The 118,058-nt window shown below is 38.4% G+C and overlaps 12 protein-coding genes and 2 long non-coding RNA genes across 19 annotated transcripts in view; 8 read left to right on the top strand and 6 right to left on the bottom strand.

The window, feature by feature from the left end:
* The first annotated feature begins 7,683 nt into the window (after positions 1-7,683).
* LOC111338540 (tetraspanin-33-like) lies at positions 7,684-10,318 on the top strand. The gene has a single exon (XM_088753091.1). The coding sequence runs from the start codon at positions 7,842-7,844 to the stop codon at positions 8,943-8,945; it is 1,104 nt and encodes a 367-aa protein (XP_088609217.1). The 5' UTR covers positions 7,684-7,841; the 3' UTR covers positions 8,946-10,318.
* A 373-nt stretch (positions 10,319-10,691) lies between these two features.
* Positions 10,692-22,507, bottom strand: LOC111338532 (L-fucose dehydrogenase). The gene is made up of 9 exons (XM_022945031.2): positions 22,287-22,507; positions 21,681-21,719; positions 20,901-20,998; positions 16,298-16,364; positions 15,935-16,029; positions 15,302-15,406; positions 13,695-13,762; positions 13,220-13,316; positions 10,692-12,324 (listed from the first exon to the last, which is right to left on the bottom strand). The coding sequence occupies exons 1-9, from the start codon at positions 22,384-22,386 to the stop codon at positions 12,175-12,177; spliced, it is 819 nt and encodes a 272-aa protein (XP_022800766.1). The 5' UTR covers positions 22,387-22,507; the 3' UTR covers positions 10,692-12,174.
* A 71-nt stretch (positions 22,508-22,578) lies between these two features.
* LOC111338530 (dnaJ homolog subfamily C member 25 homolog) lies at positions 22,579-31,006 on the top strand. Its single transcript, XM_022945030.2, has 13 exons — positions 22,579-22,740; positions 22,882-22,910; positions 24,167-24,226; positions 25,396-25,443; positions 25,970-26,024; positions 26,339-26,445; positions 27,186-27,257; positions 27,807-27,869; positions 28,443-28,507; positions 28,721-28,777; positions 29,066-29,270; positions 30,010-30,080; positions 30,773-31,006. The coding sequence occupies exons 1-13, from the start codon at positions 22,629-22,631 to the stop codon at positions 30,825-30,827; spliced, it is 999 nt and encodes a 332-aa protein (XP_022800765.2). The 5' UTR covers positions 22,579-22,628; the 3' UTR covers positions 30,828-31,006.
* Positions 31,007-37,776: 6,770 nt separating this feature from the next.
* Positions 37,777-39,695, bottom strand: LOC111338539 (histamine N-methyltransferase A). Its single transcript, XM_022945039.2, has one exon. The coding sequence runs from the start codon at positions 38,806-38,808 to the stop codon at positions 37,915-37,917; it is 894 nt and encodes a 297-aa protein (XP_022800774.2). The 5' UTR covers positions 38,809-39,695; the 3' UTR covers positions 37,777-37,914.
* Positions 39,696-46,024: 6,329 nt separating this feature from the next.
* Positions 46,025-52,543, bottom strand: LOC148735854 (uncharacterized). Of its 4 annotated transcripts, none has more exons than XR_015998953.1 (2): positions 52,446-52,543; positions 46,025-46,872 (listed from the first exon to the last, which is right to left on the bottom strand). It is a non-coding gene; the product is annotated as an uncharacterized LOC148735854 (long non-coding RNA). The 4 variants fall into 4 exon arrangements; XR_015998949.1 differs by lacking the exon at positions 52,446-52,543 and adding an exon at positions 47,612-48,001 and having other exon boundaries at positions 46,025-47,075; XR_015998952.1 differs by lacking the exon at positions 52,446-52,543 and adding an exon at positions 47,612-48,001 and having other exon boundaries at positions 46,025-47,037.
* On the top strand, positions 48,185-51,418 carry LOC111338519 (transcription factor HES-1-B). 2 transcript variants are annotated; one of them, XM_088754086.1, is made up of 4 exons: positions 48,185-48,324; positions 48,432-48,527; positions 49,297-49,384; positions 50,205-51,418. In XM_088754086.1, the coding sequence occupies exons 1-4, from the start codon at positions 48,289-48,291 to the stop codon at positions 50,735-50,737; spliced, it is 753 nt and encodes a 250-aa protein (XP_088610212.1). In that variant the 5' UTR covers positions 48,185-48,288; the 3' UTR covers positions 50,738-51,418. The 2 variants fall into 2 exon arrangements, with proteins under 2 accessions (XP_088610212.1, XP_088610213.1); XM_088754087.1 differs by lacking the exon at positions 48,432-48,527 and having other exon boundaries at positions 48,192-48,324.
* LOC148735853 (transcription factor HES-4-like) lies at positions 51,558-55,393 on the top strand. The gene is made up of 4 exons (XM_088754085.1): positions 51,558-53,848; positions 53,975-54,070; positions 54,344-54,431; positions 54,661-55,393. Exons 1-4 carry the CDS (start codon positions 53,798-53,800, stop codon positions 55,194-55,196), a joined length of 771 nt encoding a protein of 256 aa, XP_088610211.1. The 5' UTR covers positions 51,558-53,797; the 3' UTR covers positions 55,197-55,393.
* Positions 55,394-58,898: 3,505 nt separating this feature from the next.
* LOC111338536 (uncharacterized) lies at positions 58,899-64,014 on the bottom strand. The gene has a single exon (XM_022945036.2). It carries the CDS (start codon positions 63,921-63,923, stop codon positions 61,707-61,709), a length of 2,217 nt encoding a protein of 738 aa, XP_022800771.2. The 5' UTR covers positions 63,924-64,014; the 3' UTR covers positions 58,899-61,706.
* A 5,475-nt stretch (positions 64,015-69,489) lies between these two features.
* Positions 69,490-72,054, top strand: LOC148735852 (uncharacterized). Its single transcript, XR_015998424.1, has 2 exons — positions 69,490-69,801; positions 70,020-72,054. It is a non-coding gene; the product is annotated as an uncharacterized LOC148735852 (long non-coding RNA).
* Positions 72,055-73,448: 1,394 nt separating this feature from the next.
* LOC111338521 (glutamine--fructose-6-phosphate aminotransferase [isomerizing] 1) lies at positions 73,449-92,231 on the bottom strand. 2 transcript variants are annotated; one of them, XM_088752097.1, is made up of 25 exons: positions 92,074-92,231; positions 91,775-91,882; positions 91,656-91,686; positions 90,212-90,261; positions 89,169-89,294; positions 87,785-87,843; positions 86,448-86,528; positions 86,004-86,063; positions 85,768-85,829; positions 85,220-85,299; positions 84,822-84,936; positions 83,762-83,832; positions 83,289-83,387; positions 82,765-82,860; positions 81,908-81,949; positions 81,459-81,556; positions 80,621-80,741; positions 80,140-80,217; positions 79,247-79,326; positions 78,698-78,812; positions 77,973-78,100; positions 77,413-77,541; positions 76,789-76,827; positions 75,958-76,119; positions 73,449-74,905 (listed from the first exon to the last, which is right to left on the bottom strand). In XM_088752097.1, exons 1-25 carry the CDS (start codon positions 92,078-92,080, stop codon positions 74,861-74,863), a joined length of 2,082 nt encoding a protein of 693 aa, XP_088608223.1. In that variant the 5' UTR covers positions 92,081-92,231; the 3' UTR covers positions 73,449-74,860. The 2 variants fall into 2 exon arrangements, with proteins under 2 accessions (XP_088608223.1, XP_088608224.1); XM_088752098.1 differs by lacking the exon at positions 81,908-81,949.
* Positions 92,232-92,430: 199 nt separating this feature from the next.
* LOC111338533 (rab GDP dissociation inhibitor alpha) lies at positions 92,431-100,253 on the top strand. Its single transcript, XM_022945032.2, has 3 exons — positions 92,431-93,506; positions 96,069-96,268; positions 97,495-100,253. Exons 1-3 carry the CDS (start codon positions 92,516-92,518, stop codon positions 97,633-97,635), a joined length of 1,332 nt encoding a protein of 443 aa, XP_022800767.2. The 5' UTR covers positions 92,431-92,515; the 3' UTR covers positions 97,636-100,253.
* Positions 100,254-100,787: 534 nt separating this feature from the next.
* LOC148735851 (uncharacterized) lies at positions 100,788-103,063 on the top strand. Its single transcript, XM_088752100.1, has 2 exons — positions 100,788-101,035; positions 101,175-103,063. Exons 1-2 carry the CDS (start codon positions 100,862-100,864, stop codon positions 102,249-102,251), a joined length of 1,251 nt encoding a protein of 416 aa, XP_088608226.1. The 5' UTR covers positions 100,788-100,861; the 3' UTR covers positions 102,252-103,063.
* LOC148735850 (uncharacterized) lies at positions 102,334-105,128 on the bottom strand. The gene is made up of 2 exons (XM_088752099.1): positions 104,729-105,128; positions 102,334-104,370 (listed from the first exon to the last, which is right to left on the bottom strand). The coding sequence occupies exons 1-2, from the start codon at positions 104,848-104,850 to the stop codon at positions 103,086-103,088; spliced, it is 1,407 nt and encodes a 468-aa protein (XP_088608225.1). The 5' UTR covers positions 104,851-105,128; the 3' UTR covers positions 102,334-103,085.
* A 2,632-nt stretch (positions 105,129-107,760) lies between these two features.
* Positions 107,761-118,058, top strand: part of LOC111338541 (glutamate receptor ionotropic, kainate 2-like) — an 18,569-nt gene continuing 8,271 nt past the window's right edge. The window contains exons 1-7 of the mRNA XM_088754502.1: positions 107,761-107,917; positions 108,037-108,192; positions 113,068-113,337; positions 114,361-114,620; positions 115,965-116,090; positions 116,525-116,689; positions 117,682-117,792. Coding sequence (XP_088610628.1) covers positions 107,824-107,917; positions 108,037-108,192; positions 113,068-113,337; positions 114,361-114,620; positions 115,965-116,090; positions 116,525-116,689; positions 117,682-117,792 — 1,182 coding nt within the window. The 5' untranslated portion in view covers positions 107,761-107,823. The remainder of the gene's footprint in view (positions 107,918-108,036; positions 108,193-113,067; positions 113,338-114,360; positions 114,621-115,964; positions 116,091-116,524; positions 116,690-117,681; positions 117,793-118,058) is intronic.

Raw genomic sequence — 118,058 nt, 5'->3', positions numbered from 1 at the left:
GTAATAATTTAGTTTTCGTCTTTGATTCCATAGTGATTATAAATAGGGTTCTTATTTTGTATTTATTGTAATGTTTGTAATGCGCATTTGATTATTTTCATAGAAATTGCGTAATATGAATATAAGATATTACTATTATTATTATTATTCTAATTTAAATTTTGTCTATTAATTATGAATGATATTCGTACTTCATTGCAATTCCATTTTTGTGATACTTTACTTTTCATACAAAATTCAAAAAGGCACTCAGTGATGTAGACCATAAGTATCCAAAATCCAAAATCGGCCATAAGCGTCAAATATCCGAAAGGGGCCACTCGTGTCCAAAATCTAACATCGGCCACTGGTGGCCAAAATCCTAACATAGTCCGGATTAGTAACCAAAATCCCAAGTCTGCCACCAGTGGCCAAAATCTTACATCGACCACTAGTACTACACAAAACTCCAACACGGCCACTAGAGGCAAGAATAGAAAAACTGCCAAATGCCAAAAATGCCACCAGCCACCAGAAGCCACTGGTGCCTAAATGGCCACAGGTGGCCGAGATGACAAAACGACCACTAGTGGAAAAATTGCCGAGACAGCTACTAGCGCCAAAATTTCCGAAAGAGCAACTAGTGGCTTAAACACCAAAACGGCCACTGAAGGCCGAAGTTCCAAATCGGCCACTAGATGTCAAAACAGCCACTGGTAGCCAAAATTCACGGCAGCCACTAGTAGCCTTGAAATTGCAAAACGACAACTAGTACCCAAATGCCAAAGCACCTACAAGTGGCTAAAATGCCAAAACGGCCGCTAGTGGCCAAAATGCCAAAACAGCCACTAGTGGCCAAAATGCCAAAATGGCCACTAGTGGCCGAAACGCCAAAATGGCCACTAGTGGCCAAAATGCCAGAACGGCCACTAGTGGCTAAAATGCCAAAACGACCAGTAGTGGCCAAAATGCAACACAGCCACTAGTGGCCGAAATGCCAAAACGGCCGCTAGTGGCCAAAATGCCAAAACGGCCACTAGTGGCCAATCGTAAATCGTTTATTAAAAACCACAACTTGCAGCTATAAGCTGAATTACTTGTGTTATATACGACATGTTTAAATATTCAAATCATAAAAATTCCTAACTATACTAGTATTAATTTTCTATTTACAATTGCTCTTTAATTGCAAAGTGCATTATGAAAGTATTTCTAAACCTCTTTGTTTTCACATTCGGGATTGAAAACATACGCCTAGTCCTAAAATCATATCTCTCACTGTCATTGCGCGCGGGCAGCAGGGCAGCTAGTTTAATGCTGGTCACTTTCTACTATTTGTTTAAACAGACTGCTACAGAATTCGTCACGTCTATGGAAGAGTGTTTTTAAACCCGCATCTTCCAGGGACTTGCTATATGAGACCTCTGGGAATAGGATCCTTAAAACTCTTTTTCTGAACTCTCTCTATTTGGTCGGACAAATAGGCTGGCAAACTAGTATGGAAGGCCTGACATGCATATTCCAGAATGGAACGTATGCACGCACAATAACACGTAATTAGAGACTTACGGTCTACGCCAGCGCGCTTGAGTTGCTTAAGCGAGTAAATTCGTCCAGACGCTTTCATAGTAATACCAGTCTACATGTATGATGCACGATCCTCGCAGTAGAGAGCGCTATTTATGCAATAGCGAAAATCAGACCTGAAAAAAAATCAGGCCTGTACGGGGTTCGAACCACTGACTTCTGCGATACTAATGCAGCGCTTTACCAATTGATTACGAATCAACTTAACGGCCTGCTCCCAGTTGGCTTGTTAGCTCAATTGGTAGAGCGCTGCACTAGTATCGCAGAGGTCAGTGGTTCGAATCCCGTACAGGCCTGATTTTTTTTTCAGGTCTGATATTCGCTATTGCATAAATAGCGCTCTCCACTGCGAGGATCGTGCATCATACGTATCTAATACCGCAGTTCAAAATATATGAACTTCATATATTCATTGTATCTGATTTATCATCACGGGTTTATTACGAATCAACTTAACGGCCTGCTCCCAGTTGGCTTGTTAGCTCAATTGGTAGAGCGCTGCACTAGTATCGCAGAGGTCAGTGGTTCGAGTTCCGTACAGGCCTGATTTTTTTCCGGTCTGATTTTCGCTATTGCATAAATAGCGCTCTCTACTGCGAGGATCGTGCATCATACGAATCTAATACCGCAGTTCAAAATATATGAACTTTCATATTTTCATTGCATCTGATTATCTACATGATCGTTCCATTTAAGGTGATTCCTTACAGTGACGCCTAATATCTTCGCTGATTTCACAATTTCAAAAGCATTACCATTAGCCTCAAGAGAAATAGTGTCCAAGTTATTTTTCTTTCGAAAGTCTATTCTGAGTTCCTTGCACTTAAGTGAGTTCAGTTTGAATCTATTGTCGTTAGATCATCGAAGGACATCATGTATTGTATCTTGGAGCACTGAAGCACCAAACTTGGGGACAATTTCCGAGACAGTGGTGTCGTCAGCGAATTTCCACATGGAAGAGAGGGTGTTGCTCGTTGTGAGGTCGTTGGTCATAACCAAAAAGAGCCATGGGCCAATCCGGGTTCCCTGTGGATTTCCAGCCGGGACTGGTTTGAAATCAGAGAAGCAATCAGATTTAATAATAATAATAATAATAATAATAATAATAATAATAATAATAATAATGATAATAATAATAATCCATTTATATAGCGCCTTTTCTACAAGATTCAAAGGCGCTGTTTACAAAAATTTGATAAAGCTAGAAAGTAAAAATCACAAGAAATTGACATTAAAATTGGGCGCTAACTACACAATAGATAAATGAACACGATAGATAGGAACTATTTATCGATTCATGAACATCACTATTCATAAGCTCGAATAAAAAGAAATGTCAGGTTAAGTTTGCGTTTAAAATCGTCAATTGAGTTTGCAGATTTAATATCCTCAGGTAAGTTATTCCAAAGTTCCGGAGCAGCAACAGAAAAAGCTCGTTTACCATATGAATTGAGATAAAAAAAGGGTTTAACTAGTATATTTTCATTAGAGGTTCTAATATTGCGGTTGGGTGTAAACAATTGAAGGAGTTCCTGTATATAGATTGGAGCGCGATCATGTAGCACTTTGTAGGTAATTAACAAAATTTTAAATTCAATGCGAAGGGAAACAGGGAGCCAGTAAAGATCTCTCAGGACTGGAGTAATATAGCAAAATCTTTGACACTGGTTGACAAGGCGAGCGGCATGTTGAAGTTGAACATGTTGAAGTTTTCGAATAAGATAGGATGGTAGGCCGAACAATAAAGAATTACAATAATCAAGTTAATAACTGACTACGAAGGCATGAATAATATCTTTGCTGCATCATAAGTAAGATATTTGCGTATGAAGCCAAAGTTACGAAGATGCAAGAAGGACGATTTACAGACTGCATCGACATGAGGTACCATACAAAGGGACTGATCAAAGATAACACCAATATTTCGTGCACTGGGGGAGCAGGATACGGTCTCATTTTATATATCAAGAGAAGACAATGACAGCCGAGGACGATGAGAAGAGGAGAGAACTTGAGACTTATCTTTATTTAATTTCAGCTTGTTGGAAAGCATCCATGCATCCGTGTCCCGGACACAGCTTACCAATTTGGTTTTCAGCTTCGGCACACGTTGATATCTGCTTCGTAAAAAGTTCGGCACCCAGTTGACAACGGTGGGTTTTACTCTTATAATTTGGATATATCAACAAAGTTGAAATGGTAAATTGGCCACCGTAACGATTACAAAAGCTGACGTTTCGAGCGTTAGCCCTTCGTCAGAGCGAATAGAGGAATTGTGGGTTGTGTGTGTTTTTAAAGGCAGAAAATGGAGCTACGTTATTGGTGGGAACATGGCAACGAGAAAAACATGAATAAATTAGTAGAATGAAAAGCTTTCGTTGATCCCTGTGGGATTTAGACTGCCGGTTTGAAAGATGAGCTTTTGTTCCAGATTATTACGGCTTTCCGTGCTACCTAAGTGCAAGGAAAGACCGCAGATTGCCATATGTTGCTTAGAATGATTGGGTAAATTAAAATGTCTAGCGACTGGTTTCGATGTGTCCTTGTCATTCCTTCCCACGTCTCGAAGGTGTTCTCGGAATCGGTCACTTAGTCCTCTGCCTGTTTCGCCGATGTATTTCTTTTTGCAATAAGTGCAAGTTATGCAATAGATTACATTGGCGGAGGTGCACGTGAAGTAATCGGTGATCTTAATGGATCGTTTAGGTCCCGATATTTTATCAGTGTTGAGAATGAAAGGAGACGTTTTGTATCGTGCACGAGCGCATTTAAAAGTGCCTGGTTGGTCATTAGTCTGAAAAGAACTTCTGACCAAAAAATTGCCTATGTTTTTGTCGCGTTTGAATGAAATGAGCGGAGGCTGCGAAAAGATAGTGCTTGTCTCTGGATCGTTTTGAAGTAAGATCGTTTTACTCTTAGGCTATAGAGCTTGGCGATCAGTAAATTGTGGTCTACAACATCAAAGGCTTGTTGTAGTCCAAGAGTGCTGCTCTAACATGGCTACTAGTCCCGTCAGTGGCTTCAAACCAGTGATGCAGCGTGGAGATGAGTGCAAAGGTAGTGCTTGAATCTGGAATAAAATCAAACTGGTTAGGGTCCATACACCCGAGCATCAAGGTTTTGAGAGTTCGGTCGATGACAAATCCCTCCGCGACTTTGGACAATGTAGATGTTAAAGATATGGGTCTCAGGTCTTTGTTAAAGTCTTTAATAGACACACCCTTGGGAACAGGTGGAACATCCGCTAGTTTCCATATACGTGGAACTTTGGATTCTCGGATTAAACACCTCGGTTAAAGCTGGAGCTAGTATATCAGAAAACTCTTTGCCAGTTTGGCAGGTTGTCAGGTCCCCCTGCTCTAGACGCACTAATCTTGCTTAGGCGTGCTGCAACAGAATCGACTGTCACTTGAATAGGCTCGTCATCTTCGCATAAGACCATGACGTCATCGGATAGTGGATTGTACTCTTGCATAACACCAACAAAAGCCTCGTTGATTTTATAAGCAAGGTCTTAGTCAGTGCAGTCCGTGCGTATTTTTAAAATGGACCTTATGTCTTTCCGTGCACTATAACCATTTCCACAGAGCTGTTTAACTTCACGCCACCAATCGCGGGGGCGCGTTTCCTTTAAGTCATGCACCTTGCTGTCATAATAAATCGCCCTACACCTTTTCCTTTCACGATTTACTCTCTTCCTAAGCAATTTGAATAGGAACGTTCCACCGGATGAGGCTTGCAGTCTTCTCTGAACAAGCCATTTTAGATCAGCATTTAGCCAGAGTCTGTCTGTTTGGTGAACTTTTACTGATCGCACAGGCATAATCGTGTCAAGACCATAATTGATGATCTGCGTAACAGCAGCCAGCTTATCATCGCATGACTCATTTTGACTCAGTGCAGTGTCCCATGGGAACTCCGGCAGATAACGACGAAGACTAACCACGCTTCTAGGTCTTCTGTCGCGCGTTTTGATGATCTTACTCTGGGCTTGGGATTTTTTGCGAACGTTGGGCAGGACCGTGATAGATAGGTGATCAGAGAGACCAAAGGCAGGACCACTTATTGGAGGCTTGTAGTATTCCTTCAAGTTGGTGTATATCTGATCCAGAGTGTTTCTACCCCGTGTCGGGATCTTAATGATTGGTTCGAGCAAGTAACATTTAGCTGACGCTTTGAAGTCGAATTTGTTGAAATCGCCAGCTATCAAAATCCCACTGTTTGAGAATTGGGCTTCCATTTTATTCAGGGTGACGTTAAGTACTCGTTCAACCCAGCATCGCTGGTGTCAGGATGCTGATCTGGATGGTATATAACTGCTATAATTAGGTTAGAAAAGCCATGGGGCAAACGTTTAGGCCTCAAGAAGGCCCATAAAACTGCTTGATCGTTGCTATGAAAATCCTGCAATATCTTACACTGAATCGAGTCTTTAACATATGAACAGACGCCGCCATGTTCTTGATTTTTGCGGTCTCGTCTGTACAATTGGAATCCTTCGATGTTTATTGGATCATCGGGGATCGATTCCTTTAGCCACGTTTCAGTGAAGAATGCAATATCGATATTTTTTTGTTGAATAGTATAAGCTATCTCATCGACTATAGGCGAAGGAGACATTGGATTGCTCAGTAGGAGTGATGGAACAAAACACTCAGACGTTCCTCAGGACGCACTGCTGTCTTCGTTACAACTGGAACCAGAGTTGCGAAGTTGAATATTTAATAATTTCTTTGGGCTAACTCCCATTTTCTTCTGTTTATCTCTTGCTGAAAACGAGTAGCAAACAGTTCTTGGTAGAATTATAGAGATGTTGTTTATCACGTTGGTCTTGCGCCATCCTCGCTTACCTCTCATCACGAGTTTCAGTATTCCAGCCAACTTACAAGCTCGCCATTGTTCCGGTTCAAGTGGTTACGAATTCTGAGAATACCAACTTCGAAAATTTCTTATTGACATAAGAGAGTATTGCGAATAACGAAGCATCTTCGAAACTTCCAATGCACTAGCTGTGGTTGAAAATATCACAAAATCCCTTGATAAAAAGGATAAAAATGCAACATTTGAGCAAATAAAAAGGCAGCCACACGGCGCTCGCATACCTTGGTGGCCAAAATGCTAAAACAGAATGCTAAAACAGCAACTAGTGGCTGAAATGCCAAAACGGCCACTAGTGGCTGAAAAGCTAAAACGGCCACTGGTTTTCAAAATGCCAAAACGGCCACTAGTGGCCAAAATGCCAAGACGGCTACTGGTAGTTGAAGGGCTAAAACGGCCACTAGTGGCCAAAATGCTAGAACGGTCACTAGTTGCCAAAACGCTAAAAAAGGCCACTAGTGGCCAAAATGCCGAAACGGCTACTAGCTAGTGGCCAAAATGCCAAGACGGCCACTGGTAGCTGAGGTGCTAAAACGGCCACTAGTGGCCAAAATGCTAGAACGGTCACTAGTGGCTAAAATGCTAAAACGGCCACTCATATCCCCTAGAGGCCAAAATGCCAAAACGGCCACTGGTGGCTGAAATGCTAAAACGGCCACTAATGGTCAAAATGCTAAAACGGCTGCTTGTGGCCAAAATGGCATAATTAAACACTTTCTTCAAAGTTTTCACGATGTACAGATCGAGCTTATTTAGGTATTTCTCCGAGGAAAAGTCTTGTTTTCAATGGCAGTATATCGTCTTCTTTAGTACGCCGAAACAAAAATATCTAGCGTCGGGAAACAGTGCGATAACACGCTACTTCCGAGTAACATTGGAAGCGATTCGAAGAAATCGTCGTCAAGTGTTGAACTACTCGGAGGATTTTCCGAAACAAACAAAAGCCAAAAGTAAAGAATGTCGGGTAAAACTCGGTAGACTTTTTTTGGGGGGCTAAGAGGTGGTTCGTATTCTGTTTTTACATTTACTCACTCAATAGGACAATATTATGGCTCCGCCTTCATAGGAGGCAGTAACCATTAAAACTGTCAAAGTGACCCGAATAAGAGGAGGCCTGGAATCGTGGCGCGTTTCAAGTTTACCAGACTTCAGTGGTCTTTCTAATACGCGGCGTTTGCTTTTGGGGGACTAGGGCGAGAGTAGTTTAAGTCCCTTTTGAGTTTCTCTCCCTCTTTAATTAATCCACGTGTGTACCAATTTGACGTTGAACTGAGAAAACGTAACTTTCCAATGCCAGAACGAAGCCTGATCAATCTAAATTAGATATTCGACCACGTGACCATGACTTAAATGCAAATTTAGCGAAAAAAAAAACCATTTAATTCCTCATCAACAACATGGCTGTCAAAAATGATAGCGGGAAGATACGAGCTGGGGAGATATCTTCCTACCACTTTTACTTACAAAGCGAAGAGGACGATTTTGGTGGATTTTTACCAGTCGAAACCAGTGTTGATGAATTATACCCTCCCGTATGTCAGAGCTGTAACAGGGATGAGTGTTGCGTGTTCGGATATTTGATAATATTATTTCTTTTCAGCGGAGCAGCTGCAGGAGTTGGATTGTTTGTATTCGTTTGGGAATTTTCACAGAATACGAAGGAGCGGAATTTCTTGGAATTATTAGCACCCACACTTGGCCTTGTTTTGGCGGTTTTCGCCGGTGCGATGTGGGTTTTAGCCGCGATCGCCTGTGTTGGCACGATCAAACAAAGCACTAAAGTTCTTCACATAATAACAATAGTTTTTAAAGTTCTTTTGTTACTCGAGATAGCCCTGTCTTCAGTGGCGTTTTATTATCAAGTTCAAGTCAAAGCAGAGACGAGTAGATGGGCTGAGTGGATGTCGTTTATTCGCCATTATCACGAAGATCCTAATCTACGAACCACGATGGATTCAATTCAAGCACGACTGGGATGTTGTGGTTTCAATAGCTACAGAGATTGGGATGAAAACGTTTTGTTTTCATGCTCTTCAACACGTCTGAAAACCTGCCCTCTTCCTGTGTCGTGCTGTAACGATACCGTGGAAAATATCAAATGCGGGTACGAAATGCAACATAACTCTAATGGCGAAATCATCAAAAAACAGCTGCAGAAGTCAGTTTACACGAAAGGTTGTCTGATGAATATTCAAAACTGGTACAAATACAATCTGGTCCTTATTTCAATAAGCGCTGTTTTAGTGGCAGTAGTTCAAGTAGTTCTTATTTTCGCAATTAGCCGCCTCGTTCGTCGAATTAAAGATGAGAACATAGAATATTCTGAGCCGACAAGTGAGGAACAACTTATTTCTCTACGCGGAGAACACGTACAGGAAAGCATCATGATTATAGTACGTGATGAAAAGGTTACAGCTGATAGAATTCATAGCCTGAAGGCTGTCTTGAGGACCATTGTTCGCTGGAGTACAAACGATTCTACAAGAGAAGAAAACATTTAAACACAATTGGTTACGGTTGATGAATTTTGAAATAACAAGTGATAAATTGATTTTCACAGGTCAATGTAATTAAGTTTAAGAAAACAAAGTCTGAAAAAAATTCAGGCGGAGAGGTTCGGACCCACACCTTCCAGGTACTAGTGGGGCGCTACTACCAAACCGAGCCATGAAACAGGCTAAGGTTAGGAGCGAGAAAATTTTAAGCGGTCATTCGCTCTATTAAGATGAATAAAAGGGGCGAGTTTGGGTGCTGCGTCGGTGAGGGTGTTACGAGATAATCCGGTTTAATAAACTGGGTGATAAGGTAAATTGGCCACCGTAAAGAGTTTATAAAGCTGACGTCTCGAGCTTTAGCCCTCCGTCCGAGCGAATCTTTGCCGCAATAAATTAACTGCCTCGCTCCCAAGTCCTCATAACTCAGTTGTCAGTGGCGCTTAACTGGCACTGAGTGGAACAGATTCAATTTACATCAAAACTTGAAATTCTCTATTTTCTTTTGGCAAATGCCCTAATCGCAATAAACTTGTGAGAATCAGTTTGTCACCAACATTCGGCCTCATGGTTCAGTTTGGTTGTAGCGTTCAACTAGTATCTGGAGGGCGCGGGTCCGAACCTATTCGAAGTCTGAATTTTTTTGTCATTTGCTATCTCATTCATCTCCATGCATTTATTAAATTATCTATAGTATCTTAAAAATTGATCCTAAAACTTACATGCTGGTCTTTCGTAAAGCAGTCTTTATCTTTATTCATTCGATTCCTAACCATCAATATTCCCTTCGGGCTTCTTCCTGCCTTTTTTTCAAAGTCTGTCTTCCTTCAACAAAAATTTCATCCAAGTTTGTTTAAAATCAAAATATGAGGAATAATTACCTCCAATTAAGCATGACGAACAATCCAAGATTACTTTGGTTTTGAAAATTTGCGCTACAGCTTTTATCGGTTACCAGTCAGATTCAACGCTAAAGGCATTCACGCGAGCGCTCTTCCGCGCTTCAGGTAGTGGGCGTTGTTTATTCTTCTTCTTCTTTTTCTTTTCGTTCTGGTTGGTTGTCAGATATTTGCCTTTGTTGAAATTAGTGAATGTCATTACTTTGGTTTAGGTTTAACGAAACTTGATCGAAAGGCGCTCTTATATGGTAGAGATTGACCAGCTGCTGCAGGGGTAACAATCGTTCATCTGACCGATCGTTCAATCAAGGTGACCCTTTCCGTTCCATAACCTGTGCGTAAGTCATTTTTAGAGTCAAGTAAGAATCTGATTTTTAGGGTGGTTCGTGCAGAACTACCCTCGCTCGGAAGATCTAATCACTCATTTGACTGCAACAAGTGTAACTAGTATAAATAATAAACACCAGCCATTTTACAATGCAATTCCCGAGATTTGATTGGTTTACAAGCCATGTTATCCGAGCTTATAACCCATACTTTCTTTCTAGCACTGACTGACACAATCCTTTCCTTTTAGCCGGCAAAAACTGACAGGGTACAGCTATCTATCATCTCACATACGCCCGACGCGCTGTAATGGAATAATTGTTGATTATTTCAAGTGAGCTCCCAAGTTAACGCCGTCAAGGATCTTGCAGACTAAGGGCGTTTTCGTTAAGACAGTCATGTTCTTGTTTTTCACTTTCCAGACACTTTCAAGTTCGTGATGATAGTCTTCCTCTGTTAGCCCTTTCTTGGGCCCCAACCTCCCGAAGCCCTTAACCGTTTGTACACCAGATGGCTGGAAAACGCACTCTTATGAAATCTGCGTATAATCCACTCATTCACAGTTGTTAATTTATTCTCAATAGTCTTAAGCTAATAATTTATCTTTTTCACAGGATCTTTATCATGCTTTATCTAATTTCGAACGAAACATTTAGTTACTATCAAAAATAATCTACATGATAACCACCTAAACGCTGTCAAATGCAGTCGAAAACCCGTCACAAGAAATACTATAAATTGAAAATACTGGACATGACTAGATTGTGTGATATTTAAAGTCAAAGTTGAATAAATTCAAATGAGACCGAAAGCTCTTATAGAGTGATTTTCAATAGTAAGTGTCGTTGGTAATCCTGGACCGCATTGGTTTTGCTTCATTTCGCTCTGACTGGTCCAGAAAACTCGCGCCACTCTTTCAACCAATCAGATGCAAAACTGAAACCAATCACGACTTGGTCGCGTGCGTTTTCCCACGCTTTCGGCAGTTTGCTTCTATGTTTTCACTTTGAGTTTTTACGCCATGGTATTTTTCTTTCTTCTCATTGGTCATTGTAATTACATTAGTTTTGGTTTTACGACAGTTAATCAATAAGCGCTCTAAAATAAGTAATCTCTTATGTTTCAGTAATTGAAATTCCCTTTTATCACTTGCATCCTCAAGAGTTGTCAAACTAAACCTTCACAATAGCTTAGATCTAACAATAAAAAGCGAATACTACCCAACACGACAAAGTATACAACTTCACCCCTTTCACCACCAAGATCTGAGCGTCATTACTCCGATATGACTACTACAAATTTTTCTACATTTTGGTTCTAAGAATTGGTTGCATAATCAAAGTAATAGCTAGAATTGATTATTGCCGTATTCTCATAGCCAACCCATTCTAACTATATATTAAGATTTAAGGAGGAGGCAAGATCTTGGTCACGGGTGAGAGTCGAAGTTTTTTTTTTTAAAAAAAAGCGTGACACTAAGAGCCTAGCCATTATTCATCACCTGGGCAGGGGGGGGGGGGGAAGGGAGAGGGAGGAGGGGGTCATCGCATGGGTTGGAAAATGAATAATTCTTGGCAGAGTCAACACAAAATTTACCTGATCCTCCTATGAGGCTCTGCAATATTCTAATGATACCCTACCCCCCCCCCCTCCTTACTGGCAGTAAATTTTCTATATCTCCCCTTGATACTCTGTTGGCGATGACTGATCCACCCTCCCTTCCCCCCAAAATCCTAATTCCCCCAAGCGATTGATAATGACTGGTCTCTAACATGACAAAACCTTCCTAAACTTCAATAAGCCATTTGCAAAAAGGTGAAGTCTTTGCCATAAAGCAAGGCTAAGTACGAGGCCATCAATAGAAAAACGATTTTACCACCATCCAGCAGACGGACTAACTTTGACAGGAAAGGTGTTTGCTCCTAGATTTGCTTTCAAAATGATTCAAGATTGTTTTAAAATTGAAAATTGCTTGTTATGAAATTTGATGATTATTAAAAATATTTTTTCTTCTAAGTACTCTCCACTTGAGTTTTCTTTCCATAAGTCAGCTCTGCACCACCACTCAATAACAGGTCAATACCCGTTGAGAACGTTGCCTCAGCAGCCAGGTATAAACAGGCTTGACCAGATTCCTCAAGAGTTCCCATACGACCCATCAACTGTAAAGAAGAAGCAGTGCAAAGCAGTTTATGTATGAAGCCCTTATCACCCAGAAGTAGATTCTGTGAATTGTTTAAAAATTAATATGTGGAAAAGGTTGTCTGAAACACACAAACATTTGGATCATTTTGTATGTAAATATTCTAGACCGTATTTACATTTTTCTACCGTATATCTAAGCTTCAATCACTTTTTTCTTATCTTATGTGTTATAGATAATGATACTGATAATTTTGCATGGACGATTGTTTAATTTTCACCTTTTGTTATCAGTTTTTGTAAAATTTTAATATTGCTTAGAGGGCCATGAGTTTATTAGCCAAGGGTATCAAGTCCCACCCTCCTAAAATAAAGTCTTAAATCATTCTATAATTATACATTTGTATAATTTCAGAGCTGAGCAAAGAGTTTCCAGCAATCTGATTGGTCGAGTGGCTCCTTAAATGACGCTATATAAACCACTCCACGCGGTTTATATAAAATGTTAAAATAAAATGTTAATAAATGTTACTAAAACGTTTTGATTTTAGAAATTTCTCTGTTGTTCAGCTCTGAAATTATACTAAAACAATTATTTACCTTGGGTTCGGTGAATATTGTCAAATAATCCCTACGACTTCGTCCTGGGGATTATTCGACGATATTCACCTCGCCTTCAGCGAATAAGTGTTAATTATAAGACCACAACACAAAGATGCAGCCAAGACTCAAAACCCCGCTTTGCATTCCCATCTTGAAATCTCAAGAGAGTGAGTGGAATCCTACAAAATTAATAAACTCCATATGGATATAACAGTTTTAAGCAAGGGAGATTCATATTGCCAAGTTCAACATAGCAAAGCTAAATTGTTCAAGAAACCAAGAAAAGAAAGCTGTTAGTAGGTTTAAAATTACCTGTGCTTCATCGCCATCTTTTTTACTTTTTTCGAAGTTTCCTGAACTCCTAGCTAACTGGTCCCACAATGGCGTCCATACATTTCCTGGTGAGAGACTGAATATAAACAGAAACATATCATGTCCTCTTCAGATTCATTTTCTCATGGTTTCTGGTGCTCTAGTTAAAATAATTTCTTCTTCATCAGAGTCAGATTGTACCTCCAATATTTCCACAATTTCAATACCAATTGAAAGAACAAATTCTACTTCCAGTAAAGTATTAAATGCAATAGCATGTTTTAGGATTTCAGAGAGGTAAGACTTCCACTCAGCATAAACAATGGTTCAGAATGTTTCCTGTTGACCTAAACTCCATGTTTTGCCACAGTGACATCCACAGCTCTGGTCATTGATTAGCAATGCTTAGTATAAAAGCACATTATTTTTTGGCGAGTGCAAGTGTTATCTTATCTTGTTTAAAAGGTTTCATTACCTGTTGACTCGCACTCCATGTTTTGCCTCATCAACTGCTAGAGCTCTGGTCATTGACGTAATGGCACCCTGGGAACAATGTATGCAAAAAATTTTAGACCTCTGTATATTTTATCTGTTAGTGTATGGTGTAATGGTCTCTGTGTGCATTTGAAATAGAGCGAACTCCTTAACAGATTTAAAGCATGATTAAAAAAAACTGAAGAAAGTACAAAGTCAACATAAGCCTGGAAATGTCTTTGCTGCTGCAACACCAAATTGCCTATTGAACTTTTTTCATTTTATCATAAGGTGTTTTTCACTAACTGTTTTTGAATGAATGAATGAATGAATTCCTTAAGATATTGCACCCTTTCTATACAATATTCAAAGGCGCAGTAACCCCCATCAATTTGATAGACACAACACAAAGATAGACCACAACACCAGGCACTACGTGCTTTACTCTTTTCGAACAGTGTGTGGGTTCTTTAACGTCTCACAAATTTTTTTCACATACAAGGGCTTGTGAGACGCGACCTCCATTTATCGTCCCTATCCGAGAAGACTAGAAAGTCTAACCATCTGCAGATATTACTACAAAGGCAGCACTTTCTTTTCAGTTATTTAAAGACCCTGAGTGTTGGTCCGGCCGGATTTGAACTCACGACCTCCTGCACAACAGTCCGACGCTCTACCAATTGAGCTAACCGGGAAAAAGAAACAGTTCAACTTGTTTATTTAAACCCTTCAATAGCTTGAAGTGATTAACATGTAACTATTCCCTATTATAATGATTGATCCATACATTATGCAACAAAACAGGTAACAAAAATACCCAAAATAATCAGGTAGAAGCAGGGCTCGACACTAACTTTTCAACATACTAGCCAAGTGGCTGGTAACATCTTAGATGCTATGACAATGTAAGTTTGTTTACTAGCCAAACCAGCTAGTGGAAACCAAAAACCACTAGACAAAACTGAATTTCTACTAGTCTGTGGCTAGTGGGCTATCGTTAGTGTCGAGCTCTGTAGAATTTGTTATCTTGATATAACATCAAATGCTCGAAACTAATTGACAAGGAAGTGTGTGGCAGCTGAAGGCAAAAATTAACAATCGGTTCTCGGGAGCTATATAGGGTTAAGTGTTTAGACTAATTGTAAGACACTACTTATTACAACTTGAGTCATTCTGTAATGAATGCAATGGTAACATTTCTCATTGGTTACCTGAACCACACCTTTTATTCTTGACCAATGGTTTCCAAAACATAATTAAATGTCACTAAATCTAACTACCGGTGATAAATGACATCAAATGCAATAAACCCAGTGAAATGAAAGCTTAAAACATACCCGATGGTTTGGATCTCATAGGGACACAAGATGCAGTCTTACAAACATACAACAACAAACTACTTAACATTAATGAAACTTTTTGTGCAAAAACTAAAATATATATTGACGTAATGGTAGTGAACACTACTATGTGGATGGACTGCTGGCTCTTAAAATTAGTTGTAACACATTCTCTCTTGATGCAGACTTCACCTAATAATATATGCAAAACACTTTTCCATGTCAAGGATACACATATCATGTAGTTCTTTCCTAAAATAATGTTTACCTTGCTTGCCACATATGCCACAGCTCCAGGCTGACCAATCTGTGCAACTAGACTGGAGACGTTAATGATGTTCCCTTTTGTTTTCCGCAGATGAGGCAAAGCAAACTAAAATGGCAAAATCCAACTCATATTTACAAAGTAGACACAAGCCAAAATTGAAAACACTGCAGCCATAGTTTACTTGGTCCAGTCACCTGGAGCCTCCAAAGAACCAATGTAAACAATGGGGTGCTGCGTCGATGGAGGGTATTGCATGATAACTTGGTTTTATTAACTGAGTTGATAACTGAATGTATATTGGTTACTGTAGAGAGTTTCTAAAGCCAACGTTTCAAGCTTTAGCCCTTCATAAAAGCATACTACGAAGAGCTAATGCTTGAAATGTCAGCTTCTGGTGGCCATTTTACATCAACAATGCATATGCTACAGATAACCATAAAGCAAATTCTAAGTGACATATATTAGGATTAACTGTTCTGTTCCATCTTGAAGACTTACTTAAGGAGATAAACAAGGAAGCTATGAATGGCAAAGGTGCTAATGCTTTGAAGCCTACACATACAACCTTTATCCCTGGCCCTGTCCTACCCCTAATTAACACATAGTACCTCGTGTTTCTCGTTTAATACTTACCTTGCAAAATATAAAATAATTCACAAGGTTAAGATTCAGTAGATTTCTAAACTCATCAATTGTTGTGTTGTCCACTGTTTTTCCTTCAGGTGGATCTATAAAAAAGATGAAATCATTTAAAATGACGATTAAATATGACCTATTGAATTGCGGTAACTTAAATGAACCATGAAAAAACTAAGAGGTAATTAATTACTGTTACTCTGGATTTTTCTTCATTATTTAATTTTAAGGAACCAGTGCTAAGGAAGATTTCTTTGAGGTTATTGTGATAATACCTCAGTCTCATTATCTGCTTCAATCATACCCTACATTCTATTTTTTTGATTAACTAAATCAGACATCACAGTTTTACGAACTTACGCCATCCAGCATTGTTGATGAGGCAATCAATACAGCCATACTTTTCCACAGTCTTATCTACCAAATTCTAAAAAATAAAATACAAATTCAGTGCAGCCTAAAACCTGTGGGACCAGATAGTCCTAAAATGAACTCAAAAGACTTGAAAACATCCAGGGTGCTTCTCACTAACAGAACAAGAACTCTGAGCCTACATACATCACATTGGGTACTTTTTAACTCCCAAGAACCAATTCCTGGATTTTTTCATTCTGAATCATTAAAAATTTTGATTCCAAATTCTTTCATAGGGGCAAAAGTCATTACAGTAAGAGGTTATAAGAGACATGCTCTAACCCAAGGCTGTGGTCTAGCAGTGCCCAGTGGCCGCTGGCACCTTACTTCTGCTCTTAAGTGACTCAGGAATCTCAATTTTTTTCATACAAAGCATATGTTGGGTACCCTGGATTTCACAGTTTCAGAACGCTGGGCTCCCTTCAATTTTTCTTAGAGTACAGTACAGCCTAGCAAACCATTACACCTTCACATCATGCAGTATCAGGGTTCTCATTACGTGCTGGCAGCCGGCTAAAAAACAAGCTACTTTAAATTTAGAGCCGCCTACTTTTCGGTGATAAGCTTGCCTCCTTATTTTGTATCTACACATAGATTTCAAAGTTAAAAGTAATACTTGAAAGCCGTCTTCAGCAGCAAAACGTATTACACAATGCCAATGCGTGCCTCCTACCTTCTGCAAAATTCCGCTGACCGGTGTTTGTTGTCAACAAGTGCGGTGTGGTGTTCAGCGTGTTAGAAGAAGGCAGGAATTCTTATTATGTAATTAATTATAGAGTACCCATGAGTAAAAGAAAACCCACTACAAGCCAGCCTGGAATAGATCGATATTTCTGTAAATCACGAAGAATGGAAAGCCAAGTAGATGAAGGTGAGAAAACAGCCAGTGATAGTGATCGGCAAACGCCAGCGATTCCCATGACGAGCAATTTAGCAACACGTGTTGATGAAAATGGGAAAACAGCCGGTGATGTGGGCGATCGGCAAACACCAGCGATTCCCACGACGAGTGATTCAGTGGCACGTGTTGATGAAAGTGAGAAAACTGCCAATAACAGCGATCGACAAACACCAGCGATTCACACTACGAGTAATTCAGCAGCATGTGTTGATGAAGGAGACAAAACAGCCGAAAGCACAAACATCCATCCTCTGTTGTCACAGGTACAGTGTGAAGCGTTGATAAAAGAGTTTTTCACTCAAGGTAAGCTTCACAACTACTATACCTGTTTCAACAAATGTTCAAAACTCACTGAGCAGGAATTGCAAAGAATCAAGCCTAAGAAGTTTAACCATGACTGGGTGGAAAAAATCGACAACTGGTGGCTTTGCTATGTGGAGGGGGAAGGAATGTTTTGTATCATTTGTAAAAAACATGGAGTTACAAATCCCCAGAACAAAACTGACAAGTTTTCTGGAGTAGCGTCTGACCGATTCAAGTCAGATGCTATTGAAACGAACAGGAAGTCAGGGCGTCATAAGAGTGCTTTAGAAGCAGAGATGATCTCAAGAATGTTTGTTTTCCATAAAGAGTTTGTTGAGAAAAAAGAAACCGAAATATCAGTCTTAGAGAAAGCCTTTTCAACAGCTTATTTTGTAATGAAAGAGTGCTTGCCAAACAGAAAATTCTTCCCACTTATTAATTTTATAACAAATGTGATAGGGGTGGCTGAAATGAAATACTTTCAACATAGATCTGAAGGGTCTTTGACTGAAATCTTCTTGACAATTGGAAATGTTGTAAAAGAACTTACTTTGAAGAAGGTTAGAGCAGCAAGCTGTTTTGGAGTAATGACTGATGAGATGACAGATGTTAGTTTCACCTCTCAGTTAATAACTTTTGTCCAGTATTTCTGCACTCAAAGTGAAACAGTCGAGACAAGTTTTCTTTCTGCCCAGAATGTGCTAAAAGAACATGATGCAGCTACTGCACAGGCAATCTACGACTTGCTCAAAGAGGAGCTTCTCTCATCACAGTTAGGCATAAAAAATTTTGATGGGGCTGGCAACAGATGGCGCATCAGTCATGGTGGGCACAAGAGAGATTGTAACTAATCTTCTAAACTAAAGCGAGATAATCCATGCATCATTGCTATACACTGTGTATGCCACAGGCCAGCTCTTGCATGTACTGATTCTAATGAAGACACCAAATACATTCAAGATGTATCTGGGTTACTAAGACAAACGTGGAAGCATTTTGTGAACTCATTCAAGCGAATGGCATGATTGATGAAAGTACTACCAAATGTGAATGAAGTGAGAGTGAGCTCAACCAAAGGCAAGAAGGTGTTGGCCAAAAAACTGAAAAAAGCTTGCAAAACTAGATGGCTAAGCTTTGACATATCAGTTGAAGCTATGAAGCAACAGTACTGTGGTGTAATACAAACACTGCAAGAGTTAGATAGCATACACAATGATGCCACAGCAGCTGGCCTTTTAAAGAAGATGAAGAAAGCAAAGTTTATTGGAGCATTGTACATTTTAGCAGAGGTTCTTCCAGTTCTTTCAAGTCTTTCCCACACATTTCAAAGAAGTAACATAAATTTCTCCCTTATTCAACCACAAATCAAAGCAACCAAACAACATTTGAACAGAATTATTGAGGATGACATCCCTATGGACAAACTACAAGCAGATGTTGATAGATTTACAAATCTTGGATGTGATATCACATTTCCCCCCACCTCGTATCAACAAATGCAAAGCCTTACACAAAAGTAAGTAGCAGCTCTATCAAATAATTTGGATCAAAGATTTGTTTCAAGCTCTGACGTTATTAGTGCCCTCAGTATCTTTGATCCAGTAAATGTGCCAGCATATGAAGGTGATGGTTTTCAAGAGTATGAACATTCCAGTGTCGACATTTTAGCTAAACACTTTTTCTAGATTGAAACAGAAGAAGTCCAAAAGCTAAAATCAGAGAAGCTTCTAGCAGAGTGGTCTCATATGAAATACCATGTGAATGATAACATTAAGAAGATGATTCCAATAGAAGTGAAGTCTGGTTCAAGTAGAACCGCCACTACAGAATGGTTTCTTCGTCATCTCCTTAAGAATAAATCTTCCTTTGTTACATTCTTCCCCCTCCTTCTCTACATTGCTGAAGTAGTTGTCAGTTTGCCAGTTAGTAATGCATGGCCAGAGAGGGGTGCCAGTGCAGTAAAGAACATTAAGACTTGTCGAAGAAGCAGGCTCCAAAATGACATACTGCGAGCAATACTAGCTGTGGGAATAAATGGACCAGGTGTCCAGAGCTGCTTGTCTGTAGCAGAGGAAGCTGCCAGAGCCTGGCTTGAGGCAAAGGAGAGAAGAAAACTTCCAAAGGTACCAAAGTCAGATAATCCTAATTCAGAGCCATCTCTGGTGATTGTCCAGTGTGAAACAAAGAAAATGGGAGTGCAATGTGAAAGGGAGGAGACAATTGCTGTTCAGAATGGTACAGCTGCAGATAGGGAGCATGAGGAAAATGTAAATGAGGAAGACCTTGATGAAGTTCTAGAGGCCCTTAATCTGCAATCAAAAGGTTCAGAGAGTGACACTGACTGTGACCCTGACTCCGCTTTTGGATCTGACAATGATGACTTGGCATTTTAGTTCTTTCTAGCATGGCCAAATGCTGAGTCAAGCTAACTCTGTGTTAATAATTGTTTCAACCACTTTTGAGAGAATGAAACTAATTCAAATCAATACACACAAACAGTGACAAAAGGAGTTTCAATTTATATATTTTCTGCCTTGAATGGACTTGACATTCTATAAAACCTTTACTTTAATGGACTACTGCCCTTTTTGGGGTGTAGTCTGGTCCCATTATAAGGATTCCAAGAAAAGAAAGATGTTCAGTAAAATTTATGGTTGTTTCTAATAAATAATTATTTCTTAAAACCAAATTTGCTTGCCAAAAGGCTCAAAATGGCAAATCTAACCTTTTATATTTTGAAGTTTTTCAGAGGGGGGAGGGGAGGGGGCATGCTGCAAGACCCCCTTAGAGGCTCGTGCCTGTGGTACTCGCTTCTCCCGACACCTTCTTTTATATTTCAGCCGTCTACATCAAAACTTATTGAGAACCCTGAGTATGCATCACTATTCTCCATACTCTTCTCCATACATTTCACACTAAGTCGAAAGCATCTTCATTTTGTCAGTTTTAATGCTCAGATAATACAAACTCTGTGATTTGTTTGATTATTGAGGCGCGAACGCTTTCCAGAATATGGTAAGTAAATGCTGATTGGCCAATTTCTGGAAAGGAATGTTGTTCGAATGTGAGCAGCCGTTGGTGGGGGGGTTTTCGCTCGCGTGACGACGCTGGAAAGGGCTGCGAGGTAGACTACTTCAGTGGGTGATCATTTACTTTATTCTCCTGACCTTACTGTGCGATTCAGGGCTGATACTACAAGGAGAAATTAGATGCTGGTCACTCTTAGGGCTACAAAATTACGTTCAGACTTGACACAAAATCAAGCAATGTTTGGTCAAAGTTAGTTCTTAATAACCAGTTGGTGAGCAGCTAAATTTAATAGACCCATCCTAATTCAAATCATACCTTAATATCTTCTTCTTTACTAACATCGCATTTTATGAAGTATCCTTCTCCAGGACCCTTTTCATTGACTTCTTTTTCCAGTTTTTTTCCATCCTCAACTAAAATAATTTCAAACAGACAAATATTGATTTGTGATTGCATTCTGAATTTATTTAGCTCAATTGGTTAGAGTGCCAGATTGTGTTGTGCGAGAGGTCGAGGGTTCGAGCCCCGGCCGGACCAATACTCATGGTCTTAAAATAAGTGAGGAGAATTTGCTACCTTTGTATAATCAAGAAATGGATAGATATTCTAGTCTTCTCAGATAAGGACGAATAAACTGTAGGCCCCCTCTTCTGCAGGGTTACGGGTAGGAGACGATAATTTCCCATGCACGAGATTACTGTGTGGTGGATGTCCTCCCCTGGGTGGGATGGGTGGGTGTTGCCCTGAAAAGCCCCTATGGGGAGTGGTCGATTGCCCTTTAAGATAAAAAATGCCTTTGCAGTTTTTACTCATCAATATATTAATGGCAATTTTGACCATAATACCCTTTGCCCATTGATTAGGCCAGCAAGAGTTCATTTTTTTCTGTTGGTGTGAATTATGAACCAGGTTGACATTGAAGGAGTTATGAATGAGAAATGTCTCATACAATTTGGTTTTTTCTGTTCAAAATTTTTGTCTTTTCGGTAAACTAGCTGAAATAGCAAGCTATTATTCTGGGTTGAAATCTGGTGAAGCTAGATGACACTAGTATTAATAATACATAATATATACAACAGTAGAGTTATTACTCACCACCTCTTGCACAAAAAACTACTTTGGCACCAGCCTTCACTAGAAATGAAAAAATCATTATAAATAGATTTGAAGTCATTGTGCGCATATGTGTTCTTTTTAAGCTGGTAAATTATTAACAGCTAACAGGGTGTATCTCATTGGCTCTCTGACCTCTGTTATCACTGTTGACAAAACTTGTTGATTTTGTTGCCGTAAGTCAGGTCACATGATACTAAGCTTGCAGTACTTTCTGCACCACCCAAAACGCATTTGAAACACAGAATATAACATCTGCAAATGTAAAAGTCATAATCTAATGGAAAAATAGAAGGTGATCTGAAGTAAAAGGCAAAAACGGGCCATTATCAAGTTTTCCCTGCGCCAAAAAAAAAATTCCGATGTGAAAATTCACAGATTCAGTCTGATCCAAGGAACCCCAGCTATTTTTCTCTAAAATTCCCGTAGTTTTCAGGCGTCACCCTGACACCTCTACATGTAGCTGCAGTCACCAGGAACTGCAGGCAAATTCAAGCGATTTACGTAAATTCTACTGAGCAACTGCTTCAATAGAGGCACCGACACCCTTCTCAAAATAACAAGGGACGAATTTCTTAAATTTCTTACCAAATTCTCTCACAATTCCTTCACCGATTCCCTTAGAGCCTCCAGTAACGATGGCCACTTTTCCACTATATCGCAAGTTCGATACTACACCCTCTGTCATATTTCAGTTACGTTGGAAAATATCTAATAGAAGGTGAAAGGTATGAAATAAATTCTTTCTGATTCTGCGTTGATGCGCTTCAGCTCAAGGAATTAACTCTCACGGTTGTCTCACGGAAGTCCCAGAGAGGCTCTGGGGAGAATGTATACCTCGTGGTGTATCCTGGGATTTACTTTATTTAACCGCTGACTGTGTGCAGATTCAATGATCGTTAAATCTCTCGTAGTACACCTGATGCGAACATGGTTACTTTTAAACATTTATTTCCTTGTATTTTCCTTTTAATATATGTCACATCGTCTGCTTATGGCTTTATCGAGGGGCTCTACTGTGGAACAGAGAACTGTTATGACGGTAGGGATTTTATTTGTTACGTTTGTTGTCAAACGAAGACGATCAACTTGATTCAAAGCTGGTGTCGATTTCAACTTTACGTGGTACATGTATGTACCTTTATTTGTTAACGCATCTCTCTTTTGTGTCTTTGGATTATAGTACTGGGGGTCTACAGGGAATCTTCAAAGGTAATCTATAACATATTTAGATAACGTCTCTTCATATCTGAGAAATTCGAGTCCGCGTATGATACACACGCGAGTACTTGTGTGTGAAAAATTGAAAAAAAATTATCACTTTAAATTTAATCTTGTTTAAAGAACGGTTTCGTGGGTTGCCACATGTGCTGGTGTGGAATGTAAACAAACCAACGTTATTCTGATCTAATGGAAAGCTTCATTTAAATATCTTGCCAAAAAAATATTCAAAAAATAAATAATACTTTAGTTACATTTTGTCACGATAAATTCCCCTCAGTTACAATGGACCATTTTTGTGCGTATTTCCATATATATTGTAATTCCCTTGATATCAGCCCGTCTTTGTCATCTTGTGATTGTTCTTCCTCCGTTTTACGTGGGCGATTTGTCCTCGGATGGTGAGTTAAAAGCCTAAGTATTCAACGCGAGAAAGAACCCACTCAAACAAGTCACAGTTAAATAAGCTTTTAGGTGTTAAATTATCCACCAATTGACCTTTAATTTTAAGGTTTAATATAGCGGTTGACAAAAGCATGAATAAATAATTAGGAGCCTTGGTAAAACTCTTAAAGTTTCTTTTATTGCTCCAAAAGCTGATGTATTTTTAGATCACATGGCAAGATCTTGGCTTAACTTTCACATGCTAGCAATAAAACCATTCTACAAAGTATTTTCAACTTGTATACTGGTTTTGAGCTAAAACGTGCAAAAGCAGAATCTCAACAGTAGTGAAATAGCTTGGTCTTCCTTCCCAAAACATTCCTGCAACATATCTAATGATTGAGCAATCCGATGGTCATAAGTTGTCCAGCCATCCAGACTATAGCCAAGAAAAGGGTTTATCGTTCAAACTCAATAAAACTCAATAACTTTGCAGGTACTTCTCCATTGATCCAGTTAGTATGCTTGTGATAGTATTCAATCTTTTGACTTAGAACATCTTTGTGAACTTTCAGAGATTTAAGTCCTACACATCACAATACACTACAGGTGACAAGTATCTTTGGGCTTGACACTAATGGTAGCCAACTAGCCACAGACTAGTACAAATTCAGTTTTGGCTGATGGTTTTTTATTTCCACCAGCCAGTTTGGCTAGTAACCAAACTGAAATTGTTGTAACATCTAAGTTATCACTAGCCGCTTGGGTAGCAAGTTGAAAAGTTAGTGTCGAACCCCATATCTTCTTTCCTTTTTTCCTGGGTTTGTGATGTTTATGGTGATCACATTTTACTTTCTTTACAGTCTGACATTGCAAAAGCATACAGAAAACTTGCCAGAAAGTACCATCCTGATAGATACAAGGTATGAGCATTGCCACATGTTGATAACTAACCCTTCAACTTCCATGAGTGACCAAGACAGAATTTCAATAGGCCATTTTACAGTTGTGTACTTAGTTGCCAAGCCTTTGATTCAGAGTGAGGCTAAAGATGACCTTGTTGTGACAGAGACCTGTATCTAGTTAGCATGATAACAAAGTGATTTACATTTGAAAGGCAGCAAGGTTTGTATCATAACAAGGTCATCTCTAGCCTCACTCCTGTTCAAAGGCTTAGCAACCAAGCACACAACTGTAAAATGGACTATTGGGAGATAGTGAGCTGATCAATACCAAATTCTCATAAATAACATCATATGAATTCTATGGTAGACAGTAGGGAGAAATACTAAGGAGATCTTGGGATTGCAAGGGCCAAACTCTCCACTCTTAAGACATATCTCTAACATATACATTCATATATGTAGGGAGTGAGGCGTGAGTAGTCCAGTTGTCAGTGTGCTGGACTCTGGGTCGGTTGGCCTGGGTTTAATTCCTTGCTGGGGCATGACATTGTGTCCTCAAGCAAGACGCTTCACTCACATTGCTTCATCTTCTCGGATAAGACGTAAAGCCGTAGATCCCATCTCCTGCAGGGTTAGGGGTAGGAGATGTAAATTTCCCATGCACAAGATTACTGTGTAGTGGATGTCCTCCCCAAGGTGGGATGGGTGGGAAGGTGAGATCGCTACATGGACTGAAGTGGCTGCCAGAGGCGCCCGATAAAAATGGTGACGTCTGATCTCAACCTTACAATACTGTTAAGCGTGACTGAATATATCCACATAGTAGTCTGTGCTATATAAATGTAAAAATGTAATGTAATGTATTTACACTGAACAAGTTATATTTTAATATGAAATTAAAGTTTTCACCTCAGAAATGAAATAGTTATTCAATATATATGAAATATGGGTTGCTACTTTTAAATAGTCTAGGTGATTCTGTAATAGTTTAGTTTGTGTCAATCTTCTGTGCTCCAGGCCCTAAATCATTATTCTTAAACATTTATTTATTAATATTCTCATATAACAGCCATTTTTCTTCGTCTTGTGTCTTACATATTCCTTTAAAATTTCTTCTGGAATTTGAAGGGGAGATTTATGAAATGTTCAGACATGTAATTGAGTTATTTTTCCTTACTTCTATCTAGGGTGAAGATGCTGAAACCAAATTTCAACTTATTGCAACAGCATATGAGGTGAGACATTTTTGTTCCAGAAAAATACATGAGAAAATTCAATGTTAAGTAATTTATATAAATTCACTGGGTCCATCGACCTCTTGTCTAGTGAATACTGGAGGATGAAATCAAAGCATATTGTATATCCAAAATTGTACATGTTGTTTGATTAGGGGGTCTTGGAATGTTAATTATTAGGTCAAGCAATTTGCACAATGCTTTTTATCTGCCAATCAGTAAGGCTTACTATACAGGGTGCATTTCCCCTCAGGTTGATCAGTTTTAAGAACAGTTTATGGGTTCAGGTTTAGTCTAGTAACCTTGCCAAGAACTACTATTAATATCTTTTGTGTTTGTCAAATTTTGATTGTGTATAGTAGGTCCACATCAGCCCTTCGGCTGCCAAACAATCTCAACCTACTTATCAACTAAAGTTTACCTTACCTTACCTTACTACCCTACATTCTTAGGTGCGATTCAAGTATTTTGTTCCTCTTACGTATACTGTTGGTAACATTGTACACAATTGGTTCAATAATTCCAGGTTTTGAAGGATGATGAACAGAGAGCAGACTATGACTACATGTTGGACAATCCAGGTTAGGAAGTGTGAATGATACCTTACTGAATAAATCATATTTAAACTCTCAAATAAAGCTGAAGGTAACCATTCCACATTTTCCTTCAGTAGCTTTATAATTTTACAATGGTTTAGAGAGATGCCTCTGAGGCTAATGGATTAAAAATAAGCTTCCAAGCTTTCACTGATTCACACTGATGATACCATGGATCAGGGAGAGCTTGGCTGATTATTTTGCAGTATACGTAGCTTAAGGCCTCACTTAAAACCATAATAGCTGAACATCTAAGTAATATGCTATTATTATTGAATTTTATTGTCCTTATTAAACAGAGGAGACCTATGGTCATTATTATCGATACTACAGAAGACAGGTGGCTCCTAAAGTGGATGTGAGAGTCGTTATAGCTGCTTCAATCACAGTTGTCTCATTGTTGCAGGTAGAGTAACTCATGATTTTGTTAAATATCCTTCTCTCTTTCTTTATCAATCTTTGATTCTGAATTAAGCTCACCCACAGTCATCTTTTTAAAACTAAATCTCTGGCCTATAAAGCCAGTGCTCTTTCAAGAAATGGTTTGAAATGGGTGTTCTGTTTGAATACAAGCAGTAAGCAGTGAAAAAAACAATTTGAAAGTGATTTTGAATGTATGAATTTGAATAATTTTGTAGCCAATTTAAGATTGAGTGTAACCTGTAAGGTCAGGCATAGAAACAGAGGGGAAGAGGTAAACTTCTAACAGGTTTTCTGTAACTACAGCTATCTTTAATTTTTCTTGCATCCTCTCTCATTTCAATGTTGCCTTCTCCTTCCAATATCACCCCTGAGTCGTACATGCAGGTCACAAGAATGGAGGAATGATCACCAGCTAAAGCAGTTCTTGATTGTTCAACAAAATTCTCCTTTTCAACACCTTAGGAAATGTGTAGAGAATGGTATCAAGAATATGCAAACCGGTATATGCATACTGCTCATAGTTTCTGACCACATTGACTTGCAGGAGGTTATGCTCTCTTACAATAGATATGAGACAAATTAGACGATTTCTGTGCAGTAAACAAATTAGAGGATTGGCTTAGTGGCACCACCTATTTAGAGAGGAAAGAAATTATTTTTCCACTCATTGTTGGTACTTAGCTTGTATCAACAACAATAATGTTTGAGTTTCTTTGTTTATAGTATCTCCATGGATGGTCCCGCTACAATGAAGCTGTCAAATATGCCTTAACCATGCCCAAATACAGAAACAAGGTACAGTCCATGTATTAATGCACTCCCCAAAGCTAAGCGATGAGAACATTTGAGTACGTATCAATTTCAAAGGAGACATGATAGCGAAATGTTGTTTAACCCTTTAAATGGTAACAGTGATACAATATCACCTCTGAATTACAAATCAAGGTCACAAGGATAATGGAAATGATCACCGACTAAGTAAGCTGTTGATTGTGAAGCAAATTCTCCTTGTCAGCACCTTGAGAAATGTGTAGAGAGCAGTATGGAGATTTTGCATTGTGATGTAAGGATGAAAAGGGTTAATTCCCAATGTCTTTTAGCCTGTTTCAGGTGTTCAGTTATAAACACAGCAGCAGAGTGAAACAGCAAGGGAGGGTTGGGTCCTGGTTGACCCAGTCCTTCCTTGCTTTTATTCTGATCCTCTGTTTTACCAGCTGGAGGCCTGGAACAGGTTTGTTGTCTACCTACACAAGTATAAATCCAAGTACTTTTATAAACCACTGCAACACAGTTTATTGACTACTTAATTTAGCCAAGAATATTGTCTTATTTTCTCTATCAAAGGCCATGCAAAGAGCAAGAGAAGAGGGTCTTCTGAACAACTTGAAAAAAGGCAAGAAATCCAAGGTAAACATTACTTTTTACCACATTTGGCAGTAATGTCTCAAACATGGATGACTCGGAATTTTGAAGTTGATATTGTGATAAAAAACAAATCAACAATGGTTTAGGGAGGTCTGTACTCTTATTGACAATGATATTTGTCATCATAGTGGTAAAAATTTTGATTTGTGGTTTAACCTGGTCTGTGCTCTTATTGACAATGATATTCATCATCACAGTAGTCAAACTGTTGATTTGTGAAGCTGAGGTTTTGAATGTTACTGGTACATGTACAAATCTGATCCAGAATTCTTGTGTCAATAAGCTCTTCAGTGGACAGTAGTTCCATTGCTACTTGTTGGTTAATCAAGATTAGTACTAAGGAGTTGCATACATATACACACACTTTTAAGTGTGTGTACAATATTAAAACATTGACATGACTATTAAAAATCTGGATAAGCATTACTCATTCTTCAAAAAAACTTGCCCTGGATCTGTATGCATTCACTATGTTGTTTAGTACAATACAGAAAGCACCATCCTAGTTAGGAAACTTTCAGTCACTAAACATCATCAACGATATTTTTATTACAGGAAGAACTAAGAGAAGAAGAGGAGTCAATTCTTAGGGGGGTAGTGGAGAATTCTTTGGACATAAGGTTTGTCCCCAGTTTTCAATTTAGCTCTTTCATATAACTTTCCAAACCAATACTCTAGTTAATAACTTCATCAATTAACAATTTGTTGTTTTAGTGGAGTGGTCCTTAGATGTACTCATGAGCAGTGATTTGAATGTTATGTCTTTTGTGTTGGTTATGACAATATTATTACCAGCTATCTCTGATTCCATACTTTGTGGTTTTTTTTTCAAGGGGAGGCCACAGCAAGCCCAGAATAGCTGATGTTCTGTGGATAAGAATTATACTTCTGTAAGCACCTTCCTTTTTATTAATTCCCAAGATTTGAGTCATTTTCTCCCGATTGTCTCAGTGATCCTTCACGCAAGAGTGTCACGCAAAGTCATTTTGAACAATTGCGTTTTCTCAAAAATTCCTGGTTTGACAATTTGGGTGGTGAGCCGCAGTCTGAGTGACCAAAGTCGATCGTAAGTGAAATGACTCTGCGTGACACCTTTTCTGGTACTGTCTTGCTCCTTGTTCGTGGAATTCGTTTTCAGTCGTTTAAATGCAGATTTATTTTTTTCACCACATTTTTAGCCCGTACACAATTTTGAGTTACTTTGCCTGGCTGATACACTGGCATTGGAAGTTTAACATCTTGCGAAAGGAGTATGGGGACAACGAAAAGGCATACCTCATTAGGAAAAAGTTGGGAGTAAGTTCTGTCCAATGGGATGCGATGGAGCCAGTGCAGAAAGATGTTCTCTTTTCAAGACAGTTGTGGATTGACGCAAACTTTCGGGTGGGTGACATATTTTACGGGGAAACGTCTTCTTTGATCGAGTTTGCAGATTTTGAGCAAGCTTGGTTGTGTAAAATCAGGTAGTTTAGGACTGCTTTCGATTGAAAGTGAAATGAAATATAGGCTACCTTTCGTTTTGTTTTATTGTACTTCACTCTGTGATTCAGGGTCGAGAAATTGCGACTGATCACTCGCGCTTTCTAGCCTTCTAGACAGTTGATGTTTTCACTTTACGCTTTAATCGGCTCATGGTGAAGTTTACTCTACTCTGATTGGCGGCTACAGTTGCTAGGTTTCTGAGGATACGACACTCTGCTCTGTGATTGACGTAAACAAAAACCTCGCATCACAGTGTAAATCAATGGCTACCTGCCTTACCGCGTTTTCCCTCGCTGTAGGCCAATAACTTGGTTCTCATTTCGGTCGCTCTGAAAATGGTTACCTCTGAGATGATTGAATATGAGCCATTTTTATTGTATTTTTTTACGACACTCGATGAGGAAACTAAATAATGAACGTCCATGAAGGTCATTAATTTGCTCGTCAAATGTGTAACAGCTCATTTTCCTGATTTCTCCAGCATTTCTCCAAAACAAACAGTATATCTCTTGTGTGATTTGCCGAATGTTTGTGATCAGGGGCTGTTCTCTGATGGCGCTGATATTAGGGTGGAGCTACGTGTTAGAGTCAGTCGAACAAATATGGAACTAACAGCATTCATCTCTGTTCTCTGTTGTAGGAATTTAAAAAAGAACAAGAAGAGGAAATGAGGGTGAAACTTGCTCAAAGCAACAAATACAAAGCGTACAGGTATTGTTTTTCGTTAGTTAAGTAATCTAGAAAAATGTATAACTTCATATTTGATGCGCGTAGCTCGTGTATAGGCTGTTTCTGAAATTCTCGAAAGCCTCGATCTTAAAACAACAGTAAGTATTCCCATGCAAGCAAATCCATTCACAATAAAAGGTTTTGTACTTGCCTTCCTTTTGAAATAGAGGCTGTTAAGAACTCGTCAGTCACGGTTCGTTCAACTTTGAAACTTTACCCAAATATGTGAACAATTTTCCTTTGCAATCCGCGTCGGTCCTTAATCCGCACCACTCTAAACCACCATTGATCCTTTCTGAATTAGGATTTTTCTACTCGAGTACAGCTTTAGATTCGCTTTAAGTATCGTTACTCAGCCCCTTAGCCATTTTATTCCCAAGATCTCGACATCAATCTCCTCTGCATTTTGTGCCATTTTTACCCTTGAGATTGTAGTGTTAAATCAAACTGTATCCCTAAGTTGAATGTTTTCTTTATTATTATTATTTATCAACACCTTTCTGCTCAAAAATGTGTTGTTAATTTAACAAAAAAAAGTCGCTTTGAACGCTCCTGGGGTGAGGTAAATTCAGCAAGGAGGTAGTTTTCCGCCATGAATAGTGATTAAATGGCACCGTGAAACTGCTATGATCAATTTATTTCTTTCTCACTGTATTTTCTTCTTGTACTTCCAGACGCTACATGAAGAAAGGCGGCCCCGGGCAGATGACGTTTATCGAAGATGATTAGATAGATATTATACAGCGTAAAATGGACACAGATGATGTAATTTGCTTATTTAATAATGGCAGAGATTGTTTGTTGATGTTAGTTACACGTTAGTTTGCTCGGGTAGGTACTTCTCTGTAAAACCTCAAGCAAATTAAGTGCGTGAAATGACACAATAAAAAATAAATTTTGCTGTTTTACACTGATGGGTTTCAATTTTATCTTCAACCCGGGCGTAAAAACCAGTCAAGGAGGTATGACGATCTTCAGCTCTCGAACGTGGAAAAATCGTATTTTTCGAAACACATTGGAAGGGAGTACTTAAGGAAAGTTAAAAAAATTACTGGGTTACTTTTTTTTCTGAGGAATCACCCTAAACATATCCTATTTAATGCCAACCAATGATGTCAGGTGTGGTAGAATGAAAACCATAAAGATTAGAATTTCCCGCAACAAGATATGAAAATAAGCTCCATCACTGTCAGAAATTGTCATTCAAGTGGAATAAATTGTGACTAAATAAGGAAGTAGACTACAGCTTTTTAACTATTTCGATAGGATTCATGGCTTGCGCGCTTCGTGCTTTGGCCATAAATCCGGGCGGAATAAACTCGAGTACAGACCTCGAGCTCGGTTAGTAAGAGGTCAGTTAACAAAGGCGAATTTCACAATGATCATAAACCAGACAAAGCAACCACAAATAGACAAATTACTCACGGTTCCTTTCGTTATCATTAAGTGAACCACTCGTACCTGGCTTATTTCAAATTTGGAACCTCGAATGCGGCGCTTTTTCGAGGGCGGCGCCCATTGAAGAATGGAATGCCACCAAGAAATGTTCTCTTGTCACTGACCCCCTTCAAGATCTGAGTTTCCACCCTCCTCCCCCAGCGCGCGTGTGGGATACCCTTCCATGTATGGTTGATTTCGAAATTAAGAGTTTGCTCATAGTTCCCTCAATATATCCGACCACGTATGAAGCATTGCAGTTTGTGAAACAATTCTTGGAATAAGCGCCGCACTGGGACCGCGGTGCCCATTTGGAGGCTGCGCTTATCAACTTCTCTGTTCTTAAATGTGGCGTCGGTTTATTCGATGGACGTGCTATTCGGGGCGGCACTTAGTCACGTAACTACGGTACTTGCCTTTACTCCAGAACTGCATATAAAATCAGTTCACCTCTTGCTGCAGTTAATCCACCAGTACTAACTACCGTTAAAAGTCGTTTTTAAGTAGCTCGTTCAATTTGCGACTTATAAAACTTTTTCACGGATTGGCTATCTGCTTTAACCTAAGATATCACGATATGCTAGATGCTGCAGGTAATTTAGCAGAACGCTAATATCACGATTCGACCGGCAAGAAGTGTGAAACTACTGCTTCAATCCTCTAATGAACAATAGAACTTATTCATTAAATTGTTTTAATTGACCCTTGTGCTTTTGTAGTTGTTGTCAACATGGATCTTGTTCCAAAGGTACAATGCAGTTTTCCAGCACTCGCATCCATTGGTATTTGAAGCTAGTCCAGGTTAAGTTCGTTCTTTACAGTTATTTAATCTCCGAGTAGCGCTATGCGTTCTATCACTAACAATTTGGGGTTAATACGTATGATGCACGATCCTTCGCAGTAGATAACGCTATTTTATGCAATAGCGAAAATCAGACCTGAAAAAAATCAGGCCTGTACGGGATTCGAACCACTGACCTCTGCGATACTAGAGCAGCGCTCTACCAATTGAGCTAACAAGCCAACTGGGAGCAGGCCGTTAAGTTGATTCGTAATAAACCCGTGATGATAAATCAGATACAATGAATATATGAAGTTCATATATTTTGAACTGCGGTATTAAATACGTATGATGCACGATCCTTCGCAGTAGATAGCGCTCTTTTATGCAATAGCGAAAATCAGACCTGAAAAAAATCAGGCCTGTACGGGATTCGAACCACTGACCTCTGCGATACTAGTGCAGCGCTCTACCAATTGAGCTAACAAGCCAACTGGGAGCAGAAAAATATATGAACTTCATATATTCATTGTATCTAATTTGGGGTTAAGTTCTTAATCTAGTAAACAAAGCCAAAGTTATTTTGTTCAAATCGTGCACTTAACGGCTTCAGTTCCAACCAATCACGGTGCACAGCGTTGCATATATTTTCCCGCTAACTGATGGCCTAGCGACCTAGCCCGTATTATTGATCGTTCAAGAAAAGAAGAAAGCTGCCTCGTTCTGAAGAGTACCGCAACACACGTCAAACAATACATTTATACAAAATAATGCTTCCAAAGACAATAGTTGATTAGGTGGTCATAAAAAGAATATTTTCGTCCAAACTTGTCGGCAAACTTTGGAGCATTAGTTACCAATTTCATGCGCGAATTTTAAGGAAAATGAGATGTGGCTACTGTCTGAGAAGGATTATAAGCTGAGTATTTTACTCGACTAAGTATAACAATGAGATAAACAATGTAATCTCAGTGCAGCTTCAGCTTTTTGTATTTCAAATGTAATCATAATTTTCATCTATTTTTACACATATGTCATTATTTCCTATCGTGCAATCTCGTTCCAATGTGCTTTCCTCGTGTTACTTTCTGGTGGTAAAACTTGTATTATCCTTGTAACTGGAGTCGGGCATTTGTGCGGTAACTGATATCATAATCATCCAAAAGGCAAGATCGCTATCTCGCTGCACTTGAATTATCCTGGAAAACATCTACAGCAAGGGAAACTGGTCGTTATTGTCAACGTGGCCACAAATACTGCGTGGACATAGCTTACAGGTTCCTCAACTAATAAGAAAGGAAAAACGCCCTGAGTAAAATTTTGTGCACATTCTATTAGTGCATCATATTTAATTATAGTGGACAGAAATACACTTTCATTCAATAAAATGACTGTTGAGCTCTGGGGAGAACAACAAAAACAAACACTAAATCGGCAGTTCAAACAGAAATTGAACATTCAGGACGTGGCTGCGTAAGCTATGCATGTCTAAAGATCTCGCTCAAGACTAATATAAGCTTAAAATTTTTACGAGAATGCATTTCACACATATATGCAGTTCGCCACCCCACTTACTTTGCGTGTGAAAGAAATGGCCATTCAACGCGCTATTTATCTTTGTAAAAACAATTTAGGTTTTCGGCCTTTCACCTTTTTTCTCGTTAACAAATAGGCCAATAAAAAGCAGTTGTATAAAGTACTAAATATCTTTAACTTGCCTCAACGGAATGGCACGTATTTAATGCCAAAAACTTGAGATTCCAACGTACAAACACTGAACACGACAAACGTCATGTCCTACACGCGATCCACAATATAAAGAAGTCATTTAACACAACTTTTAACCGCAGTTGCCATGCAAAGGGTTAAGAGGTTTCAAGTGCAAGGTTTCAAAAGCGTTTTATAACCCAGCCTAAATCTAATTGAGCTAACTCTAACCCTAACCCTAACCCTAACCCTCAACCCTACCCTAGCTGAATCCCAAATCCCAAATCTCAAATCCCGAATCCCGAATCCAGAATCCCGAATCCCGAATCCCGAATCCCGAACAGCTGAGCAAAGAGTTTCCAGCAATCTGATTAGTCGAGCGGTCCCTTATATGACGCTATGTAAACCGCTCCACGCGGTTTATATAAAATGTTAAAATAAAATGTTAATAAATGTTACTAAAATGTTATGATTTTAGAAATTTCTCTCTTGTTCAGCTCTGGAACTATACTAAAACAATTATTCGCCTCAGGTTCGGTGAATATTGTCCAATAATCCCGTCGACTTCGTCTAGGGGATTATTCGACAATATTCACCGAACCTGAGGCGAATAATTGTTAAATATATGTTATATTATAGGGTATATATATATATATCCACATAGTATTAGTGATTGTAAGCTAGACGTAATTCAGCCCAGGGCTGGTATGTTTTTAGTCAATAAACCATCTATCTATCCAGCTGTCTGGTTATCCGAAATTTACCATGCTGGCTTTGCGCGTTGATTTTAGGTTAGGAACGCCTGTTACGCTATGTTCTTGTATCTAGCCCGTGTACAGCTCGTGTTTTTTGTTGTGGTAACCGGGCAGTGTGCTTTGGAAGCCGCTCACGCCTATCTGGCTGCGTTTGTTTGATATAGCGGCAGTTAGTCCGTAGTATCCAACCCGTGTACAGCTCGTATTGTTTGATGCGGTTTCCGAACTGTGCTTTGGAAGCTGCTTACGCCCGTAGAGCCGCAATTTGTTTAATATATCGGCGGTTAGTCCGTAGTATCTATCCCGTGTACAGCTCGTGTTTTTTGCTGTGGTTACTGGGCTGTATGCACGAGAAGACGCTTACGCCTATATGGCTGCGTTTGTTTGAAATATCAGCAGTTAGTCCATGTATCTTCCTCGTGTACAGCCGTGTGCCTTGCTGTGGTTACCGTGCTGTGTTCTTTATGAGGCGACTTTTGCCTATATGACCACGTTTAAGTCGGTATACCGGCATTTAGGCCATGGAGCTCGAGTGTAGCTAGTGTTTTAGCTATTTCTACGCAGTTCATTATTTGCTTTTAGTTTGAGCTAACTCATGTTGGCTGAGTGTTTCTTTTTTGTTTCTGGCTTTGTTTAGATTCCTTTGTTTTGTCTGGTTAGATCGTTTGCAGGTCTGGGAGTTTCGTGACGAGTATCGACGATCCGTCGCTTCAGCCCTTAGTTCCATGCTTAATTGACCTTTTGCTGTGGTCCAATGCAGCTAACACAGCTCAGAAGTACTGACTGGCAAAGATGGAATGTTTGAGCTCGTTCGACGCTCGCTGTTCCTGTGCTTCCGGCACAATTCCACTACAAGTTTCTCTTTAGTTGACGGGGCTTGTGAACCGCGCGATCCAGCAGAGCCATTCTGTTTCAGTTATTGAGTCTGCTACCTAAAGTATCCGCTGGGGACATCGGTTAGCTGGTTTTGTGCCTCCGACAGAACATCCACTCGTGAAAGGCGTTGTTGAGGGCGCGTTGAGGAGGAAGCTGGCGAGGCCTGTTCAACCCAAGCAGCCTCAGTCCCACGATGCGATCGCTGATTTTATTTTGAGTTTGAACCCCAATTCTGCTTCCTTAGAAGACGTTCGTTTTTTTGTTTATCCTTTTGGTTGGATATGTTGGTGTTTTTCGTATTAGTGAAATCTTTGGTCTAAGGGTGAAAAATATTATTATCCTAGACGGCGGTTTCATGAAAATTAATTTGATTAAGTGTAAGAATGATCAGTACAGAAACGGCCACAGGTCAGTTTTAGCAAGGTCCAATGAGCCTACGTGCTAGCAGGGACTACTGAAAGATTGTTTTCTTTGTTACCCGATACCAACAACTCCTGTCATCTAGTTGTTTGTAGGATTGTTAAATCTAAATTCTCCGAGAAATTCCATAAGTCCTTCGGAATTAGTCACTCAACTGCCTCAGTAACTTTAGATCTTATATTTCTCCGTTTGTTTCTGATGCTCGTATGTGTGGCACCATAGCATTAGAATTGGTAGAGCTAACAGCTCGGGGTTCCGGTCTCTTGACTCTACGCTGGCTGACCGACACGTAGGCTGGAGGAATCCTAAATCTAAGTTTCGGTATCTTAAGGCTCTTCCTAGTATATTATTCAGGTCAGTCGCTCTGTGCATATCTAGCTTTAGGGTCACCTAGGCCTTTCGTCTTTCGTTTCATCTTCTGAACGAGCTCCGCAGGTCGTGAAGTGCTGTCCATGGGGCCGGAATATTTCCCCGTTGTTTCTGCAATGATCCCGTTCGGGTTTTTTCATCCTATGGGTGCTCGTCGGCGCTTCCCAAGTTTCTATTTCGTCACCTTACTTTCTTTTGTCTGCACTTATTCGGTTTTTTCTTTTCGGTGGGATGCTTGCCTCGATTTATTTTCCTGCATTACTGCTTATATTAGAACCAAGTTTTTCTTTTGCTGGAGCTGAGATATTCAGCACCAGGGGATTGTTTTCGTTTGTTTCTGTTCAGTATAGCTCTGCTTACACTCTTTATGATGTTTATTTGTTTATTACTAATTATTAATTATTTATTATTATTATTATTATTATTATTATTATTAATAAACAGTGTTGGTTGCCCGCAGCACATTCATTATTCTCCATGAAAATGGTTTTGTGTTTTGTGGTTGTTTTCTCAAGTTATATTTTACTGAATTAGCACAGAAGTGTTGAGATGTCAAAGTACGTTTCTACTCAGGAAGTTTGCTGCTCTCTTGCTGTTGCCTGATGAAAAGGACAGTTTTCAGTTCAGTATTTGGCATTAGGGTCCATGAAAAAAGAAAAAAATCTTCTTAATGTTGTGTTAGATCAGGAAATCTCAATGTACTAAATAATTGATAATTAAAGCTACTGGTAATAAAAAATAAATAGGTAAGATATTTAAACATTATTATAAGAAACGCGATCACTAAATCAATTTGAACAATGTCAACGTATCTGATAATAAGCCAACTTTAACTAATACTAGAACCGTAACTAGTGGAACTAAGAGAGGAAAATAATCTATGCATTTTTTTATAGGTTTCTTGCTTTTCTTTTTGCCAGGAGTTAATGTTCCAATAGCACCTTTTTTTTGCGACGGGGTAAAAACCTTTTTGCTCGAAACCACCGCAAATGAGTTAGTTTTTGGAGAATTTATTGGCCTTTTAGTGAAGAAAGCTGAACTTTGAAGTTCCAGCCTTTCACTTAATATTAGAGCGTTAAATATCTAAAAAGGAAAGTCGTCGACGAAATCGCATTCAAATCTGCAGGAACGAAGCTGGAAACAGTGATGTGAAGGTAAGAAAGTTTTATTTTGCATTTCTTTTAACTTCATGATCCGGCTGTTTACTTCGTTGAAACCGCACCTTAATGGTCAGACTCGATGGTCATCTACGCTCATCTACACAGTACTCCACAGCATAACTAACATTGGCCGTAAAGTAGGCCGTGCAGAAAAGCTAAAGAGACGGTGAGGTGTAAATAATTACATTTTATTTCATGTAATAAGAGAAAAAAAAAAGGAAGGAAAAAAAAATCAAACTCCACAACTGGGAACTAGTGGATGGACCTTGGGAATGAAGCTGAATTAAGTTGCCAACTATGAAAAGTAAGAGTTACTTGTAAATTACAACTGAAGTGATTTCCGGTTTAACAAATTTCTTTCCAATTTCATCGGTAGTGCACTCTTTCTTCAAAAACTCCATGACTTCTTTATAAGCCATTTTGTCGGCATTAGCTCGGAAGTTTTCTTGGTGGGTTAGGAAATCGAGAAGCAAGGCACCATCTGCAGATGTCTCGTCGAAACAGCTGGTGATTTCGGCATTGTACTGGACAGTCCATAACTTTTTGTATTTCCAGTTGTTCCTTTGAGCAATTTCCACAACATCCACCTCAGTGTAAAGTTTGTTCACCAGGCCAAGTTTGACAAGTTCAACACCAACCGTGTTAAGTTTCACGGCCAGCTTCGGGAAAAACGATTTCTTTGGTCCAACTGTGCAGAACATGGCTCCGCCGTTAGCAAGCAGCTGAAGACAGCCCTTTAAGGAGCTTTCAGCATCCATGTAGTACAGAGCTGCTACAAAATGAATCATGTCGAAGTACTCTTCATGTGGTAAAGACTCCATAAATTGCTGGAAGGTCTTCCTGTGCCATTCGAACGAAACATCCGCCAAACTTTTCAATGGCTGCGGTAGCGATGTTAATGATGACTTGAACTCCTGTATCAATACACTGCTGGGTTCCACGATGGCCGTGTGTATCACTGGTTTCTTCTTTTGTGAAGAATTGATAGCTGTTGCTATTGAATTTAGAATTCTCAGATCACTTTTCCCATTTCCACTGCCAACACCAAGAACACGAAACGTAGGAGACGCAAGACTTGAGATGTTGTTCATTGTATGAGCAGCAACATCTTCCGCAAAATTCGCAAGAGTTTCCCTTGCTGTAGATGTTTTCCAGGATAATTCAAGTGCAGCGAGATATCGATCTTGTCCTTTGGCTGACATCATTTTACCGAACAAATGCCTGACTCCAGTTACAAGGATGATACAAGGTTTGCTCAGTACCAGAAGTTAACACGAGAGTAGTGGAATCACTTATGAGTCCGTTGCCTTAATTGTAAATGTTTCTTTTCAAGTTAGAACTGGCACTCGATTTCCGGGTCGATACACGCGCATGCGATAAACACCAAACCAATAGAGGATCTTTTCTTTCTTTACGTGAAGAAATTACCTAAGTATTATGCGATCATAGCTTTAAGAATAATATCAATTTGGGCAACGAGCACGTGCCAATTAAAAGAACCAAGAAGAATAAAAAAACTAGCGATGAGCTTCGATTTGAATCACAACTACGAGTTAACATAATCACAAAATATATTTTTGCTTAGCAACGTTCGCAGGTCTTGACCACTTTATCGAGGACTACGGTCTAACTCGTCTTCTATTTAGAAACGATCTTGATTACACGAGGTCTTATCCTAAACTGAAACGTTAACTAGAATTTTCTGTCTGAAATGAACTAATCACGGAGGCGTTTATCAAACCAGAAAAATATCTCGCATAAAAGCACCTGGAAACGAGCTTGCACGATGCAACACAATTAGATGAGTATAAAAGTACATGAAAATTGTGTTAACAATTGAAATACAAAATTCAGAAGGCGCAATGAGATGGAATTGTTTATCTTACAATGATACTGTCATTTTGAATCAGTTTGAAGCTGCCTCTATAATTTCAACACAGAAATCTCACATTTTATGCAAATTATGTCATTCAGTTAGAAAGACAATTTTAAGTAAATGGGAATTTTTAGAAACACTTCCGGGGTTTTTTTTGGAGATAAAATGAGATTTAAGGACATTTGTTTGAGAATTTCTAGAAAGATTTTTTGGCCATTTTTCGGGGTTTTTGTATCTCGACCTTAGCCAACAATTTTTCGGAAGATACTGCGTCTTGTAAAATAAAGAAGTGGTTCATGGGAGTGCTGCTTAGCTTGCGTATGTCCAGTTATGGATGAAAGTGAGAAGTTTGAAAGAAGCGTAACAGTTGCTTGCGGCGCAGCCGAGAACAACACTAGCTTCTTGAGTGCTCCACAAAATTCCTAAGTGCATCCCTAACTCGTTATGTGCACATTTAAAAGGTGAAGCAATTCTTTTATAATATAGCATGCAGACAAAGTAATTCTTATAATAATAATACCCACTGGAGCCTCAGAACCTGGATTGGATCCGGCGCTAATGGTGACAGGAAAGAAGGATCAAGAAGAATAAGAGATAATGGAAACTTTATTTGTGTTTTTAAATGTACAATTGTAAATCTCACTACGTATAGGTAATTTACAAATGCTGCTTGAGATTGGCTCATTCAACGCACACACACAAATCAAAATTGCATCAAATCTGGGTTGTCCCAATTCCTATTTCTACAATAAAAGACGTAATATGTTGCTCTAATAGCTATATTCATCATTTCTTTATTATGTAAAGTTGCTGCTTTTTGTCAATGCCTATAATAATAATAATAATAATAATAATAATAATAGTAAAGACTTTATTTAAAGAGGGTTAACACTTAATAGCCAAAGGCAAATAAACTTGTGGCCCTCGGAAAATAAAAATTACAAACTATGAATACAAATATAATATAATAAGAGTTAAAAACCTAAATTTGTGAGAGACGCGAATACTGTAGTTGAATTACAATAATATTGAAAACTTCCGTAAAATCCTGAAATGCGAATCCTAAATGTTGCTGCGCTGCGAAGATCGTTTTAAATAAATGAGTTTTTAAGAATTTAACAGAGTCTGACTTTCTGATATTTAGAGGCACATTATTCCAAAGTCTTGTCGCTGATACAGCAAAAGAACGGTCTCCTTCAGTCTAATGCTTATAAGAACGACAAATAGAATTATCGGCTAACATACCGCGTGCTTCTGTCATGTTGTATATTGCTAATTGTTTAGCGTTCATTGAGATAGTTCGGAAGAGAGTCATTTACGCGCCTATAAAAGTTAGCACATTTGTTAATTTTTACTCTATTCATAAAAAGGTATCCATCCCAGTTTCATTAAAAAGTGTCATAGAGGGTGCTAGGCGGTTGGCATATAAAATGATTCTAGCTGTACGCTTCTGAAATTTCAAGACTATAAAGTGATTCCTTGTCACAGGATGACCAAATGATGTCAGCATAGCCTATTACTGGTCGAATAATGGCATCGTAGAACAACAATTGCTGTTTAAGTGACAGAAGGGCTCTGATTTTACTCTTTTCTAACATAGCATGCAGACACAAGTGAAAGTCGTGCACGAAAAAGGAGTTCATTACTATATATATATATATACCAGGTAATCATGTTCTACCCGAAAACTATGAGCAAATGACAAGGCCATAAAGACCTAGAAATGATTCGAGAGCAAAGCTTTATTACGACCAGAAAACTGCTTAGCTTAGTGTTGAAAATTCTGAAAAATTGTACGATTTAAAAGATATATTCTATTGAGCAACACTTTTGGGACATATCAACACTTAAAAATAATTTATTTAGTGTTCTAATGAAGAGTCCCTAACGTCGCAAAGCCTCAGATGAAGGTAAATAAGCTCAGTTTTGTTTTTCCAACCTTATTCGCATCGCATCTGGGAATGAAGTATCGTTGACTCCAAAGCTGGAGAACTACATACTAGCTGTCTTTCGAAACGTTCATTATTTAGCATATTTACTTGTCATTTTGAGCTCCAAAAGGTCTATCTCAATAGGAAAAACAATCTTAAAAGGTTTGAAACCTTGCGGCTAAAATCGACGGAAACTTGCAGCTGAAGTAAATCTACACACGTTATCATGTTATGTGTGCACCTGACGGCCGCGCGTACATAGAGATTTACACCATAGTAGTAGCTCCTTAGGAATTAGTTAGGACTTACACCCGCAGTATGTTATAATGCTAAATATCTCCAACAGTTGTCTCGCTAATTGTGTTTTTAGTGCTCTTGGTGTTGGCAGTGGAAATAGGAAAAATAATCTGAGAATTCTAAATTCAGTAGCAACAGCCATCGAATCTCCACAAAAGAAGGAAACAGTGCCATCAAAGAAGAAACCCAGCCGTCATTGAACTCCTGTCTTAATAAAATAGCTCAAGTCATCAGTCAGGTTACACTAATGGTGCAGACATTACGCAACTTACTAGCGGTGGAGCTATGTTCTGCACACTTGGACCAGAAAAATCTTTTTTTCCCGAAGCTGACCGAGAGAATTTAACCGGATCGCGTCGATTTTGGCTCGGCGAAGTTAATTTACACCGAGGTGGATGTTAGGAAAAGATGAAAATTTCCCAAAGGAACCGTGAACTGGAAATACAAAGGATGATTTAGTAGCTCGTTAAATTAAAGCTGTTCGTTATCTCTTCCTGCAAAAAGATATCACAATATGTTAAATGCTTCAGGCGATTTAGTGAAATGGTGATATTAGGATGCACCCTAATGTTTTGAACAATGAAAAGAGTCATTGTAGAATTACATCAAACATTTAGTTTTGTTCATCTATGAATTTTTTTCCTGGAAAAAACACATTGACTGCGTTATCACTGAAATAAGTAAGACCATAGGAATGACTACGAAGCTGAGATACTTTTTCCCATCGTTATTCTTCATGAATATCTGTAAATCCATAATTTTATGACCTTATTTAATCACAGGGAGCCCACACAAGCGGCGTGTCTTGTCGTTTGTTCGAAATATAAAGAAATGTATGGGAGAATATCAAAGAGTCGTAATATCGTAAATTTGATCAAAGAATGTCTATGTTAAGGCTCAAAATAAAGGTAAACCTAATTCACTTGCTGTGTATTGTCGTTTCTGGGGTTCTAGATGGCGAATTTGAGCGATTTGGTGGGTTTTGCGTTGACTGTTACTTTACGTTATAAGAAGAAGACAAGGGTGGAAAGCTCATTTTCGACCGTCTCCTTCTTATAACGTAAAGTAACAGTCAACGCAAAAACCCACCAAATCGCTCAAATTCGCCATTTAGAACCCCAGAAACGACAATACAGAGCAAGTGAGGTAGGTTTACATTTATTTTGAGCCTTAACATAGACATTCCTTGATATAAGTTTACGATATTACGACTCTTCAATAGTCTCCCATACATTTCTTTATATTTCGAACAAACGACCAGATACGCCGCTTGTGTGGGCTCCCTGTGATTCAATTAGTGATTTCGTTGCTTGAGGCAATGTGTCTAAAAATAATTTGGATATATCAACAAAGTTGAAATGGTAATTTGGCCACCGTAACGATTACAAAAGCTGACGTTTCGAGCTTTAGCCCTTCGTTGGAGCGAATAGAGGGATTGTGGGTTGTGTGTGCTTTTAAAGGCAGAAAATGGAGCTACGTTATTGGTGGGAACATGGCAACGACAAAAACATGAATGAATTATATCTTAACAAAATTGTCATTCTCTAAAAATATCTTAACAAAATTGTCGTTCTCCAGAAACGAGTGTAATGTTTAATCTACTTTACTGATAGAAAAGAACATTCTATCCTCTTCAGTTTGTGGATGTAGAGAATTCTACCCAATACCTTCTTATATAATGAAGCTGTAAGTAAATTACCGCTCGATTTCCATAACGAAAGTACACCTTCTAACGTCATGAAACTTTTCATGAGAACGTCATATATCCATGCCTACATTACTCGTTCGTCAACGTCACAACTCTCTTTAGGTCAATACCGCTACGCTTAAAATGCAAAGAGAGGCCCTTCCTCGCGTTGGTGTCAAAATTTGGAATAAGATACCTAATGAAATTAAAATTTGTCAATGAAATCCTTAAAAAAAGAGTGAAATGAAAGAGGTCTTCTAAATATTCTAGAGACTGAAAATTCTTATATATGAGCCTGATAAGATAATGCTAAAATTCAAATATTGCAAAGTTGAAACATATTGAACCAGTTCTTATAATATTTTTAGCACACTTAGAAACTCAATAAGGTTAAACAGTTTAATTTAGTGAAATAGAAAATATATAGCATCTACTATCTACGGATCAAAGGAATATTTTGAGTGTTAAACGTGAGAAATAAATAAATTGTGTGAGGTGTGCGTGGATTGTGTGACCAGGAAGGAGTGTGAAAGCATATGTTTCCATCGCATATTAAACACTGGAACTTAAGCCCGTCCATACTGTGTTCGTAAACCGTTGAGCAGTCTTTGGTGTTTGGAGCAACTTTAGAGGTTTCTAGAAAGAAACCTCGAGCGATGTTTACCTTTCTGAGCAATTTTTGAGCAAAGTATGGGTTTATGATAATAATAATAATTTAATATTTATATTACGCAAATTAACATGTGGATATGATTAAATGCGCATCACAACACTTTTCGGGGGACTTTGGCCGGACTGCATCAGCAGTTTACAAACGATCCGGCGAAGGGAACTTATTTGAAGATGCCCCCTCCCTCCCCCCCCCCGATTCCCAGTAAACAGGCGAGACCACATCACAGTAATCTCGTGAAGGGGGTTCTTTAACGTCCCCGTGCCTAAACAAATTAACTAATCAATAGATGCAGGAGACGGGACCTACGGTTTATTCGTCCTTATCCGAGAAGACTAGAACGTCTATCCATTTCTTGATATTATATAAAGGTAGCGCATTCTCCTCAGTTATTTTAAGACCTTTAGGGTTGGTCTGCAACCTTTTGAACACATACATACCCTGTTACTTTGCAACGTTTCTCAGCCCCGGCAGCGATCCTTATTTAATATCAAACTTCTATACTGAACCATATGTTTTGTTCCGCTGGTTAGACCTCACATTATCCTTAAATTTCGCCCATATTTGCGGGCAACGCTTTAAACCTCGGTTTCACGTACCAAAATAGAGCAAACTTCTGGTGGGTTATTCGGGTGATTGACTGCTCGTCTGTACTTAAAAACCTGCTTCTTTCCATTTGACGAATGTCATTTTCGATAAGAGTACAGACCATGCTAAACCACTGTCGATTTGTTTTTTACCACAACATCGACGTCAAATAAAACGATTCTTTCAGTGCGTGACTAAGATCATGTTGACGCAAGCAGCGTTTTCTGTGCTCTTAGCGAAAACGCAAGCTGGCCTATCATACTTCTACATATTGGTATTGCACTGCTTTCCAAACATAACATAACGCCCTCACCAACCCCTAAACGCCCCGTTATTTCCATTAATTCTTTTTTCGTTTCGGAACTGGTCATTGAGCTATTTCAAGGGTTCCGAAATCTACGGGAATAAATGCAAATGAAAAACGAGGTCAAATGCTTCTGATGATCAGTGATTCATTGTATTCTCATTCAAAAGGAATTCATTTTCACAAGAAAGGGGTTTGGCTCTTGTTCTAATTTCTGAAATATGATTTTCGGAACTCATAAATGACACTCCTGTTGTCTCCCTTTAAGTCCTCTTTCATTTTGTTTCAAATTTTGAACATCTGCAATTAGTAAAACAAAATATCGGATATTTCCAAATCCCCTAGAGTTTTTGCAAATTAATGGTGAGGAAGATTATTAAAAATCATTTAAGCTTGTAATCTTAGGCTCCCTGGTCAGTAGACGAAAGAAGTCCGCGTGCCGTGTGTTGTAGCCGTGGATTTGGTGGTTTCTCATGAACATATTTTCATTTAGACTTCGCCAAGAACTTCAAAATTTTTGGTTTTCATTGAAGGAAACTGAAGTTAAATCGTTGAAGTAGATGTATGATAATTTGTTCATTTGACTGACTCCCCATGAAAATGCCTTTGATCCGCTAATTGAGTTCTAGAAAATGAGAAAGTTTTCATGCCCCACCGCTGGAATTTTCTACTCTCTCATTAATTTTAAGTGAGCTGTAAATTATGTTTATTTGAACGTTTAATTTACTTTTCCTAGTTTTGAAAGTTTAATTAATCCTTTTTACAGTCATTTAAAGCTCAATAATCAACTCGATTTAAGCACGAATATTTTTAAACAGATCGTTATTGAAAAATTCCTATGAATATCCAGATTACCAGAAACGCCTATACTAACAGAATATTCGAATATTCCTAATTCTTAGTTGATTGTTGTCAAGACAATCAGTAATTTAGGTTGCTATTAAATTTTAATAATGACAAGGTATTCGGTGGTGTGAGGTGGTCTAGTCAAATAATGCATTACTATGATTTCAAAAAACGTCACTCATATTTGCCAAACTATGAAATCTTGATAAGAGGACAAAGGTCTTTCAGTAACCTAGTAATCCAATTTATTAGTCCTATAAGCTAACTGTAAACGTTTGATGCAAGCTGGCAAATACACAGGAATTCAGTAACGTCTACGTGCTATAATTAAACTGTTTTGTTTGATTCTCCTGAAAAAATCAATTCTTGTTTAATTAGCATGTCGGGCTTTCACGAAGAGCAGAAAAATTAACAAATTGCACGGAATCGATTCATTTGGTCGCCTACGAAATATTAAGAATCTCGCCAAAAAGTTCAGTTAAGAGCCATTTCTTATCTCTTGCTAAAAGTTGCAACACTATTGATTTCAGTTCCTCTGCTTCAATTGTACTGCCTTCTCGCTGACTGGAGGATCATTTGTACTTGAATGTCTGTAAAGGTTAACTGGGTAAACGCTTCAGAAGCACTGCCAAGTAGAACCTTCTACAGTTGATAATTGGCTGAAATTAGATATCTGTGGATCATGAGCGAGAGTCATTTTAAGACACAATTGCGCAACCTAGGCATAACAGATCATAGCCCTAGGCAAGCGGCGTCACTTGAACAAATAAAAATTTGATTTCACTAAACGTAACCTTTTTTGTAGTCTGAAAAAACTGCCTACTTCACCAAATTACACACAGTTTGGGTTTTTTTCTATTTTTTGTTTCATTAGGCCAGCAAAAACTCTGCAATAGTGATTTTTCAATCTGGTTTTATACCAAAGTTGACGTTTCTTTATGTTCCTGCGAACAAATTTGTCGATGACTGAGGAGTTAGAGGAGTGACAAACTTTCCATCGTCGCAAAGGCTTAGGTATTCCAGTTCTAAAACTGGTGCACTAGTGCGGCCGGGAAAGGACGCTCCACGACCTGTAAAAAAAAAACTCTAATTCAGATCACTAGAAATCAGAGACAAATTGTGATTGAGTGAAAGAACGATCATAACTTATCTTTGCGGAACCAACGCAAGTATACTCCCACGGGGAGTGGAGTTGTCTCTCTTTACTGGCATTCATGGTCCTTCATGGATAGCCTCTTAACGAAACGAAGGCAATGCAGTGAAAGAAAATCACCTAGCAGGTATAAAACATTAGAGATATATCTGATAGCTTAAGGTTAAGAACCCGGGAAAGTAGCTTCATTGGATGTAAATTCTATGACAGATTTTCGTGGGCTTTGATTTCTTTTGTAGAAGAATATTTTCTTTTGTTTCTTACGTCCTAACATTATCAAATGTAATTGATGATGTCGGGTGAGTGTTGACACTCGGGAACGACGTATAAATTTCTTTCAAAGTCTGAACCAATGCAATCTTAAGTGCAGGTTAATAGAAGTTATCGAATTAGATTTTTATTTCGGTTGAATGGCGGCATTCCAGTCGATTACAATCGGCTACGTTAGAAAAAATGGTAAATCTAAATGTCTAATCTGCAAAGGGCAATACAGCCCATCTTCAGCAGATATATGGTAATCTTCTTCGAACAAAGACAACAATTTTCATCGTGAAACCACAGCAGAAAACGGCCTCTTTCAGAAGTTTCTCTTGTTTTAATAAGTGTCAAATCTAAGTTTTCATGCTATAAGCGAGCTGTGATGAATCAATACTCACTTAGTGAAGGAATTTCAAGAGAATGATGTTTCGTGTGGCAGAATCAACAGTTTGACGTTGTTTGTCCAATTATTTATGGCAGAATCACACACAGTTCAATACAAGGAGTGTGCCTGACAACATAAAAACCCAAAATCCTTTTATGGGACGTGACCCGTGAAACCATTAAAATCCTGCGGCATAGACTTCATGAACCGCCTAGCCAATCAGCGTGTTCTGTTCCCACGACCCTGTTGAGTAGACACTAAAGAGGGCCTTGACGCAGCACTGGAGTCTCCATACACAATATTGTTGCTGAGTTATTACACGCACGCGACTTCCACTACTCAAGCGTGCTCGTCTTCAGAATAGCCAATCAGCGCGCAGCGCTCTCACGACCTTCACTCGCCCCGACATATTTTAAATGCGGATTCAATTGAGGACAGTGCTTGTTTTTAAACAAGATAGCGGGATTTAATTGGACGATTCAGCGCGCTTCTTAACCCTGTAAAGAATTGTGGATATTTTTCCCACGCTCATTACAATGGATCAGTTATCATAAACAAAGGTTGAGACAAAGGCTCGCATAGTTGTGAATCCCGTGATAAACCCGCTGAAAATATTTCCGCACCTAGCAGTCCATCCCTACCTGTCATCACTCCACACACATACCGAGCTCATTCAATCCCAGAGCAAAAATGAACGACGAAACAAACTCCAGAGAGCGCAGAAAAGTAAGTTTCAGTTACCTTTTTCTAGAAAAAGATATTTTTGCTTGTAGTCTTGTTTTTATTTGGAGCTCGTAATAAATGCGAAACGCTTTCCACAATTCCGTGTTCAGGCGTCGAAACCCATCATGGAGAAAAGGAGACGAGCCAGAATAAATGAAAGTTTGAACGAATTGAAAAGTTTAATCCTAGAAGCCATGAAAAAAGATGTGAGTATACATGCAACTCTGCTTAGCTTAAATCACAAATGTACATTCCTTTACCTTTCATCTAACTAGTTAAAATTCATCCCATGCTTCATTAATTACTGTTTTATCAGCAAGAACTACAAAAAGTTCTAAACTTGACAACTTCTTGTTTTTTTCGAAATTTCGCGCTGTTGACTAGAGCTAAAGTCTTTTACACACGACCCTTACATTTTGCTTATTTGAACTCATTGTTGTACATGAGTGCAATGCCATGGAACAATGAATGCTCTATACTCCAACAGAGAAAAAAAAATCTAGAAACAACTGACGCTTGCATTCTTACTTGCACATTCCTTAACGATCAAATCACGATTTTTGATGGAAATCGAAATACTTAGATGCTCGTTTCTGGTTTCCTTTGTTGTAGGGAATAATAAAATCTCAGCAATTGCTCGCGAGTTATGTAATGTTAGGTAGTTTCAAGGGTATTGTGTAAGAAGTGATGGAAGACTGAGTTAATTTCAAGCCTGGGCAAATCTCTTTTAAAGGAAATTATATCATATACGAGTAAAGATGTTTTTAAAAAACGATTCGAAACGCTCAAATCGTTGAAAAAAACTAGTATACTTATATCATAACTACCATAAGCAAGAGTTGAGAAACTTAACTCGTTGGGCTCTGCTAGTTGGTTTTTTAAATCTAATTTCAATACATTTAACGACCAAAATTAACAATTATCACAGCAAACTCGCATTCTTAAACTCTGGATTGTTTTGTTTTATTTTCTTAGAATTCCTGTTACTCCAAGTTAGAAAAAGCTGATATTCTGGAAATGACGGTTCAACATTTGAAAAATCTAAAAAGTCAACAAAACACAGGTAGACCAAATTCTTCATTCCCTGAAATATTTGCAATTGAATTAGACTTCGTAATCTTGCTGAAGGGTTTCGAGGCACTTCGCTAGCGCTGTTGTGATGTCATGTACCAATAAGAAACTTATGCTTCGGTTTGACGTTGAGTTTTTGGGGCCAATAAATGGGGACTTAAATCGGGGCTAAGGGCCCTTACGAGGAGACAAAACCCTTTCATAAACTGGTAGTATAAAGTGCCCTCGAGATCTGAGGTTTTAACAGTTTAGAAGCTCTTAAAGATACTCCTTTGAAAATTTGACTCTTGATGAACTCTTACTATTTCAGAAACTCAAAGAAACTAACGGCTTACCCTTAAAAAAACAACAAACAAACAAAAAAAAAAACAAATTAAGAATGGAACTTGATGGTTCTCGATGACTGTGATGGGTGCAGCAAGTAAACGGTTAAGGGAAATGAGAGGGAGGGCTCTGGTCCAGGCCCCAACCTCATTCCCAGGGCCTTTTCCCTTAGTTAGGGAAAAGGACATGGGCACGAGGTTGGGTATGTCAACTCCATAAAAATTATCCATAGCTAGGCTCTCCACCGGAAGTTTGTTTTTCGAGCCGTCCGCGTGAAGATTAATCTCGTTAAGATCATCTGGGTGAAAGCAATTCCACGATGAAAGACGCCATGAAATAGTTGCGACAAATTATGACTTAAGTAAACCTTCCACCTCTGCCTATTTGCCTCTCAACATGTAAGCCCACCTTAAAAATCCTTAGGGCATTCTATAAATCTAAGCCTTAAAATCAGGGTTCTGAACTATTTTTTACAACTCTCTCGACAGGTAATTCATCTTCGAATCCAGCCTCCCTCGCCAATTATCGCGCGGGATTTAATCAATGCGCATCGGAAATCACTCGTGTACTGACAGGCCTGGGCAACACCGACTCTGCACTCAGGAGCAGGCTGTTAGAACATCTCGCGTCCCGCTGCTTAGTTACCAAGCCCGTAGAAGCTGCTGACTTAAGGGCACCACAATCACCTCCGATTTCCTTTCCAAACCAACCAATTCTACCCAAGCCGCCTCTTCCCACCATGGCTTCTCCAGCAAATTTCTCTTTCCTTCCTCAAAGCAGTCCGAGTTTTCTTCCTGCAGCTCAGTATCACTTAGCCTCCTACCCTTTAACAAATGGTAAAGTGGCAGTTTTGTTACCAACAGTCAATCCCTTTTTGGTAGACTCGAGCACCGCGACTGCTGCTTCGCAACCTAGCCTTATTCCCGTATTTAGTAAAGAACCAAAGCACGGTATGTCTCCACCTGAAATGATGCCTTTAGGCTTAGACACCAGGCCTGTCTTTTGGAAATCGGTTCCTTGACTAAGGAAACTCGCAAAGTTAGTCATCGTTTACGAGAAGAGTGTTTTGTTTTTATTAGTTACATATTGTGATTCTTAATGGATTATATCTGATGGTTTGATCAAGGTGTGTGTGTGTGTGTGTGTGTGTGTGTGTGTGTGTTTTTAGTATCAATACTGAATACATGGCAGTGACATTTGTAATTCAGCTATTTAGTTGCAAATTCACTTAATTTACTTGTGGAAGAAATGGGAGATGCTATAGTTTAGAGACTGAAGACATGGTTTTAGAGATTTTGTCACGAAATAGCTCTGTTATGACAATCAAGTCAAATTCTTACAATAATTTTAGTGTCGAATTCCAAACCTGACAGAAAAACACCGTGTGCATGGCTTACGAGATTATTTAATATTTCAAGTGACACTTAAGAAAAGAAAACTATATTTATATTCTATTTAACAAACCATTCAATGGTTTATTTACAAGTATTTTTGTTGCGTTATTTTCTGGGTGGATTGTCATCAATTACAATGTGATTTTCTCTTTAAGTCCTTACTATGTAAGGTATCAACTGATCAGATGCGGTCGAAGGGACAAATTTCTCTTCCATGGAAGAGAATCACTTAGCTCTTTATACTAAATGAATTACTGATTAAAACGACAACTTATATTAAGATGAATAAATTCAACAGTTTTATGGTACATGACATGCGCAAAGAAAACTGGCGGGAAAGAATCGAACATCAGAATATATAGTCAATACCTTGTGCCACCAGCCTTCATTTCGTATCAATCGACGGCACGATCGGGGTCTTGGGACACGTGCTATGGCATTTCTTTGCGATAGGAAAAGCATGACAGGGGAACAAACATACAGAAGCCGTCTTCTTGCTAGCAGATGATGCACTGCCATCTGCATTATAAGTTGCCGTTTCCTGTGAGCGCGAATGGTGCTTGAGAGGCATAAACGCCGAAAACACAAAATATCCTCCTTATTTTTGTCAGCCATATTGGCGGGGGACTTAGAGCGGAGTCTGGGAATGAAGCTGTCACTCGCACTCGGCATTTAAATTCGGCACAATTAAATGCGACGTTTAAATCAAATGCCGAACTTTTTTAATTCAGGTCGACTTAAATTAGTATTAGATTCGGTGCATGTAAAATGCGACGTTTAAACCGGGCCTAAGGGTCTGCTATCTAAACTAACTTAAGCAAGCGTTGACGCTGTAAAAATGCAAGTCCTGACAGATTGAATTGACAGAAGATGATTTTTTTTTTTTTCAGAAAACAGCAAAATAAGAACTATTAAAAGTAACGACATGCATAAAATGCTCGATCGTACATGACAGCGCCTGAATCCAGCAAAACTGTTTCTCATCTCTGCTTTCTCTGACTGGGTGAACAGAAATACCACAGTTTTTTTTTTCTTTTTAAACAGCCTTTGTGGGCATGCATAGATAATCCATTGCTGAATTTTAGGTATTCACAAGAGACTTTGAGACCCTCATAGTCTCTTGGTATTCATCAATCAAAGGATTTCTTTAGTACCGTCCTATCTCAATGCATAAGAAAGGTATTGTAAACCGCCCAATTTGTTCTGATTTGGGGTTTTTTGTCATGCCACAAGTTAAGTATCAGGAGATATGGCAAATACTTTTTTGACTTTCCCCAAAGTCGGTTTTGTAGTATTTTTCGTTTACAGGCTTGTTTTTTGTTTTATAAACTTCACCTGTATGCGGTCCTGATGATTGCCTCTATGCGATGACTCAGGGCTGAAGAATGTGGAGAATGTGCGAATGTCTAAGTTTAAACAAAATAGTTTTCGACAATTAGATGGCAAATGAACCAGTTGGCAGGTTTTTTACTGCTTTCAAGATACAAAACTGTCAATCAACACATGTTATTAATTCTTCATACAAGTCTCTTTTTAAGGTGATTCGTACAAAGTTTAATGGCATGGGTTTATTCAATTGAAAACAAAACAAAAAAAAACAACAAAAAAAAAGAGAAAGAAAAAGAAAAGAAGGAAAACTAAGACTGTCGGAAACGAACTTTATTTCATCTTGAAAAGTCCTCGCAGATTTAACTCATTGAATATAAGATTTTAAAAAAAAGGGTTTCCACCTTTTTTGAGTAATCCGGCATTGTTCGATCGTCATGGAAATATTCCAGAAGTTAAGTGATCTATTCAATTCCACTTTGACGGTTGCCATTCTCTCACTAACTCAAGCTGACCATTTTAAAAGCTTCGCACATATTCGCACCCTTGAATTTGTTTCTCGTAGGTTATCCTTTGTTTTCTGCCTGAGTTTTCAACAATTTTCGCCTTCGAAACAGAGATCGTATTGTACACTTTACAGAGTGTTGTTTAAATTCTTCGCGTTTGTGTTTAGACTTGTTTTTAAGCAACAATTGTTCCGGATATTCATGAATAAACATTCGCACCAGGACCGATCGTGGGAAAATTTCAGAGCCTTTTGTTTTACTCGCGGTCGGGTCACCATATAAGTGAACCCCATCGAGTTTGAACCATGCCACAACAATGCTTGGGCACGTGCGAAAATAAACACTTATTGTGGCAGTGAAACGTTTTATCTAAACATATTTATTAGCATTGTCATGCGCGAGCTCCTTTTGGTGGGCCAACCAATGATCTTCAACTGTTCCCACGGACATGGTTTAGAAATTACAATGGGTTTGTCTGTTTTTGCTTAATGAAGTTTTAATAAAAATCATTGTTTGCGCACGGATAACTGCAAAGCCACAACATAATTTGCTTTTAAACAACAGCACAGACATACTTTCCTTACGCATTTAGAAACGCCTCACCAATCAAAGCCAGGCGTTCTCACGCTCTGTTAGCAAAAGTTTATTTACAGCGAATAGTACAAGCGATCTCATTGGCTCATAGGTAGAACTTTTGAATAGGCAAAATGTCCCCGAAAATTTTCCCACGCTCGGAGAAATAGCTGGCATAAAAACGGATTTGGAGCGGAGTGTGGCTGTTTTTACGTTTACGGCGCGGGTATATGTAAGATTGAGCGTGGAATTGTGTGAGGGAAAGGTTTATGTTTTGGAAAAATGGGTCTTGAAAGTCCAACAAGGAACCTCTCGAACACGGACGGACGGAAGGTACTGAGAGTTTGTAAAATTTTAAGCTTTCAAAAAAATAAAAATTGAATGCATTGAACTATGAACTACGATGAGCGCAGGTCATAACTGATTTACTAACGAAGTTAATTTTAAATTTTATTTCAGTCTTCCAAGCCTTTGATGGAAAAAAGGAGAAGAGCAAGGATTAATCAAAGCCTCAATGAATTAAAAAACCTCATTCTGGAAGCTATGAAAAAAGATGTAAGTCAAACTATTGTTTTAACAGCGGTTAACGATTTTCTTTTCCCGTAAAATCTTTTGACAAGAATCGACGGGTTTCGTTTAATTATCAGAGATCTTTGATTAACAGTAAAACAAAAGGGTGTATATATTTCCAGGGTGTAAATTTGTTGCTAAATTTTATTTATGTGTAATGCAAATGACCTTAGTTTTTTAATTGTTTATTACATGTGTTTAATGCCTGACGAGTTAATCTTTTCGAGACAAGACATTACCGGCTTTTCTTTCTTTCAGACTTCTTGCTATTCCAAATTGGAGAAAGCTGACATTTTAGAGATGACTGTGCGTTATTTGCGATCAATGAGGACTCAAAGTGTGGCAAGTAAGTCCGAGACAAGTTATTTTTCTCTTTTTAATCGGCAAATACCAGTAGTGAAACACAGCGTGATGGGTACTGTCTGTACAATACAAGTCAGGAATTAAATGCTTATATATTTCCAACTGCATGAATCTCGAAGTATCTTGTCTTTAATTTTGGGCATTTATCTATGAAGGATCCAAGAAGATGTTCATTAATGCTTACTTTTTCACTTTGTTTTTTATTTCCGCAGCTCGTATGAACAGCACAAGCGATCCTAATACCATGGCGCGTTTCCGCGCGGGATACAACGAGTGCGCGAATGAAGTGAGCCGATATCTAATGTCACTGGATGGATTGGATGTTCAAGTCCGCGCGCGTTTACTCTCACATCTCGCGTCATATTGTTCACCTTGTCCTCCGATCATGAAACCAACGACAACGACATCAGAAAATCTTCCGTTACAGCAATCACAAGCTGTCACGTTGCCAGTGACCTCCCCTTTAGAGCTATCGCGCTTTACATCAAATCAATCAAAAAGTTTAGAGACAACTCCGAGTTTACTAAACACGACTCAATTTCAAATCGTTCCGGGGCAGCTGGCCAACGGAAAAATCGCTGCGGTTCTAGTACCGAGCCAAAACACTCCCTTGGCGATGGTTTCTGCCCCTCATCTAATCCCTGTGTTTAATAAACCAACGGTAGATTTTCATGCGCTTCAAGGACTACATATTCCCGATACTCAGGCTTTGAGACCGGAGAATGACCCGCTTTGGAGACCTTGGTAACTAATCAGAAAGAAAGATTTAAAGAGGTTCCTGAAACAAAACTTCTTTACAAAGCTATAAAATAATACCGAGGCCCATTGCTGTACTCCAAAGGACAGCTAATAATCTGTAAATATCGCTCAAGTGATCTCGTATTGTTCCTTTGTCTTTAGGACAAAGAGTCTCAAAGCGTCATTAAATTTTGTGCCTTTTCATATCATCTTGCGAGGGTCTCTTTACCATTCTTTCACGGTTGTTTGCCGTAAGTTCCTTAGTACATTAAGATTTCCTTGTTACTATAACTTACGTTCTCACGAGAATCAGGAGCCCATTGTGACAATTCAATTTTCCAATGGACTTGTTCAAATACAAAACTGATCGTGCCAGACTGTAGAAAAGTTAACAAACCTCCAGGAATTTTAAACGTTCGTTTAAGCCGAAAACAATGAAACAATATACAGCATGATTAACAGCATGAGATTAAATCGTACAGACGATCACATGCATGATTTCGTGTGCAATGTGGGATGAAAAAGAGCAAGTAAATTTCCTCTGTGAAAAAAAAAGTATGTGGTCTTCGAAAAATTTTTAATTCATTCCAAATTGCGGGGGTTGCACCACAGTTAATGGTTTGAACCCAGTGTGATCGCCCGGGTGAGTGTGGTCCTGGGGAAGACTTTTGTCGGCAGTGGTGATTGACGTTTCGACAACCTGAGCGGAAGTCATCATCAGAGTCAAGTGAATTCGTGTAATCTCGATGATCAGTTTAGCCGGAATGTTATGGGCTGTAAGATACACAGTTGTGTATGATACACAACTTCTGCGCTCAACTATTGACATTTATTTTCAGGTGTCTGCACCGTATTTGTATTTGACTCGTTCTCAGCCAAAGATTAGGCGGAAATTTTTGTATAAATATCTTTATCATAGGCAGTGGTCATGTAACCTGTCTTGCTTAGGTGTTCAAGCCGGTAATCAATGCAAAACGAGAGAATAGAGACGGGACTGGGAAAATTGGTTCGTTATATCGAGGGTTCAATACATCGGGGTTCTGTGGCATACATTTTTACTGTAACTTTAGCCGGGCTGAAACTGAAGTATCATTCGTTACTGACGGAGGACCTAGTTATATAGAGGTTCATTAAACCGAGGTTCCACTGTAATTGTGTTTTCGTTCACTTCTAATAATTTTGGCCCCTTCTCCATGTAAGTAGTGATTAAAACAGAAAATGAAGGCTTTTTGACTGAAATATTTACGGAATTAGTGCGTCACTTACTGGCTTTCATCTGTTTTAATTTCTGGCGTTTAGAGCGGATAGACGACAACGCATTCAAACGTGTGCGTTCAAAAATGATTTCCAAGTAGTTTGGGCAGTTTAGAGCAAAACGAACATGATGTTTTCGGTTAAAATTATTTTGATTCGTTATGTGTCTGGGTTAAAACGGACATATTTGAAAACTTATTAGCGTGGTAGGGGCCCGATGCAATCACCAGAGTGACGTCATGGAAGAGTGTCCAGCATACTTAAGGTGGCCGAACACAGTTTTTACGCGCGCTTTTGCTGATGCAGTTCAACGCGCGCACAAGGATTGCAAAAAAACAAACATGCCGTTGATAGAGCGATCATTTTATTTACTCAACTCATATCCGCACTTTCTGTGCTATTTTTCTCTATAGTTGGCGCAGTGTATTGAAGGCTTTAATCTTTTATTACAAAGACGTGTTAGAAAAGTTAATGGTGCAAAGAACCCAGCATATTCTCAGCTTTTTCGTCGTTACCCAGAGAAAGAAGGAACCCAGTTAAATGCAGTGCATGCGAGGTATGTAAAAACATTGCGCTTGAATGGAAAATTGCTTTCTCGGAAATATGCTTATTTCTTGAGAACCCCTCGTTCGAATTTCACGAAATTTGGCACGCAAATACTTTAGGAAATAAGTAACTGGACTATTGAAAGAAAAAATTGATTTTTAAAAAAGGAAATTCCAGATAAACGAGTGAACCTTCAACAAGGGATAATTAAAGATATCTCTGTTAAATTGTTAGCACAATGGTGTTAACTTGTGAGTATCGTTACAAGCTCGTTGCATGCAAGTTCTAAAGAAAATCTAATAACTAGATTTTCTACAAATAAACAAAACCGATTTTTAACGCCTGTTGTATTTATTCATGTCGCCATGGCAACGGCACATACGTCAGCTGAACTATAAAAAGAAAACAAAGTTTGTGTTGTTAACTTGCTTGCTGCTAGTTTTGGGGACCGAGAGATTTTAGGGTTTTAGAGAAAATGGTGAAAAAAACACAGGTATCAAAAACTGTGTTCAGCCACCTTAACTCTATTGCCTGATACTCAGATATAAAGCGCGCGTTTCTGCGCGTAGGGAAACCCGGAAAACGCGCGTACACCGGTCTCCTCGTGGGATGTCTCCCTCATAGACTGTGCACGGTGCAATGTCACGTGTTTTCTTTTAAACTTATCATGGATTTATCCTTTTTCTTACTCAGATATAACGCATTCAGTTTTATCGCAGGTGAAAGCTAATGCTTCTACATGATTGGAGGATTTTTGTGGGGAAACGAGTCGCGGTGAAGTTCATTTCTCTTCTCCAGTGTCTTTCGTTTTTTCTCATAACCTAAGAAAGGAGGCTCTGGAAACGAGAATGAATTAGACTTCCTTCTCTTTCTCAGTGCACTTGCGTTTGTATTTAAATGTGAGACAGTATCGTTTCCAGAATCCTTGTACCTACTACTCTGAAGAGGTATAACGGCCTGACCCCTGTGCGAGTAATTGTTGTCATTACATCTACTCTCGCCGCTAATAACCTAAATTTTTGATAACAGAATAACAGAAATACCTGTTACGTATACGAGAAAATGGCCTTGAAAAAAAAAAGGCTGTGCAACAGGTCGAACAAACCAGCACACGTCTAAAGTTATCGTGGTCGTTTCGGAAATTTGCATCCAGACTTTTGATCAATCAGTAATTAAATGATAACAAGTTTCTTCATCAAGTGCAGAGACACGAGATGGAAACATTAACCATCTTTCTTCTGATGCAGCCATTAGTAACGGGCGGCTATTCACTTAAGTTTATGCCTGTTTCATTGGCTTGCTTCAGTGGTTCTTCTTTCCAGTTTAAAGAAAGCGTTGACCACCGAAGAGCCGTATTTCAAAAGCATTGCCTTTTTGCAACCGAAACACTGGAGTATATTTGATGTAGATCAGCTTTCTTTTTTTTCTCGTAGTCCACTGTCACACACACAGGATATGTATTTACACAGACTATTCACTTATCAAGTACTCAGAGGGACTACTGTTATACCACTATGTTGCCTCCCCGGGTTTTTGGCCAAGCAGGTACAATCAGTGGACGGGGCGAGTAGGGTTGAAGGACAAATTCTTCTTATCGCACCCTACTCCTCTGCACCAATAGCTCCACATACACTGTGCACAGACTAACGATTTCGCACAGGCCGCCATCGAAGGAGTTATCTTTTACTTCCTGTTGCCACCGTACCTTCTTTATCACCTTCTTCCCCCATCAAATTGCCTTCCATATAAAAGCTTACTAAAATATCTCTCCAGAGAGCTCTACCTCTCCGAATTGTCAATTGACATGAATTTTTGTTTTTATTACAGACAAAACTCCATCTCTAGTCTAATTTCTTTATATCAAATGACACAATCTTCCGAGATATTCAACAAAAGCATGACAAGACACCAATAATTATCTAACTTTTATTATAAATAGATTAGAAATAAATTTAAAATAACTTCAAATGTTTCTTTTATAACTATAAATGCAATCCAAATTAAATTAATACAAGTAGCAAGTTTCAAGTCAATAATTGTTAAGTTCAATGATAGGAAATACCAGACGTTTAAAAATGAGTCAGTGTCAAGCATCAACATTGCTCAAACTTTCAAGGCAAATGAACATTATTAGGACAAGTATGTCTAACTCCACAGGATAACACACTTCAACTTTCTGCAAAGTAGTTTGCCTTTCTTTCCCTAACACCAAAAAAGTTGAACCACACTGAAGCCAGTCACTTGCAACAGAAATTATGTGTGAGAAGGCAACAAAGAAAAATTGAAAACAAAGAAGATAAGTAAAGAAGGAAACAAATACAGCAAAAATCAGGGTAGTGCTTGGAGAAAAAATTCAGTTTAGCTGTTCAATTATTTAGCTTGGTAAACACATTACAAGTGGTCGTCCATTTTCAAGGGATGACTTCAACAAAGACACAAACACACACACTTGGAACTGGGTTGTATCCGACTTTCTTGAGAGCCGTTCACCTGTCAAAGAATTCCATTACAACAAAGATAGATCAATTCTGCCCACACTAACCATGTTGCAGCAATATTAATAGAATCCAAACTGTATGTAGTTTTTATCAGTCTAAGTAATTTTCACAGAAATCTACAATACATTGCAAAGTAGAAACTCAGAGGGAATTTCAGAACTAGTCAAGTTTACGACCAAATGAATTTTACCCCAGTTTGGTAATTTCAAAATTACAAAAATTACTGTGGAAGAACAAGCCAAGATACCGTAGCTCTCAAAAATCTTTTCCCAGGAGATACACAATACTTCAGACTTCAAAACAGCATCTGCTGATAACCTCAAAACTAATCAGATATCCTATAACATTCTCAGTTTTAGAGACGGTCATTATAAAATCTTTAGTTTAAGGCTCATCTGCTTAATTCATTAATACTTGAAGGAAAATAACTTTGATAAAATTTACTGGCCTTTTTACCTCTGGGCAAACTAAATACATCTTCATAAATTATACAAACTCAATTATCATATGATGGAAAAAATTAATTTTTCCACCAAAACAGTGACATGTTTCTTCACTTTGTTCATAATATCAATCTAGATTTTAGATTTGTGTTGATGCAAAGTTAACCACATTACTCCCAAAATCTGATAGTTAATTCTCCCCTCTTGCTACTACACATTTCCTTGTAAATTACAAGAATTTAGTGTTATATATCAAGAGAACAACTTCTACCTGATAAGTTTGAGTATTCTCATTGCCTGTTTGCTGGATAATGTATGGACATTCTAGGGAGACATTACATGTTAATCACTCCTGGACATAAACAGTAAATTAGGCAAAACTGTAGAAACTACACACAAATAGGGGCCTCAGATGTACCCATCCATAGTAACAAAAATTATCGATAAAAAAAATTATAACTTTCTTTCTTTCAGCTACACCGAACATAAGCAGCCTTCATTTTGGGATCTACCAGTTTCACAAAACAGGGCTCAACACTAAGTTTTCAACTTACTAGCCAACTGGCTAGTGACGTCTTAGATGTCTTTTAGATGTTAAGACAATTTCAGTCTGTTTACTAGCCAAACTGGCTAGTGGAAATTGAAAACCACTAGCCAAAACTGAATTTCTACTAGTCTGTGACTAGTGGGCTACCGTTGGTGTCGAGCCCTGCAAACACTAAAATTTTAAACCCTAAGTGTGACCAGCATGTAATTTCCCCTTACGGTCGTATCGCCGAAATCATTTATTAAGATCATGAGAATAAAGGAAATAATGGCCAACCTAAGAAGCCTTGATTGTTGAACAAATTTTCCTTTTTCAATACCAATGGAAAGGAAATTTATGCTTACTGATGTCAAGATGTAAAGGATTAAAATAAACGATTTAGGTATGATGTGACAAAATTGATCAATGTTGATGTCTTTTTGAGGCATTTTTTATTTCTGTTGCCTGTCTTCTTATTGTTAGTAAATTTTGTTTGAACCCACTATTTCTAAGTTTGAAAAAAAATTAACCAAACATAAAAAGTCTTTGAGGTAATTTGGTTATATCAACTGAGTTGAAATTGTAAAATTGACCACTGTAAACAGTTCAAAAGCTGATGTTTTGAGCATTAGCCCTTTGTCATTCGCTCTGAAAAAGGGCTAACGCTTGAAATGTCAGCTTTTTAACTCTTTAAGGTGGCTGATTTACAATTTCTACTTAATCGACATAACCAAATTACCTTGTTACCCTCACTGACACAGCACCACAGTTTCTTTAGAAACTAACCCTCCTTACTTGTTTGTAAAAAGTCTTCAGTTTAGTTTCAGAAGCTGCACTGTCCCAATCCAGTTTTTGTTATCCGGTGCGACCAGCAACAGTTAAAGCCACATGTTTACTAGATAGTGTAAATTAATTATCAATATGTAATCATATATAACAAAATAATCTTGTTTTATACAACCTTAGAAATATCAATAAAAATACAATATTTGTCATCACTCTAATCAAAATGAAGATGTGAACTAAGTTTTCACTTAAATACATAAATTTCTTACTTCAATGTCATTAACATGATAGACTTCCCTGGATGGACAACAGTAACAAAATAACATTTACTTAATATTTATAAGGATGTTATCAAAAATATTTTAACTTATATCCATCATAAAAGAATCTTTAATTGTTCCAAACCTCTATCCACTCAAAAAAATATAAACTTTTAGAAAATGCAAAAACAAGGTGCACTTAAAGTTCTAGATAAAGCTATCATATTTCAAGGCACATCTTAGATGATCATGGACAGCAAGATTCTTAGCTATCTGGGTTTCTTCATGCTCTACCCTGTTGTTATTCTGAGACAAATTTACCTCCAGCAGTGTGTGTTTTCTCTTTGAATCATGAAAATCTCCATCAACTTGGGAGAATCCATTTTCATGGGCATCTTTTACATCAGTTGGTTCTTCCACATCTTTCAGTTTCCTCTTCATTCCACATCGTAAACTGTCCCCATCAGCAAATAAACTTTCATTGGAAGCAATCTTACCAGGGTTTGAATCCTCGGCCAGAGCCATCTTGTCCTCGTTGCACTTCCTCTTTATGCCAGATGTATTTACATCTTCTGCTGTGGCATACTCATCACCATCAAATTTTCTCTTTGCTCCAGGTTTTGCGTCATCACTCACAACAGCAGAAATCTTCACCTCATCATCAACGTTCCTCTTTGTTCCGCACATCTCTTTGTTACCTTTTAAAGATTTACCTTTCTGTTCACCACCATTTTTGTCATCTGGGAATTCTGCATTCACATCTGATACAGGGTCACTGCTCCCCCCTGGATTAGCTGAACTCAATGGAGATTTTGTTTCATCTGTAGGGGATTCCCCAGTTTCTACAACTACATTTTTATCATTTGGTTTTGGGAAAGACTCATCAATGGAGCTACCTTGTGCCTCATTGTTGTTTTGATCTGACAATTCAGAGCCATTCGTGGCAGAAGCAGAACCTGAATTTTTATTACTAGCTGAATTTTGGGGTGTTTGACTCTGTCTGTTTTGTGCAGTGTTTTCAGAAGTGGAGGAGCTTGACTTGAATTTGCGCCCTCTCACACTTGGGTTACTTAACTTCTTAAAACGATCTTTATAACTAGAGCTGCCATCTCTATAAACAGCATAAGATGGAGTTCCAGGAGGGGTCGGCAGAAAGCCTGGAGCCCTCCCTACAAGGGAACTGAAATGGTTACTAGTCAATGGACTGTAAGACTTCATTGGAAAGGGGTCAGAATAAGCAGGTTTGAAAAGATACTTGGGTGGATGATGAGGACCCACTGGAGTTGCAAAATTAAAATTCATTTCTTGCACTGGTGGATAATAACTTGGAAAAACATAGGGAATGACTGTCTGAATTGGTTGATATTCTTGTACCCTTTGGGAGCCATAGGGGACACTGTAACCCAAGTTAAAATTACGGCCGTAATCAAAAGGGCTGCTCAAGCCTCCAGAAAGGAGCCGCGAAGGGATTTGATATCTATCATGCATTGATGATGTGAAATGCGAATCCCAGTATGGCAAAATGTAGTCCACGTCGTAGCCACCGTTGTAAGAAGACGAATTCCAATCGTTTGAGTCGCCATTATCTGGGTAATAGCTCGACCAAGGTATTGGAGAGGAATTCCTATTGTCTGGCCGGTTCGGCAGCTGGGGAGGGTCGGGTAATTTCTTATTCCATGAGGTGCAGACTTCCGTCAAAATAAGATTTGAAATTTTGCGATGCGCTCGCATTCCCCAATGAATCCCGTCTTCGGCTTGGGTAAAATTATCCCTGTTTCTCAACTCGGTGAACAAATCCAAAAAGATTTTCTGCTGACTTGAGGTAGCGAACCGTGCGAGATTATTCGCCTTCATGATCTTATCCACTGGGATTGTGAGAAATCCTTTGCGAAGAAAACCTCCCTTGCAGCGCTCAGCTAGAGGTAAGGCAGCGTTCCAAATGAACAATAAACTCAAAGGAAATATTTCGTTTATTCCCTTCAAAAGCTTGTCTAAGTTCTCTTTATACTGCTGTAAATCATTATCGCCGTAATGATGCAAATCCCAAAAGGTTGAATTCATAATAATAATGTCGGGTCCACATGTTTTCAACTCATTCAGAATCGATGTCATGTGTTCACTGTAAGCCCGAGTCACAAAGTAATACTTGAAGGAAACCTCGTTGTCCTTAAATTCTCGCACCTCTCTGTAACTGACCCCATTCACCATTTTTCCTTCAAGCTTTCCACCGCTAAGCAATTTGTCACCGAGAAATGCAAGTTCGCCCTTCGCGCGAAGCTCTCTTTGCATCAGATAACGACTGTCTTTTTGCGTCCAGAGGCAGACAAGATCTTTGTATACAGAACGCTGGATGGAGTCACCAATAACAATAACTTTTCGGTTTTGAAAAACGTCTCGTACATCTTGGTGGAAAAATATGGCCATTTCACTCAAAACGATGTACAAGTAAGTGGATACAGCCTGGACGCCATTACGGTAGATGGAACATCTGAAGGAAACTGAAGTGAAATACTGTACCATTCATTTCGGTTTCACGTGACATAATATGTCATTCCGTCACGTCCATGAGCATTCTTGAAAAGGCTTCCAAAAAAATGTCACGCTGATATGACCGAATTGATAGAGGGCAAAAATCAGGCCAAATGATGACTTAAAAGAAACGAATTAAAAGAGTGTGTGGAAAAAGAAGAAGCATGGGCCTTGTTTATCTCAAAACATCTTACTTCCCAAAAACGCAAACAAAAAACGTGTTGTTTTTTCGATGTTTTCAGTTTAACAGGTTGTCACACCTTGAGTAAAAACACTTGAAAAGATTGTCGCATCATGGTCACGTTCTAAACTTGCAAAAATCGAAAGCTCATGGCTGGCTCTAATTTAGACGACATTATTTTCGGCGGTTTTCATGTAATTATAGCGGATACTTCGCTGCGTTACTAGCTTCTAACACTTTTATGCTAAAATTATTTGCCATTCCAAATTTTCTCTCATGTAAATTCAGAAAAAAAAAACAACAACAACAACAACAACAAAAAGACAGCTGCGTCAAGAAAAATAATGTGTCACTACTCATTATTTCCTCTTGGCTATGTATCATCACTAGTTTAAACCATTTTTGTCATTTTTTTTATTAATAATGATGAAGAGTTCTTGGAAAATTATATCTTTTGTAGTGCTGATCAGTGGCTGAAGCACATTATCGAAAGAAACTATTAAGCCTTTAAATTTCTCCTAATAATAATAAATTCAAGACAGAAGGAGACTAAAGGTGGAAACATTGTAAATAATGGGTTACTGTTTGATTTTAAGCCAAATTTTAAGATAAATTCTAAAATAAATAAAAAAATTCTAAAATAAATTCTAAAATAAATAAAAAAAATAAAAAATTCTAAAATAAATAAAAAAAAATTTAAAAAAACACGTTTGTCAAATACCGTGAAGAATTGATGATGGAGGTTTAGATCCTTGGAGAGATAAAAATTGATGGAGGGGACCATAAAACGCTAGGAAAAGCTTAGTTAGGATGTTAGATCGGACCATGGCTTTAGCAGCATGTAGATGCTACTTTCTACTTCAGTTTATTCTTTCTTTCTTTTTTTTTTCAAGAGAACGGGGGCAACAACATAAGGATAGAGGAGAAACACGAGTTAAATAATGACATTTTCTCTTGCACTTCTTCTCACGAATCAGACTTTTGGCTTGCCTCTAGTTGCTTGTAAGGTCCTGAATGCACCTGTTCCACAACTCGATAGACCAAAGAGAAGCTCGTGTCTTACGTCACAGTGACTTGTAAATGGACCACTTTTAAGTGGTCTATTTAAGAGTGATTAAAATCTCTTCAGTATAAGGGGTTGTAATTCGACTGGTCATATCCTTCTTCTTTTTTCACGCTTCCGAGTGAATCTTGCCTCTTCGCAGTTCGTAATATATGCCTGATAACTGGTTCCTCTAACACCGTGTAGAGGCTTACTTGCCGAGAAAAATAGGCAGAGGGGAACTTTACGACCGCGAAGGAGGGAATACCAAAACAATAATTTTTTTTGTCAACTTCTGACGGCAACTTTATGAAAGATGAGCAAAAGAAGAGAAAACAAGTTGAACAGCAATAAAAAAAGCTGTGTCTGCTCATTTGCAGAGTAGAGTGGGTGGTTCAAGCCACAAGTAATTGTTGAAACTTCAAATTTCTATTCGTATTTTTCTCCTATACGGTAATCGGGAAGGACAGTTAACTTATTAGCTTCTTACTCCCTTCTTACGCGTGTTCTCCCTATAGTTTTAAAAGATCCTGATATTAAACAGCTCGCGGTATCAGGCAAGTCAACAGAACAGGCAATAATTTATCTGATGCACCTTACCTTAGAAGTTTTAGACAAGGGTAATTGTTTTAACAGGTTCTTTTTCGCGGATTTTAAGAAGGGGTTCGACCTCTTAGAGCATTTGATATTGTTGAGCAAGCTATCTAAATTTGAGATTCATAATAGCCTTCTTAGGTGGATAGCTTCCTTTCTGCACGAGCGATCCCGGGTAACACGTATTCGTACCAATTTTTCTTGCGCGTGCACGTTACGGGGCGGCATCCCTCAGGGCACGAAGCTTGGCCCTCTACTTTTTGCGGTAATGGTAAACAATCTTGGCAGTGCTTGGGTTCCTTGTGCTAAATACGTGGTGGACCTCACTGTCATCGAGACCATTCCTAGAAATTCGCCTTCTGTGTTGAATTACATCGTAAATGATATTAATTCTTATGCATTTCAGAATAACATGCGCCTCAATCCGCGTAAATGTAAAGTTCTCGCGGTTGACTTTCTTCACTATAATAGTTGTGTGCCCATGCCGATCATGGTTGGCGGATCCCTTGTAGAGCAAGTTTCATTGTTTAAGTTGCTCGGCGTACATGTTTCGGAGGATCTTACGTGGACTGTGCACATTGACTGGTTGGTAAAGAAGGCCAATCGTAGCTGCGTAAGAGTGGCGTACCTCCTGTAGACATGGTTGCCATATACTGCGCGCTTATGAGACCTATATTGGAGTACGCGTCAGCTGTGTTCGCTGACTTGCCAAAGTGCCTGGATAACGCACTGGAAGATGTCCAGAAAAGGGCTCTCTCTATTATACGGCCTGACCTTTCATACGAACACGCGCTTGAAAAGGTCGCTATTCAGTCCTTGTTGGCCCGCCGCGCAGATGCATGCGAGCAGTTTATCCGTAAAACTCGCCAAGGCCACCCCTTGTACCCCCATTGTCATGAGCGAGTACTTCACAGCACAACGCAAATATGTCTGCGATCAGGCAAATCTTCTCACCGCATCCTTGTAAAAACTGAGCGTTTTAAAAATTTCGTTACCGTTAAGTATCAGCCTGTGTAATGTATTGTTTGTATCATATTCATATTTATTATGTATACACTGTACCAGTAATTCAGTCTCAGGCTGCAAGTGGTCAGAAATAAACTATATCATTATTATTATCATTATTATTATTATTATTATTATTATTATTATCATTATTATTATTATTAACTTGAAAAGTCAGAATATTAGGGATTAAGCTTCGCGACTAGAGAAAAACGCGTCCTCTTTAAGTATTTCAAGTCCTTTGGATTCTAATGGCGATATTTGGCGATCAAATATACTTGGAAATAATAATATCTTGATAGACGCCACTGACGAAAATTCAAGCAACCTAAATGCAAATGACTTTCTCAAGACCCAAATCTGCATTCGCCGAACGTACAATTCTCTGAGGAAGACTCGATCAACAATCGAAGCAAATGATCCTACTATTGAGATCTCGTCAAACATAATACCTGATCGTTTACCGCATTATGAAGCCTTTGAAAAGCCCTCCTTGTTTAAATGGGGGCTTTCAAACGATGGAAGAGCATTGTTTGTCAAAACGTCAACAATCGATGATGCATACACTGAAATCTCTAAATGGCGCAAGAACACCTTCCTCGTTCCATATGGAAGACCAGGCAAGACTTTCATCGATCAATTAACAAAACATATAAACACATGGAACAATGGCGCTGAAGGGAAACATGTCTCGATTAAGGCAGTTTTTGTTCTTAAAGCTGTTGCTCTCCAAAAGCCATATAGAAAGTCTAAAGCAAAAGATCATCAAGAATACTTCAGAGACGATTTACAAGCTCTAAACAAACGGTAACACCTAACAAGGCTAATGTTTTTGCTAATCTTGTGATGAAGGGGCAAATCCTTTCTGCCATGAGATACCTCAGTAGTGACGATGGTGGAGGGATACTTCCTCTCAGCGATGACGTCATAAGGCAACTTCGAGAAAAACACCCGGATGTACAGGAAGCCCAATTGGGATCCTTACTTTTTGGTCCAATTGAAGACGTCCCAACCACGTTATTCCTTGAAATTGATGATGAGATGGTGCGTGAGGCTGCAATGAGGACCAAGGGCTCCGGAGGTCCCTGTGGAGTTGATGCATTCGGGTTTAGGAGAATTCTATCATTGTAAAAGCTTTCAAGCAGTCTGGCAAAGATCTTTGTGATGCTCTCCGCCGCTATGTTGGCCAGAAGACTATGTACGGAGTACGTGGACCCCAGTAGCATTGAGGCGTTACTCTCAAGCCGTCTGATACTCTTGACAAGGGTGAAGGAGCAGTCCGACCATTTGGTGTCGGGGAGGTACTGCGCAGGATCATCGGGAAGTGCGTCAGAGGGGTAATAAAGACTGATGTTATTGAAGCTAGTGGCTCATTACAAGTATGCAATACAATGTGATACAACGCCACAATGAGATCAGAGACCTGGAGGCGGCACTGCTTAGTACCGTATGTAAAGATGTGCAAATCGAGCCTCCCCTGCAGCAAATTTTGAATAATGGAACCAATACTTTCCAAGATGCTCATCTTGATATTCTAGCCAGAGGTGTTTGGGAGCGACAGAAGTCTGCATACTTTGATGTCCGGGTATTCCACCCTTATGCTGACTCCTATCGTGAGAAGACATCTGAGCAAGTCTTTAAACAGCACGAAAATGCGGAGAAGAAACGAAAGTATGCTAGTAGAGTATTGGAAATAGAGCAAGGATCCTTTACGCCCCTGATCTTTAGTACCGCCGGAGGGATGGGCACTGAATGCAAAATTTACCTTAAACGCTTAGCTGAACTCATATCCATTAAGAAATGTGAAACATAATCTACCACTATGTCCTGGATCAGAGCCAAAATCTCTTTTGCGCTTTTACGATGCGCCCTCCTATGCTTAAGAGGTACAAGAGAGAAGAAAAGAACATTTGAGACATTCGCTACAGATTTTTTAATTGACAATGCTATGGCAAATACAAGCTAGACATTTTTAAAACTTGTTTTTACAGTTTTTTAGAATAAGAGTGTCATTTCCTTTCTCATATATTTTTTTTTAATGTAATTTACTTTTATAAGGATAATTTCGATGCACGTTTTTTTTTTAAATGCCTTCAATACGAACTAGTAGTTGCTTCCGCGATTTTTATATGTAGGTCGTTTTTGTTATCAAAGTTAGTTTGGGTCTGATACGAGTCTGATCCTAGAGAACCGATTTTAACAGATGTGTTCCGTGTCAATTAATTTGGAAATGTACGAAAGGAAAAACTATTACCCACGCGAAGTTATTGTAATGTTTTAAGTTTTGTGAAGGTGTAGTCTGATCGTCCGGGTGAGTGTAGTCCTGAGAAGGACTGTTGTCGGTGGTGGTGGCTGACTTTTCGACAAACTGTGCGGAAGTCATCATCAGAGTCAAGTGAATGATTGTTGTCAGTAGAATGTTCTTATTCCAGTTCGTATAAAATGATCGGTTGGTTTTGCCGTGATGTTATTGGCTGTAAGACTCAAGTGACGTAGGTCGGTCGTGATTGGTCTATTTCGATCTGTCGGTAAAGTTAGGTCGTTCTTTTTCGGTCGTTTGTGATGTTTATGTCGTGAATGAGTCGTTTGTATGGAGCGGGTAGCTGTTGACAGCTGTTTAGGGGAGTCTGTTCTAAGTTAGTAAACCAGCTTTCCAGAGTCAGTCGTTGAAAATAGTCAGTGCTGTAGGTTAGGCATTGCGCAGAGTCCCAGTCAATGTTGTGGTTGGTAAGTCGATGGTGTTCAGCAATGAGATTGCTGACATCACCTTTTCTCGTCGCCCGTCTGTGTTCAGTCAGTCTTGTTGTGAGGTTTCTGCCAGTCTCACTGTTGTAGGAGGCTTGGCAGTCGGATCTCTTAAATCGTTCCCTGTCTGTTCCTCGGTTCGTCTTTGTCTTTAACGTTGGTTAGTAACTGACGTAGTGTGGTGATGGGTTTGCGTCGCTCGAAACGTAAGCTTTTATAATCATAACGGTAGCCAATTTACCATTTCAACTTTTTTGATATATTCAAATTTTACTGAAAACACACCCGTGATATTAATCCTTGATTTTACTCGCCCCTATGCGATGACCTATACTAATTTGCCTCTCTCTCTCCCAACCCTTCCCAAAAAATCTTATTCTGGTCCATCTCCTACTTTCCATCTTTCGCTGTGAATGGACCTAAGGTTCAAAATATCGTGTGAAGGACATACAAACAGCCGTCCACAACTTGAATACAAAAAAAAATTGATCGGGAAGAGGTCACTGAGAGGTAACTGCCAACACTTTTGAAGAATATAGATTTGATCTATCATAATAACATGTAATGATATTTATGGAAGATAAATACGACAGAAATTAACAGCTCTTTAACGTTTACGCAACATCGTGCACATTTTTTCTGGCTCGTTAGAGTTCGTAAAAGTTTGACGCGTGACTCAGTTTTCGTCCTAGCGTGACATTAGGTCAGCACGGTACGTCATCGTTAAGCACACAGGCTGACATCCAATCGGCAAACATTAAAGGATTACTGTCTCATAGCTCAGATCAGTAAACTAACGAGGATTTCTAACATTCTGTATGATATATTTATTGTCGTGAGTTTTTTTTTTCTCTCTGTTCGAGCAAAACATGCGTCGTTCAACAAAGGTTCATCCTTTTCAACCGCCGGGCAGCCAACTGGACTCCTACCCTGAAAAGTCCACGTACTGTGTGAAATACCTTATGTTTTTCATGAACGTTGTCTTTTGGTTCGTAAGTTGCTTGATCTTGGCAATCGCTGCTTACGCTATGGTGGAAAAACAAGAAATTTACGGTAAAATAAGCCGTATGACCACCGATCCTGCGGCGATTTTGTTGGGCATCGGTATCATAATGTTTATAATCTCCTTCACTGGTTGCTTGGGTGCACTGAGAGAGAATACGTGCCTGCTGAAGTTTTACTATTTCTCTCTAGCCTTCATGTTGTTGTTAGAAATCACGGCCGCAATCTTGGGCTATGTGTATTCGGGCAGAGTCAAAACCGAGATGCATAACGCGTTCACAAAGATGATCGATAACTATTTGGACGACCCAGATCTTCAACTCATTATAGATGCTACCCAAAAAGAGCTGAAATGCTGTGGTTCTGAAAAATACACCGACTGGGAAAGGAATGTATATTACAATTGTTCGTCTCCGTCGATCGAGAGTTGTGGTGTCCCTTATTCATGTTGCACTACCGACGAAGTCAACTCGCAATGCGGATTTGGTGTTTTGGCGCTTTCAGAGAGTGAAGCTAGTGAAGCTATTTACACTCAGGGATGCTTGAAAGGTGTCGAGGATTGGTTTCGAAGTAATCTACTTTTAATGGCGTCCATAGCAGCTTGTCTTCCCGTGTTACAGCTCATTGGGTTTTGTTTGGCACGGCGGTTTACTAATGACATTAACGATGTGCTCGCGATGCAGGGAAGGAACTGAACTTTGTTCTAGTAAAATTTTAAGCGTGTTTTGTTTTGTTTTTTTGTTTCTTTTTTTTTTGTGGTGTGGTGTTTTACTTAATATATCTTTCTACGCATTCTTGAGATCGCATTAAAACAACTGTAGATGTTGACAGAGAAAACTCTCTAATAGGCGATTTTAGTTATATCAACCTTTCCTGTTGGAGTTTGGGAGTATTTGCCTTACCACAGGGATAATGCATTTTTTATGGGCAGCAAATTCCAGGGACAACAATTAGCATGGATGTAGAAGCTTTTTTTTTTATGTGAATATTCATCAAGTTTGTTAAAGAAAAGAAAAGAAAAAGAAAAACATGTACAATATATATTAGAGACACTTCCGCGGATTTAACTTCCTACTTCAAGTGCCTGTGCACTTAAATAGTTTATTTGCACCTGGGATGTTATAACATATATTCAGCCCGTGTACCTGTAAATATTAGATTTTTAATGTCTTATTTATCCTGAGACAAAGGTAGAAGTGTAAAACACTTTTAATAAGTAAGTTGTTTTATGTTAAAAATGGTATTCCAAACGTTTGGCCAAAGCGGAAAATGGGATGCAAGTTCAGATGTATACTCACTGAATAAATGTATTTGTATTTAGTAGATACTAAGACAGCGAATCAGTAGCGTGGGAGGCATTGAAGGCTCATATTCCAAGTAACCTTGTGTGGAAGTGCTTTGCAGTGTGTTACAAGCTGAAAATTTTTGCTTAATTTTAATAAAACATTCTTGAAAAAGTTCGGGAGTTATGAAATTCAACATTGCAATTATTCCATTTGCGCTTGTTGGAGATTGGTTACAGCCAGCTCATATCCAACGAACACTCATGGAATAGTTGCTAGATGTTTACCTCTGTGTAGCCCATGCATGGTTTGGGCCAAGAAATATTCTAATTATTGTTGGAATGAATTAGTTAAAATCACCTTTTTGCACCATATTGTCCCACTGTTTTAGCATATACCAAAACAGTTACTATTCACCCTCGTGTTGGTGGCCAGTGGTGAATAGGTGTTAAATCATAGCACTATTTCTTGACCATTTTGTAAATAACATTTACTTGTAATTTCATGGGATGAAAGGAGCTTCAAAAGTCAATTATCATGCCAAGCCTGTGAAAATTTGGTAGAATAGTTGGTAGTCTGTGTAGCTGGCAGTAGCAGTTGCTTAATCAGTACACAACATTACTGCCTACTGTCACAGGAGAGTTGTGCAAGCTTTAAGGAGAATGGATCAAAGCCTTTTTTATGCACCTGCTCCTGCTAAACTTGCTTGCAAGAAAATTGGCTCAGTCAGTCAGTTACATTTGAAAATGTATCTGTGGGAGTGTTATTATATCAATGACAACTGTTTGTTTTAGGTTTTTTAGATAGGCCTTGAGGCAGTCATGCTTGTGGATCGCTGTTCCACAATCAGTACTTATGCAAAACAATTTTTGTGTGAAAACTGTGTTAAAGTGAAATCATTTCCAATGCAAAAAAAAGACTGATTGTTTCAAACGTTTAATGATGGGTTGATCAAAAACACTTTAGTAACTAATCCATAAACACTTTGGTAACTAATCCATAATTTTACCACCAATGGGAGTTTTAAGGACTAAGAATGTGTTTGGGGGTGATCTTTGGAACCATTACCAGCCCCATTGTTGAATTCATTGGTTCATTGAAATACAGAATTTTATCATCTAAATCTTAATTAAGAAGAAGTGAACATTAATTTTTGTCACCTAAGGGGAGGGGGGTGGTGGGTACATGTGCACCAACACACCTATAGCTGGGTGTTAACAAATGAGGTTGCATAGAAAGGTAGAGGGATGAAGTGTTTTGAAGAAGAACCACCATCTCTGAACTTACTCTTAGATAGACTTGTGAGTGTAAAGAGGAGAGGCCTTGTCAAATCCACATAGAGTGGGGCTGCCAACAGTGAGAACTCAAGACTATTATTAACCTCGGGTGGAACAGGGCATTACTGCTCTACATAGCACTTGGTATATATCATGAAGTAAGGGGTTTGTATCCTCCTTTACCTGGTTGCTATGCTTCACCTATTCCTTCATTAATTGCGGGGAATATAGTAATGATTGTAAGCTGAAATCATGCAGTACTATCTGCTAAAAAACATAGTTGTTGACATGTTTCAAGTTTCAATGATGTCTTCTTATTTTATTCCATAACACACCCTTGATTTTTACATGCAATAGATAAGAGTAAAAGACTTGCTCTACATTTCTTGTCTACACAATTCCTCAAACACTTGAATTAAAATCTTGTTCTGATAGGCAAACTCTTCCTAGAATCTGAAGCCTTTTAATTTGTTAACACTTGCATTTCAAAAGGCTCAAAGCTGAACTTTTTCATTGAGTCACCATCTTGCAACCTTAAAGCACAAGTTGCTGCCAGAAATGAAATTTCATTCCCCACCAGAAAAATTAGAAAGTCAATAGTTAAAACATTTTAGAATGAGATGAATACTCCAACTTTTTTTTTCATTAGGAGGCTTTAGTAATATATCATGATAAGGTTTGTTTAATATATCATTGCTCACAGATGATTGCAAGAATTGTGCATGCTCTGCGTACCCAACAACTTACTACAATCAAACCATAAAATCACAATCTTATAGCATCAATTCGTGAAAGTACTTCTGGCAGTACAATTTCTTGCTGTCTCCTACAAAGCAATTAATTTGGTACTAGTGAAATGAAGTCCCCAAGAATCACCTGAAATTTTTACTCATAATTATATACTGAAAAAACAGTTCTTTGCCTCATGTTCAGTAAATTATCGAAGACAGTTGATCAACCAAGGCAGATAATTTTAAATTCACCACAGCTTTTTGCTGATTGACAGTCACTGCAAGGAAACCCTAAGGTAAAGAGCCACGCAATTCAGAGAGCATAAAAAAAAATTAAAAAAAAAAGCCAGATGATCCCTCCCTCTTATGAGAAGATTTATTTATGTATTCACACACAACTAAATTAAAGACTCTCATGATTATGAAGCAAATTCTCTTTGTCAGCACTCTAAAAAATGTATAGAGAATGTTATATGGAGAATATGCTTACTAATGTATGGGTGCAAAGGGATAAAAAGCTGGATCCTTTATATATATCCAGTGTGCACCTCCTTAACCTTAATCAGATCACTAGGAGGTCAATCACAATTTAACCACTGACAGCATTGTTTTTAGGCATACATTCCTTTCTTAAAATTGTCCTACCCCCTATCATCACATCCTCTCTGTTTATTTCTGTATGTGGATGCGTGTGAATCAAATAATATTATGAATATTGTTCAACTAATAACCTAATATTATGGAAAATTCCACCTAGGGCTATCGGTACCTGGATAATAGTAAATTTGTTATCTGGTTGGCCTATTTACTTTGTTCTAAATGCCACACTAAATGTACCTCTGAGTCAATTTACTTAGACATTAGAAAGCCTTTAGACAGTTATAATATGTAATAAATCATATATTAGAATTGTGCAACAGGAAGGTCATTCTGAGTGGATGATTGGGATGCGATCCTTTGTGCAAGTGCTGGTTATTCCACAGTTACGGACTTGGCCAAGTTGCGTGGACAATCCACCTGCAGAAGACCAACAAAGAGCAAGCTCAAAAACACTGTTACATAATTTTGTTACCAATGATATTCATTCATGACTCTGTACTGAGGGGAGGAAAGGAGGAATCCTCTTGAATTGGATGACTGGAGAATGGCTGTGTGCTGTCTGTCTAAAATGGTGCCAGCAAGCAGGTTGGTATTTTCAACCAACAATTATCAATCAAAAATAGATGCCTGCTCAAGAAGAATTCAATGTGGCGTTGAATAATTTCAAAGATGAGGTCAACGGGACAATTCAGGAAGACATACCAATGTGATTGTTAGATAGTGTTAAGCTACAGTGATGCACTAACATAAGTTTACCCACAGCTCTCCTGTTGGAAATTACAGGGGGTGGGTGTGACAATAACAAGAATTCACTGGAAGAATGTAAAACAAAAAAGCTGCCAATTAAATCAATTTCAACACAATTATCTGCTGGCCAGTTTTTCTTTTTATCATTCTAAGACTTGTTTTGCAATTTCAATGCCATTGAGACTACTTACTAGACATTTTTCTAGTTTCTTTTTTAGTTCCCTGAATACATTAAGTATGTGAACAAGCTAAGCTACAGGGATTGTTTTGTTGTGTTTTGATTTCTTTTTTTTTAAGTACGTGCCATAGCCAATTAATTCAGGCAGTGTAAAAGTTTAACCAATCAGAAAACAGGATTCATTACATCTTGCCTGATCATGGGGCTGTCCTTAATTAAACTAAACAAATATATCATGAGATTTGGTAAAAATTTTCAGGACCCATCTCCATGACTATGTATGTAAAAAAAATAGGCAAGGTAATTAATATTAATACTGATCATTTGTGAGAGCTGGATATAAGTAGAACTGTCTGTAAAATGGATGCCCTCAAATATACCTCTTCAAATTAATATTCACTGCCTCAGATGTGACCTCAAAAAATTGTTACCAGTAATTCAAACATTTTTTCAATCATGGTGTAGACTGAGTTACAGGGTGGATTAAGTTGTTGTTGTTGTGGTTAGTATTAAGTCTTGTCTTGAATGTTAGCCATTCACTCACATCATATCCACGAAGCACAGCAATGTGGAAAGACAACAACTGCAGTGGAATGACTGACAAGATTCCCTGAAGGCAGTCAACAGTTCTGGGCACCTCAAGAGTGCGGAACGCATGGCTCTTCACTTCTTCATCACCTTTATTGCAAATAAGTATGGGGCGCCCCTAACAAAAATAACATACAAAAAAATTCAAAAAGTTTTGGTTTTGATGAATATAAATTACAAAAAACTCTTGGGATGATCACAGCTAAATTTGACTGACTTCAGGGCAGTCCAGACTTTTTTGAATTGTGAAAACTCTTTCATAAACATCCTTGAACATTTGTGACAGTCAGGAAATAATTATAGAAAATTGGAGCTTTACATTAATTCTCCCTTTTTGCATGTTTCATAATGTTCCACTGACTCTGTCTTCTCAATCACATTCTTATCACCTAACCAGTAAAAAGGTGTTGATGCTGTAATGAGGAATTTCTCTTTGGTCACCTCTAAAGTGAAAGGCCAATTAATTTACTCAATCCATATAAAGCTGTCAACAAAACAATAAATAAAGGCTGATAGTTTCTAAAGAAACTGTTTGGCACTGCGTCGGTGGGGGTAACGAAATAATTTGAATATATCAACAGAGTTGAAATGGTAAATTGGCCACCATTACGGTTATAAAAGCTGACATTTCGAGCGTTAGCCCTTCGTCGGAGTGAATAGAGGAATTGTGGGTTGGGTGTGCTTTTAAAGGCAGAAAACAACTGATTTGAACAACAAATGAACTTTTTGGCTTCTACGAAATCAAAAGATCACCACAAGCAGAGAATTAAGATGGGGTTCTTTTTACCTGTCGTGCTGTCACCTGCTGTAATGCATTCATGCATTTCTAAAAAAACAGACAATTTTCATAAAGTTATGCAGGGACTAGGATGCAAAAGTTTGGTCACAATTTTTCAACATGCAAAAAATTACCTTTAATTCATGGTGACAAAAATGGATAAAAAAATATGGGATAAAGATCATGAGGAGTGGAGAAATACAATTCATGTTACAGGAAGACATTGCAAATTAGAAACTGTTTCTTTCATTACCACAAATTACCAAAAGGCTCAGACGTTTTGGTGAAAAGTACATCAATGACACATATCGGAAGCTTGTAATCTACTACACTTATTTCATGCACCAAAAATTACCATCATGATGCTCTTTAAAATCATTCAAATTACTCCCCACTACCCTTCAAATGGGTGCCCTTCCCTTTGACTAAATGTGTTAGAAATTATTGATGATAATTAATGAACAATAACTGTAAGAGAATATCAAATATAACACCGTTGAAACTACTAGCAGTGTTTAATTTATATCTCACTGCTTTTCCGTTGAATGCTTACTAGGCTTTATACTAGTCTGGTACATTTTCAGTGCTCCGAGTCTACACTGCACTACAAAAATAAACAATTTCTGAACAAACCGTAAACACTGCATCCCTCGACACCAACATAATAACAGGCATGTTCTTGTCCACAAGAGCTAGTGGACCATGTTTGAGTTCCCCAGCAAGGATACCTTCTGAATGCATGTATGTCAACTCCTTAATTTTCTGGAAAGAAATTAAACTAATTATAAGAAAAAAGATCAATGTAAAGAAAAAGTTTGATCTAATGTCTGATAAAAACAAAGCTTAGCATAGGATGGAAAAAGTACTTTTCCAAACTAGAAAATTGAAAGTATCATCTGTTTACCCTTTTGTTTCCATCACCTCTCCTTATCTGTCTGTATGAAAATGTATTGAACAGATATAGTAAGGGGAAATTCAACATTGGTCACTCCTAGACAACTGAAGGAGATGCTTTAAGGAAATGCTCTAACCAGAGGTAAAACCATCATTGCTCAAAATTCAAAGCAATGTACACTGAAAATTTCAAAGTAGGACTCAAGTTGATCATACATATGTTTGTACATCTCTTAAATCCTATCACAGGTAACTTGGTTAATGAGACAACTACAGTAATTTCAAATGAAGATCATTACCAGAGCTCCTTCCAAGCAAGTTGCAAATTGAAATCCTCTGCCCATGACAAGGAGACTCTTCTGTTGATAAATCTCTTGTGCCAACGACTGGATTTCTTCATCTAATTTTAGAACCTCCTTTATGAGTTCTATGCAAAATTACAAAAAAAACAAACAATCAAAGAAGCAAAAAACAGCCAGAGATAAGCAAAGGAGCAAATTGGATAACATTTAGTAACATTTAATTTAGTACTTAAATCCACGCGTAAATCTTGACTTTTAAATTGGGTTTCAAAAATAAACTGTTGTGTCTTGCATGGAAGTTTTTAATGGTATTTCAAGTTTCTTATGTTTAACCTGTGGGAAGTGCTATGGCTGTGGCTTATGGTCGGTGTGCTTGACTCCCAGGTGAGTTTTCCAGGTTTGAGACCTACATGCCCAGGTTAATGTATTGTGTTCTTGGGCACACAGCAATTCTCTCCACCTAGGAGTGTAAATGGGCACTGGCGAACAGTCAGGGAAGCTGCCTGATGGAATGTTTAAGGGGTAACCCAGGGATGGACTAACATTCCATCCACAGAGCTGGAGGGGTAACCCAGGGATGGACTAACATTCCATCCAGGGAGCTGGAGGGTTAGTAATACTTAATGCAAAGGAAACTGGGATGAAAGCTCTGACTGGGTCACAGGGCCACTTGGCTCAGAGTATAGACTACTTTGTAAACCCACGCATTACCTGCAATTTACCTGGTAATTTTTTCATCCCTTCAATTATTTCCCTACGTCTCTGCTGCATGGAGATTCTATCTTCTGACATCATCAAGGCAAACATTGTCAAAGCAAGGAACTGACTTGTGTAAGCCTGCACAACACCGAAATACAGTCACAATTAACAAAAATTACTGAAATGAACAAATTAACCCTTCACCTCCCAAGATCTGATTTTGAATTCTCCCCTCTAGCTGCTACACATTTCCTCATAAACAAGTTAGGAGAATTTGGTGTTCAATCAAGGTAACAACTTCTAACCGATAAGCTTGAGCATTCTCATTACATATTTATTGGATGATGTACGCATATTATAGGGAGAATTTTCATGTTAATCATTTCTGGAAGTTAAAGGGTTAAAAAAGCCCATTGATGGCTCTTAAAGATCACATGAAAATAATTTCAAAGAAGAGAAACTGTATTCCCCCCCCCACTTATTAATTGTCAACCACAAATTTTTAAGCTGGACAGCGCTTGTTATGAAAATTAATTTTAAGAGAGAAGCAACTTTTTCTAAGTTTAAAACACCTTTGTACTTGCAACACCAATTTCTGGACCAGCATTGATGTGACATCCACACATACTTTCTCTGGAGATAGAGCTTCCCACTAAAAAAAGAGAAAACAAAAAAAACAAAACAAAAAACAATCCAGTAATGGTGAACAAATTTTTTTAGTACAGTGTAACAAATTATTTAAAAAATCAGTTATCAACTTGATCAGTGATGACAGCTAGTCTCTTCAACAGGTAGTAGAAAAAAAAATGTCAAGAAAAGTGAATGCTATCATCTCCATTGATCAATGCCACTTATCCAAAGATACACATACAGTTACCTCTACATTGCTGCAAACAGACCAGAAAAATACATAAATATTAAAAAAAAGGGAATAAATTAAGAGATGAGACAAGATAAAACCATCTGATTCAATATCATAACTTACTGGTAATTAGAAGTACAAATGTACATTGTAATATTAGCCATATTGAGCTAACCGCCTCCCAGTTAGCTCAATGGATAGAGCGCTGGACTGTTGTGCGGGAGGTTGAGGGTTTAAGCCCTGGCCAGACCAATACTCAGGGTGTTAAAATAATTGAGAAGAGTTAATTTGCTACCTTTCTATAACATCAAGAAATGGTTAGATATTCTACTCTTCTTGGAGAGGGACGAATAAATGGAGGTCCCGTCTCCTGCAGGGTTGGGGTAGGAGACGTTAATTTCCCACACACGAGATTACTGTGTGATGGATGTCCTCCCCTGGGGTGGGATGGGTGGGATATTGGGCGCACTTAATTTGGAGCCTCACTCTGTTGTGCGACCCTCACCACACTCCGGTGAAAGTGATTAAATAAATAAATGTTAGTAATAATAGGTATGATGTTCTGTACTCAATGATGTACACATTGATAGTTTTTGCTGATACCTGTATTGGTGATTCCCACAATGAGTGCTCCTCTTTCTTTGCAGTACCGTAACGCATTCAGAGTGTCAGCTGTCTCTCCTACAAAGAATAATTACAACGTAAATAAGTCTCACTCTGACTGGGTCGAAGAGTGATCTCCAATTTTCTACCTACAAGCTTGGACACAATCATGCCTGTGCTCAGTTCTGGGCCCAGTTGTTCGAAGATCGATTAGCGCTAACCCAGGGTTAAATTTTAATCCAGGTTTCTATATTTCTCTGTTCAAAAGCCATCTTAAGATAATTTTCCCAATTCTTCTTAGAGCATTCAATCATCAAATTGTAAACAAATGGAATTAAAGTGAATTTTATTTTAAAGCTTTCAGATTTGTAATTAAATTTCCCGGTAACCCTGGGTTATCTTAACCCGCCTTTGAACAACCCGGCCCTGATGTCTAATTAAAATGATTAAAATGATTAAAATGATTAAAATGAAAGTTTACCTGACTGACTGATAAAGAAACACACATCATCCCTAAATATTGGAGTTGATCTGTCAAGGAAGTCGCTGGCCAGTTCTACAACTACAGGAAGTTCAGTAAGTTCTTCCAACAATTGTCTTGTCTGCAAGTAAAAAAAAAAAAAAAAAAAACCAATTGATTTTATAGATTCTCCAAACCAATGAGTACTGGTCAATGAATTTGCCATATTTAACAGCATTCTTAAGGAAAAGTGGGCACTCAATTAAACATTGAGCGAACCGCCTCCTGGTTAGCTCAATTGGTTAGAGCGCTGGATTGTGTTGTGCGGGAGGTCGAGGGTTCGAGCCCCGGCCGGATCAATACTCATGGTCTTAAAATAAGTGAGGAGAAATTGCTACCTTTCTATAATCAAGAAATGGATAGATATTTTAGTCTTCTCAGATAAGGACGAATAAACCGTAGGCCCCGTCTCCTGCAGGGTTTGGGGTAGGAGACATTAATTTCCCACACATGAGATTACTGTGTCGTGGATGTCCTCCCCTGGGCTGGGATGGGTGGGAATTGGCCCTGAAAAGCCCCCATGGGGAGTGGTCAACTATCCTATGTATGTATGTATGTATGTATGTATGTATGTATGTATGTATGTATGTATGTATGTATGTATGTATGTATGTATGTATGTATGTATGTGTGTGTTTGTGTGTGTGTGCGTGTGTGTGTGTGTGTGTGCGTGCGTGCGTGCGTGTGTGTGTGTGTGTATGTATGTATAAACATTACCTGGTTTGGAGATATTATATTCATTTTGGTGCTTAATTAGAATCTTAATAACTATCAATCAGAAGATAGTGGTTGAACTTACTGCTAAAGCACTGTGATAGCTTGTGCCACAAGCAATCATCAATATTCTTCGGCATCGGCGAATTGTATCAATATGAGACATCAGACCACCAAGTCTTACTGCCAAATTTATGAAGAAAACATGAAAGTTACACATCAAAGATGAATTAATTCCAATATAATTATACATGTAGTCTCCTGTGCCATTTTGATTCAGGAACCGGCCATGATGCAGAAACAGATTCTGCTAATTTCAAGTAATACACATTAGACTAAGTCTAATTAAGACTGAGTGACTAGCACCTTATTTCTCTTCACCACATCATCCCTCACAATTTTTTACCCCTTACAATTTTCACCCCTTACATTTCTACCCCCTTACATTTCTCTCACCCCTTATAACTATCACCTTACAATATCACCCCTGAATAACACATCAATATCACCAGAATAAAGGAAATGATTGCCAACCTAAGAAGCTTTGATTGTTAAACAAATTCTCCTTGTCAGCACCTTAAGAAATGTATAGAGAACAGTATGGAGAATATGCATACTGACATTTGGGGGTAAAGGGTTACCAACAGTGAGCAAGCATTTATTTCATTTAGTTTTAGGAATGAATGCTCTGAGAAACTCTCTGGCTTGATTTTTTTTTCCTGGGTTTCCAAATGAGATTTCTCAGGGGGTTGGGTTCATATATGAGAAGAGTAAAATTTGCACAATAAAGAAAATCTTCTTAAAAGATTTCTGCTATCACAAATCCTTTATTAACCAAGCCTGTATTGCAAAAATGGCTTCCTATTGGCCTTATTAGTTTTGGGAGTATTTCTCATGAAATATTTTCCATCTCTAGCCTCCCGGTTAGCTCAATGGATAGAGTGCTGGACTGTTGTGCGGGAGGTCGAGGGTTCAAGCCCTGGCCGGATAGACACTCAAGGTCTTAAAATAATTGAGAAGAATATGCTATCTTTCTATAACATCAAGAAATGGTTAGATATTCTAGTCTTCTCCGATAGGGACGAATAAATTAAGGTCCCATCTCCTACAGGGTTAGGGGTAGGAGACGTTAATTTCCCACGCACGAGATTACTGTGTGATGAATGTCCTCCCCTGGAGTGGGATGGGTGGGATTTATTGGGTGGACTACTCGCATGGTTCGCACATGTTCCGTTCTAGTCCTACCCTCCTACGGTAATGCAGTGAAAATGATTAGAACAGTAGTCGCTTGATCATGCAGTCGTAAGTTATTCTACCAAATGGATATCATTAGTCAAGGTTCCTTCCAGCCCCCCCCTCCCACTCTCTGTCGAGTAAAGAAATGTCCTTACCACTTCCTGACTCTAAATTGACTCGTCCTCTCATTGTATTCACAACACTTTCTGGCTGTTCAAAGATTTCTTTCTGCATAAAGGAGCTGTAATTCCCTAAATTAAAATTTACGTGTATTTATTTTGAGCCATAATTATTTAGAAAGAAAGATACACTTCTTTCTTTATGATTTCTCAAGTCCAGCTGTAGCTGAACTCTACAAAATAAAACACTCAACAGGTCTTCCATGCTAACATGTATGCAAATGCATCCTTGCTTGTTGAGTCTGTAGTGACTGAAATACCCAAACCTGAATGAGAAGAGAGCCCTACTCTCCTATTAGCTTTTAATACACAGGAAATTCAAAGCCAACAAAGGCAGAAAAATGTACCATCAACAAATTATACATAATTTGCCATCTTGCTGACACTAAAAATCAATATACTTTAATTTTCAATTCATGAATGCAATCATTCACAACAGTTCTCTCACTGGTGACAGACATTATACTACAAAATGAGCTGCTAACAATCCATACAACTACCTTTCATGATCTGCTGCAACTCCATTTGAAGCGTCTGAACTTCTCTGAAATAATTCTCTTCGGATGCATCTCCACGCTTTATGCGATGGATTGAAAGATCTGCACACAATTTAAAAAATCATGATCATCATATTTCAATATCTGGGGATCAACCTTGCAATCTAAGAGCTTCTCTGCACAGAGATTGCCTGGACCTGAGTTCATTTCTGTAGCAACAATGGGTGTTAAGCAAAACAAAATTCAGTTTCAGCTTTCCAATTAATTACTGGTAATTCACTAGACATGTCTATTTTCAGAAAATAGACTTTGGCTCAATAAATTTTCTAACTTATTTATTAAATAGAAAAATTGGCAATTTATGGAAATGTTCTCTCCCTGTGCATGGTGCTGGACAGGCGCAATCCCTAAATATACTACGTAAAACAGCTATGCCTGTTGACTAGTTAGAGAAGTTTTAAGTCATTTTAACTTACTTCCATTACTAACTGCAGCAACATCATCATCTTCCAAGTAGATCACTCTGTTCGTATGCTCAATAACAGCACTGAGGATTAAATATTTTTATCAATAATCCATTACATGAGCAGGAATATTTTCAAATTTTACAATTTCAGTGATTTGGGTACAATAACTTCTAGTCAAGATTAAATCATTGCTTCAACTGACACAGATAGGAATGGAGCTCAATTTTCAATGCCCTCTGATTAATTCTGTATAAAGGATCTGGAAAAGAGGGAACGGACTGAAGTATTAAACAAAATCTTGTTGTGCCCTACCTGGTAAAACTGAATGTAAAAATTACATGCCCTTACCTAGTGTCTCTTGATCTAAACATTTCTTTGTACATCGTATATACTTAATGGAAAAGCATTTTATTATCCAACTATACTCCTAAACGAGTACAAATAACACCATAGACAAGTACAAATATCACGTGGTATTTGTACTCGTCTATTGCAGTACCGGTTAAACAGGTTTTCTCGCATCGTGCAAGCGAAGAGTTGGATTGTAGTTACGAAAAAAAAAAAACTGATGGCGAACAATTTGAATCATATTTCTGACGACAAAGAGTCAGAATGGCTGGCAAATATAGATCCAAGTTCATTAGATGAATGGAACAAAGATAAACAGCTTGACGACCAGAAAATTTCTTCATTTAATGAAGAAAATAGAAACAGCAGCACAACAACTTGCCAATTCCGTTCCGCTTCGCATACTTCTGTCACGCACTCCTCATAAATAAACATCTGCGAAATTCCCCCGCACTGCAATAACAGTTTGGCGTGTTGGATAATAAATAACTTATTAGACATTTTGTTGTGTAGTATCGATCGCTGAGTATTTTACTCGTTATTTGTATTTTGACTCGCCCTACGGGCTCGTCAAAATATGGCACAACTTGTAAAAATACTCAGCGATACTACACAACAAAACGTCTAATAAGATATATGTATTAATATTGGACAGCTGCAGAGTTCGTGTACTAAGCACGAGTCCTGCAAGAGTCTCTTTAACTGATGTCAGTATACAAACCTTGCATCTGAGGCAAAGTAAATTTCAATTGGACTGTCTTTGTTTGTAGCCAAACTTGACCAACCAAAACCATTCACAGCAGCATCTTTTCCTTCAGCATCATCATGTGTATCTCCTAATATACGTGCAAGACAAAGAAGAAACAGCATGCATGCCTCACTCAAAATAAATGAGGCATTTGAAATGGAGATACCTCATTCATATTCAATTAATTTGCATTTCTTCTCTCTTCTCATCTTTACCATCCAATTTTGATACTTCTGTTCCTTTTTTTTTTAAGTAAAAGGTAACTTTATCATTGAGTTTAATTAGTTAATTATCTGCTGGTAATTGTAAGTCAGAGTGTTGGTTGACAGAGCTTTAACTGCACTATACAACATGATTGATTTTATATTTACCTGAACTGTACACAATGGGCAACCTATCTGTTTTCAGGGGGAATGCACTCTTGATACCCACAAGCAGGGGACTGCCACGCCTAACAAAGCCATTGTGAAAGAAAAATTAAGTTTCACAACTTTCTTTATTTACTAATAAGCAAAATAACATACAATGGAACAGAATTAAATCAATGGCACTCAGGCATTGTTGCAGCTTGAAGTACTTACTAGCCAGATCTAATTTGCAATATGTAAATACATTTGGCTTATTTTAATAAGTGGAATCCGATGTATTTCAATGCAATAAACTGACTCCTGAATCAGATGAAAGGGAGGGAAAAGAAAAAGTTGTGTCATTCATATTTCATTGGATATTTTGGATACATTTCTTGACGACAAGATGGTTGAAAAATATACCCGCTGCAGCCATCGCCAATTGAGAGAGAACTTTGAGGACCACACCTTAATTCTTGCATCTAATTCATTTCATTTTAAAGATCAGCGGTTCAAAGTGAGCCTATTTCTATTTCATATATGTTAATGTGTTTTAAATGTTTGACACAAACCTGGTGGCCACAATTTCACCTGGAAACTTTGAGCTTTTAAAAGCAAGTGCAAATGCTCCCTCCTGAGGAAACAAATGATAACCATTAATAAAAGGGATGCATGTTAGCAAATTCAATTCTTTCAACAGATGTTACAAGGATTGTGGTTTTTATCTTGGCACATATTATTATTGCAAAAGGCAGAGAAGAGGGAGAAAGAAACTTAAGGAAGAGCAAAGAAATTTCACTGGACTTACCAATTGTTGTATGGTCATCTCCACAAGTTCTCTAAATTCTAGTTCCTGTCCTTCTTTTTTCTGCTCAGAAAATAAAATTGAACTGCCCCTTTCATGCATGTATTTTGACAAGTTTAATAGGTTAAACTTATTTGTCCGAAATCCACAGAGATGGAACCCTAAAGAAATGAGTCCGGGGAGACAGCTGCCTAGCTAGTAGATTCCCCTCCTATGCCCACCTAGAGGATTAAACTTCCCAAGGGCTTTGATACTATTAGCACAATCTAGAAGTTTAGAAATTTCCCATTCAAATCAAGAACCAACAAAAAAAAAATTTCATGATTATATAATCAAGGACAATTAGAATCCCAATCAAAATAGATGAAAAATGGATGTGATACAAAAATGAAGAACAACACATCATGCTCAGTACCAATAGTGATAACTCTTCTTGGGTCAATTTACCGTTTTGTCATAGAAATACTTGACCAGCTTTGGTATCACTTCAGTATCTGTTTCAGATTCAAAGCGGAATCCTTTGCTCCCCTGGTAAAAACAAAAATGTATACCAATTAAAACCTTGATTCCTCTTCAATTATACGCTGCAACAGGCAATTAAAGAAAATTAAAAAAAAGTACAACATGCATTGAATGCATTTAACCCTTTACACCCTAACATCAGAATACATATTCTCCATACTGATCTCTATACATTTCCTAAGGTGCTGACAAGGAGAATTTGTTTAACAATCAAACCTTTGTCCTTAACACCCTAACATCAGTATGCATAATCTCCATACTGATCTCTATACATTTCCTAAGCTGCTAGCAATTGGGAGAGTTAATTTGGTATAATTATTATAATAATCAAGAGTTTCTCGAGTTGGTAATTATTTCCCTATGAATTAATTATTAATACTCTTGCGACTTTGAAGTGTGATCTGGGGCTGATATTGTAAGGAGAAATAAGATGTTAATCACACTTGGGGATCAAAAGTGTCAAAGGTCTGAACCTGAGAGTAACAGGCTTTGTTGTGTCTTGATCATCTGAGTAAACTTGTCTATGGCATGGAGGGCATGGCTATATATGGTCGCCGTGATAGTGAATCATGTTTTAAAAACCTTCAGTTGATAGAAGTCGTCATCAGAGTCAACTAAGGAGTTCTTTGTTGGTCAAATGCCAAATAATTAACAATTATTCCACGAGTGCGCGTTGGATATGAGATGATAGATAGCCAGCGAGGCACGTAGCGGCGAGTTGGCTACAATCATCTCATATCCAACAAGCGCAAGTGGAATAATTGTTTCATTAAAAACGCGCCCAAGATATTAGACAAATCTTACCAAATCTTAAATTTTTTAGCTCCCTTTTAATTTCAACCCGATGCGCACGCTACCATATTTGTAGATTATGGTATATTGGCTCATATACCATAATGGCTAAGCCAATAAAAAGTCCTGAACTGCATTATCCAAAGATTCAGTTTTAATAATTATATTTAGCCTAGTTCTAAAAATGGATTACAAGATCTGACTGAACCTTTTTGGACCAAAAAAAAAAAGTTATTAACACAGATTTTCTGATAAAAGAAAAAAGGAAAAAAACCACCCCCAGATGGGATATAAAATGAAAGGAAACTACTTTTTATACATGAAACTATGAAATGTTCTTTAGCAAACACAGTTAGGAATATATTCAGCATCTAGAAGACAGATCAATAAGCTCAGACACTTAATAAGTGTTACTAATTTTTTTTTATTCTCAATAGCAGACTGAGGTGAATAAGTTTAGCAGGCCTTACCAAAAATGTTTTGATATCTTTGTAGTTGGTTATAATGCCATTATGAACTGCCACAAATTCTATCAAAGAAAGATGAAAAACAATATTATACAGTGGAACCCCTCAAAACCGGACACCCTTAGGACCGGAAGAAATGTCCAGTTTAGAGGGGTGTCCGATGTACTGAGGTTTTACCCACAAAGGTCCGGTAATACGGGCAACATTTTTCTTCAACTCGTCTTGCAACATTGTTGCATTGCAAGTTGAAACCCTTTGTTGAAAATTTGTTGCAGAAAGTAGAACTCGATTCTACTTTGCACCACACGTTGCCTCAACTTGCAACACTGTATTTGGTTGCGAGACAAGTTGGTCACGAACGTGGTAATACGCGCAACAAAGGGTTTCAACTTGCAATGCAACAATGTTGCAAGACAAGTTGAAGAAAAATGTTACCGTATTACCGGACCTTAAGGCAATTTTATGCAGCATAATGTACTGTCTGACTGTAAGTACCAGTACATGGTACACAAGCACTAATAAAGCACATCAGTAAAGGAAGTAACAACATAGATCAGAAGGAAGCTTTTCAACATCATTTTATTTAATCTACAAAAAAATTCAGTGTTACACACAGGGTAATACGATCACTGCTTTAATTCATTAATTTTGTAGACTTCTTTCTTTTTTAAAATATCACCTACAGTTGATTTACCAATCTTAAATTTACTCTTTAGAGCCTTCACTGTGGGTTTAGGCACTGATTCCGTGCATTTGATCAACTCAAGTCTCTTCTCTAACGATAACTCGATTCTTTAGCGTTTCGCTGGTCACTCAGACAGTGATGTTTGCTACTGCTTTGTTGAGATTGTCGAGTGATTTCACCTGCAACATGACAGTCTCTTAAGCTGACCCCATGACAGTGGCATGATTGTTGACTTTAGATTTTTTGCTTCAGTACTGATAAAACAATGAGTAATCAGCCCATGTGCATTTCTCACTTCTGATTGGGATTTCACAGCTGCATGATTACAATTTTAATTTTAATCATGTTTAAAAATGTGTAATTAAAGTTTGGCGGCAAGCTTAAAACTTTCATGTTCAGTTTGATGAGGTCAATTTCTTTGGGTAAATGTGATTACGGACTGAAAAAAGCATCCGGTTTCCGGAAGGGAAGGGTTCTGGTTTATTGAGGTTAAAAATAGAGAAAATGTATGACAGAGATCTTGGGGCCGAAAAAAAGGTCCGGTATAGAGAGGATTCTGGTTTAACAAGGTCCGGTTTAGAGGGGTTCCACTGTGAAAAAAAAAAAACTCATGGAATACCGTCTTGCCAAAATAAAATAAAATTTAAGTACCAATAAGGGACACAGAATTAAAGAATGAGTGAATCACATTATATGGCTTACCATTGGATGGATCTGATCTCTGAGGATGACTGTTCACACCACTTGGTTCACCATGGGTTGCCCAACGTGTGTGTGCAATACCGCAGTGAATTGAGAGCTCCTCATCTAAGCTAAAGTCACTCTGAGCTAAGAAAAACAACAATTGTGAAATATTGCAAGTAACTGTAGACTCAATCAATTTGATCTTAAATCTAACAAAATCCTCAACAGCTTAACTTTAATAGTGACTTCTGACATATTGACATATTTAATAGTGATTGCTGACATATCAATAATTTCTGCAAACAGGCACAGTTGGCACTATCAGACAACAGTCTCCAGGGCTGTGTTCTAGCAGTGCCTGATCGCCCCTGGTGCCTTACTTTTGCTCTTAGGTGACTTAATAGGAAGCCCAGTTTTTTCACAAAAAACATATACTGGGCACCCTGGATTTCACAGTTTCAGAGCACTGGGCTCCCTTCAATTTTTCTTCGAGCACAGCCTTGGAATCAAAAAGAGAAAGCTTTTATGAAAGCCAATTCAAAAAGTGTTGTTTGGATCAAGGAGATAGAGACAAGTAAGTGAGATGTAAAAAAAAAAAGGAAATTAAAGCATTACCCCCTAATATCAATATCCAGATTCTCCAGACTGTTGTCTATATGTTTCCTAAGGTGCTCACAAGGACAATTTGTTTAACAGTCAAGTGCTTCATTAGTTGGTGATTATTCCCTTAATTCCCATAACTTTACTGTGTGATTTGGGGGTGATATTGAAAGGAGAAGTTAGGTAAGAGGGTTAAAGCTCTGATGAAAAGTTAACCTCTAAATCCTAACCAGTGACCAGCATCCAATTTCTTACAATATGATCACTGAATAAAACATCACAGTCATGAGAATATAGGAAATGATCACTGGCTGTAAAAACTCTTGATTAATGCACAATTTCTCCTGGCAGTACCACAAGAAATGTACAGAGAACACTCTGGAGAAAATGCATGCCGATGTTAAGCTACAAAGGGTACTACATAAGTATACTTTGCTTTGGAATCTTTTAAAATTCAATACCATGGATTTCTTGCTGAAGTGCAGCAACTTTCCCTCTCTTTTTCACAATTCTATAAGTAAGAAATATAGTCAGAAGTTTAAAGCCAGGCTTTAATTCTTTTTAATATTTTGCAGAATGCAAAGATCTAGTCAATGATTGATCAAAGTTTACAAACTATGTATTCCTTTCTTTCCTTTTCAGTTTTTTTTTTTTTTTTTTTTTCACCTTTTCAAGATCACAAAAAGAACCAGGTGAGTTGCTTCCCTCAATAAATGAAATTCAACAACATTTTTTTATGATTTCACTTATAACTGTACAATTTTGCTGCTGGTGGCAAGTAATAAAATAAATAATTGTTGGGCTTTAGACTTGTTGTTTTAGACATTTCAGCATAGGGATGATTTTCTCAAAAAGAGCAGTTTTCAGAAGCCACACCAAAAAAAACATTGACCTCAGTAAGATCTCCACAGAGCCTGATACTGTTCGAAAACAAAGCGGTAGTCTCAAAGGCAATCTATTGTTTTTGCTGTTGTTTTTCTTATCCAAAATGAATTATATGGCTGTGTGGAAATCTTACCTTGACCTCTGACCTAAAGTCATCTATTTATTCAAAAAATACTACTGCCTCCCAAAAAGAAAAAATGCAGCAAACATCTAATCCCTCAAGCTTGATTGCAGGTCAAGAAATGCACTCAGACAATGAGAGTTGTAGGAAAACCACAATATAATTGCAATATAATAAATCATCAAATTTGTAAACCTTCTTTGTTATAAAATCACTCAAACATAGTTGAAGGAAAACCACAAAATAATTGCCATAAAATAAATTTAGCAAATTTGTAAAGCTCCTTCATCTGATACTCAAAACGCACAAAACACCAAGCCAATAGAATCAATCAAAAATCGATCAGCTACAGATTTAAGAAGCTGTAAAGTTTAATAGTTCACATCACTGATCGAAGATAAGATATTTGTATTAAATATCCACGTCATAACTATTAATAACTTTAAAGGAGTAATTTAATATAGAGGACGTTCATATGACTTCCTAAATTTCCCGGAAAAGCAGACTAAATGGATAAACTCGCACGAAGAAGCTAAAAGGAACTACAAGGAGTTCAATTTTCTTTTTCATGAGATCAATACAAGATGTGTATCTATGATCGGACGCAGAGATCCACGTTGGCAATTCGGTGGTAATGAATAAACATGAGGGAAATTTGTTCTGCAAGGCACAATCTAATTCTTCTTTAGTTGCAAAGGTAGCTAAGGGTAATAAGCCTGTCTGTTCATCGACTTAACTCAGCCTCTCTCAGGTGACAGAAATTTTCTCGATCGCACAAGAATCCAAACTTTCGAGTGTTTCACTCATGGTTGCGACCACAACGATCCAATCATTGGCAGCAATAAATTTTCGCAATACATTACTGAAGCGGGAAAATCTAAAACTGATGCAAGAGTTACCTCAGCTCTTCGACTCCATCGTAGGCCACCCCTGAAATGTTCAAGATCAGGAAGCCGATCAGTTTATTAAACCTATAGAAAACCATAAAAAAAAAAAACGACTAATAGGACGCACAAACCTGCAGAATCGTAGCCACGATATTCCAGTCGCTGAAGACCACTGATCAAAAGTTCCAGAATGTATTGACGTTTTCGAGGAACACAGAAGTTTAGATAAGCAAATATGCCTGTAAAGAAAAAGAGAAGTTCTTATAGAATTGAGCTTACTGCACAGGAAACTCAACACATGAAATGATTCAGACTTAAGCCTCAAATATTTATCATAAACCTTAGAAAAACTTATCTGGAAAGAATGTATCAGAAAACATATCCACAATAGTAACTCAATTGTTTTTCCATCAACAAAAAACATACTCACCACACATGATGGAAATTCCGTAATAAGAGGTGGAAAAGTCTCTTCCACAGGTAAAATATTTAAGCTTATTTTGAAGCTTACAATGGTTAAGTACAATATTCTTGTGACCGACCAATTTGAGACTCACTTTTATGTTAGTCAACTTTATCTGAAACGCGTTACTCATCTTAGAAGAGCTATGATTGGTGGATCGGTTGAGATTATCCAATCACAAGAGCAAGTTCCATATGATGAGCCCTTACTTATACTTTCCAGCGGTCAAGTAGAAATGAGATGTATTCTAACAAGATCTGTAATTGGTCACTTTTTCTTTTATCCAATTAAAAATCTCCTAATACAGTAAAATTTGTTATTCCAACTGGTGGAACACCCATTCATTTCGAATTTTGATAGAAGATAGCAGTAATCGCCCTTTGATTTCTTTTCCATCAGTTTCCTAAACATGGACCAGGAGTACGATTACGTTATCCTTGGCACAGGACTGAAGGAATGTATTTTGAGTGGTCTGTTGTCCGTAAATGGGAAAAAAGTTCTTCATATGGATCGCAACTCTTACTACGGAGGAGAAAGCACATCCATGCATCCCCTCGATGAGTTGTTCAAGAGATTCGGGGAATCCGAAGGCCCGGACGACAGCTTTGGCAATAGCCGTGACTGGAATGTTGACTTGATTCCCAAGTTTTTGATGGCAGATGGCGGCCTTGTCAAGTTGCTGGTTCATTCGCAAGTGACGCGTTACTTGGAGTTCAAGCAGATTGAAGGAAGCTATGTTTTCCGTGGTGGAAGCGTCTACAAGGTTCCTGCCGATGACAAGGAAGCTCTCTCCTCTAGTCTGATGGGAATCTTCGAGAAACGACGGTTTCGATCCTTCCTTCTCTTTGTTCTGAAGTACAACGTCGAAGACCCAACCACTTGGAACGGCATCGACCCGAAGACTTCCACCATGAAAGATGTATATTCCAAGTTTGGTCTCGATCAGAACACTCAGGACTTCACAGGCCATGCCATCGCTTTGTATCTCGATGATGACTACAAAACAAAGCCGTGTGGGGAGCCTCTTCAGCGCATAAAACTGTACTATGATTCTTTGTCTCGCTACGGTAACAGCCCCTATTTGTATCCTCTTTACGGACTTGGCGAATTACCACAGGGGTTTGCCAGATTGTCGGCTGTGTATGGGGGAACATACATGTTGAATAAGCCAGTGGAAGAAATTGTCATGGAGAACGGCGTTGTCTGGGGAGTGAAGTCAGAAGGAGAGGTTGCGAAAACGAAAGCTGTTATCGCCGATCCTTCGTACTTTCCCGAGAGAGCTGTGGAAGTGGGAAAGGTTGTTCGATGCATTTGTATTCTGTCTCACCCAATTCCTAATACAAACGATGCAAAATCCTGCCAGTTGATCATTCCCCAGAATCAAGTCGGCCGAAAATCAGGTTAGTCTGATATCTGCAAGGTTTGATCACCATCTTTACTTTTATTTACTCAATTACTGGTAAGCAAAGATACAAATAAGACTTTCGTTCGATAGATGTCAAATGCCGTACAATTACTGCTGCAGTTAGCTCAGTTTCGGGTGCCATAAACCTTTCTTAAAATGATTCGATTTCTTGGTTATCAAGTAGGGTCAAACAGCTGTCCACCATGTTTTTGTTCCAAGTTGATGGTTTGGATGAGTTTGTGTACATACAAATAAAATTAAGATAATGTAGTTTCGAATGGAACATAGTTATTGGCATTTTATCTTCTGGAAATGTTCGTTTTACCAGGAAAATCTATTTATTTTTGGTTTATGTCACTGATCTCCTCCTAAATAGTAAATTTCAAGAATTAAAATTATCTTCGAATCGATTTGCATGAAGTTATTAATATTAACAAGATACAGACACCTGTTCACGATAAGTAAATATTACCACAAAGCCATTGCTGCAGTTGTTGTTGCCTGCTCTTTTGCTAAATATTTTTTAAACACTAGAAGTACACAGTTTTTTTTAACCCTTTCACATTCAGAGTGCCCAAACAAGACTTGTCCTTACAATAGCAGTTAATTTTTGAAAGAACAAAAAATGGTTAATGAGGGTGGCAAAGGGTTTATACTTGACAGGTGATTAAGGCCAAAATTAGTAAGTGACATTGGAATGTTACTGAAAGGTGAGCTTGATCCATGAATTTATGAACCAGTGTGAGGTGGGATTTGCCCCTAAGAATACATATATGACCCATGAATTTTTTTTCATATTGTGAAAATCTCAAGGTTTGTTTGAAATTTAGAAAATCAGATATTGTTTAGAGTACAAGTGAAGCAGGACTTTTTCTAACATTTGTGTGTGAAGAGGAATCAGGACTTTATTGAGTTTTATAGAGTGTTCTATCGCGCAATAGAGTGTTCTATCGTGCGATAAGTTGTTCTATTGCGCGATACCGTGTTCTATTGCGTGATACAGTGTTCTATCAGATGATAAGTTGTTCTATCGCACGATAATGTTGATTGCAAATTTTTTGAATGAATGGACTTAGCAAAACTTATCACACGATAAAGTCATGAAAATTTTTGTAGGTGGATGGCTTTTGAGAGCCACCGTAGCATTGCCAAGTGTTTATTTATTATAATTTTGATTGCTCGAATTTACATCTTGTTTCCACAAGTGCCTCCCGGTTAGCTCAATGGATTGAGTGCTGGACTGTTGTGCGGGAGGTCGAGGGTTCGAGCCCCGGCCGGACCAACACTCAGGGTCTTAAAATAATTGAGAAGAATATGCTTCCTTTCTGTAACATCAAGAAATGGTTAGATATTCTAGTCTTCTTGGATAGGGACGAATAAATGGAGGTATCGTCTCCTGCAGGGTTAGGGGTAGGAGACGTTATTTTCCCACGTACGGGTATACTGTGTGATGGATGTCCTCCCGTGGGGTGGGCTGGGTGGGTGCTTACAGGGCCATTCTGAAAACCACTTCTGTGAGAACGCACCCTGTCTAAAGATTATTATCTATCTATCTATCAAATGACTCTGAGTCTGAGCAGGAACTTGCAGAGCATGATAAAGATGTCTTTTTTTCCCAGAGTGAAGAGGAAGACAAACTCAAATCATTTTGAGAACTTTTTTGAAAACTTGACTTTCATCATTATAATAATTATTATTTGCAGTGAAACTACATGACCATAAGGTTGACTTTTTGTGTCTTTATATGATAAAAAGAAAGTGAAGACATCGAGGGACTTTAAACATTGTTTTAATTTGTTTTTCCCGGTATATCAGTTTACTATAAAGTACTGATATCAAACAAAAAATACTTCAGAGGAGAGTTTCCATTCATCATGATCATGAAGAAAAACTGTTTTATGAAGTGTTCATGGTAGTAAAAGTTAACTAGTTAACCATAAGTGATAATTAAATAAAAAAATTAATTTCAGTTATTGAAAATCATTATTCTAGTGAATTTCATTATATTACTTAATTATCTTAAGTAATGTCAGGTCAAGTTGATAAGTTGTCCAGAAAGAAATGAAGATTTGAAAGGACGTATGTCCTGTTAATGGCGAAAAATTATTTCCAGCACTGTCACATCACACTGATAAATGTTCAATGGCTATAATTTATATTTGGTAGCTAAAGCACTAACAATATGTGACCGCCTGCCCGAAACGGAGGTTAGGAAATACATCATAACAATCACATCGGCATCACAACAGACCCCTCGTTACATCCTTCATTAATAGATAGGAAAAAGTTAGCAAGGAGGTACCGTTCTCAGAGCTTCATGTAAGATTATAACTGGTATTTACCTTTAGCTAGATCTTGCAAGTGAAAGGGTTATTCAATAGTTGGTGCATCCTCAGACTAAAGAAACTTTTTGTCACACAGGACTCTCCGATATATTTTTGCTGAGCATTTGCATCATCAGTTCTAGAGTTGAAAACCCACAGTTTAAATTTTAAATGCACAGCTCTAATGTCAATCATTCCATCGACTTATTTTCTCTCTTACCCTTTCTTACCAGATATCTATGTGTGCTGTATGTCTCAGACTAATTCAGTCACCCCGAGAGGTAAATACTTGGCCATTGTTAGCACCCAAATTGAGACAGAGGATCCTCCATCAGAATTACAGCCAGGCTTGAATCTTCTTGGCAAGATTGACAAGAAGTTCATATGGATCAGTGACATGTTTACACCTAAAGATGATGGTAAAGAAAGTCAGGTATGTTAAGTGTGGTTACACCTCAAGTTCTTTGTATGTTTTGTTTTCATGCCTCATCTGAGACACATTTTGATCATTAAACTCTCAGGAGTGATTAACACATACAGTACATTACTAACAGCTTAAAAGTGTTTAACCATCCCACTGTGTTGTAAGCACTTTACAAACTAGTTCGGGTTTAAAAGTGAACAAGCTATATATACACACACTCTGCTTTTGTAGTTTGTTCATGGCTAATGTGATTGCTCTTGCTCATTATTTGAATTAGTTAAGCACATGAAACACAATTTAAGCATTGCCAGTTAGTAAACATCTGGTTATAGTTGCTTCAATTTAAATTCTCTTTTTGCAAGAGCAAGATTGAAGACTTTTACTTTTCTTGCATATAGCTGGCTTCTTTATAACAATTGAATTGAAATGAGAGGAGTTGTCAAACTGCCCTGCTATCTAGAGAAAGATGCTCTCTTTCTCTTTTGAAGAGTCAAAAAAATAATAATTTTGAGTCTCCATGAGGTGTCAACACCTCAGGCGTTCAGATTTTTGAAAAAATCGCCACCTCTCTCATTTGATTTGCTTGGTAAACTGTAGCCACTTGTCTTCCTACTCAATATATACTTTGATGTATATCTCTGTGTTACTGTTAGTAGCAATTGTAACAGCTGTAAACTAGAGTAAACAGTTTAATATCTCACTTGATCTTTACACAAGAATAGAATATTGTAATCAATCTTGTTGCATTCCAGCATGTACATGAATGAGATATTTTCACAATGATATGCTTTTGTTTTTGTATTCCTTTGTTTTAGTATGGGCTCAAAAATGTTTTATATTGTTGGGCAAATGGTCCAAAGCATGCATCAGTGGTATATTGCTTCAAAAATTGTTTACTGAAATTTAGCAGTAGACAATACAAAAAAAATTTTAAACAAAATAATCACAGTCTCTTGGTTTTCAGAGTAACTGCTACATGTAGCTCTCCAGAATGAGAATGTTGTCCATTACAGTTAAACCCTAAGCGATTTGATAAATTTCCTTTTTGACAGTTTTTGGTACCCATGTTTAATACTGGTTGTGGAGAGGCTCTCTGCAGATGAGGCAGTGGTCTAAAGTTTATTGCACCAGGGCCCTGGGCAAGAGGTTTTGACCTTAATGCAGAAACCAGTCTTTCATTTGTTTCCCGGAGATGTATTATGTGGACTTACCCTTTTCATCTTTTGTTTCATCAGATTTTCATTTCAAAGTCTTACGATGCAACAACCCATTTTGAAACTGTCTGTGAAGATATCATGGATATGTATGAGAGGATCACAGGAGAGAAGTTTGACCCTAGCTTAATATCTTTAGAGGGTGTTAAAGTTGAAAATTAATTTCTTACAATAATTTCATTATTGTATTGCAACAACTTTTGAGATGCCATTCCCAACCAAGTGATAATTATTTCATATTTTTTCAAATGGATATTGACAGTGAGGCTAATTTTAAGTGACTGCAATTAAATTCAAGTAAAGAAGGGTCTCAAAGGGTGATGGCTTTTATGGCTAACAGTTAAGAATATTTGGCAATCTTATGGATAACAGTAAATTTCTTTCTATTGAGAATAAAAGAACAATTTTGAAGGTTAACTTTTTTAATATTAATGGTTAAAATTTGTCAATATTTAGGCCTAACTGCTAAACTTTTTTTCGCCATTTTACAGCTTACAGTTAACCCCACTGAGACCCTTGCAAAGGATAGCAGTGAAAGCCTCTCACTCCCAAAATCTCATTTACAATTCTCCTCACTGTCTGCCATACAGTTCTTATGATGTTTCATATGAGAATTTGATATTAGATCAATTAAAAATCCCTTGATTGATATTTTTCATCTTTTCTGCTCTTCAAAATTGAATTTTCTTCTATTGCATTTATCTGTTCCTCTGTAACATTGAAAAAAAATGGAAGGCAGTCATTTAAAATTTAGCACCCTTGCTTTAAATCACTGTGCATAAAGTGATCGCAATGATATATGAGTCAATCCTCGACCAATCAAGGCATGTGCATCTCTGAAATATTCACTGGAACAAGTATTCTATAAATGATGCAATCTTTTGGGAACAGTAATCCAATCATGAACACTTTTGTTGTAAGTAGATCCAACATAACCTAGAGCCTACCGGTAACCATTTGACCACCGAGAGTGACCAACATCTAATTTTCTCCTTACAATATCACCCCAGAATCAAACATCAAGGTCATGAGAATAAAGAAAATGATCACTAACTTAAGCTCTTGATCGTTAAACAATATCTCCTTGTCAGTGCCTTAGGAAATGTGCAGAGAACAGTATGGAGAATATGCATACTGATGTTGGGGGTCACCTCAGTATGATTTCTTAGTGGACATCCGTTGTCTCATAATCCTGTCATTGGAAATCTTTTTAATTTCAATCTTTTACTAGTTTACCACTCGTCAACTACGTAATCGTGTCACTGGCACTTGAGAGATTGTTGGGTTAGCAGTCTATAAAGAGCAATTACAATAAAGAAAATAGTTTATTTTATGTGAGATGTTATTTATTAGTATTAATTATAGGAGATATAGCCTCTGATCAGTCAGAGCAAACTGTGGCAGCTGCTTACATGTAAGTTTGTTCAGAAGGATCATGGTTTTATCAGTGCAACAGTTTAGGTTCCAAGAAACTGGTTCAAGTTTTTTCTCAGAAAATTATTTGTTGGCCAGAAGTTTAGTTGCAATTGTTAAAATACCTTAAAAAAAAGACTGAACCAATTTTAATTTTACCTGAACATTAGTTGCTTTCAGAGTGATAACTTGTACATGATGACATGGAAAAGACAAAAAAGTCCGGCTAATTGGCTTTTCCTTTCTTAGAAAATTTAGTTAGTTTAGTTTCCTTGTTTTTGTAATAATTTATTTAGAAGTAGCAACCCACGCATTTAAAGACTTAGAATAAAATTTATGTTTTAGTCAACTGCATAGTTCAACTTTAAAGATTGCAATGAAATGGTTCTTTCAGTCAAGGAAAAGATTAAAATTATTCTCAAAAATAAATTTGAAAGGAATAAGTCATACTTATTGTTATTTTATAAAATGGTAGTTGCCCTGTTCCTCACAAGTCATGGTTAAACTGTTTTCTTCTATGGGAAGTCGAAGATATGTTTATTTCTCAAATGTAGTATCCATTTAAAAAGGCCTTGTTTGAAGAGATTCATAGTGTATATCAAACTCTGGGGTAACATAAGTAGAACAAGAGTGCTCAGAATTCAACAATAAGAGTTGTTACTATTAATAATATCAGTATGAAGTAAGCACTGAAAATATTGTAGTTCACTTTTGGGTCCTTTTAACCCTCTGTAAAGTTGTCTTATAGGAATTTAATTATAAATGTGGTTGATTGCTAAAACTTTATGACAAATTGTAGGAAGTTGGGCCTCGCAAAGACATCTCCAGCTCTTCAAAATTTCTGTGAAAAACATAAAAAACAAGTACAACAACACCAGTGTTTTTTATTTAAGATGCCCTGAAATACTTGTTCTGCTGTTGAAATGATGTATGTGGTATAGCAGACATAGGAGACATATACACCTTCTTTTACTAATCAAGGATAAAACTGGTAGATCTCAACTGCCCTATGTTAGAAAAAGTTTTCATTTTATTTTTGAATATAATGAATATTTGGTTTTGTTGGTAGTAATTGTGGTGTTTTTGTGTATTTGTTGAGTTTATCTCACTGTGGGCAAGTCATTCGATCAAAAAATTAGAAAGGAAGTAATTTATGTAGGAATTAATAATAATAACTGGCGCATGTTTCTTTAAACAGAAGTCTTCCAAGGCTTTGTGTATCCAAACTGTGTATTTTTCAAGTCTACAGAGGAAACGACGTCAAATAAAAGATTGTATGCTTGTACCTCTAGTATTTCTACTTTCGTTGATGTTTCTTGCTTCAGAGGAAACGACGTCAAATAAAAGATTGTATGCTTGTACCTCTAGTATTTCTACTTTCGTTGATGTTTCTTGCTTCAGAGGAAACGACGTCAAATAAAAGATTGTAGGCTTGTACCTCTAGTATTTCTACTTTCGTTGATGCTTCTTGCTTTAGAGGAAACGACGTCAAGTAAAAGATTCTATGCTTGTACTTCTAGTATTTCTACTTTGGTTGATGTTTCTTGCTTCAGAGGAAACGACGTCAAATAAAAGATTGTATGCTTGTACCTCTAGTATTTCTACTTTCGTTGATGTTTCTTGCTTCAGGCGCGTAATTTTCACATTTTTCCCATGTCCTCTCAAAATTACCTCGGTAACTTGAAAGAACGAGCTGTCTATTTGTTAAATAGCTCTGTTCAGATAAGCATCGCTTTAAGTCGTGGAAGGGATGGGTGGGAGAGGAAGACTATTCGCTCATGCATATACCTACGCCGAGTCAAATTTCCTAAATTTCTTCTCTGCGTTCCAAGCTTAGTGTCCAACGTGTTAGATTACCTTTCAGACGGGATTAACCTGGTCTTACTTAGGTCCCAATAGAGTCCTAAAGTGTGACGTCACGTTGCCATGACAGCATTTTTTTCTGGTCTAAACAGTTTAAACTCATACTTCAAACATGGCGTCTTTATCGATATGCTCACTCGTTTCTTTCTTTTCTGGAGAGCGGAAATCGCTTGATCGCGGAGAAAACCACTTCAAATCCGACCATGTCCAAAGCTTTATTTATTCCAGGGGAGTCATCAAAGGTGAAGTCCAAGCAAGCATGAAAAATAAGGACTACAAAGTCACAGTAAGTTGCCAATTTGGGATCACAACACGTATGTTCAATTCGAAGAACTCCCAACCCCGATTTCACCTCCAATTTAATGTTTATATTGCGGAATATATATTGCAACTTACGTGTCTGTTTCGAATTATCTTTTTATCAGATTTATCTCGATGAAAACCTTGAAATAAAAAACACAGAATGCGAGTGTCCTCGCGGCGAGTTCAAGTGCAGTCACGCGGCAGCCATATTTATTTATGGCATCCATAACCTTAGCAGGACGGACCTGGAATGCCAATGGAAACGAAAGCGAAAGGCAGAAAGCGTACAGTCTGCAAGCCAGATGTTTCCAGCGCCACCGAAGAAGAAGGATTACAGCCCTTTGGCGCGCGATCCTAGCCGAGAAGATCGGATGTGGCTGTACAGCGAACTAAAGCGCTATGGCAAATTTACAGGGACCTGCTGGATCTTGAGTCCCGAACCACAACCTGCTACCCCTCTCCCGATCAAGACGATTGAGGATATCATTTACTCAGAAGGTTTCCTTATGGCATCTACGAAGGAAAAACAATTAGAGTACTTGATTGAGAATGCCAAAGTAGAGGAGAGAACCATAAATGTTGTGAGCACCCTCACGGCTGGCCAGCGAAACAGCCCTGCATGGCACCAAGCTCGTAGAGGCAGCCTGACTGCCAGTAATTTTGGCTCCGTCCTCCAGGCAAAAAGAGTTACACCGTCTCTTATCAAGCGACTACTTGGGGAATACAACTTGAGTGGAGTTAAAGCAATTGCATGGGGACAGGACAATGAGACTGAGGCCCTGAAATCCTTCACCAACATCACAAACTTTACACCTGTACAGACCGGCCTTTGGCTACACGAGTCGGGAGTTCTGGGTGCTTCCCCTGATGGACTTGTGGGAGACGACTCGGTGATTGAGTGTAAGTGCCCCTACACACATCGAAATGCGACAATCAAGGAAGCTTGTGGGCACAAAGACTTTTACTTGGAGGAGAAGGAAGGGAATTATACGCTGTCTACCACACATGTTTACTGGCATCAGTGTCAAGGCCAGATGTTCCTGACAAAGCGCAAATTCTGCTACTTTGTTGTATGGACCACAAAGGATAGTGTAGTTATCAAGATTGAACGAGATGAATCTTGGGAGCACAATATTACTATCTTGAGTGATTTTTACTTTCATCAACTATTCCCAAAGATTACCGAGGGAGAACTTTGAAAAGTGGTGCACAGATGCTGGACATAATCAGAGTGGGGGGGGGGGGGGGGGGGAGTGGGAGCTAATGCAAATAGGCAGTAGCTAATGTTAAAAGGTATTTTTTTAAATTTCATACATTAATTTCTTAATATAACATTACATATTCTACACTCAGATAGAGACACAAGATAAAGAACCCACATTTTTCCATTTAGCATAGTAACTTAATAATAAATTACATTCTTCCTGAAAGCAAGCTTAAACAATTTTTTTTTTGCAACCAATGGCTACTGGTAGCTGGTAACACTTATCCTGGTTACTCAACAGGGCCCAGGTACATAAAACTTATGCCACACTTAAGTAGGCTTGCATAGCAATGCAAAGGGAAGGGGAGAGAGCCAAAACAAAATCCATGCAGCACAGGTTATTTTTTCTGACTACCTCTCACCATCCCTTAAGCTAATTGAAGTGTGGCTTTAGTTTTATACACCTGGACTCAGGCTCCCAGCTTCACAGACACAAAAGTAAAACCTTTAAGCCAGCACGACTTTCACACTTGGAACTACTGGACGAAAGAATTCCATACTGGTCACATGCCCCTGACCTGGATTTAGTTGAAATGACAATTTAAGAATGTCACTGGTTTTCATTATAATCTATTTTCACAGAACACATAGAAGTTTGTATTAATGAACATAAAGGAGATGAATATCAGAAAAATGTAAAACTGACCACATCATATTTTTGACCAAAGCTATGTCAATACCATTTGATCTGTTACAGTAGGGCTTCTAGTAATACAAAAATAATATTAAAAACTCATTGTACTATAATTTAGTTGAAAAAAAGTTCTATTCAGTCAAATTCAAAGTCTTCGCAGCCATCCTTGATCAATGGATACTGCAAATTAACAAGAGCTGAGCACAGTTGGCATAGCTTGTCAGCATGGCACCTCAAAAATGCTGGGATGAAGCCAAGGATGCGAAAACTCTTAAGTCTTGCATTTGCACGCTCTACGTGGATGCGACATCGAGCTATTGATTTTGTCGCCCTTGCCTCACTCTCTGTAAACTTTCCATTGTTGAGAAATGGTGGTATGTTCACTGAAACACCTCTTGGAACTACATCGCTGATGAGAAAACCTTTGTCTGCCAGAACAAGATCACCAGCACTCAAATGTTTACAAAACCCAGACTCTTTAACCATGACCTTGTCACTGACTGAGCCAGGAAAAAGATCACTAACATAGGTTATAACTCCATTTGGGGCAACCCCTATAATGACTTTGAAAGAGTTCATTCCCCTGTAGCTGGAATATGTAGCATTCTGCTGGGACATGAGCTTAGGTGCAGCAATTTCAATGTCTGTACAATCAATCACAATGCGGCAACTGCTGTACTCAGTGAAAGAAGATGGCAAACACATCTTGTTCTTTTCTCTAGATGGCACAGTTGTCATGATGTCTTTGAACAGGAGAGAATGCAGAACATGGACAAAAGTTAGTACTATGTTAGCAACAGTTGCAACACTGCATGAAAACAACTGGGCTAAATGTAGATTGGTATAATTTTGTTTCAGTTTCATCAGAGTGATAAATATCTGGTCCTCAAGTGTGATCGCCTCAACCTTCCATCCAGCATAATAGTTTATTTCACCCTTGAATCTTGAAACATATCCCACAACAATATCAAAAACATCCTTAGTGGGTAGACCTGTCTCCATCCGTATCACCTCAGGGCTCAAGCTCTTAGCAGAGTAGTGTGCACTATAGTAACTTGACACTTCCTTGTGTTTAGCAAGTTCTGTTGAAGTCATATCAAGCTCTATTGACAGCAGAGCTTCTTTGGAACTTGTCTTTTCCTCTTGTGAGCATTCAGTGGAACATGGTTCAGAGTTCTCTTTAATCTCTTCAAGCACAGATGCTACAGTTGGTAATTTCGTGGGCTCGGCAGACACTTTCCGTTTTTTCTTGGGGGTAGGTGTACTGGGAGGTGTTGGTCCTGTACCTGGCAGCAAGTCCAAACTATCAAACAGCTTGTGCCTGTTTCTGTCACTGATGGTTGGCATATTTTCTTTTCGCCCATCTTTAAAGTGACAACTGCAAAGTCGCGAATGTTTGCTGGGCTTTCTATCTCCTCTCCTATAACAGAAAAAGACAGAAGCAGTTACTATACTTGCGCTTAAAAAACCCAAAGTTTAGTTGGTCACATGCTTAACCTTGTAGTCTAAGACGTGAATGCGAAGCGAGTATTTCTCTGAGCTTGTTACTTAATACTAGTTAGTGTAAAAGCTTTGATACTCACAACTATCATATAGTTTTTTAGTAACTAAATAATCTTAGATCAAGACTGAAGACAAGGAAAGGCAAAGCCGCGAGAAAAGAAATAAGACAAGAAAGAGAAACAGCTAATCGTGAATCAGTTTGAGATAAAAAAAAAAACAGCTATTTCTAATCGATGGTACAGCATCGAAATATATATTTTTCGAAAAATACTCACCTTACAAATGATATCCACTTATCATAGAGTGTTTTATGTTTTTTCTGGTCTGGAAACGAAAAGAATCGGCAGCAGTGGCTTTCAGATGTGTGATTGCAATCTGGATGAAAACACTGGCCCATCGCAAACTTCGTCTCCGTGGCGTTTTGACTCGAATTATTGCTCACCAGGTGCTTTTGTCCGCTTATTATACTCTTCAATAGTAAGGCCAAAGGTTATCTTGATTCTCTTTATCTTATTTCTATTATTGGAGGATAAAATGCGCTATTATAGCTCTTGAAGTGTTCGAGGTCAACGACAATGTGTCACGCTAGGGACGCCATATTGGTTTGTTTAGACCACAGAATTCCGGTGCTATGGAAACGTGACGTAAGCACTTTAGGACTCTATTAAGCGGGGGTAGCTTGCGATGTTTTTGACCACCTCTCTAAGCTTTTTATCATAATTTGCATAATCAGCTGCGTCGGTCATTGGGAAGCTTGTGCCAGTCATTTCCGCGACAACTTGAGGCTTTTCAGCATGTTTTACCGTTTATCTCAATTACTTGACACTCAATGACAGCTAAGGCCCAAGCAGAATGGTTATGGAGGGATACTGCATCTTTGGTTATCATGCAAATTGACTCATGCACATTCCAAAATACTTCAAATTTTCTAGATCAACTGAACGAAACTTCAGCGAAAAGGCTCAGTGTAAGCACCGTTTAGGCATCCATGTTTTATTGCCACTGGCAGAAGTCCTTTGAGTCGACGTCAGCAACCCCAGAATATTTTTTTCCACCACGTTTTCTTATGTACTTGCAGACCTTGTGAAAAATATTTTTCAGTAAAAAATTTACTACAAATTGGAGACCACCATGAGATTAAGGTTATCGGCACGTTAATTAAAAACGGAACAAATTCATACAATTTACTGTTTGATGATGAAATATCGATATTGATTACCATAATACAAGTCACTAACACACATTTACGAAATTAACAAACCGTATTACTTCCTCGAATGAGCGCCGAGGCGCTTATGTAAACTTTTGGCTAAAAGGAAGGGCACTTTTGGAAAGAAGGCGCTTTATCGAGGGGAGCGCTTAACTATTTCAACTGCATTCTTAAAACACATTCTAATAACCTGATTATTGTTGGTAGAAACTACTGGTCCTTATTGCTCAAACATGGTCCAGTTGTTTATGGGAAGTTTGTGGCATTTGACAAGAGCGCGGCAATTGGACAAAAATTAAAAGAATATCAAGTACATGGAGATGGAGGTAAATGGAAGTGACTTAAAGCTACTCCCCAGTAATCGGATTCCGCTGTGGTGGGCGCTTATTCAGGGAAGGGCGCTTCTTAAAGCGTAGACGCTTGCTCAATGAAATACGGTGATTACATCTGGTAGCTTGGCTTCCTGGCCTCTTCCAGAAATAGCTAAAAACACAACACCAGGCTAGTAGATAACTATTTCCGTTGATTCGTAATCGTTCGCAAAAATCTACACATGCACGTGACATTAAAAATACCTCTGCATATACGTGCGACTCAGTAAAATATTCTTTCTCGTTCCCAGAGAACGAATGCCTTCAGGGACGAGAATGCAAAGAAGTTGCTTTCGCACATGGCCATGCATGTTTCTGCGTATTTAGCCTGCCACCTTCGCCAACCTTGTTCGCAGAGCGCTTTTCCTTTCTAAAGGGATAGGCCCTGTGAACGAGGTCGCACCTTCGTATGATTTAAAACCCTCAAATAAAATCACTTTTCGTGACCTGTCTAGAGTCATCTCACATTGATCAAAGTCGGCTAATCGAGTGACAGATCACAACTGTTAAATTTACTTTCATGGAATATGGTAAACTACTAATGTTTTGCGTCATTTTAAATATTTGCCGTCTGGCTTCGCTACCTTGAAACAAGCAGAAGATATTTTTCCTGTCTTAACCAACGGTTTTTTATCAACATTTTTCACGTGATATGGACAAATGAAGACGAAAAGTAATAAAAGGCTTAATTTTATCCTAACTCTACTGCAAAATCGCCTAGACAATTCAAGAGGGTTTTAAAATGAATTAATGAATTAATGCCCATTTTTCAAGTTTGACAGCAGTAATTGTCACCTGCTTGAGACGCTCGCGAATTAATCTTCGCTGTTATTACGGTACCATAATTTATTCGAAGGTTTCATATATGTTTTGTCGGACGAGGAATGGAAAAGTCGTAATTACGTCGACAGTTTAGAAAAGATGAGGAGATAACTTTCCATGCAGAGATTTTTCTTGACAGAAAAGAACACTAGAGGCCTATTTATATTATATTATCTTTTGCATTTTTATCAGTACGATTTTTAACACAGTCGCGAGAGGGGTTTAGAAGCGCACAATTTAGCCCTCGAGTCTGAGTCAAAGGTTTGAAATGGTAAAAATTTGGCTTCAGACGCAAGTTCAGATTCCTTTCAAGCTTGTTCGTGGGTGTGTATTTTGTTACATGGGTTTCGTTCGTAGGTTAAATGAAAATGAATGGAATGTATGAAGGGCTTTATTCCAGTGAGAAAATTAAACCACGCAACAGCCTTCAACATGCTCATCTGTGATTCTATTATACACATGCAAAGCCGGAAGTTTTCATAAGCAGGTAGAGGGAATACAACTTTAAACATTTTAAACTTACGTCAGTAAAATAATACGATTGGAAAAACCTTGTCTAGACTGAAGTTTTGGCTTTCACGCGTGCAGATAACCAATTCCATGAGACGTTATAATTCAAGATAATTTGTTTAAAACCCAAATCACCACTTGATGGCACAGTGATGGCAGTTATAGATTATAGAAGATGTATGAAATTTCCATCAGACCGCCGTGATTGCATTTCTTGTCTATTCAATGATTTATCATTCCAAAGAGCTTCGTGGAAAGTCCCTTGGCATGCGCTTTGGCTTGCCAAGTGTGATTGATTTTGCACCATTTATCGCTTTAGGAAAAAAGAAAACATTTGCATACGACAAAAAATGGATAAACATAATTGCAACCAGCGAATCACAAAGAAACAAGAAAATTAAATACGGTGCAGAGGTTTCGAAGGGCTTTCACTTTTACAAGTGTCCAACGGCGAAAAATGTCTTGTAAAAATCTGGTTTTTGTAATTGTTCTCGCATTCCACATTTGCTTTCGTCTTCTTCCCGTGAAAGGAGGGCAAGTTTTGAAATTAGGTAAGCAAATGGAACGTATACTTATGAGTATAGTTTGCTACATTAAATCGTCTAAAGAGAAATATCTCAGTTAACCTGGTCAGTCGGCGGTTAACAACAAGCTTATATTTTTATTCTAGGTGCTGTTTTCCCCAAGAACAACACAGATCTTGACGAAAAGATTTTTAGGTTTGCAGTCGACTACGTAAATAAAAAAGGATGGCTCTCTAACATCACTCTTAACTACTCGATACGATATGCAGCTCCGGATAATTCGTTTGAGAATATTTATGAAGGTAAGTGAGAGAGAAAAGAATTTATAAAGGCTGATAGTTTCTAAAGAAACGTTTGGGGCTGCGTCGGTGGGAGTAACGAAATAATTTGGATATATCAACAAAGTTGAAATGGTAAATTGGCCACCGTAACGATTACAAAAGCTGACGTTTCGAGCGTTAGCCCTTCGTCGGAGCGAAATTTAGTCTGTTCAAGTACTGACTTCATAGATGACTCAAATTTTACAGACCCGATGTCTTCCTTCGACAAAAAGACTTTATGGGCTTACCTAAATTGCTATAAGTTTATTGATTTCTTGTTTCTCTAACGGTATTTCCAAGTTTTTAGAGCTAACCGTCAATTCACAGGAAATGACTGTAGTTTAATGTGTCGCTGCGAAACGATTCTTTTGCGCTCATTAAAACAGCGTGACATAGTACGACCTTATCTATAATGAATCGGGTGAAAAATTTATTTTGTTCTCCCACAGATGCGAAAATGTTTAATTAAAACTGATCAACATCCTCACTTTTAGAAACAAAATTAAATACTCACGTACCTTAACAAAATGAAATGCTAATTTTATCATTGGGTGAAACAATCTCGTCTTTTGGGTGTTACTATCCACGAGAGACTTTCATGGACTCACCACCTTACTAATGTAAAAAAGAATTTTGTAAACAAACTTTGCCTATTGAAAAGGAGTTCGTTCTTGAACAGAAACGCCCAATTGGACTTATACTTCAAGATAATACTACCATCAGTTCTATACGGACTAGTCGTCTGGGGCGGCTGCCCTAATGCAGAGCTTCTACATTCGCTAGAAGTACTTCTCCGTAGGGCGACCAGAATAATATACAACTTGCCCCGAGATATGCCTACTGAGGAAGTTTACCGACATTCGAACTGGAATACTTCAACCCTCTATTATAAACTTTGATTAATTAAACTACTCCGTAGCGTGTTTATAGGTGAAGCACCTACGGCTCTGTCATACTTAACAAACAAACCATGCACCACATACAATTTTCGAAGGAGTAATAATACAATTGTCCCGCGTTTTAACTCGCAGTTTCTTAAAAAATCCATCAGCTATAGAGGCGCTATACTCTGGAACGCTGTCTCGAAACATTTCGATTCACAGAGCAGTTTTCAGTTTTTTATCGCAAAGTGAAGAAGGACTCTTATTTTAAGGATCTCGATTTTAGCGCACAGTCCGGCCCAGTCACTACCTAGGCACTACCAAGATTTTAAATTATTTTAACTATTTTTATGTTTTAAACGCTGTAGTCAATTTACTTAGAGATAAATAATGTAAATCATTTTTATTATTCTTATCATATTTTGTAGAGATTTCAAGGGACGCTATTTTTATTGTTATTGTAATCATATTCACACGACCCCACAAGCCCCCAGCTTTAAACCTCATCGCGTTTAAATAGAGGATATGATTGATTGATTGATTGATTGATCATTCAATATTAAAAAACGTGCTTCAATTTAACTGTCAATTTTTTACAATGTAGCTTTTGGCAATGGCGCCTAGTTCAATCAGAATCTTCCCCATCCGATCATGATGGTAAAATACAACTTATGTAGACTGAAACTTGTTTTTTCAGAGAGTTAGTTAAAACTGATTTTTGGACGCCTGCGAATCATCACAGTTTGCTACAATGTTTAATTTTCTTACAATGTTTCTGCTGGTGTTTCTTTCCTTTTTTTTAAGCTTAAGTAATTTGTTTGCTTTCCTCCTGTATGAACGCAGTTACATAATAAATTACTTACTAGCCGTTTCGCGAAAGGCTTAACGCGGTGTGCCATTGGGGGCCTATTAAAGCATTAAAGTTTGAGGATGAAACTTAATGCATTCCGAATAAAAAGTTCTTAGTTTTTTTTTTCCTAATGTCAGTGGAAGATCTGATCAACCACACGGTTACCGAATAAGATCTTCCTGATTATTTCTCTAACTCAAAAGATATCTCCCTCAGGACGTAAAGACAGCAGAGTGACAATACTAGCCGTGACAATACTCTCTACTGCGAGTGACAATACTCTCTACTGCGAGTGACAATACTCTCTACTGCGAGTGACAATACTCTCTACTGCGAGTGACAATACTCTCTACTGCGAGTGACAATACTCTCTACTGCGAGTGACAATACTCTCTACTGCGAGGATCGTGCATCATACGTAGAGTGACATTAACTCTCAAAAAAGAAACAACAACTTTGAGTTTAAATTTACAAGACATGTTCCGACATTCTCATGTCATCGTCAGTTGCAAATGAGCATTTAACGGTTCGAAAACATTGAACTGTTTAAAAACACGGTTGTTTAAGACTCCTGTGAGACAACTTGGTCCGATCGTCGGGCTTTCTAAACGTTCGCTCATGCGCAAACGCTCGAACGCTTTGTTTATGTGTATAAAACTTCCTCTGACGTAGCCCGCAGAACTGGCGGAGTTTTTTGCTTCGATCTTACAGGCGAACGGAGACAAGCGCTCTGCGAGTGCGAAATGTGTTTCGCGCGCGAGGAGAGGACTCCCCTCACGCGTGACACGCCTTTCGCCCTCGCTTGCCTCCGTTTGACTGAACGATGTAAAAAAAAAATACGCCTGTTCTGCAGGCTACCTCTGACTCGGAACAAAGCTGTAACGCGACAGGCAGGATTCACATTCAATCACGGACGCACCCAAAACACCCAAAGGTCGGGAACCAAGAATACAATTCTTTTCTCTTTTGAGGGAGAGATAACAACTTTGAGTTTAAATTTACAAGACATGTTTGGACATTCTCATGTCATCCTCAGTTGCAAATGAGCTTTTAACGGTTGTACATTTGAATTTATCTTAAGGTACGTTACAATTACGTGCCAAGGCTTACGTTACATTTGAATGTTAAAAACGCGAAAAATGTAAATAGTACGCGCTTGATTAGATCAAAAAATTTAATAAATAAATAAATAAATAAGCGCGTCCTCCTCGTTATACCTTCTCAACAGCTGAGACTGGTTTCTTGTTTAAGGGTGTGTTTTATGATGAAATAGATGGGGTTGCCATGGTATTCCCACTTGCTCTAGTACTTGCTAACCTCTTTATGGGACATCATGAAAAAAACTGGCTAGATAACTATTCATTCTCTGAAGTTGTGTTCTACAGACGCTATGTTGATGACACCTTTTGTTTGTTCAATAGCGAAGAGGACGCGCTCGTGTTCTTTGATTATATCAACGCCAGGCATCTTAGTATTCGTTTCACAATGGAAAAGGAAATTGATAAGAAATTATCGTTTCTAGACATATTGTTAGACAACAATCATACATCCATCGTCACTAGTGTATATCGCAAGAAGACGTTTACTGGTCTTCTTACTAATTATTTCAGCTTCGCCCATTTGATTTACAAATTAGGTTTAGTCAGAACATTGATTGACAGAGCATATAAGATCAAAATTTCCTGGGTTGGTTTTCATCTGGATGTGAAGAAACTTATTTTCTTGCTACGGAAAAATTGTTTTCCATCTTGGGTCATAGACAAGATCATTTACAGGTATCTAGCGAAGAAAAATAACCCTTCTCCTACTGGGCAGAACGCCTCTTCTAACTCCGGTAAACCTTCTTCGCACTATTATACACTTCCCTATGTTAGTCGGTTTCCGAACATCGCTCAGACCAAGTTGAGAGAACTACTCAAACGTTATTGTAAAGCTGATTTAGAAGTTAAGTTAGTCTTCAGTACATTTAAACTCAGAAACATGTTCAGTGTGAAAGATTCAATACCGCTGGGTCTACGTTCGCGTGTCGTATATAAATTTTCGTGTGCTGGCTGTAATGTCAGTTATATTGGTGAGACCACTCGCCACATTTGTACACGAGTTCGTGAGCACCTCTTGTCGGACAAAACTTCGCATATTTACAAGCACCTGCAATCATCAAGCGCCTGTCTTGACTCTTGTGATACTGAATGTTTCACGATCTTAGATTCTGCCCCTTCAAAATACCAAATTAAGATCAAAGAGGCATTGCATATTAAGTAGAAAAAACCCATTCTTAATCAGCAATTGAAACATCTAGAATTGTCTCTTTCCTTTTAATTATGTTGTTCCCTTGTCTTTTATTTTATCATTATTATGTTATTTATTTATTTATTTATTATTTTTTTTATCTAGTCAAGCGCGAGCTATTTACATTTTTCGCGTTTTTAACATTCAAATGTAACGTAAGCCCTGACAAGTAATTTGTAACGTACCTTAATATAAATTCAAATATACAACCGTTAAAAGCTCATTTGCAACTGAGTATGACATGAGAATGCCGAAACATGTCTTGTAAATTTAAACTCAAAGTTGTCATCTCTCCCTCAAAAGAGAAAAGAATTGTATTCTTGGTCCCCGACCTTTGGGTGTTTTGAGTGCGCCCGTGATTGAATGTGAATCCTGCCTGTCGCGTTACAGCTTTGTTCCGAGTCAGAGGTAGCCTGCAGAACAGGCGTATTTTTTTTTTTACATCGTTCAGTCAAACGGAGGCAAGCGAGGGCGAAAGGCGTGTCACGCGTGAGGGGAGTCCTCTCCTCGCGCGCGAAACACATTTCGCACTCGCAGAGCGCTTGTCTCCGTTCGCCTGTAAGATCGAAGCAAAAACACTCGGCCAGTTCTGCAGGTTACGTCAGAGGAAATTTTATACACATAAACAAAGCGTTCGAGCGTTTGTGTATGAGCGAACGTTTAGAAAGTCCGACGATCGGACCAAGTTGTCTCACTGGAATCGTAAACAACGGTGTTTTTTAAACAGTTCAATGTTTTCGAAGCCCAAAAGAACAAGATATTAAAAATAACAATAATAAAAAAAAACCTGAGCTTCAGTCATTGACTCATAATTTTACGCTTTCTTTCTTTCTTTAGTCAATCAGTTGATCAACGAAGGAGTGATTGCTATCATTGGTCCAAAGACTTCAGTTGGTGTGAAAGCGACGTACTCATTATGCTCTAAGTTCCACATTCCCCAGATTAGCGCCAGTGCCACGGATCCAGATTTCTATTTTAATTCTCGTCGCTACAGTTACTTGCTGCGCATGTCTCCTGATGATCTACAGATGAATGCTGCGTTGAAAGATTTAATTGCACACCATAAATGGAAAAGAATGGGAATTTTAACGTCAACCACACTTTACGGTGAGCGTGTCTTCAAAGTATGGCAACTCTCTCACCTAGAAATGATATTAATTAGTTAATATACTCTCTTATGCATTAGGATGGGATTGCGATCGGCAACAATTTAGGCTCAGGGTGAGGGAAGTGACAAGATGAATAACATCTTAAATTGTCGCGCTTCCGAGCTAGAGCTCCAAATTTACCATCCTTTTTACATTATATAACATCTTTAATCCATCTCAAATCTTTATCCGTGAAAAGTGAACTTTGAACTGGTCGTTCATGGTCTCCAATGTCTAGAATTTTTTTCCGTCTTCCGCGAAATTGGTTGGTGCAAACCGCTTCAGTCTGGACTCAGTCTTCCCATGACCCAGGCTCGTTTTCCAATATTTGATAGTTGATTTTGCAGAGATTGATACAATTAGATAGATAGATAGATAAATAATAATCTTTAGACAGGGTGCGTTCTCACAGAAGTGGTTTTCAGAACGGCCCTGTATATCCCACCCATCCCACCCCAGGGGAGGACATCCATCGCACAGTAATCTCGTGTGTGGGAAATTAACGTCTCCTAACCCAACCCTGCAGGAGACGGGACCTCCATTTATTCGTCCCTATCCGAGAAGACTAGAATATCTAACCATTTCTTGAGGTTATAGAAAGGCAGCAAATTCTTCTCAATTATTTTAAGACCCTGAGTGTTGGTCCGGCCGGGGCTCGAACCCTCGACCTTCCCCGCACAACAGCCCAGCGCTCTATCCATTGAGCTAACCGGGAGGCGGTTAAAGATTATCATCTATCCATCTATCTATCTACATTATATAACCTCTTTAATCCATCTCAAATCTTTATCCATCTCAAATCTTTATCTACTCTCGCAATTTAAAGGGGATTTAAACATCAAATACCTGCTGAAAAAAAAAAATCAGTTTTCCTTTTGGAGCTTTTTGGACAAATTGATACTTGGAGACTCGCATGATAATGAATATCAAATTATTTAATGAACATCATGATATTTCACTCTCTGCATCTTTGATGTTTCAGACATGAATGCATTAAACCAATTCATGGAATTTGCTAGCACAGAAAAGTGGACCATACTGGGAGTTGAGCATTTTGAAATCACGGTCGGCAGCTCTAAAGTAAATGCGACAAAAAACCTGCTAAATCTGAGGGAAAAGGGCGCACGCGTGATACTGTTGAGCTGCCCAGCCGATTATGTACCACAATTGCTCAAACAAGCGGAGGGACTGGACATGATCAAAGAATGGGTGTGGATTTTGACCGATGGTGCAATTTCTCAGGTTAGCGAAGAGAGACATTTTGTTGCGTATTGTCGTCAAAATAATGCCCTGATAGTTCTTTTTAGTCCATGTGACCAGTGGCCCTGAAGGATTTGTATTAAAAAGAGTTCATGACACAAGTTGAAGGCCTGCTTTGCTCTGCCGATACGTGCCCAGATTGTTACTGTTCTTATAAAAGCAGCATAGCTAGCATAAACAGCATATTTCTAGCTGTTTTGAAGGGGAATATTACCAGACATGTTTGGTCTCTAAGACTGATTACGCCAAAAAGTCCATGGTTTATTATGTCTTGAGGGAAGAAGGTTACCGCAATACCGAGTTGTTCGTCGTCTATAGAGGAGTGGACAAACCGTAAGTTAAAATTGCGTCGGTCCCAGTTCCCGCTTTCACCGGCAAGAAAATGGCGTCAAAAAGACGTGGTGCTAACAGATGCTAACAGAGGCTAACATCGTATATTTTGACACATTAAGCTTCTCGCATGTCTGATATGTTTTGGCAGAGGAAGTATGTAACTAAAAATAAAGAGTATATCATGTTTTATTAACCATAAATATGTAATGAGCATGAGAGCGATCTTCGCTGTAATGAACACTACTTAATTAAGCAGTAGTGAAAATGAGTCAACGTTGTCTTGTAACTTGACGGGTTTATTACGAACCGACTTAATGACAAGCTCAGTTGGTCGAGGAATGCACCGGTATCGTAGAGGTCATGGGTTCGAGTCCCGTGCAGGCCTAAATTTTTTCTTTTAAGGCCTTATTTTCATTACTGCACAATAAGTAGTGTTCATTACTGCGAAGATCGCTCTCACATTCATTTCTTTAACCGCAGTTCACATACGTGATTTCACATATTCACAAATTAACGTTGCATAAATATGTAACTTAGACTAGTTTTGTGTTTCTTATTTGAAGAACCCACTATAAGAATAAATAGCATAAATTTCAAACCGGGCATAATTTGGAAAAAAGATCGAGCAATGTTAGCATCTTGATATGCTACTTTCACTAGCGCAACCTATAAGAGCCCATTTGCGATTCAATTGCTGCAAAAACTGCTTTAAAAGATCTCTCATGAAAAAAAAAAAAGCTCCCAGAAACTGCAAGAAGGTAAACTAGCAATTTTAAGCGGGTATAATGGATCCATCTGGTCCGTTTTGGTAGCCAAGCGAAACACGGAATTCCCTTGATCTTGCTGACTCGCAAAACGATCTGTTATGTGGGGTGGAGGGTGGGGAAATTTATTCACGTTAGTCGTATTTCCCTTTCTTTCTCAGACCAGTATTGTTGGTCAGACAGTTTACCCGCTGATCCTCAATTAACTTTTAAGATGTAAACGTTTCAGGATAACAATGATATTTCTTACGAGGAGGGACTCATTGGCGTGCGTTTACCCGTCAGAGGTCGCGGCCAGCTGTTTGATGAGGTGTCGGCGGAATGGAGGAAAACTGGTGAAGAGTCATCTATCAATGTAGGTTATTATCCTATCAGTTATCTGGCGCAGACAAATCTTTGGCGGTAAATCTCTACATTAATCAGCACACGCGCCACCTTCGAGTATCTAGCACGGTTACTTTTCCTTTTCAAATCTTTGTGAAATTTGTCAGTCAGCGTGGGCAATTAAGTAAAAAAGGGATGGGCTGAAAACTAGACTGAAAACTCCTCTGACCCTTCCAGTAGTAGTTTTAAAAATGCTTCAATTTTTCATGATCTTCTCAACAAAGATCTCTGGATCGGAGTTCACGTACTAGTCACCAGGCCAACGGGTCTCTACAGAGCGGGTCAAGATACTATAAGCCGTTTATGTCACGCAACAGAGTGCACTGTATGACATCTTAAACCACAGCTGCGAAGGAGAGTTACAGCAACTTTGTTTTAATGTGTCCTTTATTCTATCCACAACAGGCTCGGTCAGGACGAATCTATGACGCCGTATTAACTGTTGCCAAGGCTATCGAAAAAATTCTCGATCAGAACAAATCACTCTCGCAGCCTCTTACTGGCAAAGGACTGTGCAGATCTAATAAGACGTGGATAGACGGAGAAACGCTGATGAACAGCATGAAAGAGGTCAAATGTTTTTCTTCGATCACAAAAAATATTTTTTTAAACAGAAACATCTTGATTTCGGGCGTGTGATCTTTGCCGAGCTGTCGTTATCCACAATGGGAGTTAAGTTGAGATTAGAATAAAGCCACCTCCTTCAACTCCGGCCCTTCCCTCACACTGCTTACACTTAATAAGGGTCTGAAAATGTTTTTTTTCCTTAGGTAATCCCTTCGTGTTTAACACGCACTTAATCACGCCACGCGATGACTTGTTATCTACGACCCAAGCCTTAGGAGTTATCTACTTTATTTTGCATGATTAGATTTGACTAGCCTTCCTCTTTCCGCATTTATTAAAATATTACGAAGGAAACTTAAATCCAGAAAAAAAGCAATTGTTGGGGAAAAGCTTTCTGTTACTATGATCCCGTGTCATATTGCGAGCGTCAAATCCCTCCCTTTGATCTATGAGATTCATTCTTATTTTGAAAAATTACGTCAAACTTGTGATTTCTTCTGTCCCTGCGAATCGTACTATGAATCAACAGTAAAAAGGTTTACTGGATAACTTCTTTTGCAAGGATCTGTAGCTTGAACAAACTATGTCCACTAAAAAAGCCTCAAAATCGACTTTGTTCATCTCAATTTGAATATCTATACCTCACGCAACAACTAGATAGAGTTATTAAGGTATGAACTAAAATCTAATTGTTGGAAGGGAAAGGAAGTGTCGATGGACATGTCTGAAAGTTTGCAGAAGTTATCTGTGATATTTCAATTAATGCTACTCTTCCAAAGGATTTTTGGCTCTCTTTTTAGGAGACGTTTATTTCTAGAGAAGCCAGCCAGACTCTATATAATAATTGAAACCTTAGCCTTCTCAACTCGATTTACGCCTCTGCTATTTGCGTGCCTGTCGTTTATCGTTGTCTGACCAATGCCGGAGAGGTTTTTATACATTGGTTTGTTGCATTATTAGACTTAAAAGTGATTTTCTTTCCTTCTTTCTTTAAGGTAAATATTCCTGGAGTTATGAGCGATATCAGGTTCAGTCGCAGGACTGGATCACCAAGAGAAACCGTGTACGATGTGGTTAATTACCAGGCTGATGACGGATGGGTTGAGGTACAGTATTACCTCAAAGGAGGGGGGTAGCGTGGGGGGTGCTTAGGGACGGACCATCATTTTTCTGGAGGGGGGAAGGTACGAGAAATATTGAAAAAACTTGTTTGCAGGGTCTGAAAAGACGAAATAAGTTGTTTTCAAACGTGGTAGGATGAAAAAAAAATGTTCGCCGAGAAGTCAGGTAAGATATTAAAAGATATCATTACCAAAGTATATCGACAAAATAAGTGGTTATAACACTATTCCTGACATTTCTCGTGAAATAG

Source organism: Stylophora pistillata, chromosome 3, assembly GCF_964205215.1.
Source record: "Stylophora pistillata chromosome 3, jaStyPist1.2, whole genome shotgun sequence".
NCBI classification, from domain to species: Eukaryota; Metazoa; Cnidaria; class Anthozoa; order Scleractinia; family Pocilloporidae; genus Stylophora; species Stylophora pistillata.
The sequence above is the reverse complement of the archived record's forward strand: the minus strand, read 5'-3'. Positions and strand labels throughout refer to the sequence as shown.

Coding starts and splice junctions, on each gene's coding strand:
- LOC111338540 (XM_088753091.1), top strand. CDS start 7,842: ATGGCTGTCAAAAATGATAGCGGGAAGATACGAGCTGGGGAGATATCT.
- LOC111338532 (XM_022945031.2), bottom strand. CDS start 22,386: ATGACAGAGGGTGTAGTATCGAACTTGCGATATAGTGGAAAAGTGGCC. Junction 16,365..20,900: donor GTAAAGAAGAAGATATTAAG/GTATGATTTGAA, acceptor TTTATTTTTTAG/AATTTGGTAGATAAGACTGT. Junction 13,763..15,301: donor TGGCATATGTGGCAAGCAAG/GTAAACATTATT, acceptor CATTGTTCCCAG/GGTGCCATTACGTCAATGAC.
- LOC111338530 (XM_022945030.2), top strand. CDS start 22,629: ATGGTTACTTTTAAACATTTATTTCCTTGTATTTTCCTTTTAATATAT. Junction 29,271..30,009: donor GGATTGACGCAAACTTTCGG/GTGGGTGACATA, acceptor TCTCTGTTGTAG/GAATTTAAAAAAGAACAAGA. Junction 30,081..30,772: donor AACAAATACAAAGCGTACAG/GTATTGTTTTTC, acceptor TTGTACTTCCAG/ACGCTACATGAAGAAAGGCG.
- LOC111338539 (XM_022945039.2), bottom strand. CDS start 38,808: ATGATGTCAGCCAAAGGACAAGATCGATATCTCGCTGCACTTGAATTA.
- LOC111338519 (XM_088754086.1), top strand. CDS start 48,289: ATGAACGACGAAACAAACTCCAGAGAGCGCAGAAAA. Junction 48,325..48,431: donor ACTCCAGAGAGCGCAGAAAA/GTAAGTTTCAGT, acceptor TTCCGTGTTCAG/GCGTCGAAACCCATCATGGA. Junction 48,528..49,296: donor TAGAAGCCATGAAAAAAGAT/GTGAGTATACAT, acceptor TTATTTTCTTAG/AATTCCTGTTACTCCAAGTT.
- LOC148735853 (XM_088754085.1), top strand. CDS start 53,798: ATGGGTCTTGAAAGTCCAACAAGGAACCTCTCGAACACGGACGGACGG. Junction 54,071..54,343: donor TGGAAGCTATGAAAAAAGAT/GTAAGTCAAACT, acceptor TCTTTCTTTCAG/ACTTCTTGCTATTCCAAATT. Junction 54,432..54,660: donor GAGGACTCAAAGTGTGGCAA/GTAAGTCCGAGA, acceptor TTATTTCCGCAG/CTCGTATGAACAGCACAAGC.
- LOC111338536 (XM_022945036.2), bottom strand. CDS start 63,923: ATGGCCATATTTTTCCACCAAGATGTACGAGACGTTTTTCAAAACCGA.
- LOC111338521 (XM_088752097.1), bottom strand. Junction 85,300..85,767: donor GGTGAAATTGTGGCCACCAG/GTTTGTGTCAAA, acceptor TGGCTTTGTTAG/GCGTGGCAGTCCCCTGCTTG. Junction 77,542..77,972: donor CTTGCTTGGAAGGAGCTCTG/GTAATGATCTTC, acceptor ATTTCTTTCCAG/AAAATTAAGGAGTTGACATA.
- LOC111338533 (XM_022945032.2), top strand. CDS start 92,516: ATGGACCAGGAGTACGATTACGTTATCCTTGGCACAGGACTGAAGGAA. Junction 93,507..96,068: donor TCAAGTCGGCCGAAAATCAG/GTTAGTCTGATA, acceptor CTTTCTTACCAG/ATATCTATGTGTGCTGTATG. Junction 96,269..97,494: donor ATGATGGTAAAGAAAGTCAG/GTATGTTAAGTG, acceptor TTGTTTCATCAG/ATTTTCATTTCAAAGTCTTA.
- LOC148735851 (XM_088752100.1), top strand. CDS start 100,862: ATGGCGTCTTTATCGATATGCTCACTCGTTTCTTTCTTTTCTGGAGAG. Junction 101,036..101,174: donor ATAAGGACTACAAAGTCACA/GTAAGTTGCCAA, acceptor TCTTTTTATCAG/ATTTATCTCGATGAAAACCT.
- LOC148735850 (XM_088752099.1), bottom strand. CDS start 104,850: ATGGGCCAGTGTTTTCATCCAGATTGCAATCACACATCTGAAAGCCAC. Junction 104,371..104,728: donor AAGTGGATATCATTTGTAAG/GTGAGTATTTTT, acceptor TTTCTGTTATAG/GAGAGGAGATAGAAAGCCCA.